The sequence below is a fragment of the Pan troglodytes genome, chromosome 10 (assembly GCF_028858775.2).
Source record: "Pan troglodytes isolate AG18354 chromosome 10, NHGRI_mPanTro3-v2.0_pri, whole genome shotgun sequence".
In the NCBI taxonomy this organism is placed as follows: domain Eukaryota; kingdom Metazoa; phylum Chordata; class Mammalia; order Primates; family Hominidae; genus Pan; species Pan troglodytes.
The window spans coordinates 133,759,921-133,904,099 of record NC_072408.2 but is presented as its reverse complement, the minus strand read 5'-3'; the positions used below and the strand labels follow the sequence as shown (position 1 = coordinate 133,904,099).

Sequence of the window (144,179 nt, the reverse complement as noted above, 5' to 3'; positions counted from 1 at the left end):
GGGCTCTGCGCATGCCGGCAGCCCACCCTATGGGAGGAATCATGGGAAAGAGGCCCGCTTATGAAAGTCCTAGGATCCCAATTAAATGGGGCACTTGACCTTCTCTGTTAAACCTTCCCGTGCCCATTTGGGTCTCTTCCAAGGGCACCGTCCTTTCTTCCTTTTCCAAAGCCTTTAAAATAAACTTCCATTCCTGCTCTGGAACTTGCCTCGGTCTCTTTCCCCACTTTATGCCCCTCAGTCAAATTCTTTCTTCGGAGGAGGCAAGGACCGAAGTTGCTGTGGACCCTTAAGGATAGGCTGCCGGTAACTTGGGGTGACTCGGATCTTTGCCACTAGTAACATCATTGCAATTTATTTCCTGCCTGAAGAAAAGATATAAATCACACTGTTCATAATGTTGCATTCTCCCTAATATAAATTATTTGAAACCTATGTACGTACTTTTCATTGCTAGAAAGAGGTTAATTAATACAGTGGCTGGATCACAGTTATCAATATCACGTTTCAAGAATCCTGGGAAGTCTGTTGTAGTTGAGCGTACTTTTATAAAATCCCAAGTCAAGCTTTTAAACTGAGTCCCACTATCTGGTCAGTGGAAAACAAAGTCTCATTTGTGGTTTTTGGCTTTTCTTCCTGTTATCTGTGGTCCCTGAAACCACTCTAGCAAAAGGCACCTGAGTGGAGGAGGCTCATGGGTTAGCAGCACTGATAAGGATGGAGCAAAATGGATTGACATGCATCACCCAAAATTCTTAACTTCAGCTGTCAGATGACAGAGAAAGAACCTTGAACACAATAATTGCCTTTTTCCGCTCAGAGCTTCAGTAACATTTTTTCTAACGTAGAAAGTAGAAATCGGCATGCTAGTTTGAGATTTTTATATAAAAGGTCATCTGTCCACAGCAAAGCAAACCCGGGTGCCTGGAGGTGATAATTACCTTCTGGCACCACAGCCTCCTGAGATTCGCTCAGGCAGGCTTTTATTTTCACTTCCTTGAAATTCAAGGTACAGTAACATGTGGGGCCTCTGAACTTAAACACCTGGTTTCCTAATCTATGTTATAACCCAGGCAGGGGAAATGGTTACTTACTGTTAAATGTGGAATTTTTATCTCAGACACAGAGCCAGCAAAATGTTATTTATATTTTTCAACTTGGGATGCTCCAGGATTGAGTCAGGAAAATGCCTTATTATAAAAGAGGGAATAAAAGTACACAAGTCATTATGTCTCCTATTGATAAAAGGACTTCAGATGACTTTCCTTCAGCAAACTCATTTAAATCTAAACACGGACAAGATTTCACAAAAAAGTGATATTTTCTTCCTCCTTGCTCCTGACCTTAATAAAAATAATTTCTTATCTGCATTTATTTCTGCAAATAAAGAACTAGTTATGGAGAAGTCCCTAGGCACAAGGCATCTGTAGGATCCTGTCTGTAGGAAGCATCTTATGAGGAAGCCTGAGACACAAGCATTGCCCTGAATAGACAACCTGTCTGAGCCTCCTTTCCATCATCTCTAAAGAGGATAATGATGGAATCCCGACTCTGGCACGTGTGAGGATGCACACAAAGTGCAAGGCAGGTATAAAGACACAGTAGAGCAGGCTTCGTTTTGTGTTTTCATTGATTGTGGCTCTTGTCCCAACCACCTTCCCCACCCAGTATTGACTAATTGTAATGAATGAGAAACATCTTGCATTTGTTGAAAATATTGCAACCCTTACATGGTGCCTTTAAATTTTGCAGGTGTGAATTATTCTTTCACAGAAGAAAGTCTAAGGGCAATCTGGACAGCATCTGTGTTTTGATGCAGGTTTGTACCCGTATGGTGTAATATAGAGTTGCAGAGAAGACGCCCGTGGACCTTCGGTGGCAGTTTCACCTGGGTCAGGAGTTGCCGTGTTAAATTCTCTCCTAGGGAGAGTCTAAAATGAAGCTATTGGGTTGTCCAGCATCTGGCACCGGGCCCAGCCCAGTCAATGGGGTATTAATTAAGCATTCATAGAAGAAACAAACACACTGCCCATGATTTTCCAGAATTTTGAAAATGTTTGTTATAAGTCTAATGAACAGTGAAAATAATATGGAAAATAATAATAAGATAGGTGGTAGACTTTCAGTAAATATGAGCAATAGACTTTTGACAATTAAGGATACCTAAAACTTCTCTAATCTTCTATAAAAATTATTTTTAAATCTTTTGAGTTGTGTGTTGGTGGAGAGTTTGTGGCAGAGACTGACGATAACTCATCCGTACACTTAGTGAATCATGACTATGACTTTGATCATCCTACTTTAGAATGTAGAGGAGATAAACCCAAGGTTGTGCTGCTTGTTTCAGAAGCTGAACTACCAGGAAAATAGAATTTATCCGTCTTGGTCTTTACTATGTGCCCAGAATAGTGCCTGTCATGTAATAGGTGCTTAATAAATATTCAGTGACTTAAATAAGTAAAAGTTTTTTAAACCTATTATTATGAGTACGTCTATTGATTGGGTTGTTTCTGCAGCATTTGCATCTTTGTCTTCTGGGCACCCTCACGTCAATTTCATATGGGCCTGAGTCTGATTTCTTTTTTGTGACAAAAGTTGCTTTAAAAAATAACTGAATATGCCAGTGAAAGATGAGTGTTTAGGAAGTGGAGGAGGTTGTGTGACTGGATGTCAGTGGCCATCCAGGGAAGGGCATGTCTCACCAAGTTGACGAGCCCTGCAGGAATTACCTGTGGACCAGAAGTGAGTGTGGATGGATCCGTTACATTTTATCCCATGGAATGGGGAGGCATGTAAAATAATTCACAGGGTGCCTTCTGCTGAGGGAACGCAGACATCTGCCTTTGTCTAGATTGAGAAGGGTGTGAATAACCAGATCTTGGTGGAAAGCTGCTGTTTTCTTTAGAATGTAAACGAGATAAAATGGATCTGTTCTCAATAATAATTATTACTTAGATTGTGTCTGGAGTTTTCCACTCTGCCTTCTACTGGATGGAATCCATTTTCATGTATTCTTCAAACTGTGACTCAGGATTCTCACTACCTCTTTCCTTCCTTTCCTTGTTTCCTCTACTTTCTTCTCTTCCATCTTTCTCTAATCCTCCTCCTCCTGTTATTTACCCAATTATGTTATGTGATGTCTAAGCATCCCAAACTGCATTGATTTAGGTCATTGCAGGTTTAATGTGTCTTCAAACAGTATTTTTTTTTGTCATTGTCACTCAAAGTAAGTATCTGTGAGCTCAGTAACACAGAAGACTTTGTAAAAACTCTCATGTAAGATACCTCCCTTTTATCAGACAGAAATATGGTGTTGGTGAAAATCTCTCAGCATATATGTTGGCTTGTATTATAGCTACCACATGCCAACAAGGTTGGACCAGTAAAGTTATAGGGCTTATTGAGAGCTCATGTATCCATCCAGTGGCTCCCAAACCTTCATGATTTGAGTTACCTGGGAAGTGTGTGCAGCACACAGATTTATACATACTGCATCAGAATCCCCCAGAAGTTGACAACTGCAAAAAGTTCTCCACAGATGATGCCAATGCTTAGCCAGAGTTAGGGATCACTGTCTGTGCTAAAAGGGACTGAATTTTCCCAGAAGAGGATGTTATTTTCCCTCATTGATAGACTTTGCTACTTCTGACCTTGCAACTCACCACAAGGTTTTCCTGCTGGTGGTCAGGTCAGCTCTCTGCTTCAGATAAATTATACTTCCCTGGAAATAGACGCTAGAACAATCACTTCAAGTATGCTACTCATCATGTGAAAAATGGTGGAGCTCCACTGTAAGAATGAACCAATGGAGGCAAGGTATTTATATCAAAAAGAAGCAACTAATTGCTCAGGGTAATCCCAGCAATCAAAACTAGGTTCCAATAAAGCTGCAGACAATTGAGGATGCCTGTGAAAATCATTTTATTCCATCTCTTCCATCTCAAGTGGTTTCCTGATATATCTTGATTGACATCCTGGGAGTGTTTAATACATGCAGATGTGCTCTTTTACCTAAAATACCAGGATGTATTTCATTGTTTGCCTAGCTAATGCTGTTGTAAAAAAAAAAATAGAAAAAAACCCACTTTGAGTGGCATAATACAAACCTAACAGCTAAATCCAGAGGAATTTTATAAAATGCCAAGCTTGAAAAGATTTAATTATATTGTTATGACTAATTGCATAGTGCAATACTGTGAGTATAGTACTTATTGTTTTTGGGAGTTGTTTTTCTTCCTTTCTAAATATACTATTTTAAGAGCAGTTATAGGTTTATAGAAAAGTTGAGTAGAATGTAAAGAAAGTTTCCACAGACTCCCTCACCCCTCCCAGGTCCCCCTATTATAAACGTCTTGCATTGATGTGGTACATTTGTTAACAGTGGGTGAGCCAATAATCATACATTATTATTCATTGAAGTCCATCATTACAGTAGGGTTCCCTCTTGGTGTTGTACATTCTACAGGTTTTGACAACTACATAATGTCATGTATCCACCACGATAGCACGATACAGAATAGTTTCACTGCCCTAAAAATTCCTTGTGTTCCATTTGTTTATCGCTCCCCACCCCCCAACCCTGGGAACCACTAGTCATTTTGTCTTCAGTTTTGTCTTTTGAAGAATGCCATATAGTTGGAATCAGACAGTATACAGCCTTTCAGATTGACTCATTTTACTTAGCAACATGCATCTAAGTTTCCTCTATATGTTTTTTGTGGCCTGAAAACTCATTCTTATTGCTAAACAATATTCAATTGTGTGGATGCGACACAGTTTGTTTCTATGGAATGGCGTAGGTCTTTGAACTTAGTATGGAATAATGCAGAGCATATTCTTTCCCAAAATAGAATTTAAAAATGATTTTTGGTGTCGTTTATACTCTCGCTTTATCCTCTCATCTGTGAGCTGTCCCTTATGCCCAAATAAGTTCAGATTAATTTTAATTAAACTCTTTGGAGGTTTCTAGCTCCATAATTGAACACAAAGAAGACAAAATAATGCAGAGATGCATTCAAATAGGGGAATTTTTATTTGTGGAGATTTAGAAAATTACGGTTCTCAGAAAACATAAGTTTTGCGATGATGGGTCAGTTTACAGTAGATCAACCCTCCCATTTAGAACAACTACATTAATTAACTGATAAAGCACCAAAGGAAATAACATTTGTTTAAAGCATTGCAAAGCTATCTGTTTCCTCAGGTTTTAAGAAACATTGTCCCTAGGAGAGAAAGGAAGCACTTCAAGGTGAGCCCAGCATTTGATTCTGCCTTATCATTGCGATATTTGCTGACTCATAAGCAGTGAAGAGTAGAAACCCGAGATGCTAAATAGAAAGTGATACTAAAATGCAGCAAATGCCAGGCAGAGCTTTTACTGATCTTACAGTTCTGGGAAGGCTGAATGTACAGTTAAGGGTAGCCAAACTATCAGTTATGAAGGAAAAGTGAACCTGGAAATCTCTAAACTCCTTTGACTCTCAAGATACTTCCTTATATATAATAAATAAATAAAATATAAAATTTATATAAATAAATAAAGACCAAGAGGCAAAAGAATCAAGTAGGAAGCAGCAGTTAGGAGGCTGAGGAGTCAGCAGAGCCTCTGCAATCCCTAAATATGGAAGGAAAAACAGTTGGGTTCAGAACTCAGCAAGAAACATAGCCCCGGTAAATGACTCAAGCTTTATACTAAAAGATTGCATCCTATAAGAAAAAATAATCCCTCAAGACTTACAAAAACTGAACACAAGCCTCAAGTCTTCTTAATCAGATAATAGAAAAACAAATGCAGCCTGCATACATACACACTAACTGCTTCCCAGAAGCTAAGCTCATGCAAAGCCGTTTCAAAAAAAAAGTCTTATTAAAGATTTGTTTTAAAAACTATCAGGTTTACCAAAGGAAATTACCAAACACAAGAAAAATAAAATATTATTTAAAAACCCTCATAAACATATTCAGTAACATAGATAAGATGAAAAATTTTAACAGAAAAGAGCACTCTATACAATTATTCAAATGAAATTCTATTACTAAAATATACAAGATTTTAATTAACAAACAAATATGTGGGCTTAACAGCGTATTTGGCAAAACTGAGATGATGATTAATGATTGGGAATACAGGCCAGTAGAAAATGGTCCGATGGAAATATAAACAGAGAGGAAACAAACATAAAAACATAGTTTAAATGGACATTAAACATATAAAAACATTTTTGGAATGGAGAAATAGCCTGACAAATGTGTGTAATCAGTGTCAAAATTAGAAAAGAGAATAGAGAAGAATATTAGAGGAGATTCTGAGAGTCTCCCGAAACTAATTAAATAAACTTTGCTTCAATTTTAATAAATCCTACAATGGCAAGGAAAATAAATACAAATAACTTGGCAGCTAGGCTAATCAGAATAAAAATGTGGAAAGAAAAAAACAGAAGAAAGAAAAATAAACATTATATTAAAAAACGAGAGTGTCTTACGACACTCTTCCACAAATATACCCAGGCTTAGAGAGCTTCCAGATAGTAGAAAAAAAAAAATACATCAATGTCACATCAACTCTTCCACAGTAAAAGAGGAAAAACGTACACAGTTTCTCTATTGTCCAGCATAACCTTGGTCCCAAAACATGGCAAAAACACTATAAAAAGAGTTCAGGGCCAGGTGCAGTGGCTCACACCTGTAATCCCTGCACTTTGGGAGGCCGAGGCGGGCAAATCACCTGCGCTCAGGAGTTCGAGACCAGCCTGGCCAACATGGTAAAACCCCGTCTCTACTAAAGGCACAAATAAAAAATTGGTCAGGCATGGTGGCACATACCTGTAATCCCAGCTCCTCGGGAGGGGAGGCTGAGGCATGAGAACCGCTTGAGCCTGGGAGAGGGAGGTTGCAGTAAACTGAGATTGTGCCATTGCACTTCAGCCTGGGCAACAGAATAGGTTGGCTTTATTATGGAAATGGTAGGTTAGTTTACGTTTAAAAAGCCTGTCAATATAATCACTACAGTAACAGAATTAAGCAAACAAATACAACATGATTCTTTCACTGAAGGAGAAAAACATTTAATAAAATTTAACCCAGTATGATCAGTTACTCAGAGCTATCTGGGAACAGAAGGAAATTTCCTTAAATGTATAAAAAACTTGTTCAAAACATATGAAACAGAATCTTACTCAATTGAGGAAATATTGACATTGTTCTGCCTGTTATGAGGAATGAGAGAAGGATGCCTGATATCACTTCACTCAGTATTTTCCCAGAGTTATAAGAACTAACAGATACAACAATTGGAAAGAAAGAGATAACTCTGCCACTGTTTGCAGATTGCAGGAGAGACTATATCCAAAATGTCAATAATGTTTGATAAAAATACAGTGAGGGGGTGGTGCCAATGTGCATCCCACCAGAGTTGCTAAAACGAAGAGATTAAAAATGGCAGGTGTTGGTGGTGACATAGAGCCACTGGAACTCTCATAGACGGCTGGGGTGTTTTGGAAAGCTCTCTGTCAGCATCCACTATGGCCAAAAATGAGCATGCACCATGACTCAGAAAGTCAACTCTTTAGTGGAATTTGACTCCACTTCACAAAAATGCTTACACATGTGAATCAAAAGACAGGTACCATTCATAAGTGAATGCTTTGACTACATGCACAAAACCATGTACAAAAGACATGTACAAAAACATTCATAGTGAATATTGTGATTATATGTACAAAACCATTCCTTTGCAACATTCACTAGAGCCCCAAACAAGAAACAACCCAATGTCCAATAATGATAGGGAGCATTCATAATATGAGATGTGGTTCTATCACGAGAATTATTGAACTACTGTCACCTGCAATAATTAGAAGAATTTTGAAAAATTAACCTTGAACAAAAGAGGCTTGGTAACAATGAGTGCACACTGTGTGTTACTGTTTGCATAAAGGTAATGGCAAGCCAAGTCACTTGGTGCTAGAAGTCAGAATAGTCATTACTCTTTTGGAGATACTCACTGGGGGACTTGGTTAGTTCTTATGATGTTTCCTGGTCTTGGTGGTGGATATACGGTTGGGTTTGCTTGTATAAATTTATCATAGTCCATATATAATTTGATTTATATACCTGTCTGAAAAATGTATCTTGTTTCAATAAAAAAGATGATACTTAAATATTCCTGGGCTCTATCCTGCTCAACTAAATTAGAATCCTCCAGGATGGGAGATGACTATATTTTAAAATCTCCACAGTTGACTCTGATGTGAATCCAGGTTTTGATCACTTGTGACGATGGCCCTCAAACTTGGTATGTATCAAATCATCCGGGAACTTGGTGAGAGTGTGGGACCCTGAGCCTCAACCTGCTTCAAAGAGGGGAGGCACGCATATTTTTTGGTAGCTTTCAAGGTGATTCTGATACTATATACAAAAGTTTGAGAAGCACTTCTCCAGAGCCTAACATCCAGGACTCTGATTCTCAAATTGGTCGCACACTGGCATTACCTGGGAGGCTTTAAAAAAACAGAAAACAAAAACCACTGTTGCCTGTTCCCACCCGTAGAGATTCTGACAATTGTTACAGAGTTTGGTCTGGGAACCAGAATTTGTAACCTCTCTACAAGGTGTTTCTAATATATAGCAAAGTTTGAGAATCACTGACCCAGGAGAAATGTCTCTTTTCTGCATGTGTCTGCATTTCTGTTTTAACATCACAGAACATTAAAAAAGAATAAAATTTGTATTAAAAAATCAAATAAAAAACACTCTATACATTTGGCAGTTGATAAATATCTTTGATTGACTGAATTTTTTTCCCCGAGATCTGCTGAGTTGCTGATAGTTTCTCAAAAAAGTGCATACATAATAAAAAAATTTAAATAGGAATAAAAATTCCTATTTTTTTAGGAAACCTAATATATGTATTAAGATAAAGCAGAATTGGAAAATGAATTTTATTCCAGCCTGTCTTCCTAGTAGTTTTCAAATAGCTTTCATTTTGTTTCAAGTGCCATCACCTGTATTTTTCCAGAACACAAACACGTGTTCTAGCGCTCAGTTTTCCAGCTGAGTGTGGTTTACAGTGATGAAGCAGTGACTCCCCATGTGCTCCCTGTTAATCCTAAAGACACCCAGGAAACAACCATGGTCATACTGAGGTTGGAGGCAGGACTGGACTCAGGAGGTGGGGCTTGGACACTGGACCAAATTGAGGACTAGCTCAAACAGGTCGAGGCAGAGGCACCTTTCCATAAGACACACCCACCAGTGTGCCTGTGTCGGTTTACCATTGCCATGGCAACACCCTGAAATTACCATCCCTTTCTATGGCAATGACTCCCCCAGAAGTTACCACCTGTTTTCTAGAAATTTCTGCATAATCTGTCCCTTAATTTGCATTTAATTAAAATGAGTACATATATGACTGCGGAGCTGCCTCTGAGCTGATATTCTGGGCACACTGCCTATGGGGGAGCCCTGCTCTGCAAGGAGCAAGACCTCTGCTGCTTCAATAAATGTTGCTGTCTCACACCACTGGCTCACCCTTGAATTATTTCTGGGTGAAGCCAATAACCTTCCTGGGCTAAGCCCCAATTTTGGGGCTTGCCTGCCTGCATCAATTCTCTCCATTATTTTCTTATTTCTCCCATTGCCTGGGCTCCAAATCAGCTAATTATGAAAGCAAAATATGATTTCCTTCCCCAGGAAATGCTCCAGTGCCAGAGGACACTCCAGCGCCAGAGGACTAATAGGCTGAAAGCATTGTTAGCTGAGTAAATCATGCATCTCTGAGGCTAAAGGTAAATCTTTCAGCTTGGAATTCGTCATTGCTGACTTATAGTTCGTGCCATGGATAGCTTAGTATCTTCACTGGAAATGGTTTGGAAGAACCCATTTGTGCCTCCCGGCCTGGTTCCCTAACAAGAATTCTGGGTGGTGAGCTTCACTGGGGTGGAACACTGGTGGTGTTCTTGCATTAAAGACACAAGCTCCCATTTGTCACACAGATGTCACAAACCCACACCATGGCTAGGCATGGTTTTCATGAGAGCAAGCAAAAATAATTCCACATCATCAGGACAGAGTAAGCCTGTGTGCTCTGGCAATATTCCCTATGGGGCGATCAATTTTTAACAGGCTGCAGGGTTGATGTTGACATTTGAGCTCTTGACCAATCTCTGAGTGTCAAAATGCTTTTCTGCACAATAATCATTGAGAAAATGGACATTGAAACCATATTCCTGGGACCTGAGTTCTGGCTGCTCACTGTGTGAGCCATCTCTTTCTCACTTTCCCTGTCTGTCTCAGTTTCCTCAACCTTAAAATGGGAATAAAAGCAGATATTTACCAAGGAGAGTAGTCGTGAACATTAAATGAGTCCATACATGGTAAGCCCTTAACAACGGGATCTGGCATGTAGTAAACACTCGATTGTCGGTTATTATTAAAATCATTATCTAGTTTAATTCTTGGCATATAGTAGACTTAAAAAATACTGATGTTGATTTATCATGTTAGTATCCGTTCACTTATCAACTTCTAGAAAGCGTAGCTGTGTTTTGATCACCCAATGTCTATTCCCCTTCCTTTTGGTAACAAGGACTGTGTGCCCTTTTGGAGATGAAACTCTCTCTACACAGGTGGAAAAGGCCAGGGGAAAATCATGTGATCCAAATAGATCACTGGGATTCTTTCTTCCCAAGCTTGAACATCAAAGGCTTGAACAAAGTTATTCATGAAATGGAAAAAAAAATCCATTTAAACAAATTCATTCCTGCAGCATTGATTGCTGTGGACCATTCCTGGCTCTCCATGCATCCATGCACTCCCTCATGGCTGTTAAACAGATCTCTTTATTCTTGATGTCCAGGCTCAGATTCTGTTGCAAAATAAAGACAGGAAGAAAGAGTGAGTGAGAGAGAGAGAGAGAGACTGAGAGAAAGAAATAAAGGAAGAAAAAAAGGAAGGAAAGAGAAAGAATAAAAAAAGAATGAAGAAAGGCAGAGAGAAAGAAAGAAAAGAAAGAAGGAAGGAAGGAAAGAAAGAAAAAGAAAAAAAGAAAGAAAAGAAAAGAAAGAAAAAGAGAGACTGAGAAAGAGTGAAGGAAGGAGAAAGAGGCAAGAGGGAGACAGAGACCAAGAGAGGAAGGAAGGAAGGAAGCAGGACCTCCTCACACACATTCAAAAGAAGACTCACTGATAGCCTTGGTTGTGGACTGTGGATGGAAGTAAACGAGTTTTTCCCAAAATTGTGACTAAAATTAATCTTGAATGACTAAACCGAGCATTGCTCTGTAGACCTCACGATGTTAACATTTCACCATTTATATTTTTTTTAGTGGTTTTAGAACTACATTTTCCCCAAAAAGCATTGTCCTATGTCTTCTTCAGGGTCCCCTGGTGGACACAGCTGCAAAAGAGAAGCCTGTTTGCCAAGCGACTGGCTGAGTAAGGGGTCAGTTCCTGTTCCTCAGGTGGAGATAAGCCAGGGGGCTGGAGCTGTGGCGAGTTCTCAGTACAGCTCTAATAGAGCAGAGAGAGAGGTGACAGGGAACAGTCTACTTCAATCGCACTGGACACGTGAAGTGTTTTTCCCATGGTGATTCTTTACTGAGGTTTGATTTCTCTTACTGATTAAAAGCATAATGAAATACCAAGAAACAAACACCAAATTCAGAACATCTTTTAATTCTGAAAGGAAAAAAGCAAAATGCAATTGGGAAGCGTGAAAAGGGTCTTTAACAGCCTCTGTGCTTTTTATTATATTTTCCTTGAGCTAAGTGTTGAATACATATTTGCCTGTTATATTATTTTTATATCTTTCTGTATGTTGATAATTTTTAGTAACTTTTTCTTACCATGGAATGGGAAAACAAAGAGACTTTTATTGGCTAAGTAGTGAATAAAATAATAATTTCCAGGTGGATGGTCTTTTCCATTTCTATTAAATGAGTAACACGTTTCTAAATGAACACCATTTTATTAGATGAAACACTAAATCTCACCAAACGTATCCTTATTCACAATTTCTAAAATTTATTTATTAATGTTATGTGTGACTGGGACTTAACAACAGCTTCCATTTTTGCTCGGAGTTTTTTACTTGATCAGAAGCACAGAATTGTCAAAAAAAAAATAGGAGCACTGTTTTTCACACATCTCTTGAAAACATGAATAGGCAGGAAGGAAGGGAGATCAATACATGTTATTTTTCTTTCCCATCCTCTATGAAAGTGGTAAAGAGAAACATCACTCATCCCTGCTAGTGAAAATTGGACTCTAAGTATCCAATGTTTTGCCAAAGCCAAAAAATAACTTTGAAAGTAAATTATATTCCTTGCTTTACAGCTGAGTGACCTACTGAGGATTTGTAATTAAATATGGCACCATTTTTAAAGACGGAGTAGACTTCTGAGTTGAGATACTATGTTCTGGTATTCTTGTCTAAAATAGCTTCCACAAGAACCTAAATTTTATTGAAAAATACTTAACGACATCTTTTTCACAAATGAGTTTATTCAGACTGAATGCAAACGCCTTGAAGGAATACTTTGTGTTTAGTGTATGGAAAGGCATATACCTGAGATCACTGAGCAAAACGCAAAGAGCCCTAATAGAAATGTTTGTATCTGCCTAGACCGCAGGGCCTCCAACTTGTTGCCCAGAGAAGAATTAGTCCCATAAGCACCCTTATTAGGGAAGAGAAACCAGCCAGAGGCTGAACAATAGACACTATGTGAGTAGTGAGTTGGTCACAGGAAATAAAACATGTATCTATGTCTATACTAGCTTTGAAATATAGTGATCAATAACAGCAGTCCAGGTGGTGGGGCGACCATGAATAACACAGATTCATCAAAACTCAGTGTGCTGTATTTACTTCCCATGCTGGGGAAACAAATATTTTAAAAGAGAGGGAGAGAGAAAGAAAGAGAGAGAGAGAAGGAAGGAGAGGAGGGGAGGGGAGGAGGAAAGAAATGAAGAACAAACATACTTTTGAGCATTTCATTGCCAAATAAATGCTCAAAAGTATGTTTATTTCAAATGTTATTAATCACCGTGGATTTTCCAGTGAAACTTCTTAAATTAGTTCTCTGGTGCTGCTGTAAGAAATCACCACAATCTTCGTGACCGAAAACAATACAAATTGATTATCTTACAATTCTGTAGGCGAGAAGCCATACATGAGTCTCTTTGCCCTAAAATCAAAGTGTCAGAATGCCTGTGAAACTTACGGAGGATTCAAGGGAGAATGATTTTTTTGTGTATTTTTCAGCTTCTACAAATTGCCTGCATTTTGAGGCTTGTGGTCCTGTCCACCTTCAAAGCCAGACATAGGCACTCAAATCCTTCTTATATTTCCTCACTCTGACCCAACTCTGCACCCTCTCCCATCCACATTATTTTAATTTTCTTTCAAAGAGTTACTTGACCATGGTCATTATGCTAAGTTCACCCAGATAATTCAGGATAATCTTCCTCTTTTAGTATCAGCTGATTAGCAGGTGTTAGAAATACCAAAGTTGTTAGAAATAAGTAATTGGTGCCACGAAGAAAAGTCAGTACGGAGACGAAAGACCTCTCAGCAAGGCCATCTTTCTACAGAAAGGGTGCTCATTCGCAGATGGAACCATGGCGAGAGCACACCTGAACAAAGGAAAAGCAGACATATTTATCCCTTACGCATTTGGGTCGCCCTTACTGCTGTGTCCTGCATCCCTTGGCTGGAGCGGGACCTCACAGTCTGAAACTGATACCCGATTTGCTAATAGCCTAAAACTTTCCTACATAGGTAAGTGCAAGAAAGAACAAAGGAGAGGAAGTTGCTTACGAAAGGTTTAAGGAAGCAATAACATTTTGAAATAAGGAAGGGGCACAGGATGTGAGCTGGGACGTGCCTGTGAGCATGTCCGACAATTACATAGGATAGGGCTTAAAAAAGAGTTATTAGCACAAAGCAAGGAGGCTTGAAGAAAGTTAGTCTTTAAAATAAAATATTATTTCTAACAATCATGATTTATTCTTTAACAGAAGGGGAACATTGAAGAGGAAACTTTTTACTTTCTACAGCAGGCTTAATTCCATTTCCCTTAATTTCCCCCTTGACATGTAACACAATATATTAGTATATTCTGGGGATTAAAACTTAGACAGAGTACATTATTCTGCTAACATACTTCCCTAATGCATTTCCATTGCAATACCCACAACTTGTCACCTTTTCCGCTGAGCATTTGATCTTAGCCCAAATACTTCCTGGATTTAAACAATGCCTCTTCTCACTTGGAAGAGAACGCTAGAGTGAACGTGGAGCAGATGTCATTGTCGGAGTGAAACGCAGTGAAGGCTTTTCTACGACTATTTTAAAATAAATTTTTGTTTGTGACCTTCAGCAGCAAAACAATCCCCTGACCTTTATGACTAGTCATGGAATTGTCACCATTGGAAATTAATGTTCTTAGAGTTTTGCTGCTCAAGAAATAATTGCTGTTAAATTGCTCCAGGGAAATGTCTTTCTTTTGTGAATGCCTCATTAAGATTTTATCAATTCTGCTTTGATTTTTTTCTTTTTACATTTAAATATAAGGATTCCTTAGGCATTTTCAATAAAAGTTAATGAGTTATACGAAATCTGGTTGTAAAGTGAAATTTCTTATGTTGAATGCTATTTCCTAATGGAGTTCTTCTTTATGAAGGTAGAATTACAATGTGGTTCTTCTCCTTAGTACCAAAAATATAGAAATATAAAGGACAGCCTCAGTGAAATGTTATTCTTGGAGCCCAAGTTATGGTGCATCAGTATCAGTTTCTTTCAATATTAAATGAATAGGTCTCTTTACTGATACAACCTTTCCTCATAGTCTAAATTGTACTTGACAGAGAATAACTCGTAGTAAAAGCTAATATATTTCTGAAGCAACCTATTTGTTATGCTTTATTAAATAATAATAATGTAATAATTTATATAAAAACAGGTGAAAGTGAGATTTTTTTATTGTATAAAATGACCAAATTGATATTAAAAGTCTAAAATTTTCAGAGGGCAGATGCTTTAACAATTCATCTTGTAAACTGCTTAGCATGGCTCAAAACTTGAAGTCCTAGATAAACACTTCTGTGGAAATAAAATATTTCAGGCCCTTTAGCTTTAAAAAACTAATTAGATGATTCACGAAGGTTTTATGTGAATGTCTTCTTTCTCCCAAGAACACTATGTTTCTCTACAATATAGCCAATAAAATTATATTAATTGTTATAATAACTTTATTTAGTAGAAAGCACATCTTTATTTTGAATATCATGATTCTGAGAGAGTGAAAGCTTCAAAGACTTGTCCAAAATCATTCAATTGTATATGCAGAACTGGATTTAAACAGGAATCATTTTAATTGTGTGAATTAGTTTCCATATATTAATATATCTTGCATTTTTTATGTCTTTTAATTCATTTCTCAAATAAAAAACAATAACCACAACTATTATTTTTGCCTAACTAACCTTGGAAATGTTTGAAATAAATTGTATTTGTCATGTCTAATATGCTTCCCTGGTGGAAAGTTCTAATGACCATTTGTTCTATCCATTTTTTTTCAGAAAACATTATCTAAGTCCGAGAATTGAGGGTTTTTTTTTTTCTGTAAGAGTGATTTTAAAAGACACTTTGAATATTAGAATTTATCAATAAGAACATATCCTGAAACCAGAAAACAAATTAAAAATACATATATGCATTTTATACACGAAATTTTCTAGGATAAACCTAAGAAACTGTTAGAATTTTAAAATTAACCAATAAGTTTATAGAAATATAACATAATAATCTGAAATCAGAGGGGAAAAATAAGAATTGAATATAGGAAATATGATGAAGGCTTTAGAAAGCAGGGAAGGAGGACCAGGTGAACATCTAATCAGTGTTGCCTCTCTATAAGTCCAGGTCTGCTTTTAAGGTAGCGTCTTTCAAACTACGGGTCACAGCACAGCAGTGGTGTGAAATAAAGTTCATGGGTTGAAACTAACATTTATTTTGTAAATCAGATGGAATATGCTATGTCAGAATAAAAGATAACAGAGCCAAACAGAATAGAATGGAATGGAAAATATTTGACAACATTGCAGCAGGTAAGGAGGGTAAATGTATATTTGAGAAATTTTGCTTTAGTATATGTGTGTGTACACATGGCTGTGTGCACATATGTATTGGTCAAGATATAAAATGTATTTATGTGAGTTGTGGTCAAAACATTTGAAATCTACTTCCTTTAGAACTTACAACTGTAACACTTGATGTTCATATTAACAGCAGAGAAAAGCTATGTATTGGGTGATATGGATGAAGAAATAATACGGATCCTTGTTATTGAACATTAAAACACAATAAAAATAGCAACACCGACAACATCAATAATAATAATAATAGGCCGGGTGCAGTGGCTCACACCTGTAATCCTAGGACTTTGGGAGGCCAAGGCAGGCAGATCGCCAGAGTTCAGGAGTTCGAGACCAGCCTGGCCAACACGGTGAAACCCCATCTCTACTAAAAATAAAAAAATTAGTCAGGTGTGGTGACAGGTGCCTATAATCCCAGCTACTTGGGAGGCTGAGGCAGGAAAATCGCTTGAACCCAGTGGGCAGAGGTTGCACTGAGCAGAGATTGTGCCACTGCACTCCAGCCTGGGCAAAACAGCAAAACCCCGTCTCAAAATAATAATAATAAACATATAAAATTACCATGTGACAGACTTCCAAGTGCTTTACATTTATTACCATTAAATTCTCACAACTCAACTGTATGAAGTTCTATCATCCCAATTTTAGAGTAAACTTAAGCAAAAAGATGCTAGCAAGTTGGGGAACCAGATTCTAAAACTGGCAACGGGTCCATTATCACCCCATGCACCTTTGCACTGTTCCTTCTTGATCTTATGGAGACTGAAGGTGAGTCTGCTTTGGAAAGCAATGAAAGAAAATAGAAATTGCTTTGACAATCTTATTAGCATGTGATCTATTGATATCAAGGATCTGTAGTTTGCGAAGTTAGGCCGCAGATCAGGAGAACAGGTGTTTTCTTACAGAGCAGCAGTTCCAATACCTGCCAGTAGCTTCTTGGAGTAATAGGTAGAGAAGAGTTCCCAAATGCTGGGCTGACCAAGTGGAAAAAGCAAAATGCTGCAAGTGATTGGAAATGTCTGCTGTAATGTAAGCACAGGATATGAGAGAAGAGACTCGCTTAGCAGGTGATTACCATATATCCATCTATTCATTCATTCATTTAATAAATGCATTTTGAGGTCCTAGTCTGTGACTGATACAGTGATATTGTGATATAACTCTGACCCCAAGGGGCAAAGTCTCTGTTCTTCTGAAGCTTATATTCAATTAGGGAAAGCTGGTTAATGAAGCAAATACATAAACAATGATGTAATAACTTTTTCAGAAACGATCGTGCTCTGAAGGAATGAGAAACAGAAAAAAAACATACAAATTACTCGTAACTAGAGGGGGAAGAGTTGCTGTTTTAGTTACGATGGTCAGGAAAGTTCTTTCTATGAAAACAATATTTTAGCAGAGATTTCAGTGAAGCAAAGGCATGAGAGAATATGTTCCAGGCAGAGGGAAAACCGACTGCAGATGTCTTCAGTGTCTTTAGTGTGACGCTTTGCAAGTGCTCCTTTCTTGGACCTGTTCACTATATGCTTCGAGTTTTAACCGTTAATTTGGGTCTGGAAGGCTGGGCACTGACACTGACATGCTAGCAGTAGTCATCCTGAGGGAGTTGGGATAGTGGGAAAAGAGGAACCCCTTTCATTTTGTGGTTGTGTTATTGGTGAATAATACTACATATACATTTTTATTATATTTAATTATTTTCCAATAATCACATCATGCTTGTATATTAGATGCATTAAATTACTTACTTTTTCTGTTCATCACATACACACTACCTTAGACTCAATGCAGTGAGTCATAGGGACTGGCTGAGCAGACACCAGTCTTGTTTTCCTGTGACCAACAGGAAACATTTTTGGGCAATATTTTTTAAAAGGAAAAAAAGCTATTGATTTTTTTTGCAAACAAGCACTTGTATTTCCACGTTTCAGTGAGTTAGGTAAAATCATCATAAACAAATGGACCCTGAATCCCTTGCTCCTGCCCTGATTTTCTGTTGTGGTTGCCATGGAAACACAGGCACATTCAGGAGCTATGCAGAGGTTCCAAGTTAAGGGATAAGATAAATATGACTAATAGTGGATGGGCTGGTGCAGGTGACACCTGCAAACTGGGTCTTGCAGGATGGTAAGTGCCATCCATCACTTTGGAGGAGGCACTGGAGTATCAGCAATCCTGCATCAGTTGCAAGGCAGAGGCTGAGAATCCTTCCAGGAGGACAACCCATGCTTTTCCCTTTGCACCCAAGTTCAAAGAGGACACAGTGAATGAGAGCGCTGCCCCAGAGACACCACCTAGTGACCAGTTTCATAAACCGGGATATTACAAAGCACAGATAGCTCTGGGATGGAACAGTGCTTTTGGAAATTCGTAAAAGTGGAATAGTTTGAAAACCTGATAATACGAATGTTCCATCATGTATCACTTTGGTAAATTTTTCTTCAAAACAATCTATGCTTTTTTTCCTGTCTGCTTCTAGTATTATTTTCCAATTTGAACCCATGATGTCTTTTATTTATTTGCGCCTATAATTTTGATAAGGCATTTTAAAAAATTGACACTGATCTTTCTACCAGCAAAAAAGAGGACTGTGGTCATTTTCGGGGAGAGTTAATAACGCTTCAAAGTGCTGGAATGAGAGAATGAAGCAATCATCTCTCTCATCAGGCAGCTCCAAAGCATTAAATCTACTCCAAAACAGAACTAATGCCCAGGTGTAATTTTAGTGATGACTGAAACCTGAACTAATTGACAATTTCAGTTTAATTTATATAATAAAAGGTTTTTAAATATCCAGAACTCAAATAGATATTCATCAGACATTTTATATTTCAATTCCAGTTTTTATTATTTTAAAACATTTTATTTTCTCCACTTGAAAAAAATGATACAGGGGCAGAAGTACAATCAGATATCATCAGTTAAAAAGGCAATTAGAATAGTGGAAACCAGGTCAGGTGCGGTGGCTCACGCCTTTAATCCTGGAACTTTGGGAGGCCAAGACGGGTGAATCACTTGAGCTCAGGAGTTTGAGACCAGCCTGGGCAACATGACAAACCCTGTCTCTACAAAAGAATACAAAAATTAGCTGGGCATTGTGGTGCACACCTATAGTCCCAGATACTCAGGAGGGTGAGATGAGAGAAAAACCAGAGCCTGGGAGGTCCAGGCTACAGTGAGCCATGATCGCACCACTGCACCGAAGTCTGGGCAACAGAGCAAGACCCAGCTTGGTGACAGGGCAAGACAAGACCCTGCCTCAAAAATAATAAATAAATAGGGGAAACTGGATGCAGGGAATATGGAAATTATCTGCGCCAAAATCCAACTGAGTGTACCAAATCTAGCTCTTCAACATCAAGTGTTCCATCTGGATATAAATGCATTCACAACTGTAGTTTGCAAACAGTGTCTCTGAATGGAAAACAAAATTGATGCCTCTACTTGACTTTATTTGACTCTAGATTCTGGGTTTTGAAAAGATAAACCTAACGTAATGGGGAATCAGCATTTTTGGCTCCTTTTATGAAGTCATGGGCACAGCTACTTGAAGAGGGTGACTGCTGTGACGTGAATTAGAAAACATGCGGCATTGCAGGTTTGGAGTTGCTGTTCCTGCACCACTTTATCAGAAACAAACCCTTAAAATTTAAATGGCATTTTCTCCAATTCCAGGAGTGTTTCAGTTGAGAAAAAAATGCTAATGCTAATCACTGAAGAATTTTCCTGCCTTTCACTAGGCCCTGGTTTAAGGACCACTTTAGATGCCAATGAAATGTTTCTTGCAGATGTTAATGAAAAACCTTCTGTTGAAGATGGAAAAGTTACTTGATGTGTTTTATTGCCCTAAAATCAAAGTGAAAATTAGCTTCTTATAGACTCATTGAAGGAGCTGAAATAAACATGTAGTTCCAAATGCTATGACTGTATTTGGAATGAGATGATTGAGAAAGCATTTTTTTCTTTTTCAGATGTGCGTCCAATACTGATTCTGAGACTCTCTGCTCAGAATTAACCTTTGAGAGGCTGGGAGACATATGCATCAGTCTAACTAAACCAGAGAAATGTGAAAAACAAACAAATAAATAAAAATAAAAATAAAAGAATCAATGAGCTAGGTATTGGATGAGAGAAAACGTTTACTGCAATTGTAGGGAGAGAACTTTTTTTTTGTTTGTTTCAGTTTGATGGATCTATTTGCAGAGAACCAAATCTGCCGCTGGGAACAACTACAAAAGCTGAATTTAAAAATAATGATGTTTTGGCTGGGCGCAGTGGCTCATGCCTGTAATCCCAGTACTTTGGGAGGTCAAGGCGGGTGGATCACGAGGTCAAGAGATTGAGATCAGCCTAGCCAACATGGTGAAACCCCCTCTCTACTAAAAATACAACAATTAGTCAGGCATGGTGGCGTGCGCCTGTAGTCCCAGCTGCTCGGGAGGCTGAGGCAGGAGAATTGCTAGAATCCAGGAGATGGAAGTTGCAGTGAGCCAAGATCGCACTACTGCACTCCAGCCTGGCAACAGAGCAAGACTCCGTCTCAAATAATAACAATAATAATAATAATAATAGTGTTTCAAGGTGTCAGGAAGATACCAAGGCAGCTAAGATTTAGACAAGATCTTTTGGAAAAGAAAAACTCATTGATATGAAGCCCAAACTCTTCTCCTTGAAGCATTTTCTCACTGTGACTGCAAGAGGGAAGGACCCTGAGGCCGAGCAGAAGCTCAGCCTAAAGTGACAGCTCAGCAGAGCTTCTGGAAGCCTCAGAGGATTGAGAGATAGGAATTGGTGTTCTGACCTTCCAAGGCAACCAACTCTTGACAGACAGTGATCCCAGAGACAAGGAGAATATAGGGAATAAGTCAAAACTGAGCCTCTGTTTGCCTGTAAGACATCTGCCATCTCTTAAACTCACCAGGGTAAGGTGGTAAGAACACAACCAGAAAGCAGGCTCTATAAGGCTAAGAAGCTGAGCTTAGGTTGTGCTTATAACACGGTCAAACATTAGTGTTGAGGCCTACCCAGAAGTTGGGCCTTTATACAAATAACCTGGGCTCTCTATTGGGAGCAATGAATGGCTATGGCCTAGGGTTAACAGTGAACCAGAAATAATAAAGACAAAAATGAATATTGGATTCGAGCTCAGATTCCATCACCTACTGGATGTAAGACCCCAAATCAACTCAATCCACGGTTGGATGAAGGTTAACTGCACCCAATCTAACGGCAGGTCAAAGCTAAAATAAAATCTCTCTGGAAAAATATGACACCCAGAGTCTCAATTTTTTTATATAAATGTTCAAAACTTTATTAAAGGATATAAGAACACCAAAGTAATTCTGATATACTAGACTAAGAGAAAAACAATCAATAGAAGCAGACTCATTAAATTTCATTTTGTAAATACTGATTAAGAAACATGATTAATATATTTGACAAAATATGAATTATGGAGTAAAAATAAAATGGAAATTGTAGAACTGAGAACATAACTGCCAAGTACTCCATAATCTTTCTAATCATCTTTTACCTTGATTTAGAGTTTTTCCAAAGGATTAAAGTGAGATTAGTAAACCAGGAAACCTCTAAGATCATTAAACCCCAGGATCTTTGACATTCGCCAGCCACTGGGTCTTTGAGATAGACACATGTTAGTCTATGTAAAGTGTTAACCAGAATCCATTTCTCTTCCAGTCTAGTTCTGGCCTCTGGTTGCAGACCAATTAGTAAATTCACATACGTGTCAATAACTCAGTCATGCCTTAGTGATATCAATGAGGTGAATAAGAATTCTGCACAGTGCTCTGTGGTGAGCACTGCTTAATACCATCCAAATTACGGCAAGTGATCGGGATGGGGGTTCAGAAAGAGAATGACCATACAGGTTAGTGTGGTGAGACTTGAGCTTTCTTGGCTAGCATCATGGACAATCACTCTGTGAAGGAATCATTAATTTGAGTGTTCCTATTTCCCATCACATGCAGATTCAGGGGGAAATTCTTCCAAATCTCCTCTCCTGCCTCTTCTTTTACAGTGTAGAAATACCTGCCCAAATCAAACAAAACTAGCAAAAGTAGCCAATCTCATGAAGCTCATGTCCTATACATATAGGAAGGCCCCTTAGCACCTTACTAACTTAGAAGTTATTTTGCACATTAATATTAATATTGTGCGATTGGCTATTTGGTGTGTAAACCCACAGAAGATAAGTTAACAGCAAATCAAGAAACAGGAATGAGCAACAGGTAGGTGATGCGACAGCAAATAAAAATAAACGCTATAATAAAATGAAATATATATACACACAGCAAAAACAAGAGCTTACAAAAGCATCCATTTTAGCCTCTAATTATTGAAACGAATAGTTCGAATGACTTCAATAATCCTGACACTTGCCTCCATATGTCTACACAATATCAAAATGTCTATCTATAATTATTATATTGAGTCATGATTAGAAATTTAAAAAATAATCAGTAGAGCTAGGGAACAAAGTAATAGTGTAAAAATAACCCCTTCCCATCTAAAGTACCAAACACCTACATGTGACTTGCCACATGATAAGCAGTGTTCTAAATGCTATCTGTCTAAATTCAATTAATTCTCATAATGACCTTATGGGCTGGGTACTATTTACTGCACTCCTTTTCTAGATGGATAAACAAAAAGAGACTAAGTAAGCTGCTCACAGTCTCACATCCAATAGATGACAGAATCTGGGTTTGAGCCCAGTCTTATCACGACTCATGCTCTTAATCTATTTGCACAATGAATTCAAGTAGCTTAAGATTTTTACTTTTTCAGAAGAGTATTTAAATGCTATAAAGATTAAAACCACTGAAAGCACATATATGTCTTCAAATATAATAAATACAGTTGGTGAAGCCCCATGGAGGCTAATGTTGCATCAGCCATTGTGAGCTGGTTTAAAATGTCTAAAATGAACAAATGTGGTAAAAAACTTATTGTAAAAGAAATTCTACAAATATTTTTAAGTGATAGAAATGTTGGTCAAAAATAATAGTGTGTTTGCATTACCAAACACTTGACTATATTTCTACTGGATGCCCATTCACCTCCTGTGTTTGATGACTGATGATTTCTCAGGAATGGAACCATGTTTGAAACGGAATATAAATGTGCATTTGATGGAGAACTGAGGCACTGAATAAACTCTGTGGGCTACAGGTTGCTGATGGATATGTGAGGAGGTAAGGGAAATCTGTGTTGTTCTGGTGCTACCATTTATAAGCTCTTTTTCATGGGCAAACAATTGTTTTATAGCTAGCCTCATTTCTAACCTTGTTAGATCTGGAAGACTAATGGTGCATTGGCAGAATACTGGGGGCCAAAGATGTCCAGGTCCTAATCCCCAGGATCTGTGACACCACTAAGAAGACTTTGCGGATGTGATTAAGGTTACGGAAATTGAAACAGAAGGATTATCTTGGATTATCTGGGTGGTCCCAACATAATCGATGAGCTCTTACAAGCAGGGAACTTTCTCTGCTTGTAAGTCAAAGATATGTAGCAGAAGAGGAAAGCAGAGTTCAAGTGAGACAGATGAGAAAGTGGAGATTTTACAAGTGCGAGAAGGTCTGGACTTGCCAGGGAGATGGAGGAAGGAGGCCATGCTATGAACCAAGGAATATGGGTGGCCTCTAAATGCTCAGAAAGACCCCCAGAAGACAGCCAGCAAGAAAATGGAACCTCGGCCCTACAGTCTCAAGGAACTCAATGATGCCAAAAGCCTAAATTAAGTTCAAAGCTAATTCATCCCAGAGCTTCAGAAGCTCAAGACTGCCAAGGTCTTGGTTTCAGTTTGGGGAGGCCTGTGTTGGATTTCTAGCCTATAAAACTGTGAGAGGATATATCTGTGTTCTCTTAAGCATCTATGTTTATAGTAATTTTTAAAGCAACAATAGGAAACCAAAATGTGTCATCTACTTCACAAGATTAAAAAATGAATCACGTATATTTATTTTCCTTTTTCCTCTCCCCACCCCCCCTTTTTTTTTTCTTGAGACAGTGTCTCTCTCTGTTGCCCAGGCTGGTGTGCAGTGGTATGACCTCAGCTCACTGCAACCTTCGCCTGCCAGGTTCAAGCAATTCTCCTGCCTCAGCCTCCCAAGTAGCTGGAATTACAGGCACACATCACCATGCCAGGCTAATTTTTGTATTTTTAGTAAAGAAAGGGTTTCTCTGTATTGATCAGACTGGTTTCAAACTCCTAACCTCAAGTGATCTACCAACCTTGGCCTCCCAAAGTACTGGAATTACAGGCATAAACCACCGCACCAGCCAAGTCACGTGTCTTAGAAGCGTGCCTGGCAGATAATAAATTCTTCATCAACGTTAGCCATATAATTCATTACAAAGTTGAGAAGTAAATGAGACAAAATCCCTAAAGCACTTGGTATACAGCCTAGAGCCTAGCACACAGAAGGTGCCTAATCAACAGTGTTTATTGTTATTTAAAAAGAGATCTTACTTGTGAGCTATAAGAGAGCATGTGGCTTTGTGCAGAGAAACCGTAGTACTCTCTCTGCCTTGTTTCTTTGCTTTCATAAAAATATTGAGATATCTAATTTAGCTGAGAAGCAACTATAGACTTAAAGAAGCATACTAAAAATGAAGTAATTTTTTGGAATTAAAAAAAATAAAAAAGGATGAAAGAGAGGTCAGATTGCTCTTAATGCAAACTTCCTTGACCTTGGGGTATGTTTCCTGAAAGCTTCAGGAGCTTTTTCTTCGTGAAACATTTAAATGTGTCCCTTTTATATCAGTAATAAGGGCATTAATGGAGGAGGTCAGGGCAGGCAGGAGCAGGCTGGGTGACGTGTGTCCTGGCCTTGTCAAATGGTGTCACTCTATGGAAAGGCAGCATTAAATTTCTGAATGTCAAGTCAAGCAGTATGTCCGACCTGGAAACGTTCTGCCTTACCACAGCTAAATAATTAAATACTGTCACGGCTCAGTGTGTTGCTTAAAGTTAACACATCAGGATTTACATTAATCTTAGCCACGGGCACATTTTTCACCAGTTTTAAAACCCTCACAATAACTAGAATGTCCTGTCCAGCCCTTGTGCACACGGTTTTCAAAGCATATCAGCTCCTCGAAACAAATGTATTTAGTCAGAATAATATGTCCATCGCCAAGCAAAGATGAATCATGATTTAATGGAGCTTGAAATTACTTTAGTCTGTAAAGCTCGGCGGGAAGATGGGTTTCACCTGCCTGCCCTATCCATTGTTTACGCCTCCAGCGTGACTCGGAGACATGTTCAGGGCTGAAACTAGGAAACCAGGTGACACTTATCTGTTACATAACAGGCCTTCCCTTTTTCCCCCCTTTGTAGCACTGATCATGGGTTCAATTAAAACAGAATTTGTGCAATTTTCCAGGGGCCGCATCAACAGAGAAGTGACAAAAACAAATGAGTAAATCAGGTCGACTGCAGCACAGGAGGGTTTGTGCAAACCAGAACACGGTGATTTATAAATACCACTTGAAAATGTGACGTGTACCCATTTTATAGATAGAGATACCTGAAAAGAACAACTGCTACTCACAGCATATTAGGACCATAATTCACACCTATGGTAATTTCCTAAAGTAGAAAATGTCTTTCACAGTCTAAAATATTCATGGCATACCATACCTATGACTCCTGGGACAGTGTAAGACTTTGCCAAGCTGACTCCAATTTAGCAATACTTCATGCTTTTTAAAAATGATATAAAAAGGAAAGGGAAATGGGGAGCCTACTTAATAGAGCCAGCTTTCTGATGACACCTAGGAGCACTAGTTCCCATAGGAATGGGACATTTTATTTCTGTGTTTGTTTTGCTATCGTAAAGCATCATTTTTGTCCTACTTCCATATGTTATGGGAAGATTTCCATTCATCTCAGACTTTCCGAACTCTCTTATTTAGGGAACCACTGGAGTATACGTTGTTGAAAAACATATAAAGCTTTGGGTATGGTGACAAGTGGTTTAGCAAAACAGTTAATTTATATCTTGAAAGAAATAAAGGAGAAATGGTGGATTTGAAGTTGCAGCTTCTAGGAACAGAGATGAGAGATGGAGGAGCAGGGAAGAGAGAGGAAGGGGAGGGGATGGATGGAAGGAGGGAGTGGGAAGACAGAGCCTTTCTTAGAGTCTGCACCCTTAACTTTCTGTCTCTGAATCACCTCCCGCTTCCCCCCTCACCCTGCCCTCTAACAAAGGAGACACAGTTATACCCTATTATCAAGATTTTTATTGTATTTACTCTCGTTTCAGTCCCTTTCTTTACCCTTGCAGCCTTAAAGTAAATCTGTGACACCTGCATTGCTTAAGGATCTCCTTTAGGTGATTAAATGAGATCAGGGTGGTGTCTATTATGACACAAACAAAACAGTACTATGATGGGAGGTACAGGAACCCAGAGATGGAGGGAGAGGCAGGGGTAAGAACAAGAGCAGGCATCTTCCTTCCTCCCAGGCACAGAAGCAAAGGGAGGCTGTGGTGCTGACATCCCCACTGTGTAAGGAGGGGGAAGGCTGGAGCCCTGTGTTTGGACACAGAAGAGAAAGAGAATCTGAGGGATACCAGAGGCAGGGCATCTGGTTTACCCACAACATCGGTTAAATAAACATCATGCTGATTTTACCATTAAAACTGGGTCCCAAAAGAGTCATTTATTGGAAACTGTTTATCTGTTTACAAGGCCTGTGTGTATGTCCTCGAAAATAATGTGTTTTCCTTAAAAACCTGAGTGAAGAATGTCCCCAAATGTACCATCCTGTATCTACATGGCCTGATTAGAGGCTTTAAGTTCCAGGTGTCCTTTAATTCCACTGCTCTGCGTTTTGCTCTCATGACCAAAGAGAACTGTCACCGTAAGCCTATCACTATGTATTTTCTGAGATGATATGAAGGAGGAATACTTTCAATAGTAAAAACTAAGAGAGGGACGTAATACCATTGGTTCAGTGTTATCTTACACATCTTCTGAAATATCTAGAGGAGAACGAACAAGTATAAATAAAAAGACTCCTTTTCCCCACTTACCCATCGGCTAGTAAAAGCCAATGATTTGTAGCACCATACATTTTTCCCTTGCTAGTGGCCTAGGAAAGATACTCAACAATTTTCATTTTATTTGAATGTTGATGTCAACTTGTCCCTAGGAATGAAGGGCCTTCAAGCAATTAGGCAAAATACTGTCGCACAAGATTCTGTCCTGCTTCTGGGTTGTAGGAACCACCTGAATTGCCATCTAACCCCTGGGGCAAGTCCAACAAGGAACTGGCTACCTGAAGGAAGTGCCCCAGGCAAAACACAGATGAGGATAATAAAGTTCCACGGGGAGGAACCTACCTGGAGAAGAACGAGAAGAGTCCTGCTTCAGCTGTGCCAAAGAACAGGTTCTTTTTCTTATGGCAGCCACATGCAGCCACAGCGGTGGTGTTGAAATGGGAAAGGTTCCCCTGTCCCCCTTGCAGGGCGTTCGATGGGGTGTGCTCGCTTCTTCAGTGCCCCGTTGGTCATACCTCTAGTGGGGCATAGAGATGGGCAGGTTGTGGGGCTCCAACCCCATGGCAGTGTCTAAGGGTGGATGTTTACAGCTGAAGCCCCAGAGGGCGTGTGTGCCAGGGTGCGCTCTTAGTTCACGGTCTATAGCTCAATTAGACCCTCTACCTTGTCATAAGGCCAGAGGGCTTTCTGTATCCCGGGTTCTTGCCTTGGTGTACCGGAAGAATCGGATCACACGTGGGCTTGGAGAATGACTGCAAAATCGTATTGAGTGGAAGTAACTCTCCACCTATAGGACAGTCAGAAAGGAGATGGTTTTCCCCTGGAGTTGGGCAGCTCCAGAAGGGAGATGGCTTTCCCCTGGAGTTGGGCCGCTGGGTGCCCGGGCTGTCCTCCTACTGCCCAGGACAAACTCCACCTCGTCCCACCGGTCGATGGCCTGCCGGGGAGCCGGCGGGCGAGCCGGCGTCTGTAGGTGTGTTCTTCTGCTGACTTGCTCTCCGTGACCAGCCGCTTCTGTCTTCTTCCACTGATGCGTTCCTCTCACCCTCCAGCCGCTTCTGTCTCTGCCTTGCTAGGGTCGTGGGTATTTATAGGCCCAGGGTGGGGGCGTGGCGGGCCAGGGTGGGGGCGTGGCGGGCCAGGGTTGGGGCGTGGCGGGCCAGGGTGGTCTTGGAAAAGCAGGAGTGCCTGTCCTCACCTAGGTCCCTGGGGCTAGAGGCCTAGCCAGGGACTCTGCCCTTTCTACCCCGCGCTTTCCTTCCCGGCTTCCGTATCATTTAAAGGGACCGTGCTCTTCCTTTCCCAGCACTCCGGCTTGAGTGTTAAAAGGCCAGCAGGAATTATCCACTAGAGAAGCGGAAGGGAGAGAATGGAAATGGCCGCATGCAGCTCCTCTCCCTCAGACAGCTCGGGGCTCAGCGGAATGAGCACAGTCTGCAGGACAAGTGCGGAGGACTTCAGTCCCCTCTACTGTATATTGGCTTTAGGACTCAAGTTGTCCCTGAAATAGAGGAAGGTGTTTTTTAGGTTAGCGGTAATTATCACAGTCAAAAAAGTAGGCGAGAGCACTTAGGAAAACTGTGCGGAGATCGGCTGCTGATGTGTAAATACTGCTGAAACTGCTTATTCAAGGTAATCTGAATTTCCCTTTTTAAAAGTGGACTGAAACTGCTTTCTCATCAGAGGACTTTTTTTTTTTTTTTTTTTTTTTTAAGATTCTACTCCTTTTGTCTGCTCTGTCACTTTTCTGAACTTTAAAATCTGTCAACTTTTAGGGAGGAAACAAAACCCGAAACATGAAATATTGGTGATTGTTAGTAACTCTTTCTGGGTTCATGGCAAAAAAAAAAAAAAAAAAAAAAAGGCAGTGGCTTTTTAATCTATGGATTTTATTAACCTTCCCTACATCAGTGCCCCAACAACTGCAATGACTGAAAAATATCTGTTCTGTTCTGAACTGGCAAGTCTACTTTGGAAATAGGTGGCATCCTCAGGACCTGGGGTAAATGTTTGAGACAGAGGACGGGCTGGCCTTATTATTATTTGTATCATTGTGAAAATGAGCTTCAATTTATATTTTACATTCACCCATTACTCTCATGGCCCAGATATGTATTTGTACTAACTCAGAGATGATAAAGAGGTAAGAGGTAGTTGGAATATGCTACTGGATTTATTAATTTCAACTTGAAGGCATATCCAAAAATTTCATTATCAGGAAATAGATGAAATAGCTAATAAGCATATGAATAACTATGATTTTTTTTAAAATTGTAATTCTCAGAAAACCAAAACTCCTACTGAACACAACTGGAAGTAAGACGGACAAAAATTAGTGAAATCAAAAAAACTAACATATAAAACAAACCCCCATGACACAAATTTACTTATAGAACAAACCTGCACATGTACCTGTGAACTTAAAAGCTAAATTTAAAAAAAGGGGGGCAGGACTGGGCATGGTGGCTCATACCTGTAATCCTAGCACTTTGGGAAGCTGAGGGGCGGGCAGATCACTTGAGGTCAGGAGTTCCAGACCAGCCTGGCCAACATGGTGAAACCCCATCTCTACCAAAAATACGAAAATTAGCCAGGCGGGGTGGCAGCGCATGCCTGTAGCCTCAGCTACTAAGGAGGCTGAGGCAGGAGAATCCTCTGAACGCTGGAGGCAGAGGTTGCAGTGAGCCGAGATCTTGCCACTGCACTCCAGCCTGGGAGACAGAGTGAGATCTTGTTTCAAAAAAAAAAAAAGATAAAAACAAAACTAAAATATTTTATAAGTCCAAATGAGATCTAAGACATTAAGAAGAACTCCACGTCAGGCTCCAGAGGATTAAGGAGACCCTACTAGAGCATAACGGGTTGTTTTGCTTTATTTATTTATTTATTTATTTATTTATTTATTTATTTGAGATGGAGTCTTGCTCTGTTGCCCAGGCTGGAGTGCAGTGGCGCAATCTTGGCTCACTGCAACCTCCACCTCCCAGGTTCAAGCAATTCTCTTGCCTCAGCCTCCTGAGTAGCTGGAACTTTAGGCACCTGCCACCACACCCGGCTAATTTTTGTGTTTTTAGTAGAGAAGGGGTTTCGCCATGTTGGCCAGGCTGGTCTCGAACTCCTAAGTTCAACTGATCCGCCCTCCTCGGCCTCCCAAAGTGTTGGGATTACAGGCGTGAGCCACCGCACCTGGCCAATCATCACAGATTTTTAGGCTTCTCTGCCTTGAAAGACAATTCCAGCAAATGTGCGTGGGAAGCTCAGAGACTGAAGATGCCTTTCCCAACTGTGCGAGACAACAGAACACAGGTTGCAGGCTAGGAACGGACTTGATTGGGGTCTAGGGTGTGTACTCCACACTTTTTTATCCAGACCATGAAAACCTGCCTTTTTGGGACTAAGAGTAAGCAAGAATTAGATCATTTTGTTAGACTGTCCTGACTTGAAACTTCTCCTGGGTGCTGCTTCCACTTTCTGAAATAAGGAAGACCTCTGTCTGGTGACTTTTCCTATCAAAATGTCAACAGTGGTATTTATTATACTATTTAGTGTCATTAGTCACCATTAATTGTTTCAAGTGCTTTTTCAAAGTCATTAGCTGAAATCCTCCAGCTCATTCAGTGATGCTTTCAATTAATCCACTTAAAGAGCTCTTTGTATCACAACCCATATGTGCTTGTTAATGGGCGATTAGTGGGTGGTATCCAATATTTTCTTCTTGAGACAATTCACAACTAAGCAGGGGTGGAGATGATGTATACACAACCCGAGTGGATTATGCAAGCTCCTCTTCCAAGTAGTAGAAATAATAAAGATTTAACGGCTATTTTTACATCGAAGGCTTCCCATGTTTTAAGGGAAAAAGAAGTTTGTATAGCTATGGCATATTTAGTCTTTCTAAAAGCTAACTACAGTCTTCATGCACAGAGTTGGGGGAAACACCATGAACACTGAACAGAAAAAATAGAAATAGCCCCCGTGTACCACTTTGGAATATTCTTGCACAAACGTGAGATCCATCTTTTATTGAAGTCTGTGCTCAGCATGGTTTCATTTTCCAATAGCAGTCCCTTTTCTATCCAAGGTTATTTGAACAGAAATCAAAACTGGCGAGTTTCATGAGGGTGGCCAGACATGGAGCAGTTGGAACTGAGGTGGACAGGGAAAGGGCTGAGCTGACCGTGGGTCAGTCAGGTGGGACACCAGGCTCACAGAAGCCCAGCAGGAAGCTGAATACGAAGCTGACCTGCAGAGCTAAGTAACTGAGGATCTCGCTTCTGGAAGGAAGAACACACTACCTAAGTTGAATTTCTCTTTCCCTCACTTACAGGGGAACTATTAACCTCCCCATACCTCCATTTCTGCATCCTCAAAATGGGGATAATAGTTTATCCATCTCACTGGGTTGTTGGAACAATTGCATGAGATAATGTGTGCTTGGCATCTTCCACACAGGCCCATCTGATCAGTGAACATGGGACCTGGTGCCAACCCCAGGGCCTCTGCACTGGGTCACCTGCTTAGAGTCTCATCTTCTGGGTCTTTCCATGGCTGACTAACTCTTCATTCAGATTTCCCTCCTTAGGGAGACCTTCCCCAAGAATCTTTAAAAACTATTGTCTGGAGTTTATTTTTGTAATAATATTCACCAGTGTCTGAAATATCATTAGTTTATTTGCTTATTGCAGTCTCCTTGCCCCTAGAATGACCTCCCCCGAGCATCGGGACCATGTTTGTCTCATTTCAGCTCAACCATCCCAGCATTGAGCATTGTGCTGTCACGAAGCAGTTCCCAAATCAAACAGAAATTCCATGAGTGAATAAGTGGATCTGTGACTGTTGGGGAATGGATCAGCAGGGTACAGGGCCGGGTATCAGCAGCTCCAACAAGGCGAACAGTACGCCGAAGGAACCTACTAGAACAGTACAAGGAACCTACTACAACAGTATGTTGAAGGAACCTGCTAGCTTGTTACAAGAGTAACTGTGGTTTTTGCCATTAAAAGTAATGTCAAGGCTGGGAGCCATAGCTTACATCTGTAATCCCAGCACTTTGGAACGCCGAGGCGGGTGGATCACTTGAGGTCAGGAGTTTGAGACCAGCCTGGCCAACATGATGAAACCCCATCTCTACTAAAAAGACAAAAAGTAGCTGGGTGTGGTGGTGCATGCCTATAATCCCAGCTACTCAGGAGGCGGAGGCAGAAGAATGGCTTGAACCCGGGAGGCAGAGGTTGCAGTGAGCCAAGATAGTGCCACTCAACTCCAGTCTGGGGGACAGAGGGAGACTCTGTCTCTAAATAAATAAATAAATAGGCCGGGCATGGTGGCTCACGCCCCTAATCCCAGGACTTTGGGAGGCCGAAGTGGGTGGATCACCTGAGGTCAGGAGTTCGAGACCAGCCTGGACAACATGGTGAAACCCCATCTCTACTAAAAATACAAAAAATTAGCTGGGCGTGGTAGCGGGTGCCTGTAGTGTAAGCTAATCGGGAGGCTGAGGCACGAGAATTGCTTGAACCTGGGAGGCGGAGGTTGCAGTGAGCCGAGATCGTGCCCCTGCACTCCAGCGTGGGCGACAAGAGCAAAACTCCCTCTCAAAAAATAATAATAACAATAAATAAATAATGGCAAAAACCACAATTACCTTTGCACTAACCTAATACTTACAGAATCTCTACTTTCCTCCATCATAATTTTTGAGAAACCTTCTTATTTTTAGGCTGCTGTGTCAAAACCCTTTTGCCTGGCAGGCCTGCCCCATCTTCCCCACAAGAAAGCACTGCCGGTTTCCTCCGGCTTAGAGCCCAAGGCTGTGGGGAAGACAGTGTCAGGATGGTAAATATAAGGTGTGGCTGTCAGTCTCCCTCTGTTTCTGTGCTTGATGAAGGCAGAGGGAAGGACAATAGTGCATTTGAGCCTTCCTTTTGAAACCGACTTTATGAGAGAATGAATGGCAACAGGGACAGTAGCCACATCAGCAGCAGCAGCAGCAGCAGGCACTGCAGGGTTTCCCCAGGCCTGGTGCTGTTTCCTACATGGTATCTCATTGCTTCTCACAGTGGCCCAAAGAGGTAGCTACTATTATTATCCCCATGTTACAGTTCAAGAAATAGGCTCCCCAAACTTCTGGACCTTCCCCAAGGTCATGCCATGGATACGAATCAAGGTCAGGACTCAAACTCAGGCCACTGAACTGTAGAGCTTCCATGTTTAACCGTGAAGAGTGTTCCAAGGAGACAGTTCAAGTTGAATAAATAAAATAAATGGAATAAGTAGAAGGACTTATGTAATCATGTGACAAGGAAGTACATGAAAAATATGTATGTTTGTGCTTGATTGATTGATCGATTGATCAATTGATTTAAAGGAATCATGGAGACTGGAGACAGTGGGAATAGGAACAGTCTAAGCCCTGTGCAAAGGTAATACTTTTTTTTCTTAGTAGTTTCCAGGCAGCAATGTAGTATCATGAGCAAATGTTATGTTTTCGTTTTTATTTCACAAGAGAAGGCAGAAACCTAGAATTTGATATGATGTTTTCACCCCACTCCTCATTTTAAATAGGTAATTAAGTTTTTTTAAACTTTGAACAGGCCAACACAAAAGGATTGAGACACCAATCATGGGGGGCTAATATGGCTTCGAGCTATCGGTTTAAACCTCTAGTTTTGGGGATTGGTTTAGGATTTGGGCTATACTGAATTATCCCAGGAGAGCTGTCTGTTTTCTGTGTGTACAGTGAGGATTGTGGGGGTGGGGACTTGCTTCTAAGTATGTTTAGAAACCCATCTCATGAAGGTCATAGGGGTCTGCTTTTACATTCACAACATGGACTTCACGTCTGAACCTAGAGGCGGGCGTGGAAGAATGAACTTGTATAATTGGCCATGAGGCACAGCACACAAAGCCTCCTGGCACATTAAGGACATTATCAGTCTAAGAGGATGGATGTTTTTCCACATTCCACTAATGTCTCAGCATTGTGAGGAATGTAAACCTCAGCTTCGACTTATGAATTCAAGAATGAAGACTAATGATAGGGAAAACGTAATTGTAACCCTTCCTCCTACCTTCCTCCTTCCTGCAGGCAGCTCCCTCACTGTTGCAGGGGCATCTTTCCCATTAAGCAAATGAGAGTTCCACGTGCAAATGGTGTCCTGGGATCAGGGCGAGATGATCCCTGTCTGGATACATTTTAATATTGCGTGTGTTGTTTCACATCCTTAAACATACTCTCGGAAATATGTTTAGCAAGCTAACAGAATTGAAATCAAGTTTAATGTAAAATTACATTGATTTTCTATAGGTCAAAAGGGGGCAATTAAATGTGTTTTTACTATATTGTTAAAAATCAAGTTACTACTATCCTCTGCCTGTTTGATTCAATGATGACATACTCAACATATGTAAATGATGCAGTTTCATCATGAAGGGATTGAGTGAAATTGAGGGACCGTGTGTTTTCAGTGAATGAGATCTATGAATCGATGAAGGCAAGAACTGTTCTCAGTAACAAGTGGAGTCTTACTGTATTTGAAGAAAGTTGCATGCTTTTGCTTTGCCTTCAAATTGGGCTTTGTTGTTGTTGCTATTGTTTTCTGTTTAATCAAACACGAAGTTTAAAACTCCAAAACTGCAGGTGTCATACTTGTTCTATAAGCCAATATCTCCCTGAATCTTGTGCCCATAGCTAGCACTCAAATGCATATGTCATTGCATACTCCAAGTAGTTAGTATTCTGGATACTGATATTTAAAATTCCTAAATGTCTTGGTGTTTTTAAAGATGATCAATATGGCAGAACCACCATCAACTTGGAGATTAGTGTCCTGTGTTCTCATCTTCCATACATCTTGGATAAATCACTTCTCTCAGATGGTAAAATGAAGCCATTAGAGCTTACTGGTGCCCCTAGGTAGACAGCGTGTGCCTCAGCTGCAATGAGAGGTGATTTTACGTGGCACCAGCCTCCATATTAAATGATATTAAACCATACGGTGAAAAACCATTTCCCATTATAATTCTCCTTTAGTCTGCCTGGTTGCATGAAGCAGAAAATCTGTTTGGTGAAGATGTGTTTTTTTAACTTTTTAATCCCCCTCTCTAACAAAGGGAGAGCCCATTCCGGCTCAGGGATGAGCACCTATCTGGAATTTTTATTATATTTATTCATTTCTATTGAATTTGTTTTGAAGGCCAGACATAGTAACTTTTCTAAAAATCTAGTGACCTTCCTGTCCATCCTTCCTCTCTTGCTGTAGTCCTAGGCTATCTCAGCATGTGAATGACGATAGCCTGTAGGCTAGGCAAGAAATTATAGCTGAAGACGGAAATTGAAAAGCTGAGATAGTAGTTGAATAAGGAAACTTACATGGCCAAATGGCTTTTCACCTATGGTGGAAATCATGTTTGTGATGGGAGGTTGTTTATACCCTCAACTTTGTGATAACTAACTTGCATCTTGTGGCCTCAATGACTTTATTCTGTATCTTCAATGCCCTATAAGTGACCTGACTTCACTTGTTAGCAACCAAGCAGCCCACACCTTGTCTTGGCTTTATACCTACAGGCCTCTGTGTAATTTCCTGGTGACTCAGGCAGATCTATACCGAAAAGGCAATAAAAACGTGTGTTTTTCCCATTATTCTCTTTACATGAGAGAAAAACTCAGTCCTTTGTCTATAATTCTTATTAGTCATTGATTACTCACAAGGGGCGGGAAGGAACAGAGACCCAATAACAGTAGGGAGAAAGCTCCTAAGCTTGTTCCCTGGGGAAATACAGTAAGAGAAAATTCCCTGGTGAGCCTTTTGCACAAAGCATTGCACTGAGAACTATAAAGCTAGAGAGAATATTTCGATGGAATTAATTGCACATGATTTTTTAACTAGATGGAAATTGACTAGCATATTATAGCTCCCTTATTACATTTAAGTGCACTCAGCGTATACTGTACAAATGCCACAGATAAACCATCTGCCTCTGCTAGGGCTTTGATTCATTATGAATAATCTTTGCACAACCTGTACTGTCCTCTACCCAGGGGCTTCCCACATGCTTCCTTATACTGAGTTCCCTGCGAGGATTCGGTGCTGGTGGATATTTAAGAACATTGCATCTGGCCAAGCAAATGCAGTGTTAAAAAAAAAAAAAAAGGCAATAAGAAAACAGAGGAAAAAACACACACAATCCCTAAATCGCTACAAAGACTGTTTTCAATGCATTGTGGCTGCTCTCATTATGTTTCCAGTACCAATCAAAAAGTTGACAAAGCTGTTAAGAAAATAGCGTGTATTTCTTCTTTCCTGATGTTGTTTCTATATTCACACCATCCAGAGCCAGCTTCCCAATCATAGAGGAGGTAATGATATTTTGCAGAAACGATGGTTGGTATTGTGGAAATAGACTTTTAACAAGTATGTGATGAGCAGATGGTGCTATTTTTGACTCTGGTAAAAAATTTGATTTTAATAATAAATTTATTTTAATAAGAAGCTGTGCAAACCAAAACTGAAGACATGTGATCAGCATTCTCATTCAACAATGGGTTATGAGCTTTCAGGCTTCTGAAAGAGTTGTTTTTTTTATAGCTTCGTCTGTCTTTTCTTTCCTGTTTTGGAGAGAGGATTTCTTCCTTCTACCATTCCAGAAGTCCCAACAAATCATGATTATAATTTTAAAACTGGAATAAAAACTTCCATTTGAATAAAAGGAATACATATTATTAGAATTTGAAAGAACCAGTATAGCTGAAGAAGAAGGCTCATCTTTTATTCATTGCATATATCTTGCATGAGACTACTTTACTAGTTTGAGTTAACATACTTATTTTATGTAATTGTGGGAACGTTTGGGCTATGGTAATTTAGTGACATTTTACAAAAACATAATTTTGCAGGGACTTGGACAAACTACCTGTTCTGGTTCCTTTCTTAATTTCCCAATCTCAGGTGAGCTCTAAGTCCTGTTGCCACAGGCCTGTGGTCCTCATATGAGTCCAGCATATTTCCAGCTGCTGCTCAACACAGTCCCACTCAGCACAGTGTGCACTAAGTCACCTCAGTAGGCAAAGGGAACACAGGTTACTGTTGTGCTTTTGACCGTGTGCATCTGTTCACCTCTCCTCCGAGTGCATATCTCCTGACCAGGATCACAAGATGAAAATGTTTTTCTTACTCAGATGTCTGAAAACTAGAAGGCAACAAATGAATTCTTAGTACTCTAGGTTAGCAGTCCCCACCTTTTTGGTACCAGGGACCAGTTTCATGAAAGACAATTTTTCCGTAGACAGGGAATGGTCTGGAGATGATTCAAGTGCATTTACATTTATTGTGCTCTTTATTTCTACTATGATTACATACTCACCATAATGTAGGATCAGTGTGAGCCCTGAGCTCATTTTTCTGCAGCTAAATAGTCCCATCTGGGGGTGATGGGAGACAGTGACAGATCATCAGGCATTTGATTCTCATAAGAAGCTCACAATCTGGATCTTTCATATGCAAGCACAGTTCACAGTAGGGTTCACACTCCTATGAGAATCTATTGCCACTGCTGATCTGACAGGAGGCAGAGCTCAGGTGGTAATGAGAGCAATGGGAAGTGGCTGTACATACAGATAAAGCTTTGCGTCATGCTTGCCTGTCACTAACCTCCTGCTGTGAGGCCCAGCTCCTAACAGGCCCCAAACTGGTACTGGTCCATGGCCTAGGGGTTGGAGACCCCTGCTCTAGGTTTTTCAATAATTCTTGGTTTACACACTGAGCATGGCTTCACAGACATAGAACAGAAATCACGCAACCATTGAAGTTTCTCTGATCCACAGAAAAAGAAATAAGCATCAACTATAGGCTGGTAGAATTCAACTTCTGTTTATCTTGATTGAGGAATTCAGGTCTCCAGATTGGAGAGAGGATACATTTCTGTTGTTTTAAACTGCCAAATTTAGCTATGTGCATGGCAGTGCTCAGAAAGGCATTCAACAGCTGGTGCTGGTACAAATGTTTGCAAATCAATGGAAACCTAAGATGTGTTGCAATATTTAACTTAAACCTGTTTTCTGAGAGAGTCATTATATATATATAATGTATATATACACATTTTATATATATTACAGTATACAAATATAATATAGTATATAATTACATATTATATTACATACATAATATATAAATATTATTATATATAACATACATATAATGTCTACCTTTGAATTGTATTGTTAAGAACAATAACATTCTATAATATCGTTTTTGTCAAGTTCAGGGGCCAATGATTTATGCAACCAAAGATAATTAATATACAAACATAAGGTAAAAGTTCTCCCCGACTCCATGGCTGCTTTAACTTGCTCCGAAATCATGCTTTTGGGGTTTTTATTGTTTAAATTGCTTTCTAAATAGCATTTTAGCCTTTATCTGGACACAACTAATCATTAGAAATTCAAAGACACATTCATGGTATCTGTATTGTGATAAAAGTGAATTAGATGAAATAACTTATTAACTCCTTTTTTTAGGAAAAGATAGCCACTTTATATTTTGTTCCTTTTTCATACTCCCTATTTCTATAAAGTTTACCTAGATGCTCACTGCATTTCCAGGTAGGCAAGATAGTTAAGGAACTTCAGAAGGAATATTTTGTTCATAACAGCTTTCTTGAGATATAATTCACACACCATAATATTCATCATTTAAAAGTGTATAGTTATTATCCTTCGCCCAATTTTTAATGGGGTTGTTTGATTTTTTCTTGTAAATTTGTTTAAGTTCTTTGTAGATTCTGGATATTAGCCCTTTGTCAGATGGGTAGATTGCTAAAATTTTCTCCCATTCTGTAGGTTGCCTGTTCACTCTGATGGTAGTTTCTTTTGCTGTGCAGAAGCTCTTTAGTTTAATTAGATCCCATTTGTCAATTTAGGCTTTTGCTGCCATTGCTTTTGGTGTTTTAGACATGAAGTCCTTGCCTATGCCTATGTCCTGAATGGTATTGCTTAGGTTTTCTTCTAGGATTTTTATGGTTTTAGGTCTAACATTTAAGTCTTTAATCCATCTTGAATTAATTTTTATATAAGGTTTAAGGAAGGGATCTAGTTTCAGCTTTCTACGTATGGCTAGCCAGTTTTCCCAGCACCATTTATTACATAGGGAATCCTTTCCCCATTTCTTGTTTTTGTCAGGTTTGTCAAATATCAGATGGTTGTAGATGTGTGGTATTATTTCTGAGGGCTCTGTTCTGTTCCATTGGTCTATATCTCTGTTTTGGTACCAGTACCATGCTGTTTTGGTTACTGTAGCCTTGTAGTATAGTTTGAAGTCAGGTAGCATGATGCCTCCAGTTTGTTCTTTTGGCTTAGGATTGTCTTGGCAATGTGGGCTCTTTTTCGGTTCCATATGAACTGTAAAGTAGTTTTTTCCAATTCTGTGAGGAAAGTCATTGGTAGCTTGATGGGGATGGCATTGAATCTATAAATTACCTTGGGCAGTATGACCATTTTCACAATATTGATTCTTCCTATCCATGAGCAAGAAGACATTTATGCAGCCAACAGACACATGAAAAAATGCTCATCATCACTGGCCATCAGAGAAATGCAAATCAAAACCACAATGAGATGCCATCTCACACCAGTTAGAATGGTGATCATTAAAAAGTCAGGAAACAACAGGTGCTGGAGAGGATGTGGAGAAATAGGAACACTTTTGCACTGTTGGTGGGACTGTAAACTAGTTCAACCATTGTGGAAGACAGTGTGGTGATTCCTCAAGGATCCACAACTAGAAATACCATTTGACCCAGCCATCCCATTACTGGGTGTATACCCAAAGGATTATAAATCATGCTGCTATAAAGACATATGCACACATATGTTTATTGTGGCACTATTCACAATAGCAAACACTTGGAACCAACCCAAATGTCCATCAATGATAGACTGGATTAAGAAAATGTGGCACATATGCACCATGGAATACTATGCAGCCATAAACAAGGTTGAGTTCCTGTCCTTTGCAGGGACATGGGTAAAGCTGGAAACCATCATTCTGAGCAAACTATCGCGAGGACAGAAAACCAAACACCGCATGTTCTCACTCATAGGTGAGAATTGAACAATGAGAACACTTGGACACAGGATGGGGAACATCATACACCGGGGCCTGTCGTGGGGTGGGGGATGCGGGGAGGGATAGCATTAGGAGATATACCTAATGTAAATGATAAGTTATTGGGTGCAGCACACCAACATGGCACATGTATACATATGTAACAAACCTGCATGTTGTGCACAGGTACCCTAGAACTTAAAGTATAATTTTAAAAAAGTGTATAGTTCTATGGTCTTTATTATGTTTAAAGAGTTGTGCAACCCATCACATCTATCTAATTCCAGTTGATTTCATCACCCCAAAGGGAACTCTACCTGTGAGCAATTCATTCCCCATTCTTCCTTTTCTCACTCCTGGCATTGCTAATCTGCTTTTTGTCTCTATGGATTTGCCTGTTCTGGACATTGTGCATACGTAGCATTATACAATGTGTGACCTTTTTATCTGGCTTCTTTTACTTAGCACATTGTTTTCAAGGTACATCCATGTGCTCTCCTGTAGGAGTCTTTCTTAGTCTCATACAAATTATATTTGTTAAATTAAAACTTCTTATAGTATCGATACTATGCAAATGCTACGACTATGGCTGACTTTAAACTACTAACTTGACATCACAGAATATGGGGCTGGGAAGATAATGCACTTCACATTAGCACATGGTCTTATAGGATTCCCAGTGTACAGATACATTAGTCACAAACAATCTCTAGACCCTGGGCAGTAATTTGATGTACTAAAAATAATTAGAATGTGAGGAGTTTTGAGTGTTTCTTACTTTTTAAATGTGATTTATATAATTATAAGTTTATAGCCATTAAATTCTAATAATTGTTGCTTTAATAACTGGCTCACAAATTCCCTGAAAATTTAACAATTGACAGTCATATGCTGGAAGGAGCTGCCTTCTCATACCATTAGTAGAGCCAGGATTGGAGTGCTGAACATCTTCCTTCAGAGACTGAGCATGCAACCTCTGGCCACCTACCTTCCAGAACTGTCTACTATGGTTTCACACTTGAATCCATGACTATAACATGTGGTTGATACCCTCCTCCTGGAAATCCCCCCTCCTGCTCACTACAGTAGGTGGATCCACCCTCCTCCTGGAAATCCCCCCTCCTGCTCACTACAGTAGGTGGATCCTTCTCCAACATATCTTCCCTGACCATCCCCGCCTCGCCAAGTGCTGCCAAACACACATGGCAACTGCCAGTTCTGGAGAAGGTGACCTGTCTATAATCCAAGACATTCTATTTCCATGAGGTTTTTCTTTATGTGACTTCAGGACAAGGAAAATTTTGATAATTTCATTTAATATTTTAATACTATTTGCATTTAATATTTCAATACTATTAATATTTTAATACCATTTAATTACTGTATAAAATCCTACTTATAAATTATATATTACATGTATTGCCCAGTAATAAAAGCCATTACTTTCAATGGCAAAAACCACAATTACTTTTGCACCAACCTAATACTTATAAAACATATAGTGTAAAATATTTTATATAAATGCATATCATATTTTATGTTGTAATATAGTATATACTTAATCTTATAGTAAATCCCACACATTAAATTATAAGGTCCTTACTATAGTCCAAACATTATCATTTAGACCATATAATTTAATGTGTAATATTTAATGTATAAGATTTAATATACCATATTGGCCCATGTAATCAACATTAGAATTCTGTTGGAAAGATATTTTTCCTTCATTTTGCATATGAGGAAACTGAGGCTGAGAGAGTTACAGAGCATGTACAAGGTCCCCCCAATATAAGTTTTGGAATCTACATTAAAGGTAAGAACTCTCTGAGTCTCCTATGTGCAATGATCAGGCTGGTGGGAGGGCAAGGTGCATCCTAGAAATGTCACTATTTTGTCTGGTTTAACGCATCCTTAAAGTATTACCATATTATCTGGTTTAATGCACCCTAGAAGTGTTACCGTATTACCTGGTTTAATGCATCCTCAAAGTGTTACCATACTGTCTGATTTAATGCCCCCTAGAAGTGTTGCCATATTATCTGATTTAATGGATGCCAGAAGTGTCACTACATTATCTGGTTTAATGGTATGTTATGTGGCTACAATGTATGTCAGTGGGTGAATTTTCTTAGGGGCTGTGCTAATTTATTTTTATAACCTTGAGTTTATGGCCATGAATAGAACTGCTTTTTGTCTCTGAAGTATACCATATAAATAATATATTGGAACATATTTTGATTTTTAGTTAGATCTTGGATTTTAATAATTCTCATCTAGGATTTTTACATAAATTGTTATTACAGATTTTAGCAAAGATGGGTTTTATTTTCTGTGTCTTTTTCTCAAACTACTTTATCTTTTCTTTTCTTTTTTTTTCCTTGTTGCCCTATTCATCTTTTTTTAGCCTTTTAGTTTCGCTTTCTTTTTTTTTTGAGACAAAGTCTCGCTCTTGTCCCCCAGGCTGGAGTGCGATGGCACAATCTCAGCTCACTGCAACCTCCGCCTCCCCGGTTCAGGCGATTCTCCTGCCTCAGCACCCCCTGAGTATCTGGGATTACAGGTGCCTGCCACCACGGCCGGCTTATTTTTGTATTTTTAGTATGGATGGGGTTTCACCATGTTGTCCAGGCTGGTCTAGAACTCCTGACCTCAGGTGATCCACCCGCCTCGGCCTCCCAAAGTGCTGGGATTACAGGCGTGAGTCACTGAGTCCCACCTTAGTTTCATTTTCTTTCCACTATCATAAAGGATATGTTGGCTGTTGGCCTGGGTATTTTAAAAATCATACATATCTATAATCCCCAAAGCATTAACTCTGCCTAATATTTATGTGCAAATCTCTACCAGTTTACGTATTCATTTCAGAATAGAATTCCATTTACTATAGAGCTCTCTGCCAGCCTATGCCTGTACATTTATAATCATGACAAATTATGTAGCTGTCTGAGGGCCAGCACAATATCCTCATTCCAGATAACATCTATCACTCTCACTGTTAAATAAAATTACTCTCCAAGAAATTTACAAATCTTTTGTTATTGTGGAATTCTTAAAATACCATTTGTAAGTACTTTAAAAAGTTGGTTTTAAAGATTCAGAGACATGTGAATATCTCTGTAACACAGTAATTAAAACCCAGGCCATAAAGGTAAATCCTGGCATATCACATTGTGTCCATCTGACTGTGGGTCTCCTTGCAGTGAGGATTATAATAGCACGCACTTCTTAGGGAAGTTGTGAAGAATAAATAGATTCAAACATGTAAATTAATCAGAATAGCATTTGCCACACTGCAAATGATTGGTACCATTATTACTTTCTGTCAGATAATTGTGCCTAGTTATAAATTTGCTAAGAGGTTTGCAAGAGATAAATGAATGGTATAAATCACCAAAAGGTAGGATTGCTTACTATAACTAATAATCAGCATAGATATTCCTTGTCTAATGTAAAAATAAAGGGAAATAAAATGGTCTCCCTGACCCTGGTGTAATCACTTCCAAGAAGTGATAATTCTGGAAGTAACTAAGAGTTCATGAGGCTAACTACCGGTCAGTGAAGTGTACTTTCCCATCAGGAAACATGATAAACGTGTAGTCATTTTTATTCCATAGTTCTGGCTCCTCCAAAGGCAAAGGAGATGGCATTTCTCCAGCTTAAGCTTCACTATGTAGTTTTAGGAAGTTAACATTAGCTGATATTACTACTATCCTTATCAGAAAATTGCTCTTTTGGAATTTAAGAAAATCTCTATGAAGAGGTACAAAGATTAGCAGCAGATGATGAGAACTGACTCCAGTCTGGGTCAGAGACCAAGGAGGGTATCAATGTTCCTTTACTTTAATGCTATAATCTGATCCTAAGCAGTAAAGCAAACTCAAGCGATTTTCTGAGAACCATCATAGGACAATTTTAACTCCATGAAGTTAATCTGTCAGATTATATATTTTAGAACATATTGGATATCATTCCAGATGTTTCCTTGGCTAAACATTCTTAAATTACTGTGACAACAATCTATACGTTACTTATTTGCTAATATTGTCCTATTAGTTTGGAACTTCAAGGCTCCTGAGCAGCTGAAGAAAGGTGATCATCAAAAACATGAACCATGAGAGAGTGGCAAGAAGTTAGAAATGTACTATTGGTAATGAGATTATCAAGCAGGCTTTGTTGTACCGAAGGTTTATCTCGCCTGAGGTTATGTCTTTCCAACTAGGTTCATGATAGGAGAACATATTGCTAATAACAATAGTTCATATAAATTGACCCATACACATATCAGGTTCTAATCATTGCATTTTAAATACATTATCGCTGCATCACTAGAACACTCCAAAAGGTAAATTCATCTATTATTCTCATTTTACAGACAAAGAAGTCGAGGCTTAGTAAAGCCAAGAAACTCTCCCAGGGTTATACCATTAAGAATTGGTTATAGACTAGATTCAAGTAAGTTTAATGTTAGAGACTGAGTTCTTAGCCATTGTGTATTATTGACTCTCCTACTTTTACTGGCAAAAACTAAAGTGTTGTTACTGTGTTGTTTTGTTTTAACCAAGCATTTGGTGTAATTATTTTCATATTCAGACAAGCTACAGACTCCTTCAGGGGATAGCAAACTATGACCCTCAGGACCAATTCAGTCCAATGCATGTTTTGTAAGAAAGAATTTAAAGCTACATCTGATTGTTTATACATGTTTATGCTACACTTGACACATACGGCCTGTGGCTGCTGCTCGTGACAGAGACCACATGGTCTGCAAAGCTACTATCTGGCTGCCCCTGGTGATACAGCCAGGCTTGAGCTTGAGGTTTGATGATTACAGGTATGAACGGAACCACGTCAAGAAGCATGGATCTCCTGTGGAGCATGATCATATAGGTGATGGGTTCCTAGCCGCCGAGGGTGACAAGCCCAACTCCGCTAAGAACCCAATCACAGAGCTGACCCCAGATAGGCTCTTCCTGCCTCTTTTCCCAATGCTCACCTGCTGGAGTTCCTTCACTGTGGCTCGGCCTAGAGTCATTCTCATGTCTGGTATGATCTCACTAATACCATGGCTCCAAATCCCCTTTTTGGATGACTTCATTTCACAATACTCTCCTCTCCCTAGCTCTCAGGATGGCCTTCATAGGATCTTTCTCCAACTGAGGCATTTTCTTGTTTTTCTTCAGCAAGGCTAAGCCCCGCAGTGAACATGTCTTATTGGTTTCTTGTCTTTTTCCCTGCAGAATGCAGTCATGAGGTCCTCAAGGGTCCACACCTGGCATGTCCCAGGTGCATCCCATGGGTTGACTTCTCTGCCTGGATCTGCACATGCCCCAACCTAGGCCTTCATTTAAGACCAACTTGGCCATCCTCTGTCAAACAACAGAGCCGAGCTGGAGTCTCCTAGAATGAGTCATGTTGTGAACCTGGAATACCTGATGTTCCAACCTTTTACCTGAAGATCCAGGCTGAGTTGTGACCCCTCTCTAAGCAGAAACTTCACCAGGTGCATCAGGCCTGTTAGAGGGGGTCCCCAGAGTGTTTTCCCAGGATGGCAGTGTGTTAGAGGGCTCAAGAGCTCTGGGGGCTATAGAGTCTAAAACGCAGGGCCCGAAGGATTGTGGTTGTAATTATGGGATCCTATTGCCCTATGGAGATATAATTGCATCTTGAAATTATGAAGTATCTCAAAAAAAGTATCAGTTTTAATTTCTATAACTATAACTGTCTTTCAGGTGGAGCACTTGCTTTCAACCCTCCGTTTTTACAATATTATCCATCTTCCATTCATCCTTGTGCACGTCTCACACATACTGCTACAATATTCAGCCTGTGTTGTGAGTGCTGGAGAGAGACGGGGAGAAGCAAATATAACAGATTGGAATGTTTGCCCGTTAGGGGCTACATCACCCAGCACAGGCCAGGTCAGGGCAGACAGTCAATTAATATTTTTAAAATTAATAAACGAGCATGGTCACTGTGGCCAATTAAAGATCTAGTAGCATAAGGAAAGAGGGTGGTAGGGGTGTTGGAAGAGAGTGGGGTTGACTAAGCAAATAAACAGGGAAATCAAGTATGAACAGAGTGTGAAACTGCAAGGAAATAGAGATCTTGTTATTCAGAAAGTTGGAAGCTCATAGCCTGATATGTAGAAAGGGCTGCATGTGTGAGCCAGAGTGAGAAGAGTGTGTTGTGGTCCATGCTGCATGGAAGTGTCAAGTGAATGATATTGACAGGTCTCAACCTAATAACTAAGAAAATAAATAGAAACAAGAAAAGAAAACAGCCCAATTTCCCTGAGTTTCAGCTCAACATATAAAATACACAATCACACACATACATAAATATACCCATCTGCACACTTTCTCTTTTTGTGTGAGCAGCTGGAATTTACTGTAGGTGAAACAAATGTGAAGGAGGTTGGGAAACATACAGGATTCTCAGTTACTATTTGAGACTTCTCAATCTGAGTCAGTCTTATAAAATAGTAACTGATTATTTTTAGTTTAAAGGGTAGCCTCAGTTGGGCACTTCAGCCGGATTATCATTGACACTGGCATACATTAGACCAGAGTACATGTTGAAGCATGTCTTAAAACCCACCTTGTGTCTGCTTAATTGCTGATATGGTTTGGATCTGTGTCCCCAGAAAATCTCATGTTGAATTGTCATCCCCAGTGTTGAGGTGGGGCCTGGTGGGAGGTGAATGGATCATGGGGGCAGAGTTCTCATGAATGGTTTAGCACCATCCACCTTGGTACTGTATAATGATAGAGTTCTCACAGTATCTGGTTGTTTAAAATTGTGTGGCACCTCCCCACTTTCTCTCTTCCTCCTGCCCCGGCCATGTAAGATGTGCCTGCTTCCCCTTCACCTTCCACCATGATTGGAAGCTTCTTGAGTCTTCCCCAGAACCCAGAAGCGGAAGCTAGTACGCTTCCTGTAGGGCCCGTGGAAACAGGAGCCAATTAAACCTCTTTTTTTTTTTTTTTTTTTTTTGAGAATAAGTCTTTAAAAAAAAGCGCTCAGGCTGGAGTGCAGTGGTACAGTCTTGGCTCACTGCAACCTCCGCCTCCCAGATTCAAGCGATTCTCCCGCCTCAGCCTCTTGAGTAGCTGGGATTACAGGCATGTGCCACCACACCCACCTAATTTTTGTATTTTTAGTAGAGATGGGTTTTCACCATGTTGGCCAGGCTAGCTTCGAACTCCTGACCTCAAGTGATCCGCCCACCTTGGCCTCCCAAAGTGTTGGGATGACAGGCGTGAGCCACCGTGCGTGGCCCCTCTTTTCTTTATAAATTACCAAGTTTCAGGTATTTCTTTACAGCAATGTGAGAACTGCCTGATACAGTCACTCACATTTGCCGAGTGCTTATTTTATGCCAGATATGATCCAGAGCACTGTGCGGTCATGAACGCATGAGGCTGTCACAGTGATCCTGTGGCATTGTACCCATTTCACATAGAAGAAATGGAGGTTCAGTGATAATAAGGGTATAAACATATAAGTAGATAGATATTAATAGATAGGTGGGTAGATATGATTTTTCTGAACAAACACGTTGAAAAATAGCATTAAAAATATTATCAAGCATGTTTTTTATTCCGAAGCTTCTAAGGGCCTTCAATGTGCATTGCTACCTCTCAAGATCAATATATGCCACATAACCCACAATAAACTTAACCAGAGATGCCTTTCCTCCACTAGCATCTAGCAGCACTAGATTTTCTAGAAATACTTTGAGAATCACTGATGATGCAACAGATCTCAAAATGCCTTGAAATTTGAATTCAAAATAATGTTTAAATATAAAATGGACTTTTGTGCTTTATTTCCAACAAATAGAAAGGAAAACTTACTCATGAAATTTAGGCAGCCCATCACACAGAACTAGGTGTTTTGTAATTTTTTGACTCAAAATTGGTAAGCCAGCATTAGAAGGAGTGAGAGTATTGTCTATCTTAAGCTATGTATAGGGATGATTGCAGCATATAGCCCCAAGGCCATACTGACAGCAAGGTCTTATCTCAGATGGGGAGCTCTAGTCTCTCCCTGTATTAGTCTGTTTTCATGCTGCTGATAAAGACGTACCTGAAACTTGGTAATTTATAAAGGAAAGAGATTTAGTGGACTCACAGTTCCACATGGCTGGGGAGACCTCACAATCACGGTGGAAGGCGAAAGGCACACCTTACATAGTGTCAGGCAAGAGAAAAAGAGAACCAAAGGAAAGGGGAAACCCCTTGTAAACCCATCAGCTCTTGTGAGACTTATTCACTAACACAAGAACGGGGTAGGGGAAACCGCCCCCATGATTCAGTTATCTCCCACCAGGTCTCTCCCACAACACGTGGGAATTATGGGAGCAACAATTCAAGATGAGATTTGGGTGGGGACACAGCCAAACGGTATCACTTCCCCATTGTGTACCTTAATTTACTCGCCCAACATCATCCTTCAAGAATTGCCCACTTCTCCTTCATTTCTGTACTTTTTCCACACAACATAGACAAATACTTAGATACACACACACATACACACACACACACACACACACACACACACCCCCTTATAAAACTAATGTCTTTCTGAACATGGGCATAGCCTTTTATCACACTAATTATCGAAATCTTCCTCTCTCTCTTTCTCTCACTCACTCGCTCCTGCTCTCTCTCTCTCTCCGTCTCACTCTGTGTGTGTGTAAATTCCAAGAAATGTAATGGGGAAATATATTTAAAACCATTAACCTTTTTAATATCTGCAAGGTTGAGATTCAGGACAGTTAGGCAGATATGATATGGAAAGGGGATTTCCATTTGTTATTTAACCTGTACATTCTGTACATTTATTTAAACTGTACATTTATTTAAACTACCAAAACATATATTGTTTTGGTAGTTTAAATAAATACTTTTAATAACTAAAATAACACATGTGTCCTAAGTCAAAGAATTTCTTGGTCCCAATTTACCTCCATGAATTTGAAACAAAGAAGCTAAATTTGAAATCTATTAGGCAATTGGCAACATAGAACACTGAATAATGCTGCGTCCTGAAGCATCTTTGTAGTTTGAAGTGCTTTCTCCTTTATAAATGAGTTTGTGCTGCACAAATGGGTGCTCATGGATAGTTGACAGAAATGTCCAGGCCTCTGCAGCACATCGTATATAAAAGGGATAAGGGAGGCTGAGGCGGGCAGATCACCTGAGGTCAGGAGTTCGAGACCAGCCTAGCTAACTTGGTGAAAACCTGTTTCTACTAAAAAAAAAAAAAAAAAAAAAAAAAAAAAAAAAAAAAAAAATTAGCCAGGCGTGGTGGTGCATGCCTGTAATCCCAGCTTCTTGGGAGGCTGAGGCAGGAGAATTGCTTGAACCCGGAAGGCGGAGGTTGCAGTGAGCTGAGATTGCACCGTTGCACTCCAGCTTGGGCAACAAGAGCAAAACTCCATCTCAAAAAAAAAAAAAAAAGGGATGAAAGGCTGTGACCCAGTTTCCTCTAGGAGTTAAACACAGGAGATGGTCCACTTGCCCGCTGGTTTCAGGCAGAGCCCACCTGCTTGGGAACTATAAGTCACATTGTGTGAGGCTCCTGGTGAGCACATGAGATGTCCAGGGACCTTCAGAAGCAATTCATGTTTCTAACTAACTCTTTTAGCAACTCATTCCATGAGACATTTATTGGCAACAAGAACTTGTTTAGAGACATTCACAGAAGCAGAGATAGAGAAATGCATAAGCGTGAATAATTATCTGCAAGAGATAATTGACGACATAGATCCCATGGGTGGAGAAAGACAAAGCCTTTTTCCTGTGTTTGATCCCCTCTCTTCGTGATGAAAGTGACTTGTTTCATGCAGTTGATGACATACCTCAGATTCATCTTCATTAGTGTTCCATTTAGCAGGATCTACCAGCTCCACGTGTGACAGTTTTTATTCCGGCAGGCTTTCAATTAAACTCCATAGATAAAAGGTATTTTTACTTCAAAGACATGTAAAATCATCTTTCACTAATGAGTAGATTTGAATGACATAGTTTCACAAGACTGTATCCGACTACAATGAAAACCGTTAGAAGTTTCTTCTTTTCAGTCACTGATTGCCATGTTCCATAAACAGAATGATTTTTATTTTTAATATATAGTGGTGAACACAGTCTACAAATTCAGGGCCTGAAAAAAAATAAGCCAAACTTTGAAAAATGTTCACAGAAGTGTAAAAGAATGAGTAAAAGCAGAAAGTCAAGTTCTTTCCATGTTTGTAGCTCATGGAAAGTTTGTCCTGGTCACATGTACTGCCACAGTGTGTTTTGTAGTGACTGTTTCCAAGACTCCCCCAGGATTGCAGCTGACACAGCTTGGGGAGGAGGGAGTGGGGCAGAAGGGAGGGTGGGGCTGGCTTTGCCCTTGACACACTGGCCCCTTGGTCATTCTGATGGTGTGGGAACCCAGTAGGCCTCAGTTTTCTTGGCTGAATTAAGTTTTTCCTGAACTAAAATAGAGTAAGAATCCTGTACAACATGCTTTTGGGCCATGCTTTCATTTAAAATAAGTCAGGATGGATACATACATCCATACATACACACGTATATACAATTTTGTAAATACTTATGTTGTAAATACTTATATTTCACATATATACCTATATTTATATAACTATATATTATATATACACCTATATTTCACATATATAAAAGGAGATAGATATAGATATACACACATTTGTGTGGCAGGATAAATATAAAGAGAAAGAAACAGCAGGATGGAAATATTTTGTAGATACAGACATAGATATAGAAAACTGGCCCTGGCCCTCTCCTCTTCCCTGCACTCTCCTGCCCAACATATATATATACACACACACACATATATGTATTTATTTCTACACACACATATATACATACATATACATGCACACACACATATATGTGTATACAGTATGTCCTCACTTAAAGTCATAAATATGTTGATAGGTTCTAAGAAACTACAACTTTAAGTGAAAAGATGTATGGTAGGTCCTGAAACAACGTCGTTTCCTTCAACATTATCTGGTTATAATGTTGATGAGAAAAAACACCGGCTCTGTCGTATGTCTTTCTCTTAAAGTCGCAGTTTCCAAGAGCCTATTAATGACATTAAGTGAGAAATTATACATCCTGCCACTCTTTCTTTTTTACATCTCATATTTACACCATTTACATGTAAAGTAATTACTGATATGTCAGAGTTTAATTCTGCTATGTTTTTATTTGTTTTTTTTTCTCTGCTTCTTGTTCCTCTGTGTCTTTTCTTGTCCTCATGTGGGATGCATGAAAAGGTTTTAGAATTCCATCTTTTATCATCTTATTGAGCACATTGCATTGTATGGTTTTCTTAGTAGATGCTCTAGTTATTGTATGTGTGTGTGCTTGTGTGTGTGTGTGTGTGCGTGTGTGTGTATAAAAACAGAAAGTCTAGTTTCCTCAATGTTTGTAACTTGTGAAAGTTCAGTCCTGGTCACATGCATTGTCACTGTGCTTTGTGGGGTCTGTTTTCAAGGTACCATGTTACCATATGGTCACACACACACTCACATACACACACACATACACACACACACTAGGTATCACAGGATGCAGGTATAGATATGGTACCCCTTTGAATGAAGCGTAGAAATCTTACTTCCATTTCTGTCCCTTTGCTCTCCTCACTTTTCAAATATAATTTTCCTACATAATCTCCTCTGCATACATTGATCACTACAATAGATAATAAGTTTGCTTCGATCCTAAAATATGATTAAAGACACTCAGGAGGTGAAAGATAGTCTATTTTATTTGCTTCTATTTTTATATATAATTCTGTTTTCTTTCTTTCTGAGGGTCAACATTTTCTTCTGCTACCATTTTACTTTGTTTGGAGAGGTCCCTATTACTATTCTTTCAGGGTATATCTTGTAGTAACATATTCTCTTCGTTACATTTTAACAGAAAATGCTTTTTTTGTTTCATTTCTGAAGGATTATTTCACCAGATATAGGATTTTGATTTTATGTGTTTTTTTCTTTAAGTATTTGAACAATGTTGCCCCACTTTCTTCTCATTTCTGTCATTTCAGATGAGAAATTCATTGTCCTTTGAATTGGTATTTAATAAATAATGTATTTTTTTCTCTCTGTTTTTAATCTTTTCTTGTTGCTTTCAGTTTTTGGAAGTTTAATTATGGCATGTCTTGGTGTGGCTTTCTTTGGGTTTATCTCATTTGAAATATTCTCAGCTTCTTGAATCTGTAGGTTGATGTCTTTTTGCCAAATTTGGGAAGTTTCTAGACGTTATTTCTTTGAAAAGCAGTTCAGTCCTACATTTGTTTTTATCTCTTTCTGTGACTCTAATGATGTAAAACTTAAGCCTTCTTTTATTGACCCACAGATCCCGAATGCTCTGTTCATTTTTTTATCAACTTCTCTTTCATTCAAATCAAGTAAATTTTATCCATCTTCCTCCTGTTCCACTGAATCTCTTCTATCTCCACTCTACTATTGAGCCTATCCAGCTTGGTTTTTTTTTCTTTCTTTTGTATTTTTCAGTTCTATAATTCCCATTTGGTCTTTCAAAATAACTTCTACTTCGTTACTGAGATTTTGTAATTTTTTCATTTGTCTCAAGAGAATTGTAGTTTCTTGTCAAAGTATTTTTTATGATGGCTGCTTTCAAGTCCTTGTCAAATAATTCTAACATCTGATTCATCTCCGTATTTGCATCTGTGCTTATTCTTTCCTCAAACTGCGGATTCCCTGGTTCTTGGTATATTGACTGATTTTCAACTGTATCCTGAAAATGGTTATTGTTCTTTAAAAGACATTGAGTCCTATTCAAGTCTTTTCTTTTAGCAGGCATTAGGCTTGTTTAGGTTTGGCGTATGTCTAGCATATATTTTTGGTACGTGGTTTGAGTGACAGTTTAGTTTTCAGAGCCCTTTTAGTGCTTCTCTGTTCTGCTTTATTCTTCTGGTGCTGCCGGGCTCACACCCAATCCTGGCTGGTGCCACGTGCAGCTACAGAAAGTGCTTTCCTGGGCCACCTCCCATGGGGTGGCAGATGATGCTGGTCCTTAGTCTCCTGATGCCATTGAATACAGCACCAGGTGTGGATCAGCCTATGTGGGCTTCATTGTTGCCACTGTGGGTGGGTCAGCTTGCTGGTGCTATAGGTGTGTAGCAGTGGTTGAGTTGGTTCCCTGGTGCTCTGAGATGCTGCAGGCAGATTAGCCAGCAAATGCCCCAGGTGTGCAGCAGCTGTCTGCTTGCTGCCCCTTACCCCAGTTCTACAACCAGAGAAAGCTGCTTTTCTTGGAGTATTTTGCTGATGCCTATTGGGGGTGTCCAGATTGTAATCCTTTCTGGTGGCAGCCTGGGAGATGTGTGGGAAGTCAAAGTAAAACCAAGAGACTTCACCACTTTGTTATTCAAGTCTTGAGGTCCCCAGCTAGTCTGCCTTCTTTCTTCCACATTCAGAGTCCTTCCATTGCTCTCTGTTGAGTCATATCTAAGATTGCTTGTTGTATTTATGAGTGAAGAGTAGGAGAAAGTGCGTATACACCACCTTGTCTTGGTACCAGAAGTTTATATGAGCGCATCTCTTTTTATTTATTTATTTATTTATTTTTGAGACAGAGCCTCGCTCTGTCGTCCAGGCTGGAGTGCAACAGTGTGGTCTCGGCTCACTGCAACCTCCGCCTCCTGGGTTCAAACGATTCTCCTGCCTCAGCCTCCCAAGTAGCTAGGATTACAGGCACCAGCCACCATGCCCGGCTTTTTTTTTTTTTTTTTTTTTTTTGTATTTTTAGTAGAGACGGTGTTCCACCATGTTGGCCAGGCTGGTCTCAAACACCTGACCTCGTGATCCAACCGCCTTACCCTCCCAAAGTGCTGGGATTATAGGCATGAGCCACCGTGCCTGACAGTAGCACATCTCTTAAAAGGCTACAGCGTTTCATCTCTTTTTTTCTACTAACACACTTCATTTTTAATATTAACACAAGGTGACACAACTAGCAAAAGAGATGGGTTCCCCACACCTGTGCCTCCTGACTGCTGTCATTCATTGTGAATTGACATAGGTGTTCCAATACCCTGGAACAAAACTAGCAGAGCTTCTCAATTCTTGTTAAAGAATGATAGCTTTCTTTTCAGAGAGAAAAGGATGACATTTATACAGAAACTGACAGGCTTTAGAATAAATATTTATCTGGCAGGAGAAGAAACTTAGACATATCAGATTATCTTAAGAAAATCATACATAGCTGTTAGAATCAACTTTGGCTAAAGGGGGAATAATATGATGAATAGCAAACATTATATATGCAAATAATTTCACATTATAGATACCTATTGTTTTCACTTTCAATAAACTGTGGCAATCAAAATAAAAATGATAAACTGGTGGGGGAAACGTGGCAATTGGGAATCTGAGGGAGGACATTTGTGTTTGGCTCCATCAAATTATGTACCTTTTTATTATCCAAGTTAATGGTATTGTGTTTATAAGCGTTTATGCCCTAATTCATTTCCCCAGGCTGCAAACAATTTCCTTGTGCTCAACCAAATTCATAAGTCCTCCTGGTAGATAATTCTGCTTCACAGTTTGTTCCCCAAATGAGTTTAGTTTGAATGGAGCTTCCAGTCTGAAACCATACACATCTTCCTCATTCTTCCGTCTCTGCCAAAGCCCTGTCCTGCACACTCCGACCCTCCTAGTCCATCTCACAATGGATGCTCCGCGCAACGCGGGACGTTCCAAGCAGTTCACATAGCTTCATTTATGGTATATAGCATAGCTGGACTTACCAGATGAAGTACAGGAAACCCCAGTTAAATCTGAGTATAAGATAAATAGTGAATAATTTTATAGTAGAGTATGCCTCAGATATTGTATGGAACATACTTCTGCTAAAAGTATGCATTATTTATCTGCAATTCAGATTTAACACCATGCACTTTTATTTGCGAAGTCTGACAATCTTCTATTGAGGTCATCATGTTTCCACCTTCCAAAACGTATCTGTCAGAAAATATGCATTTTTACTCTAGTTCAAGATGACTAGTTTAAAGAAAGCTGTGGTAAAACTTAAATGCTATCTTCCTTAATTCCTTTACTTTGTACTGACCAAATCAAAAACACACTCTAATGTGGCCACTGAATCAATGCAATAAGAAAACTTGGAGCATTATTATCACATTTCCTGTCCAATGCTATTTATGTGAATTAAGAAAATGCACAAAAGATTACAACGTATTTTGCAATAAGATGTGTCAGGGTCAAGCACATGTCACAAATATATCTGAGTTCTGTTTGTACAGGAGAAAGAGATGAAGAAGACATTCGTATCAGGGGGGAAATGAAATACAACCGTAACAGTGACACATAAAAACCCTTGATGTTTCTGTGCCATGAGATGAGGAGTACAATTAAATCAAATCTCTGCATTTATATACAGACAAGAAAAGAAGACAAAAATAAAGAAACACGTTCTTGAAAGGAACACAGCATTTCTATCCAATGAAGAATGTGAAGATATCCTGGAATACATTTACGGCCCCTCAGCAATGCTGGTCTGAGTAGCACTGCCATCATGTTCACAAACTTCGGAATACGTTCATTTGAGCTTCCCTAGTTCTGCCACATACTCTCCAGACAACCTGGGACAAGTTTCTGAGCCTCAGTTTCCATATCGTAAAAGGGAAATAAGAATACTTACCCCACTAGGATTTCTGCGAGAGTTAAATGAGATAATGTATTGAAAGTGTCGTGATACAAGACCTGACAAATTCATGCATGTATGATAAATGGCTTACTATTGTTATAGAATGGGATATGATATTATTATCTATATTTCTAATGTGTCTTCCAAACTACAATCTAAATATACAAGTAAATCAAGTATGTTTTAGGTTTTTGTCTGCCTCTCTTTACTCCCCAGCTCTCAATAAACACTTATACATGATTAATTGTAATTGAGTAAGGAGAATAAATTTAGATGAGAAACATAAAGAATAGTTTTTAAAAAGACAGAGAGACTCTAGGAAGTGGTGTCATGGGGTTTTAAGTTTAGAGTCAAGAAGCCCTGACTGTGATATGGGAGACAAATTCAGGAACCTACAGGAGCCAGCTTCTTCAAAATTATCCACTTTTTGATCCATCTTTTATCTTCTCATTTTTATTATGACGTAGATACAGAAACTATTTGTTTTCTTTTTTGTCTATAAAAACATCAGGGGTCCAACCACAGCAATCTATAGAAACTAACACTGAAGCTAGCTTCAGGGAGGCAAAAGGGAGTGGTGGGGATTGCGGTAACATGGTGTGGATATCAGCACACACCCTGTTGAAAGGGAGCAGCTGGCTTCCTCAGGCGGGAAGGCAGGGCTGGTGTTGCCTGAGCTTCCTGTTTTTGGTAAACTGATAAGAATACATATATTTGTGTCAAATCTCCCAATTTTAAAATAGTGACTCAAAAATATCTAAAGCAGTATGTGAGTAAAGTAAAAAAGAGTCCCATGCCTGCAGGACAAAATTGGGCACGTCAGGCTGTTGGGGCATATACTTTTTCTTTAAGTCACAAAGGAATGATTATCTTGTCTGCTACTTTTGTTTCAGATTAGAAAACCTGAGACCCAGACGGGGGAAACTGCTTTCCATGGTTAATCGGCAACAACTGGCCAGGATGGGACAGAAGCCCATACATAGCCTTCATTCCAGGGCCCAGAACAAAAAGAAGGCAGTGGCCTGGGCTGCACCTGAGCTTGGCTTCACATAGGAGGGATTCTGGAACGCAGGATCCTGACAACGACCTCAAGGTTAGAATGAATGCCAAAGATGCCTTTTTTGTGTGTGCTTTTCTTTTTAAAATAAAATACAAATTGCTTATTTCATCTGTAAAATGGGGAGTATCTCACAAACTCATAAGTGTGGTATGAGGACTGAAATGATCACCTGGAGTGGCGATCCTAACCTCCAACTTTCCCTAAGAAAGAATTCCATTTTGTGCATAAAAATTCATGCTTGTAACTAGTGTGTTTATCCAAAATGAGACCAACAGAAGATTATTTTCCTCCAATAGTGCAAGCTAATAAATAAGACACATTTTAAAGCTGTTTCTAATTAATAAAAGCATTATATCCATTAAAGAGTCGTAACTTAAATCAATCTTCTTAAAAGAAGTAGCTTACATTGCTCATAATTGTGTTAAATGTTAACACTTGCATCATGAGTTACTTCAGAGAAAGGGTAATAAGCCCCACGTGGCTCTCTGCCTCTCTTTGTTAAAAAGCGATCACAGAAACAGGCACACATGCGTTTAAAAAGAGGCCTCAGAAAAACATCTTTCTTGTAGAATTAACATTGATCTTCAATAGCTTGTCCCACTTTTGCATTCTTTTTCACAGATGAAATAGTTGTTCTCCATTGTAAGGCAAAACCGCTTTAAGAACTCAGGGTTCAATCCTGTTGCTATTCTCAGGATTTACTTCTGGTGTTATGGTGTTTTTTCTTTGTAATTTCATTACAAAAAATGTTTATAGGCTACTTCTGAGCCATAAGCTTTGATTACTTTAATGATCACACAACACATATTCTGTAAGCATGCTTTCGATGTGCATCCTGGTGTGTGAGTATTTAATTATATTACTTGAAACAATTCATAGCTGAGAAGAAGATAAGGTTAACTATGGTAAGGGAGAATGTGAAAATTGCCCTCCAATTCTTTTCTAATGAAACTGTGTTTGTGTCTGTGTGTGTGTGTAGATATATATATATATATATGTGTGTAGATATATATATATGTGTGTGTAGATATATATATGATACATATATCTATACACATATAATACATATCTAAGATATATATCTTAGATATGTATCATATCTATATCTATATATATATAGATATAAAATATATATAACACAACAAAATATTCCCTAAACATTTTGTGTCAATCCTATGTTAGGCAGTGAACTCCAAATTTGACCAAGACGCAGCCTTTGTCCTGTTATTTTTATAACCTCCAAGGGAGGACACGGCGCCTGTGGAGGTCATCATTTTGATCATTTCGCAAGGTAGACGCTGGCCAGGATGATGACAGAGTTGTAGACCTGATGCTCAGAATCTCAGGAGTGTGAACGTCTTGTTTCCCCATCATAAAACAGGAAACGTCATTCCTGGGGAAGAACACCCAATGAACAGGCACCTCCTTAAAGAGATGGTGCATTTTTAACTAGGAAGAAAGGAAACATATGTTCAATGTAAGGACAACCTTTACAAATGGGAAGAAGAGAGATCTTGGCTGATTTTACCTCTGTAATTATGGCAAAGGGACAATTGAATGGGTGGAAAGTGAACATGCAGTTCTTCCTTTGGAGTAAGGTTATTAATTTTGGTTTTACCTCTGTATCTCATTTATGCAAGGTTCAGGAAATATTCTGTGATGATAGCTGTATTAGATTCCTAGGGGCAACATAATAAAGTACCATTACCATCAACTACTTGGCTTAACACAAAAGAAATTCTTGTCTCACAGTTCTGGAGCCTGGAAATGTAGAATCAAGGTGCCACAGGGTTGCTCTCTACTGGAGGCTCTGAGGGAAAGTCTATTCCATGCGTCTCTCTGGGATTCTGATAGTTTCCCACACTCTTGGGTGACCCTTGGCTCGTGGACATATCACTCTAGTCACTGCTTCAGTCTTCACATGATGGTATCCCTGCGAGTTTATCTGTTTTCTCTCATTAAACAAACACCAGTCATATTGGACAAGGGGCCCATCCTACTCCAGTATGACTCCATCTCAACCCAATTACATCTGCAGAGACCCTATTTCCAAATAAGGTTGCACTTCACATGTATCAAGATTTAGGACTTCAACATATCTCTTAGGGAGACACATTTCAGCGCATAAAATGGTACTTACAATAAATATTTTACGTGGGCTCAAGTATATATAAGTAGCCTGAAGAGTTCCATAGAAAACCATATAAACATGAGTGGATTTCCAAAATACAGTGCTAAGGAGAAAATGTTAAAACAAAAAAGACCAGGAATAAGAGCACAATACTATTTATTTATATGGAAACTGTGTCACCAGCTAATTACTATATATCTTTCAGGAATAAATATTTTTAAGCACAAATATCAAATATATTAGAGTAGTACCTTTGGGGAAAAAGGAATGATGGGTGGGGATAGGGATGAGATGAGTGGTTTAAAACAATGGCCCTAGATTACTTTAAATTTGTCCCATTAAGATGTAGGTTCTATATTTCTTCCCCTTGAGTTTGAGTGGGTTTTTGACAGTTTCAACCATTAAATTATTGCAGAAGTGATGCCTTCAGCATATTTGGTTCTCTTGGGACACTTACTCTGGAGGAAGCCAGCTGACACATGGGAAGAAGCCATGTGCAAGTACAGAGTCAACAGCCCCAGCTGAGCTACAAGTTGACAGGTGGCATCAGCTGCAGCCATGTGAGTGCACCATCTTAGACTTGCAGCTCGACTGAGCCTTCAGATGATGGCAGCCCCAGCTGATAGCTTATTTTAATTGCAGGAGATCCCACACAAAACTACTGAGCTGATCCCTTGCTCTACAAAATTAAGAGTAAAATCATAGTTATAGGCCAGGCACGGTGGCTCACGCCTGTAATCCCAACACTTTGCGAGGCTGAGGTGGGCAGATCACGAGGTCAGATGTTCAAGACCAGCCTGACCAACATGGTGAAATCCTGTCTCTACTAAAAATAGAAAAATTAGTCAGGCATGGTGGTGGGTGCCTGTAATCCCAGCTACTCAGGAAGAAATTGCTTGAACACTGGAGGTGGAGGTTGTGGTGGGCTGAGATTGTACTACTGCACTCCAGCCTGGGCGACAGAGCGAGACTCCATTTCAAAAAAAAAAAAAATTCATAGTTGTGTTAAGTTGCTAAGTATTGGAGTCATTTGTTATACGGCAATTCTTAACTAGAACATAAACAGAAACGATGAAATTAAATAAAAAGGGAGGCCTTGAATGGGTGAATGTTGATGATGTCCTATTATACAGCAGGCAGTATATCAGAGTGAAGGTGACTGAGACGTACAGGGAGTGACAGGGAATGTGTTGACAAAGAGAGCACAGGATTGTCCAGAGAGGGCAACTCATTCAAACTCCAAAGAACAATGAGCACATCAAAGGAAACCTGTGAGCTAAATGCAGCTTCCAAGGCCCAGGGTTTGTTCTCAACTCTGATCTAGGTACATATTTACCCAGCTCCCCCATCTCTAAATCAAAGCAGACACACAAGTGCTTGGCACGTTCCAATTGGTGAACACAGATTTTAAGATAATCCCCATCTTGAAGCACTCAAAAATATCAGGCAAGCAGCCCCCTATTTCCAATGAAAAGATCAATGCAATTGCTAATGTAAATATTTAGATCTTAGAGATCTAGGTACAATAATAAAATATTGATTTTATAGTTTTAGCTCTATATAGTTTTAAGACACATATTATACAAAATAACACAGGAACATAGATATAATTTTCCACTTAATTAAAGAAACAATTTTATTCATATTGTTTTGGCTCACGTATTAGACTTCAGTGCTTTCTTCATCACTCATGGAGTTATCTGACTGGGTGCTCGGAATTCATCATATTCACTTCTGTCTATGTGTTTTAAGAGAAAAATACATATATATTATTTTCAATACAAGCACAGTGTGTATATATATACACACACACATATACACACATACATACACATATATACATATACACACACGTATACATATATACATACACACATATGTATATGTGTGTATATTTATGTATGCATACATATATACATATATGTATACATAATGTAGAAATATACATGTGTGTACATATGTATGTATTGAAATTACATGCATATACACATATGTATATATGTATGTCTATGTGTGTGTGTGTGTATATATATATATATATATATAGTGCTTGTTTTGAAAATAAACTAAAGTACTTGTATCCATTTGCATTGCATTAAGGTCTTTTTGGTTGTTGTTGTGTAATGTTATATTGGCAGCTACTTACCACATTGTGTTTTCATAGGCTCTTAAACTGCAGGTAGGAAACTAAACTTCAAGGTCTACCAGCCTGTAAGAATAATGACAAAATCGTTACTATGTGCCTTCATCCCTTTTCTCGCTAGTTGCATGAGTAGACTTCCTTTAGAATCTAACATTAGCACCAATAGAGGTTGTTTCTGGTTGATTGGTCTCCCCCAGATGTACTTTGTGTTAAAAAATAATGTGATTGGGAGGTCAGCACATAACATGCACTATTTTTCTCAGCGTTAATGTGAGGGAAAGTTTTATTTTGTATTTAGGCATATAGGGGAATTGTCACCCTCCCTTACAATAAACGTTAGCATGCCCTGTGTGTCTTTACATTGCACAGAGAATCCTGGACTCAGCAAACTCTCTTCTGTTATGACGCCAATCCACCATGTTTATGTCCTCTGAGTCCACAGGTCTCTAAAGGCATCAGTCTTCCAAGGCAGAGGGTGAAAAGGTGATGCTGAGGAGTCCCCTGATTGTCAGTGGTCTACCTCTGCTTTCACTAAAGAGCCACTCACGTCTTAGTATCAGACGGCCTAGGTGGAAGTCACTATGAAATACCCACGTGCACATGCCTAACTTATTCTGATAAGTGTTGTGTTGCCAGAAGACAAGTTGGTGCCTAAAAACATACAACAGACTTAGAGGTAATCTGTAATTCATGGTGAAGTTCAACTCCTTTTAATTTTTCCCTGAAATGTACAAATGCCCATATCGTATGTCAACTCCTTTTTGAATCATAATGAGAAGATCGCTTCATTTCAATTCCATCCATTCATTTCTTTCTATTTTCCCACAGTCATCCACTCTGTAAATGAATAATTATCACACATAAGACAATAACAACATATGCACTGTTTGGCTTATAGGGTCAAAAATGGCAGACACAAAGAATTATTTTGGTAAACACCGACGAAAGTTTTTACGCTTTAATTATTGGCTGAAATGAAGTAGAGGTCACTGCTTGCTCATTATCCCTTCCCCACACCCGCTAAATCACCTGTCAGTTTAAAGTAAATTTTAGTAGATTCAAAGCAAGACAAGTGACTTTTGTAACACAGCTCTGGGTATCTCTCTCAGTGATGTGGGCATTTTGTGCCCTTGTTTCTTAGGAAAGCTCTTCTCTAAACCGATCTAGCCAGATGCAGAGCTTTGCATGAAAACATTCAATAGATAGACAAATGGGAAAGGGTGACAGGGATCAAGGATGAAAATGGAGATTTCTCTCCTGTTAAGAAAATTGGTATCTTCTTACTACTATCAATTCGGCATGAAGGGAGAAATAGGTGTCTGCTCTGCCATCTTGCTGAAGTGCCATAGGTGGTAAAACAAACTCCACCCTCATTCATTCCATAGGTCAGAGCCAAAAGCTGCATTGGCCACTATAGTGGTTTTGTGAATGATAGGGCTGTCATGGACCAAAATGGAAACTGGAGAGAACAGTGTGTAAAGTTTTATGGGAAATTCTAATTAGAATCAGATGGAGGTATTTTTGGTTTGTTTATTTGTTGTTGCTGTTGTTTTGGTTTGTTCTGTTTTAATGGACTTCTAATGTACGTGGGCACAGATAGATGCACAGTTAAAAAAGTAAGCAAAACAGGAAGGTAAAACTGAAATGAATTCCCAAGCTCTTATTGGTAGAAGTGTGGGCATGATGGTAGGTGGTTATTATGCCATTGGTCTTGAAGGCTACTCGTGCCGTCATGTCTTGCCTTAAAAGACAGCTCTATTTTCCCTCCTCTAGTAATAGAGCCATTGTATCCCCTTGTGGCCATAGATAGTATTATATATACTCCAATTTCAAAATCTGTAATTCAGTTGATCAAAATGTCAGGTTTTACCAAAAATACTTCACCAGGCAATGCAGAAGAGCCATGCCTGGGAATATTTTTCAATGATTACTTATTGGTACAATTCTAGGATATGACTGAATTACTCTTTTCATAAAACTGTTCTTTTAAAATAATTCTTTCTTCTGTAATTAATAAAAAAATCAAGTGAAAGGCACAAATGAACATTTTTCCCTAAGTGCTAGAAATCGAGCATTTGTTTTAGGTGAAATGAGTTTTAAAGTAATCGTCAGTCATTCAACTAAAAGTGAAAGCAGCCAGACAACTAGAAATCTGGATTAGCTTCAGAATGAGTTGGAGTCAACTTTGTTTTCGTATCTGGTGGCTCAGTTTGATATGCATTATATTTGAAAATGATGAATTCCAAATATATAAATTCCTGATGCAATTCTCAAATACAACCTAGAGACTTGAAGACAAGACTTAAAACTGTGTCTTATTTATCTGGGTTTTCGTAGCACAGAACACACAGGCTTCATAGTGTTGTTGGCTAAATGAATGGTACACAGACATCAAGGTCCATGAAGAAAGTAAGTAAAATGGCAGAAATATTGTGGCCCATGTGAGAAAGCATTGAGGTGGATGAGGCTTGGAGCCACAGGTTCTAAACCCAGGTGTGTGACTAACTCACCACTTACCTTAGATAATGTCCCTTTACTCATCTAAGTTTCAATTACAGTCTTTACAGATTAGGAATGGAATTCTGCACCCTGCAGAGCCCTGGCTTCCTGTCACTGTTATGAAGCTAATACACAAGAATGAACACATGCACTTGTGGTGAAGGTTTGAGCTGAGCTGTGTGTGTTTTCCTATCTCTGTTCCTCTTGCCATTCCTAAAACCAGAGCTCATTTCCCTTTCTGTTGATTCTGCTTTTTACTGACCAATTAAGAAAGCACTGATTGAGTACTGACTGTATGCAATGGGCCAGTGGAAATGCACTCTAGGATTCAGGGGTGATAATGGCAGCAGATTTTCATTATGGAAGCGACCCCAGTGAAGACAGCAGTTTCTGGCGTCATGGAGATCACAGCCCAGTGATGTGATAGAGACATGTCCACCCATCCATCCACCCATCCAGCGAGCATTGGTTGAACAGATTGTGTTGAATGCAACAATGGAATAATGTCACCAGGTTTACGGGTGATGATGGTGGCAGATTTTCATGATAGAGAGGTCACCCCAGAGGGAAAAACAGTCTCTGGATTACAGACACATTTTCATTTGCTGGGGAAAAGCTGCCCCGGGAATCTTCTCAGTGCAGCTGACCCTGCCCCCAACTGCTCTTCTTACAGCATTTTAGTATGCCTGTTAGCAGATTTTAGTATGCCTGTTAGCAGATTTTAGTATGCCTGTTAGCAGATTTTAGTATGCCTGTTAGCAGATTTTAGTATGCCTGTTAGCAGAATGATGTACATTTCACCCCATAGGTCCTTTTTAATTCCTCATCTGCCTCCAACCCTTCCTCCTCCAGAGTCTCTAATGTTCATTATCCCACTCTATATCCCTTAGCTTACCCATTGCTTAGCTCCACTTATGGGCGAGAACATGTGGTATTTGGTTTTCCATTCCTGAGTTACTTCACTTAGAATAATGGCCTCCAGCTCCATCCATCCAAGTTGCTGCAAAGTACATTATTTTGTTCTTTTTTATGGCTGAGTAGTATCCCATGGCATATATATGCCACATTTATTTTATTTAGTTATCAGTTGGACACTTATTTGATTCCATATCTTTGAAATTGTGAATTGTGCTGATATAAACACACATGCAGGTGTCTTTTTTATACAATGACTTATTTTCCTTTGGGTAGATACCTGGTAGTGGAATTGCTGGATCAAATGGGTGATCTACTTTTAGTTTTCTGATAAGTCTCCATAAACTGTTTTTCATACAGGTTGTACTAATTTACATTCCCACCAGCAGTGTACAAGCATTTCCTTTTAACCACATTTGTGCCAACATCTATTGTTATTTGACTTTTTAATAATGGCCATTCTGGCTGGGGTAAGGTGATATCTCACTGTGATTTTAATTTGCATTTTCCTGATGACTAGTGATGTGGAGCATTTTTTTCATATCTTTTGGCCATTTGTGTACCTTATTTTGAGAAATGTCTGTTCACGCCATTTGTCCAGTTTTTAATGGGATTTTTCTTTCTTGCTGATTTGATCGAGTTCCTTGTAGATTCTGGATGTTAGTTCATTGTCAGATGCATAGTTTGCAAATAACCCTCTTTTTACATTTTAAAAACAATTAATTTTAGTAATTCTCCCAATCTCCCTCTCCCCACAAAATAAAAACAATTCAGTTAAGCTTGACACAGAATTTTGAGAGGATTTGTAAGATCTTATTCCACAGTGGTGCACGTGGAACACTTTCAGATGTAAAGTGTCCTGGGGAACATTTTCTCTTCTCTGTTCCATCAGTGTCTCTCTGTGCATTTATCACCTCATTACTGGGGAAAAGGTCTGGGGTCTGATATTTGAGAAATTTTATGGCTCAGAGAGCAGGCTAAGTAGCAAACATGTTCCGTTCCTCCTCCTTGCCCCTCTGATTCAATCAGGATGGGAGGATGCAAAAACAAGAGAATGAGGCTTCCAACCATTTACCAGGTGGTCACATATTCATTCCCTCTGTCTCCTGAAAGCTCCACCAGTGTCTGGGCAGGAACCATCTACTCCAGGTTGTGAGGGTTCATTAAATGCCAGGCAATGTACTATGCATTTTAAGTATCATCTCATTGAATCACTTCCAGACCCTTATGAGGTATTATTATTCCCACTTAGTATTTGAATGCTAAAGAAAACAAATTCTCAAAGGACTAAGTCTACCTAAAGGCAGTAGAACTGTTGGATTACTGTTTGGACTTGGAATTAAGACAGAACTGGATTGACTCTCATCTCTCTCATTTCCTGGCACTGTGACCATTAGTAAGTTACTGAAATTGTTTGAGCCTCCATATCTCATCTGTAAAATAGAGATGATAAGAACATGGTGAGGGTCAGTCGTTCTGTACCCTGCCTGGAAGAATATTGGTTGTTGCTTATGGTTAGTGGTGAGGGAAAAATAAGAGAAGAAGAAGGGGAGTTGTTATACCACCAAAAGAAGTGGGGCTGAGCTGAGCTGAGCTGAGCTGAGCTGAGCTGAGCAGAACTTGGCTGGCTTCGCTGGGTCTTTTGTTTTTGTTTTTTTTTTTTACCAGTTTGGGGCCAAGGAGATAGCTTGCACATTTGGTGAATTGATTACGTATTGGGTTTATTAGTTTCTTGTGGCTGGTGTAACAAATAACCACAACCTTGGTGGCTTAAAACAAAAAGGATGTATTATCTCAGTTCTGGAGAGGCCAGAATCACATGCTGCCAGGGCTGTGTTCTCTCCAGAGGCTCTACTGGGGAGTTTGATTCTCGCCTCTTCCAGCTTCCGTTGGCTGCTGGCATGTCTTGATTTGCAGCTGCCTGGCTCTACGCTCTGCCTCTGTGGTCACCCTCTCCTCTGTCTATGTCAAATCTCTCTCTCGTCTGTCTTCTAAGTCCACACTGAAGGACACTACGATTTCATACAAGGCCCACCCAGATAATCCAGGGTTGCCTCACCCTGTCAAGATCCTTAACTTAGTGACATCTGCAAAGACCATTTTCTATGTAAGGTAAAATGAGTAATATTGTAAATTGAATAATATGCAGATTCCCAGAATTAGGACCTGATATTTCTGTCGGTCATTATTGAGCCTGATACACAGCAGGATTAGGCAAATAAGTAAATACATTGGAAAACAATGAAAGCCAGGTCTCTGAATAACAGAGAGATATAAACATGGAAGGGAAGAAAACTATAATAAACTTTGGGTTGTTGCACTGGAATGGGAGATGTCAGTATGAACACATACACATACTTTTTAATATAGATATAAATCTATGTAAACAGGCATGTGTGTGTGTTTGTGTGTGTAGATATACACACACAGTTATGTATATTTCTTGTTTACTGGCAGGACCTAGAAACACTGACATTCCAATAGCAATGAAAATACCTAGCGCCCAGTTGATGTTTTCTAAATAAGGACCTCTTTCAAATGAAAGGCTTCTAAAAGAGATGATTGATTCCCAGGATGGGATAATCAATGTAGAACATGAACCTGAGCCATCTTATTGTGCCAGAAAGTCAGGAAGGGCTGAAAACATAATGAGAACATAGGGATGAAGTTGATGGGGTCTGTTGGCCAGGGGCACTTTGAACACCAAAATTAATAATGACAGTAATAGTATATAACTTCTAAGGTTTTTTCGTGTGTGGCAGGGTGTTACTCTGTCACCCAGGCTGGAGTGCAGTGGCACCATCTCCACACACTGCAACCTCTGCCTCCCAGGTTCAAGCAATTCTCCTGCCTCAGCCTCCCAAGTAGCTGGGACTACAAGTGCACACCAGCATGCTTGGCTAATTTTGGTATTTTTAGTAGAGATGGGGTTTCACCATGTCGGCCAGGCTCGTCTCGAATTCCAGACCTCAGGTGATCTGCCTGCCATGGCCTCCCAAAGTGCTGGGATTACAGGCATGAGCCAATGCACCCAACCAGTAATGGTATATAACTTTTTGAATAACTAGGAATTCTGCTATAAATAAGGAATTAATAGATAAATAGGGAGAAAATAAAGCTTTTTAATAGTGGAATGCTAACAGGTAAGTGTAGAAAGATTATGGATGGAATTGGGAAAATAACTGTTTGGCTAACAAAGTAATAATTGATGAAGACTAGAATCATCAATGCATGTTAAAATTAACAGGCGAATGTTTGATGAGAAATAGGATATTCACGTAATTTAAAATTATCTTCCTATAGGATACTTCTTAATTACTAATTCATTAATGAGTACAAAATATTTCCTTAATTATCCTCTCAATGGAGAAACTTGGCAGACAACAATTCTATGTAGGGGATAAAAATGAGCAAGTCCTGTAATGGGAGAGCTGATAAAAGTTATCGTTGCTGTGATGGAATGAGCTGTCACGACTTCTCGTGCTATATACTACTTTGAGAAGAATACAACCCTATTTTCCATTTCTGACAATAATGGGAGAACTAAATCCAATTATAAGAAGACATCAGAAATATCCGAATGGAGAGATATTCTGCAAAGTACTTGCCCTCTGTTCTTTAAAGTATCAAGGTCATGAAATACAGAAAGGACTGAAGTTCCTTATTTACGAAAACTAAAGGGACGTGATGACAAAAGGTGATGCATGATCTTGACTTCCAGGATCCTGGACCAGAAAAGACAGGAGCATGTTTATAGCAGTACAGTTTCACAATTGCAAAAGTGTGGAACCAACCCAAATGCCCATCAATCAACGAGTAAAGAAACTGTTTTATATATTTATATATATATATATATATATACAAACACACACACACACATATATATATATACACACATATATATACACAATGGAATACTACTCAGCCATAAAAAGGAAAGAATTAATGGCATTTTCAGCAATCTGGATGGGATTGGAGACTATTATTCTAAGTGAAGTAACTCAAGAATGGAAAACCGATCATCGTATAGTGGGAGGTAAGCTATGAGAATGCAAAGGCATAAGAATGACACGTGGACTTTGGGAACTCAGGGGGAAAGGGTGGGAAGGGGGTGAGAGATAAAAGACCACAAATTTGGTGCAGTGTAAACTGCTTGGGTGATGGGTGCACCAAAATCTCACAAATCACCACTAAAGAACTTACTCATGTAACCAAACACCACTTGTTCTCCAATAACCTATGAAAATAAAAAGATTTAAAAAGGTTAAATAAAAAAAATCCTGTGCTTAACGAAAATAAAAGAAAGAAGAAAGAGAGACTTGTTTATTTTGCTTAATTGTTGGTGTTGGCTATAAAACACACTGGAGGCACTGGAGGTAAAGTTGTAATGGAGTCTTGATTAGACAGAAGTATTGTATCAATGTTAATTTCTTATTTTGATGGTTATAGTGTGGCTGTATAAGAAAGTGTATTTCCTTCTTAAATAAAAATAGACATTGAGATATTTAGGGGTAATGAAGCATAATTTCTGCAATTTACTCTCAAATGACTCAGAGGGAAAAACAATACATACAGAGAGTATCTATATTAGAAAGAGAAAAAATGTTAAGGCAAATGGTGTCAACTGTTAACATTTAAGTAATCTGCGTGAAAATTACTCATGGGTATTTTTCACTATTATAACTTTTCATATGTTTCAAATAGTTTTTTAAAAAGAAAAGAAAAATAGGAACAAGTTCACAGTTGCTTAGAGTATCACTGGGATTCCAATTCATGCCTGTCTTCCTGCAAAGTCTGTACTGTGAATTTTTTTTATTTAACCTTTTTAATTTTTTTTTATTTTCATAGGTTATTGGCAAACAAATGGTGTTTGGTGGCATGAGTAAGTTCCTTAGTGGTATTTTGTGAGATTTTGGTGCACCCATCACCCGAGCAGTATACACTGCACCAAATTTGTGGTCTTTTAGCTCTCCCACTCTCGCCCAGTAACTGGGGGTGGGACAATATTGGTCCTCAGCTTTTGATGTCTTCATGATATTTATTCAACCTATATTTATGGTGCACATATTTGGCCAATATGTGCCAATAACAGCAATTAATAGAAAGACATCAGTTCCACTCTTAAAAGCTTCCATTCCAGCTGCAGAAGAAAAAACAAAAAAATCCGTAACCAAAGCACAAAGCAAAGCAAAACAAAAACACAAAATAAAAAGGAAAAAGAAAAACATGATAAGAAGATAAAAATGTCATGAAGCTATTCGTTTTACTCAGGGTTCACAGAAGGCATTTCATAAAAAGTGATGATTAAATTGACTTCTAATTGACACAAAAGACGATTGCAAGAAAATCTGGTCAAATCCTCCCTTCCAGCGAAAGGCAGAAGCAAGTGCACGGACCATGCAGCACAGCCAAGCTTGGCTACACTCAGAGCACACAGGCCCATGGCTGGCATGAAGAGAGTGCCAGAGAAAGTGGATGGAGGGAGGCAGGATAGGAAGGTGCAGCTCACGTTGGGCCTTGTGGGTGTTTGGATGTTTTTCTGGCGGAGTTAAGAAGCAATTGGAAGACTTTGAGGAGAGGAGCAACATGATCTGAATTGTTTTTGAAAATCATTCTGAATTCTTTGTAGAAAATGAACTCCATTACCTTGGTTAATTCATTGTTCATCTCAGGGACTCAGTTTCTGCATCACTAAAATGAAAAAGGTGGAGTAGCTGGAGCCTGCTCTCCCTGACAGCACAGATCTTACAGAATGTAATGAACGCCCTGAACCTGAAGGCCTCTTCTCCTCCTGGTACTGCCCCAACTCACTCATGGCTGCACCCACACTTCCCTGCCCTTCCGAGATCCTGATCTCCGTGGTGCAGGTTGTTGGGAGCTCGGCTATTGGCTAGTCGTTGGAATAAAGGAAGGAAGGAATGATTGCAGCTCAAAGTGCAGCTGGGTTCTTGACCCACAAGCAGCCTCCTTCTGGAGTCATCGTAGAGCAGAGTTCCTCTGTCATTTACTGCAAGCTTTATTGGGAAATTCCTTGTGATTGCTGCATAAAAAATACTGTCTTGGTAACGTTGTTCAGTTATACAAGATGAAGCATTAGGGAAACCCCACACTCCTACTACAGCCAGATACACTGCCCAGAGAAACAAGAAAGAGAAGCACTAAGTTTCTTGTGGTGAGATTATTCAGTGGAGAAAGATGGAGAGTCCCCCTCAACCAGTTAACAACAAATCTTGCTTCTGATGATGCCCAGCACTTTTGATACCCCTCAAAGAGAAATTGTTACCATGTAACAGTGGTACCTTTTTTTTTTTTTTTTTTTTTTTGAGACAGGGTCTGACTCTGTCACCCAGCCTGGAGTGCAGTGGCATGATCATGGCTCAGTGCAGCCTCCCCACCTCAGCAATCCTCCCACCTCAGCCTCCTGAGTAGCTGGGGCCACAGGTGCATGCCACCATGCCAAGCTAATTTTTATATTTTTAGTAGAGACAGGGTCTCACTCTTTTGCTCAGGCTGGTCTGGAACTCCTGAGCTCAAGCAATCCTCCTGTCTCAGTCTCCCAAAGTGCTGGGATTATAAGCGTGAGCCACTGTGCCCAGCCAATGGTACCTGTTCTAAACAAGGAAGTTGCTCCATGGTTCGGTTTACTAGCCTCTTCTCTCTCTACCTATACTTGCTCTCTGGGCAAACTCATGCTGGAGATGGTTTAAATACAATTATAGATATAAATAAATAAATTAATTAATTAATAACACTGAGCTTCCACTTTTGGAAAGGTGGAATGGACTTACTTTATTCTTCTCTACAAGTACAACTAAAAATCCTAGACATATCTATTAAACAACAAAAACATAAACAACATGAGAAGGCTGTGAAAAGTGGAGAGAAGGTAGACTGGCCAAGAACCACAGGACCCAAGAAACAACATGGTTTTCAGTCTCCTGGGTTTTATTGTTGCTTCATTGATCCCAGGTTTGGAGCTGAAGAAGTAAGCAGCAGCCCACACCTGCTTGTGTGGCAAGATTTCACTCTCAGATGCTCATGTTACAATTCCCCACTTCCTGGGCCTCTTTCTTGTCAGGAGCAGCTTAATTTTAATAGGAAAGAAACAGCAAATCCATGCTCCACAAATCTCAGTGACAATTGACTATTACTCTTGAGGATGCAGGCTTTTCTTATATTTGGATGATAAATGCAGCTTCAAAAGCAATTTAATATCCCTGAACTTGGGATTCACAGATGGGATAAGAGGGTGGGAGGTATGGAAGCTTCTATGCTCAGAGGTATTTTTTTTATTTACTATATGTCATAAACCACAAATTCAGAGTGAAGTGTATATTGCTGTGCTGTTATATGTGTGCCTTGATATGCAGGTGTGTGTAATTGTGTGCAGAGCTCATTGATTAGGAAGGAACTCTGGAGTTCAATTCCCTAGGTGCAAATCTCAGCTGTATCACTGTCTTAGTCTGTTTTGGGTTGCTACAAAACAATACCTGAGACTCTGTAATTTATTTTAAAAGTACATTTTTTCAGCTCATGGTTCTGCAGGCTGGGTCAATCAGGGGCATGGCCCTGGCTCTGGTGAGGGCTTTCTTGCTGCCTCACAACTTGGTACAGAAGAGGGTCAAAGGTGAAGCAGGCCACCTGGCTTTATAACAACTCTTTCTCCTGGGAACTAGTCCACTCCCATGATAACTAATCCAGACTCAAAAGAGCTGGGACTCGCCACTGGGAGGACAGCACCAATGCATTCATGAGGGATCTGCCCTCATAACCCAAACACTTCCCATCACCCTGTGTGGCAACCCTTACCACCATTGCACCCTTCCCTGCACAGGTCTGTTCCCAGTGCATTTGGCATATACTCTTGAATGGCATCAGTACAGAGTATGAAGTGATATATTATAGATGTACATCTTCAAAATTTACAAAACTCTATTCTGCCACGTACGGATGCTTGTTTATCCACCAGCTGTCTGAGAGGGGTGGGAAAACAGCCTTGATTTGTGGTGTTTGTCAATTTCTTTGGTGTAAATTCTCCCACAATGGATCATTTTATGCTGCTAATGCTTTACAATTTACTCAGAAATTTAGCAATCAGTTCCTTTGAGCAAACACTGGTGGCGTTAGCACACAACTGATGTTTTTGCAGTGGAGGTCTTGTGCTGCTTTATTTTTTCCCACCAGGGACAGTGCCTTTAAGAGCACTCCTGATGGTCTCAGCTCCTTCATTGATTACCTCTGACATTTCAGCTGAGGAGAGGGCTGTCTCAATGACCTAGTCCCGTCCAACAACCTCAGGATTAGGATTTGTTTGTGTCCATTTCCCTTCATAAATTTTACAGTCAATGTTGGTTCGGGTTATTTTAAGGGTAGTTTTTGTGCACAGAAAAAACTGAGACTGTGTGTTCATTAAAATTACTTCATTAAATTAAAGCAATCAGGATTTAAGTTATATTTAAACATTTGATTTTCACTTAAAAGTCTTATTCTGTTTACAAAGCTATTGATAAACATACACATTCTATATAAAAATGTTAAGAAGGGTTTAAATAATTTGATTGCATTTGATTGCATATCTTTTTTTTTTTTTTTTCAAAATGGAGTCTTGCTCTGTCGCCCAGGCTAGAGTGCAATGGCATGATCTCAGCTCACTGCAACCTCTGCCTCCCAGGTTCAAGCGATTCTCCTGCCTCAGCTTCCTGAGTAACTGGGATTACAGGCATGTGCCACCACACCTGGCTAATTTTTGTATTTTTAGTAGAGACAGGATTTCACCATGTTGGCCAGGCTGGTCTTGAACCCCTGACCTCAAGTAATCCACCCGCCTTGGCCTCCCAAAGTGCTGGGATTACAGGCATAAGCCACTGTGCCTGGCCATATCTTTAAATATTTTAACCATTTTTTAAAATTTCATATATGTAACTCTCATCTTAAGCAGTTCACATGCCTTATTAGAAAACTATCCCAAGTAATTTGATAATCTCAGCTAATAGAGCATATTAAACTCCTAAATATAGAAACCTCAATTTCTCATAATTAATTCAATGGTTTTTAAACATATATTTTCAAATTAAAAGGCATGTATTCTTTTGTTGTTGTTGTTGTTGTTTTTGTTTTTGAGACGGAATCTTGCTTTGTCGCCCAGGCTGGAGTGCAGTGGCGCAATCTCGGCTCACTGCAACCTCCGCCTCCTGGGTTCACGCCATTCTCCTGCCTCAGCCTCCCGAGTAGCTGGGACTACAGGCGCCCGCTACCACTCCCTGCTAATGTTTTTGTATTTTTTAGTAGAGACGGGGTTTCACCCTGTTAGCCGGGATGGTCTCGATCTCCTGACCTCGTGATCTGCCCGCCTCGGCCTCCCAAAGTGCTGGGATTACAGGCTTGAGCCACCACGCCCAGCCAAAAAGCACACATTCTAAAATTTATTTTTTAATTCCCAGTTTATTTGGCATTGAAAGACAAGCCTGTCATATAATATGTGAAATTACCTTAATTATTACACTTCACAATCCCACTACTATCAACTTATTCCTAAACATAACACAAAAATATTCTTAAAAATAAAAATTAGATGATTTATAAATTAACATTAATAAATGTAGAATTAATAAAATCATTGTAGGATTTCAAGACCCATTAAGAAAATTATATCATGTTCAACAAATTGCAGTTACAATTCCAGGCAAATTTGTTTGTTGAGCAGAGATTTTTGGCTGGCTGTGGATTTGGAGATACAAGAAACATGGCTGTTTTCACCAAATATGCCTATGCAGCATTTTTCTAGAGTTTCTCTATTAGGGGGATACTAAGTCCATTCTCTTCCTATGAAGTAAGCTTCCTACCCATGCTCTTCACATACAAGTCACATATTAGCTAATTTTAGCAACCACTCACATTGCTTCCAAACTGATAATATTCAGATTGTTTTTACTGCTTGAGTCTCTCCTATCGTGGGCTGGTTTTTCTACCTTCCCTGCCTGGCTGTGCCGCTTCTTTTGCAGGATCTGAATATAGGATTGAGGTCTTTTTTTTTTTTTTTTTTTTTTTTTTGAGAAGGAGTCTCGGTCTGTCGCTCAGGCTGGAGCAGTGTCCCAATCTCGGCTCACCGCAAGCTCCGCCTCCCAGGTTCACGCCATTCTCCTGCCTCAGCCTCCGGAGTAGCTGGGACTACAGGCGCCCGCCACCACGCCCGGCTAATTTTTTGTATTTTTAGTAGTGATGGAGTTTCACCGTGTTAGCCAGGATGGTCTCGATCTCCTGACCTTGTGATCCGCCCACCTTGGCCTCCCAAAGTGCTGGGATTACAGGCGTGAGCCACCACACCCGGCCCGGATTGAGGTTTTTATGTTCCCCGTGTTTCTATTTGTCGCTGTACTCTTGGTGTGAGTCACTGTGGTGACAGCAGCATCCAGGACGTCGATGCCCACCCGTTAGCCACCTGAAGCTGCCCTCCCTAAGAACAGAAACATCCTCCGTGTTGAAAATGAAATGGACACTGTTTAGTCTCGCATTGACTCTGCTGTTGATCGTCTCTACTTGAAAGTAGGATCTATTGCAGTGCACTCTCCTGGTTTTCCTTCATTCTTTTCTGAATATGCACCTTGCACATGTGTGGTGTTTATTGTACCTGTGTGGGGTTTTATTACTTTATTATCATTTTTTTCTTTAAAGTTCAGTCTCCATAGAGACTGTCAAAGATTGCCAATGTTGATTCTATTTCAAGTCATCATGACCGAGTACTGGGAAAAATTTTCATGCAATAATTACACCTCAGATAGGGAGGGATAGCATTAGGAGATACACCTAATGTTAAATGACGAGTGCAGCACACCAACATGGCACATGTATACATATGTAACTAACCTGCACATTGTGCACTTAAAGTATAAAAAAAAAAGTATAAAACTTAAAGTATAAAAAAAAATTACACCTCAGATAAACCTCCTTGGCTATGGTACTGCCACTGTGAAAAGCTTGTATGGGTTTTAAAAAAACGTTCAAATGGGCATTTTAGAGCTTAAAGAGGAAGACCACAATAATTTCTACCTGACTTAATTTAGTATATTTAGATATTTAAAGGACGAAATTTTAAAACCATTTTAAAATTTTAAACATTCAATATAATTCCACAAATTTCATTTAACAAAGTGAATGACCTTAAAAAACTAGACTAGCCAAGGATGTCTATGATCAATAGATATTAAACAATAGATTGAGTACGCAAAACTTCTTGTTACTAAATTTGTGCCATAGGAATCTGGCTCTTGATGGAGGAAGAGGCACAAGGGCACAGTTAAAGATGCTTCACTTCCTCCCTGTTCTTCTGAATCCATCTACTTTCCTTTGGTGATCCCAAACAATCCTTATCTTTGTAATGTTGAGTGTCAAATAATTACTCTCAGGCTTAACTTATCCCTCTTTGTAAATGTATGTCACCAGATACATCCTAGACGTCTCCGTTTGAATATATGTAGGTGACTCGAACTTTACAAAAACTCCAAAGGTCTCATCACTTTCCTCCTGAATTTGCTTCTATTTATGTGTCTTTGTCTTGGACAGAAGTGTAACCCACCATTCACCTTCCACCCCAGTGAGAGTTCTGAAGTCATCCTTTTGTCTTTCCAACTCCGAAGCCAGTCAATCAAGGCACGCCTACCAGTCTCCAGAACATTTCTCCAATTGATCCTATTTATTCCCCTGTCAGCAAAACTATCCCATTTTTCTCCTTAATCAACTCTTCCTCAACTGGAGGAATAAACACACAACACTTGGACTTGCCTCAAATATTGTCTCATTGCCATTCATTCTCCATAGCTCCATAGTGCAGCCACAATACTCTTACAAAACATCAATCAGTGCATTTCACTCTCTTTGTTGAGTATCCCGCTATTCTGACAAAACATCCCAGAGTCTAAATATGTTAGCCAAGGGTCTCCATACAGATAGTTAGGGCAGTGTAAAACTTAAGAATGCAACCTTCAGTTGCTGAGGTCCTACTTCCAGGATTTCTGACTTAGTTGGTCTGGAAGGGGCTGAAGCACATATATACTCTTTTATATGGTAGCAATGAACAGTCAGATTGAGAAAATTAATCAAGTGTCAGGCTGCTTGGATATGATGATAATATTTAGCTGGATGTATTCTAATATTTAGCACATTTCACAGCTATGTGAAATTACCTATATCCCTGTTTCTTCAATTGAATGGGCACATAATAACTGTACCTTCATTGTATAATTTCTTTGCAAATAGAATGAATCCAAAGCCCTGAAACCTAGTAAGTGCTAATTAAGTGAAAACCACTGATACTATTTATACAACTTTATTTGCAGTTACTGCGTTATATTTTATGTGCCGGAAACTTGTAGCTTCACACAGAACGTTATTTCTTTCTCATTCTATTAATTGTGTCTGGGATTAGAAACTCTGGATTTATGTATTAGTCAGCGTTCTCCAGAGGGATAGAACTAATAGTATATATGTTTATAAAAAAGGGAGCTTATTAGGGAGAATTGGCTAACACAATCACAAGGCCAAGTCCCATGACAGGTTGCCTGTAGGCTCAGAAAGAAGGAAGCCAGTAGTGGCTCAGTCCCAGTACAAAACACTCAAAAGCAAGGAAGCAAACAGTGCAGTTTTCAGTCTGTGGCGGAAGGCCTGAGAGCCCCCGGCAAACCATTGGTGTAAGTCCAAGAATACCAAGGCTGAAGAACCTGGAGTCTGATGTCCAAGAGCAGGAGGAGTGGAAGGAAGCATCCAGCACGGGAGAAAGACGGAAGCCAGAAAACCCAGCAAGCAATGTCCTCCTACCTTCTTCCGCCTGCTTGGAAGCATGCGTGCAGCATGGATGGTGCCCACTCACGTTGAGGGAGGGTTTCCTCTCCCAGTCCACTGATTCAAATGTCAGTCTCCTCCGGCAGCACCCTCCCAGACACACCCAGGAAACAGCACTTTACCAGCCATCCAGGCATCCTTCAATCCAATCAAGTTGACACCTAATATTCAATCATCACAGCTTCCTTCCTTTCTCTTATCAATCATCTCCCTCCCGATGTGTACCCCGGATCCTTCCTTATCTCTATCCTGACTGAATTTTGTGGCTGATATTGATCTTTCCACACAGCTTAATAATAATGTGTCTAGATGTGTATTTGTCTCTCTAAAATGTTAGCATATTTACAATTAAAAAGTAAATACAGGATTGTGTCTCATGCATGTCTGTGTCTCCGTCCCTTACCTATGGTAATGGAAGATGCAAAATACACACTCGTTAACTCTTATGATTTTCCTGGGCTTTTAAATGAAACCATCTAAGTCAATATGTCACCTTACTAGATGAGAAAACAGGCTTAAAATGGCATACATATTATATCATTAATGTTCATTAGAAATAAGACCAGAGAAGAAAGCTGTGTTTCAGAATAAAATCTCTCATAAAATATTAACTATAAATAATTGGTAAACTAAGTCAGTAAATAAATCAGGAGAACAAAAGCAACAAACAATTGTACACTTTACAAAAATGATTCTATCTGTATAATGACAGCAGGCTTTCAGAATTCAGAACTAATTTAACAAAGCAGATGAGGCTCTTTTAAAAAGTGATCAGTCATTATGCCAAGTAGTATTTAAATCCCAGCTACACAGAATTTTGTGATGAAATTTTTAAGAAAAAAGACTCATGTTTTGCCTCAAAGTAGGCAAAATAATAACTTGAAAGAAAACTTTTTATTGTAGGTCTCACCAAAAGAGAAATAAAAGAAGAAAAGAATCTTGTAAAGTTATGATTTTAGCCTGACTTTGAGGAGTTCCCTATTTTGTAGATACTTAAGGAAAAAAATAAATAAATACTGAAAGAAAGAAGGGAAGTAGGAAATGCTATTGGAATTTTATGAAGACCCTGCTTTAACACAATTGGCAAGTGAGCAGAGATAAACCAGTATTTTAGGTATTTGTTAGCATAGCATAGCACCTTATGTGACAAAACCCAAATCCAATCCTTATTAGCCATGTGACCTTGGGCAACTTTCCTAGAGGTTATAAATTTTAAAATTCTTTTTTAAGATGGTGATGCTAATAACTATTTTCTAAGGTTGACAGGAAAAAATGAGATACTATTTAGGAAAAAAAAAAAAACTTTGCCAAGTCCATGGCATATGGAGAGAACCGAATCAACCTTTTTCAAATGAAAGCTCACATATACCTGAAAACTGTGTTCATGGATCAAACTTTCTTGTTTATAACTGGTGTCATAATAGCTGTTTCTATGCCTTTAGCTTCTTTAAAGTAAGATTGGGATTGATATCTGAATAAATGTGAATGACAATTTTTTGATCAAAAAAGGAAGATTATATAATCTATGATTAAATCATACTAAATATTTAAAAGCACTTATTTCCCCAGTGGGTAGCTTCCTGCATTATGAATGAAAAGGATTTCTCTTTTTCTGACTCACAGTGTTTTAAAGCTGAAGCTTCACAAAACCAAGGTATTTTTACATGTGACTTTGTACCCACACAAATATTCCTACAAGGGTTAAATGGAGTACTGATTAAGATTAGAAATACACGATTCCAATTTTGGAAACTTTCCTTTCTTTTTCCCTATATCCAAGCTTAAAGGTTATAGTTTTAAAATAAACAATGAGAGGAACGGCCTTCCCTTAGTAGACACAGGGAATGTATCACCTTTAAAGTCTGTGCTGCTAAGATTAGAAATAGGCATGGACAGATCTAAACAAAGTGCTGCTGTCTGCATATTGCTTCAGATCAGCTGTCGAAGATTTTTGTTTGTTGCATTTTGTTTGTGCTTCAAGGTCCACAGTCCCTTTGAGTAACCGGCTCCTAAGGCCCTGGCTGACACGCTCAGGTTGCGAAAGTTGGTGGAAAACTGAAGCAGTGTTAGAATGACTGATGAGGAGGCTGTTGTGTTTAAGGGTGAAATGATGGCCCTCAGGCATCCATGGACACCTCCTAAAGGAAGAAAGTGGCTTTGCTCTGTGAAGGAGGATAGCAGCAGGGCCTGGAAATGGGAGTTTGCCTCCGCTTCCTCCTGGGAGGTTCCTCAATCACTCCGTAAATACAGGGCTGTGGCGTGCAAACACTAATGCAGGTGTGGTTCCATTTCTACCAGCTTAGAGAAGGCCACATGAAACAAATCAAAACATAAAAAAAAGAACGAAATGAGAAAACCAAGGACAACCAATCAGAGGTCTGGGACTCAAAAGATGTGGTGTGGTTGGATATTTAAATGATGTCGCACAGTGTGGACAGAAAAAGATCACCCCTGGGGTGGAGAAAGGGGGTGGTCAATGTCAGAATTAGGGGTTAAAAGATTGAAAAATATTTTCTTCTTTTTTTGAAGCCATAACAGAGAATGAACAAAAGAATTAGTGATAGACATACCAAACTCTACATGGTGTTTTCTTTTTTCTTTCTTTCTTTCTTTCTTGCTTGCTTGCTTTCTCTCTCTCTCTCTTTCCCTCCCTTCCTCCCTCCCTCCCTCCCTCCCTTCCTTCCTTCCTTCCTGCTTCCCTCCCTCCCTCCCTCTCTCTCTCTCTCTCTTTCTTTCTCTCTTTCTTTCTTTCTTTCTTTCTTTCTTTCTTTCTTTCTTTCTTTCTTTCTTCTTTCTTTCTTTCTTTTTTATTTTTGACAATCCCATTCTCCATACAATTTTATCAGTTATTTCAAAGCCATAAGTCCTGGAGCTCAGACCTGAAATTGTTCAACTGCTGCGTGGTTGCTCACTAGCTGCCTCAACCCACCCTCACTCTGCCTACAGAAGTGGGCCTAGAAATCACAGCCAGCCAGTGAGAGCCTCACTTTATTTTCAGGCCCTGTGATTGCTTCTGGGCTGGATATATTCTCCATCAGCACAAATGAATCTAGATTCGAGAGGTTTTGTGGAACTGCAGGAAAAAGAAAGAGAAAACACCTTACTGCTGGTACCACTGATGGTGTCAGCGTGAGGATTTCGTGGGTAATCTCAAAGGTCAGTCCCGGGCTTAGAAGGGAAGCCACAGTAAAAGAGCAGATAAGAAATTTAGGCTGGGCACCGTGGCACGCACCTGTAATCCCAGCTACTTGGGAGGCTGAGGCAGGAGAATAGCTTGAGCCCGGGAGGTGGAGGTTGCAATGAGCCAAGATCGCACCACTGCACTCTGGCCTGGGTTACAGACTCCGTCTCAAAAAAAAAAAAAAAAGGGAAATGGAGAAATGAGTATATAAACCAATACCTTTCTTGACGTGTCCGAGCTACATTTTCATCATTGCTTGAAACCGAAAGAGCCTCCAGTGATAGTGTTTATTTTCTTTCATCTCCCAAACTGCATGTCTTAATGATTTGAACATAAATGGCTCTTCCAATGGTTTATTTAGTTAAATAAAACTTTCCTTGCGTATGAACTCCTCATACAGCTCAGAAATAATGCAGCATATTACAGATATTTTCAGGGTGAATCAAAAATATTTCATGTAAGTTAACAGAGCCACGGGACAGCTAGGAGTCTGAATTCCATGCGAGAGCCAGGCGCAAAGGCAAGGCCAAGGCAGGGAGCTCCCTGGAAGCCGCTGGGCCTGCATCGAGGTCGCAAGCACATTTCTGGGAATTCAAATTAATTACCTAATGTTTCTTTTCTGGGAGCAGCATGCTAAGTGAGGGGCAAACGCTCGAAGCTGCAGGCCTAAGAAGCAAAGGAAGATAAACCTGGACTTTTTCTCTCCTCACATGTTGAGCAACAGGACCTGGAGATCACTGATGATTTTTATTAGGACAAAGGTGTTGTGAAACCGTCACAGTATAACCCGAACAGTCACTCCTGTGATGAAGAAATCAAAACCTTGTGTGTTTTTCCTCTTTACGTCATGGCCCAACTCCTCCACCTTTGTTGCCAGCACTTGCCATGTATGTGTCTGCATAAACGTGTGCACATGCATATATGCGTGTATTTCAATGCACGTATGTGTGTATGTATGTGTATGTGTTTCTGTGTGAATATGTTTGTATGTGTGTGTATGTGTGTGTAGATATTTGTAGGCGTGTATATGTGTGTGCGTTTCTGTGTGTGTGTTTGTGTGTGTGTGTTTCTGTGTCTGTGTATATGTTTAGGTGTGTGCATAGGTGTGCGTGCCTGTGTATATGTGTATGTGTGTGTATATATATGTGTTAATATGTGTATGTCTGTGTACTTGCATAGGTGCATATATGTCTGTGTGTGTGTTTGCATGTGTGTGAGTGTGTTTGTGTGAATGCACGTTTATCTTTCTGGTTTGAAGAATCAAAAGAAGCTGTTCCTCCTCTGCCATCCTGGGCATTTTGGTGTTACAGAACCAAAAGCATTTGAGCCATTTAACCACCATAGCACTTTACCCCATCAATCAGTGGAGTATGGCAGTTCTTTGATGAAGAGATGAAAGAAAGCAAAGAAGAAAAAGAGAGAGAGAGAGCGAGAGAGCAAGGCAAGCCAGTAACCTTTCCTCAAGCCAGAGCATTTCCTCAGTGAGAAGATAGAAGAAAGGCAAATGCTTATCCATTAGCACGTCACTCACCCAGAATTGAGGCAGGACAAGGAAACAAGAAAAAAAGAGAGACATGCAGGATATTGAAAAGCTTTTCTAAGTTGGATATTCTTTCCTGTTCAGAAATTAGCTTTTGAGAAGGAAGGAGGTGGATTCATGCTGAAAAGAATGGTTACGGAGCGCAGCAGGGTGCTTCTACCTCGGATCCTATTGGGATGGATTCTGAAGGCACTGGGGAGGTGCCCGGCTGCCTCTGCTGCGATGCTCCTTTAGGTCCCGCTGTCTCTGTTTGAACCAGGAACTAATTTAGCCGATTTATTTATTTAGGCAATGTTCTGTCTTCATTGCCCACAAGATCCTCAAGTCAAGCCATACCCAGGATCCCCTTACAGACACAAGAGAGTCTCAGCTCAGGCCGATTTCTCAGGTTTTTTTCTGTGTGCATTTAGCAGGTCTATCTTCTGGGACTCTCTCTGTAGGACTTTACCACTCTCATTAACAATAACAAATCCTGATTAAGTTCCTACAACTTGTGAGGTCTACAGGGGACACACAGGGGAACGAAGCACAGAGGCCCTAATGGAGAAGTCGGGCCACCATATTCTGGCAGCCACCACTGTTGGGGTTTCTGAGACGGTCCCTCCTAAATCTCACCCATCTTCTCCATTGGGTCCTAAACAAATGGAGACATGAGATATGGCAATTAAAGGTCAAATTATCAGCTTTATTACTGTTAGAGAACAAATTGCATATCATGGCTGTGGGTGTGTTAGCCAAGTGGACTTTCTCATTCTGAACTGCAGAGTCTGGCTAACCATCTCACCTGGCCTCAGGGATTGCTAAACCAGAGGAAGCCTGCCAGGTGTGGCACAGCATATTAGATCCATATTACTCCTATAGGAGATTAACATGAATGTAGTGGCTACAAACACACAAATTTATCTGAAAGGACATTAGTGACAGAAGTAGGCAAATGGCAAGAGAAACGGTAGAGAAATGGCAAGCTCAACAATTAAAAGTTGAAGTCCTGTTCTCGGAGTTACAGTCTGTTTATGGCACCAGGACACTATATACTGCAACGATCAGTTCTGTGTCACAATGATAGCTGTCTGCCTTGTGTTCAGAGTCTACTTGCCCAGTAAGACCACCAGAAAATATTACTAGGTTGGTGCAAAAGCAACCGCGGTTTTTGCCACAAACCTAATATATTCCTATTATATTGATCAACCAAAGATGAATGGATTACACTTAAACTTACTGTATCAAGGAGGCCTTGAGAGAATCTTAGCGATGTTTCAAAAGGGGGCAGGCAAAATAGAATATTTATATCATGTGGGTGCCTGGGTTCAGTTTCTCTAAGATGGGGCTTTTGAAGTCAGAACTGGTTGAATTTTGTATCATTTTTGACATAATAGTTTAGGACTGGTGGACACAGCCAGATAAGAGTATTCATTAGTAAACTATTGACTGATAAAATAACTGTTTACTCAGGTGAGCAAACTAATGTCCTGGGTAAATTGATTTACAAAATATTCTGACATATTCAATAGTCATTTATTGGTTATATGGTCTTATTTTCTGGGACAAGAAATTTCTAAAAAAAGTGGTTACATCATATTGATACAGGTGGTTTCATTTCCTACCTAGAATAAATCCTGATTCATATTCTTACTGGATAAGAGGCCTTAAGCAAGTCCTATCATCTTTCTAAGATTCAGTTTCTTCAGGTATAAAATGGGGATTAGAAAAGTATCTATCTTATGAGGCAATTCTGAGGATCAAATGAGATAATCTATATAAAGCCCTCAGAAGAGTTTCTGCAAAAATATAATTCAATACATAATAACAATACTGATAACACTCAAGAGTCAGGGAATGATTTGAGAATATCTTGAATGCAAAAGCAACAGGCACCAATCAACAGATGCTCACTCTGTGAATAGGTGTCAGTCTGCATAAGAAAAAAATGCTACAGCATATGTTTAGAATCTGTAGAGAGAGAATAATCTTTCAGCCATCTTGAACTAGACTAACACTTTTCAATCATATTACTGTGGGATACCAATGAGCCACAAGCCCTTTAAGAAGTATGATATCCAATTTTGATTATCCAATTTACATTACATTGTATCTTTATGTTGTCAACAAGAATTGCAAACTCATGTGCCCCAAATGATCTGTCTATAAGTCAGACTTAGCCAGTTGCTGATATGTTGCAATGCAAAGCTAATATTGTCAGAATTCTAATTGTCAACAATAAGCAAAATCCACATTGTATTATTAAATCACTCAATGGAAAAGGAGTTTAATGCTATGCAGGGCAAACACAATATTATGGAAGGATTATCTAGTCATCAGTATGACAATGTGTGAGACTCTCTGCATACTAATATCCATCAGCAAGACTAAACATTGAGCTCAATGGATTTTGGGGTATAGTTTAAAGAATGTTACAATTGACCCAGAAGGAGTGATAAAGGGCATTGATGAAAATTAAGCTAGTGCCATAGTGAAGTATGTCTCTACCGGGGAATTGGAATCTTTTGCTCCTAGATACTATGACAACAGATTCAGGGCAATAATATGATATAGTCAAACAGAAACTCAGGGATGAAGAGAGGCTAAGCCAACCAAGTATAAATATTTCTATAGATTCTGTAAGACATGGTTTTCCTGTGGTAAGGTTCCCAGTGTAATTGTTGTTGCTTTGTTTTACATTCTTTCTAATTTTCCATGGCTACTCAGGGTAAGAATGAGATTAGTTAAATTTCAACACACACATTGAAATATAATACAATATGATTTACTTTCTGCAACGTAATTGTAGGTATACAAATACTGTCAACTCCTTGAGTCTAGTCATAAGATATTAGTTTGATGTTTTCTAGTGAAAAAAAAAATTGTGTGTGTAATTTCATTTGGAAAAAAATACCCTTATAAACAGAATTGTAAGTGTGAGGCCCTCTTTGATGAGAGGCATGGACAAAATGGGCTTGGTCCTCACTTTGATAAAGTCAAGTTCATTCATAAGCTTAAATTCGCAAGAAATCCAAACCCAACATTGATAGAAAAAAACAGGCCTCTAAAGTCCACTTAGACCTTTCTTCTACTTATTAAGAGTGCCTTCTCCAAACAAGCTGCTTGGCCAAATTCACCCTCCCTGTACCCCTGAACACACAAAACACCCTTTATTCTGTGTCCTCTTCTAGCTAAGAATACTTTTTCCTGGGAAGAACAAAAAAACAAAATCACCATCCCAATAGCCGTATCCTTTTCAGAAGACATGTGAGTAGCTAAAAAATAAAAATACAAGGTTTTTGGCCATGGCCAGGTGCAATGGCTCATGCCTATAATCCCAGCACTTTGGGAGGCCGAGGTGGGTGAATTACTTGAGGTCAGAAGTTTGAGACCAGCCTGACCAACATGGTGAAACCCCATCTCTACTAAAATAATAAAATAAAATAAAATAAAATAAAATAAAATAAAATAAAATAAATTAACTGGGCGTGGTGGCGCATGCCTGTAATCCCAGGTACTTGGGGGGCTGAGGCAAAAGAATTGCTTGAACCCAGGAGGTGGAGGTTGCAGTGAGCCTAGATCACGCCACTGCACTCCAGCCTGAGCAACAAGAGCAAAACTCCATCAAAAAACAAAAAACAAAACAAAACAAAACAAAAAAAACAAGGTTTTTATTTGACCCAGAAAAGCATTCATTCCTGACTTTTATTTTTTTCTTCCCAGAATAAAAAAAAAAAAAAGTATTCTAAGACATTCTGGTCAGGGTTCTTGGCTTTTGAAACTACACTTGCCTGTTTCTTGACTAATTCTTTTTCTCAGAGCAGTAGAATCACACCACACACCTCTTTAGTTAATACTAACTCAACTACATGCATGGCTAGCTAGAGAGAGAGAATAACATCATAACATTACTGGAGTCTAGGATTCTGCTTATATTCTTGTCCACTTGAATTTTTCCCTGTGGGAAGCTAAGGCATGAGATGGGAGATGTCAATAGTTGGTTTCCTTCATTGCTCTCGGTTCCCCAGGATTCTCCTGGTGGGAGCATCTCTCTACACTACCCGTAGTGCCAATGTTCGAAGATACGCATCTCCCACCTTAGAAAGGGCATGTTGTCTAGACACATCAATGACATCAACTGAAATGGAAACAACCAACAGTCATCTGCTTCTATCCCTGCTCAGCTGGTTTACTGAGCATTTCTGAGTTTGGTTCTTCTGTGAACTTTTAATTTTAATTTTTATTTTTTTAATTTTTTTATTTCCATAGGTTTTTGGTGAACAGGTGGTGTTCGGTGACATGAGTAATTTATTTAGTGGTAATTTGTGAGATTTTGGTGCACCCATCACCCAAGTAGTATACACTGCACCCAGTTTGCGGTCTTTTATCCCTCACCCCCTTCCAACCCTTTCACCCTAAGTCCCCAAAGTCCTTATGTCATTCTTACTCCTTTGCATCCTCATAGCTTAGCTCCCACTTATGAATGAGAACATAGGATGTTTGGTTTTCCATTCCTGAGTTACTTCACTTAGAATAATAGCCTCCAATCCCATCCAGGTTGCTGCAAATGCCATTAATTCATTCCTTTTTATGGCTGAGTAGTATTCCATAGTGTGTATATATATATATACACACACATATATTTATGTATGTGTGTGTATATTTATATTTATTTATCCCCTCATTGATTGATAGGCATTTCGGTTCGTTTTACATTTTTGCAATTGTGAATTGTGCTTCACATGTATCTTTTTCATGTAATGACTTCTTTTCCTCTGGGTAGATATCCATATCCAGTAGTGGGATTGCTTTATCAAATGGTAGTTCTACTTTTAGTCCCTTTTTTTTTTTTTTTTTTTGAGACAGAGTCTCTCTCTGTCACCCAGGATGGAGGGCAGTGGCACGAACTCCGCTCACTGCAACCTCCGCCTCCCGGGTTCAAGCGATTCTCCTGACTCAGCCTCCCAAGTAGCTGGGACTACAGGCGCCCGCCACCACGCCTGGCTAATTTTTTGTATTTTTAGTAGAGACGGGATTTCACCGTGTTAGCCAAGATGGTCTCAATCTCCTGACCTCGTGATCCGCCCGCCTCGGCCCCTCAAAGTGCTGGGATTACAGGCGTGAGCCACCGCGCCCAGCTCTACTTTTAGTTCTTTAAGGAATCTCCACACTCTTTTCCATAATGGTTGGATAAGTTTGCATTCCCACCAGCAGTGTAGAAGTGTTCCCTTTCACAACATCCATGCCAACATCTACTATTTTTTTATTGTTTTTTTATGGCCACTCTTGCAAGAGTAAGGTGGATCACATCAATGGTATCAATTGAAATGAAAGCAACCAACAGTCCTGGGCTCAGCTGGTTTACTGAGCAATTTTGAGTATGGTTCTTTTGTGAACTTTTAAATCCAAACCCAGAAAAATATGTGACTTTTCTGATTCTTCTGCTGTGTCCAGGGCTCATTTGGTACATTTCTTCCATGAGGAATAAAACATCTTTAAACAGATTTCTCAGAATTATATTAGGGTTCTTTTAATGATCCGTCCTTCAGAAGAGCTATAGCTACTTCTGAAAAGGAAGACCAGAAAGAGTGATGCTTAGCCTAAAGGGATTGTTAGTTGTGTCATTTTAGGAATCTTAAGAAGTGACCTCTCTGTTTACAATAGACCTAGGACCTCAGCATGAGGCTGAGGCTGCCTGAACTGAGATGGCCAGTCCCGACACACAGACATAACCCACAATGTCTATTTTGAGCTAATATTTCCTGTTTTTTTTTTTTCTCCTGCAGCCCCTGTAAAGCAACACATTTTTTGGCAAGAATGCCTGGGACAGAGAAAGAATTTCTTCTCACTGATTATTGAGAATGTTCTCATATCTTACAAGGTAAGTCTTGTGCTTATCCTAGGAAGAATGCCTTGTGGGAGGGAGAAGGCTTGTCTAAGCGCTGTACATTCACTGAAGAGTTTTTTGTTTTTCTGGAAGTATCAGACAAAATGCTCAGCATAATACAGCTTTGTGGTTGACATTCGATTGTCTACCTGCCCAAGTAAGTGGAACTTTGATTTTGTGGCATTTGTGTTGAATCTCAAAAGCTGAGGCCATGGAATCGGAATTTTAAAGTCCTTATGGTTTAATTTCAGGGTCCCTTAATGGTTGGGGCAGAATGTAGGGGCCAGAGCCCCAGAGTAGAGTCAGAACTCTGGATAAGGTAGGCCGGGTGTGGTGGCTCACGCCTGTAATCCCAGCAGTTTGGGAGGCCGAGGCGGGCAGATCACCTGAGGTCGGGAGTTCGAGACCAGCCTGACCAACATGGAGAAACCCTGTTTCTACTAAAAATACAAAATTAGCCTGGTGTGCTGGCACATGCCTGTAATCCCAGCTACTGGGGAGGCTGAGGCAGGAAAATCACTCGAAACCAGGAGGCAGAGGTTGCGGTGAGCCGAGATCACACCATTGCACTCCAGCCTGGGCAACAAGAGGAAAACTCCATCTCAAAAAAAAAAAAAAAAAAAAAAAGGAACACTGGATAAGGTAAACACTAGGGTCATGACCAACACTGCAGATTTTCCTCCTGTTCCTCAGCGGTTCCTTCCTTGCAGAACTATGCCTGGTTTCATTCAGGGCATCCATGTACCCAGTCCCAGGGTTCCAACTGGTCATGGATAATTGTAACTTCTACATTTACCAGCTTTCTTTGCAGTTCCTGATGTCCATGTGACCCAACAGAGTACAGGGGGTTTCCAGGAATGACTGCCTGCCTGGATCAAATAAAAATCTGTTTTCTTTCCCCTTTATGGCTAATCGCATGCATTCTCCTAAGAATACAGCATTAGGATGTGATTCTTAGCACCTTCTGTAGCATCTGTGACAATGACATTATAATCATGAATCTGAAACCCAACACGCAGTAGATGACACGAAGAGACAGCAGCGAGAGATGCTACAAACAAGATATTCTTTCATTTTTATAAGCCGTGGAAACTATGAGTGTTTGTTACTGAAAACACTGGGTAAAGCCAAGAAGGAGAAAAAAATAAGCCATCCCATGAAATCCCATGTTAAGCTTTTTTTTTTTTTTAATCACTCTTGGTAATTTAAATTTCACCTCTCAGTAATTCTCTACTTCAGCATAGATAAAGGAAAAAAAAAAAAAGAACATACATAGTCTAATTTTTCTACTCTGTTCTCTTCTAATTACCAAGTTAAAAAAACATAGGCAAAAAAACCCAGAAAACCCAAAGGCATCCATTGTAAGCTCAGGAGTATAATTTCTACATGGGACATGGCTGGCCTTCCTGCTCGGTGCTACTGTTCTGGAAGTTACAGATAAGGAGTGGGCCCAGTAATCGTTCATAGAATGAATAAGCAGCACCTCTCGATGTTCGGTGTTCATGTTTCTCAGGAGCATTGATGAGGATGACTCATATGCACTCACATAAAGTGCCTTATTTGACTATCTTTAGAGTCTCAAGCATCATCTCTATGGAGGATTTGTGGGCTGAGGAAGAGCCCTTTAAGGCAGTGATAAGCCAGCCACAATGACAAGCAAACCTTCAAAGGGACATAAACCCCGTGTGTCTTAAGAATTGTGTCTGAATAGTAACGAAGGCAGGCGCAGCAGACTTTTCAGGGACCTCTCAGGCCACACAAAGGAAGCAGGCGCTGATAAAGGAGTGTTTCCACTCAGTGCAGCTGATAATTAAGTGGCCTTGTCAGAAGGCTTCCGTGTTACTGATGCAGTGGGAAGATGTGATGGAAAACATAAATAAATAGGAGAATAAAAGAGTATTAAGAATCTCCTTTAAAATAATTTCGATGTCAATGAACTTAAAAACATGCTAATAAAATAACTCAACTGTTTCTTGAAGATACCACTATGAAAGTGTGATTGAGCTTCACAGAATCTAAACCTATTATTTTGTGCATTTTCACAAGTTATGTATGAACATTGTTGAATGTTTATGTTATTTAATTGTGATCCTAGTAAGGGTGGACGTGGCTTATTTAACTGAACCATTGAGGCATTAAAGCAGTTAGAATAGAGTCACATTTTGGCCAGAACACATTTTTGTTCATAGTGGTAACTGCTTGGACACCAGATTAAATTGGAGAAGGGGCAGGCAAAATTAATACAAACACATCACCCGCTTAAAACAAGTGGATCTTGCGAGGTCTGCAATTAGGTCCTGTCTTTATTGGAAGCAAAACAGCTTTAATCAGGATCCTTGTTCTTGTGCACCCTAATTATTGGGTAACAGGCAATATTATACTCTAGCTAATTGCAGAGAAATTGCTTGAATCTAAGCACCTGCAATGGTGGATTGTGCTTACTTCATCTGCTTGAATTTGGGCACAGTATTAGACAGGAGAGCCCAGGTTATCTTGAAGTTGTGCAGAGCAGGGGCTAAAAATTTAGACTTAGGACTGTGTTTTTCAGGGTTCTCTAGAGGGACAGAACTAATAGGATAGATGTATATATGAAAGGGATTTTATTAAGAAGAATTGACTCACACTATCACAAGTTAAAGTCCCACGATAGGCCATCTGCAAGTTAAGAAGCAACGAAGCCAGTGATGGATCAGCCCCAGTCCCAAAATCTCAAAAACAGGGAAGCCGACAATGCAGCCCTCAGTCTCGGGCAAAGGCCCGAGAGCCCCTGGTAAACCACTGGTGTAAGTCCAAAGGTCAAAAAGCTGAAGAACTCAGAATCTGATGTTCAAGGGCAGGAAGCATCCAGCACAGGAGAAAGATGAAGGCCAGAAGACTCAGCAAGTCTGCTCTTCCATCTTCTCCTGCCTGCTTTATTCTAGCCAAGCTGGCAGGTGATTACATGGTGCCCACTCAGATTAAGGGCGGGTCTGCCTCTCCCAGTCCACGGACTCAAACGTTAATCTCCTTTGGCAACACCCTCACAGACACACCAAGAACAATACTTTGCCTCCTTCAATCCAATCAAGTTGATACTCAATATTCACCATCACAGGAACCAACCTGCCTGTATTCAGCTCCTGGCTTTGCTACTCCCTGGCTGTGCAAATGTGAATGTGTAACTTTGCCTTGCTGTGCTTTGCTTTCATCTTATGTAAAGTGGGGATGATAATGGCATTTACGTCAAAACACGATTGCAGACTGAGCTAGTGAACTTTCTCTGCTAGGACTCACCCCAGGACCCAGTACCTTCAAGCATTGGCTGTACGGATTACCAGCTCCTGAACTGCAGGCCTCTTTTCCATAACCAGAAAGACTTGTAAGTGCTTCTGTTTCCTTCCCCATAAACTCCTGGAAAAAGAACAGAAACTGGAGTCTACGATTTATAGGGGAGAGAAAAGAAAAGAAAAAAAAAGAAGAGAAAAGAAATTGGTTAATATGCCAAAACATTATTTTAGTCATGTATGTGAAAACAGTCTGAGGACATTTCACTGTTCTGTGAATACATTATCACCCTCAAAACCTGACTGAACATGAAAATGACTCATGTGATCTGCTTTTATTGATATTTTAAAAAAGGAGAAAACAATAGACTTTCTCATTGATTGGGGGTATACAGAGGGGATCTTCAGCTTTTAGGGGAACAATTTTGGTGCGGTTTTGTTTTCCTCTCAAATACGCCATGCAGAAAATAGACTTTTGAATTGTGAACTACAGACAAAATCTTAAGCCTCACAGCCCACTGAATGGACTCTGTCTTGGTTAAGGGGACTCCAGAGAATCTTTAAAAAAACTGAGTTCCCAGCCACGATGGAGTGGGAGATTGGACAGGGCTTGTCTCATCCCCTTGCTTTTGCAAATTAGACACAACAACGGACCAGTATTACTGTTAAAATAGAGGTCATAAGACTGGCAGAACAGACTCTTTGTAGCAATAAGATACCAAATTATAAATAAGACCTAAGGCCATGCCAGGCAACGGGTGAGTCTACGTAAAGAGTAAACTATATTCTAACTGCCACAAGAATTTTCTTATTTTTAGCAGCTAAACAAGTGCTGGCTTTGAGATAAGCAATATTAAAACAATTTTAAGCTCATCTACGACCAGACATTGACTAACTGGCCCTCCTCTTCCATAAGCCGACAGCTTTCACTGAACAAGAGACTGATTTCAGTAACTCTCTCCTGATAAGAAGACCATGGACCGTGGACTGGTTCTGGCTGGTTTACAGAGGCTGCATACTGAGTGTCTTCATGTTCTTGCTTCATCTTTTGACATATAAAGTCTAATTGTAATACATTTAAATGTTAAGTCTCCATCCCAAAGTGAACATGGCTTACGGGTAACGTGCACGTTTGTTCAGTATGCATGCATCAGGATCGCCTTCACAAATCCACAGTTCTTCCTTAACCTGTTGCATATGTATCCTTGGCCAATGCATTCAGCTTCAATTTCTGTTCAACCACTCCTCTTCAAAGTGCTTGCTTTTGGTTTTTGGCCAGAGGCTGTGCTTCCCTCCTACAGGTTGTAATCCCCCTTGTCAGGTATAAAGCTCTCCCTTCTAAATGTGTAAATTGTGTGATTTTTAAGTTACCAGAATGCACAAAAATAATTTTCCCAAAGAGCTTATTTTTCTCCCAAGAAGTGAAAGGTTATTTTTTTTCCTCAGTGCAAAGCAGATTTTAAAAGACATAAATATTCCTTCAGCAATGTCATGGAAAAGAGTCTGAAGTTTTTGTGGAGTGATTGTCTCTGGACATATTGAGAGATGGGAGGGGAGGAACTGTCCTTGGTTCACAATAAAGAGTTAGGGGCTAGGGACCGGGTCTCCCCAGTTATTTAGCAGAAATGGGATATTTTCTCCTAACATAATTCTAACTTGCCAATCCTATATATATTTTTATTTTACTGATTTTCATCTTATCGGATAATATTGATTGCTTGACTTTTTAAGATTTAAATCAGGTCAACTGAAAGAGTTCAGAAAGGACCCCGAAGAGTCAGGGAGGAAAAGTCATCCTTACTTTCAGAGATAAAAACTCATAAGTAATTAGATTATTGTCTGGAAACTCATGGAAAATTGCTTGTGCAAAATCACTTTTATTGGATTAATGTGTAAGTATATACTATGCCTTCAGGTTGGTTTTAGGTATATTGAACCGAGCACAAATAAAATTGTCCATCATAAGATAAAATCTGGTCAGCCACACTGGACTGCCTATTTTCTCTATTGGCAACATTAGTAAGTAATGACTATAGAAATTTTTTTCGTTAACCAAGGCATCTATTTAGACATGGAGTGGTCAATGCTTTCAATGGTTATTTACTTCTTAGAATTGGTGGTATGAAAATGTAATAAACAATTAATATGCTAGCCACAAAATTTCAAAATCAGTAACTAAACTAAAACACTGCTTAGTGATTAGAAATCAGGCTTGGATCCCATCGCTTCCATTTTTTGTCTTTATGTTAGTTAAGATAAAGTTAAATGCTGTAACAAAGAAAACCCAAAGTGTGTAACAGTTTAAACAGAATAAAAGTTCATTTCCCACTTATAATTTTCAAAGGAAATGCCCTGGTTTGATGGTTAATATGAAGTATCAACTTGATTGAATTGAAGGATGCAAAGTTCATCCTTTCTGGGTGTGTCTGTGAGGGTGTTGCCAGAGGAGATTAACATTTGAGTCAGTGGACTGGGAGAGGCAGACCCACCCTCAATCTGGGTGGGCACCATCCAACTGACTGCCAGCGTGTCTAGAAAAAGCAGGTGGCAGAAGGTGGAAGGAGCTGACTTGCTGAGCCTTCCTGCCTTCATCTTTCTCCCGTGCTGGATGCTTCCTGCCCTGAACATCAGACTCCACATTCTTCAGCTTTTGGACTCTTGGACTTACAATGGCAACTTGCCTGGAGCCCCTCGTCCTTCAGCCACCGGCTGAAGGCTGCACTGTCGGCTTCCCTATATTTATTTACTTACTTATTTGAGACAGAGTTTTGTTCTTTCACCCAGGCCGGAGTAAAGTGGTGCGATCTCACCTCACTGCAACCTCCGCGCCCTGGGTTCAAGCAATTTTCCTGCCTCAGACTCCTGAGTAGCTGGGATTATAGGCACCCACCACCACACCTGGCTAAATTTTGTATTTTTAGTAGAGACGGGGTTTCTCCATGTTGGCCAGGCTGGTCTCGAACTCCTGACCTCAGGTGATCCGTCCGCCTTGGCCTCCCAAAGTGCTAGGATTATAGGCATAAGCTGCCGCGCCCACCCGGCTTCCCTATTTTTAAGGTGTCGGGACTCCAACTGAGCTACTGCTGGCTTCCTTGCTCCTCAGCTTGCAGATGGCCTATTGTGGGACTTCACCTTGTGACTGTGTGAGTCAATCCTCCTTCATAAACTCCCTTTCATGTATACATAGATTCTGTTAGTTCCGTCCCTCTAGAGAGCCCTGACTAATACACCCAATCAGTGAGTGGCTCTCCTCCGGGGGGTGTTTGGGGGCCAGGCTCTCCCATCTTTGGCTCCTCCTTCTCTAACATGTGGCTTCTAAGCTTGCGGTGCTGCTGGGCACGGAGCTGATGGAAGAGGACAGAACCTACAGGATCACCTATGGGAGCGTCACCCAGGCCAGGTGAGGAAGGCAGTGCCACATGTCTGCGCCCCTGCCACTGGCTGCGAACCAGTCCCATGACCACAGCAAGCTACAAGGAGGCTGGAAATAAAACATAACCAGGAAGGAGAGAGAGTGGGTTGGGTGAACAAGGATCCAGTCTCTGCTTCCATCTTTAAGAAGCCATGCTAGAAGGCTTCCAGCATAATTAAGGGAGAGTTTTTAAATTTTGAAGAAGCAAAAGAGTAAATAAAATTCCCGTCATCTATTCCTATGTCTCCATGTGTAACATGGTTGAAAACCAGAGTGGAAAGTCTTTATTTAACCATAATTTAAAGTAATAAGCTGCCTTGTAACAAAAGATATAAATGCCACAAATAGATGTCATTATGTAGTGTTACTCCAGCCTGGGCAAAAGAGTGAAACTCCATCTCAAAATAATAAATAAATAAATAAATAAATAAAAATAAGGAAGCCGACAGTGCAGCCTTCAGCCTGTGGCCCAAGGACCGGGGGCCCCTGGCAAGTCACTGTTGTAAGTCCAAGAGTGCAAAAGCTGAAGAATCTGGAGTCTGATGTTCAGGGCAGGAAGCATCCAGCACGGGAGATAGATGAAGGCAGGAAGTCTCCGCAAGTCAGCTCCTTCCACCTTCTGCCACCTGCTTTTTCTAGCTTTGCTGGCAGTCATTTGGATGGTGCCCACCCAGATTGAGGGTGGGTCCGCCTCTCCCAGTCCACTGACTCAAATGTTAATCTCCTCTGGCCACACCCTCACAGACACACCCAGAAAGGATGAACCTTGCTTCCTTCAATTCAATCAAGTTGACCCTTCATGTGAGTAAGTGTAAAAAATAACCACCCTTTTATCACAAGAAGAGAGAAAAATATATATGTGAAAAATAACTTACTACATAAAATACATCTCTGTGATAAATCCCTGCTCCTCTTTTTCTCTATGCCATGATTACGGAGACCAGCAGTCTTTGGGTCACAATCTCCATATCATCCCACTCCATTTCTTTGACCACAGAAACAAGAATCTGTGAGAACAGCAGTCATTACAATTGGAAGCACATTAGTGTTGAGTCACAAAGAGTTCGTTTTTATTTGCATGGCTAGATAATAATATACTATACAACTGCACAGTAATAAATGTGAAGAATTTGATAAATACTCTGCCAGGAACTTCTGGAAAAACATTAGCCTAAGCAATTCAACAATATAAATGTTCTTATTTTCCCCACTTACATAGACACATATGTATTTGAAATTCAGAACTTACTTATCCGTCCATTTGTTAGACAGTGAGTATCTGCTGCGTGTCCAAGCACTAGGAGATGCTGAGGGTGTATTTCTAAGTGACTTATAGAGGGTTCTTGTCCTCATGGAGTTTTCAGTATCATGGAGGAGACAGAAATTCATGGCATAATCTTATAAACAAATATGCCACTGAAGCTCAACATCACTGATTACTAGAGAAACGTGCATCAAAACCGCAATGAGATACCATCTCACACCAGTCAGAATGGCTACTATTGAAGAGTCAAAAAATAACAGACCCTGGTGTGGTTGTGAAGAAAAGAGAACACTTTTACACTGTTGATGGGAGTGTGAATTAGTTCAACCATTGTGGAAGACAGTGTGGCGATTCGTCAAAGACCTCAAGACAGAAATACCACTCGACCCAGCAATCCCATTACTGGGGATGTACCGAAAGGAATATAAATATTCTATTATAAAGACACATGCATGCATATGTTCATTGCAACACTATTTACATAGCAAAGACACGGTATCAATCTAAATGTTCATCAGTGATAGACTGATTAAAGAAAATGTGGTACATATATATCATGGAATACTATGCAGCCATTAAAATGAATGAGAACATGTTGTTTACAGGGACATGGATGGAGCTGGAGGCCATTATCCACGGCAAAATAACATAGGAACAGATAACCAAACACTGCATGTTCTCACTTATAAGTGGAAACTAAATGATCAGAACACATGGACACATAGAGGGGAACAACACATACTAGGGCATATCAGAGGGAGGAGGGAGAGGATCAGGAAAAATAACTAATGGGTACTATGCTTCATACCTGGATGATAAAATAATCTGTAGAACAAACCCCCATGACAAAAGTTTACCTATGCAACAAAAGTTTACCTACATAACAAACCTGCACATGTACCCCCGAACTTAAAATAAAAGTATATATATATACTTGTTTTATACTATATATATATATATTTTTTTTTTTTTTTTGAGATGGAATCTCTCTCTGTCACCCAGGCTGGAGTGCAGTAGCATGATCTCGGCTCACTGCAAACTCCGCTTCCTGGGTTCAAGCGATTCTCCTGTCTCAGCCTCCCAAATAGTTGGCATTACAAGCACACACCACCACGCCCAGCTAATTTTTGTATTTTTAGTAGAGATGGGGTTTCACCGTGTTGGCCAGGCTGGTCTTGAACTCCTGACTTCAAGTGATCCGCCCATCTCGACCTCCCAAATTGCTAGAATTACAGGTGTAAGCCACAGTGCCCAGCCAATAAAAGTATTTTTTAAAAGAAGGAAAAGCTACAGTGCAGAGAAAGTCTAAGAGGTTGAAATCTGATTGAGTTTGAGAGGACAACAAATACAACTCACTGAAAGAAAAGTATATTTGATCTAAGATCTCACAGATAAGTAGGAGTCAATGGAGCAAAAGAACAGCATTCCAGGCAGAGGGAACAGCATGTGCGTAGGCTCTGAGGCTGTAGAATATTGAAAAGGAACCAGACCCAGCAGGAATTATCATCACCATCATTTTATAAATGGGAAAACCAAGGCACAGAGACATTCAGCCACATATCTAAGATCACATGGCTTGTAACTGATAGAGCCAGAGTTTGAATTCAGATGTTTTGAGTTCAAATCTTTTATTTTTCTACCCCTATATCATTACGGCATCAGTTATCATGTTTTGTTTTTAGGTGATTTAATATTTGAAATCATATTTGGCTGCAAAAAATAGAAATACAACCAAAATGGTTCAAGTAAATATTTGGTTTGCCTTACTTATGTTATACATGTGATAAGACAAAGCTCTTTCCGTTTTTTTCTTCACCATCTATTTTAGCTCATGGACCCTGGGTTACAAATAGCTGCTGTACCTGTAGGCATTAAGGTCTTGTTTCTGATGGGGACAAAAGAAGACAGAAAAAAAGAAGGAAAAGGAAAGGAAGGTAAAAAATTCATGGAAACTGAATCTGTTCCTCTTTATCCCCAGAGACACTGGAATGTTTCCAGAGAGGCATATCATTGGTTTCCACTTACAGTGGCTATGTTCTACAGCCTCTCCTGACTACAAGGGAGATGGAGAAATTGCATAGTATTGTCACCACCTTGCAAAACGTCAGCACTTTGGAATAAGGAAGAATGTAGAACGACGTTTCGTGGGTGATAAAGGCATCTGCTGGGAAGGAACAAGTTGCAACAGGACACAGCAGGCATCTTCTTTGGAGGTGCTTCTAAGACATTTACACCAGGTTCCACTCTCCTAGGAGGCAGTTAGGAAGGAGTTTGCAGGATAACACAAGTGACTTGCTGCCTTTGGTGTGGAAAAGCAGCTCAGAGGAACTTCCCCTAGGTCTTCACCTTTGTGACCTGCCAACATGTTTAGTGGATGCTATCTCGGTTGGGTGATCTTCATATCCTTTGCCTCTTTTTTCTGGCATTACTGTGCATTGTATGGGGTGGTGCCCAATTCCAGATTGAATTTCCCAGGTAATCCAGAGATTATTAGGGAGGAGATAGGGAAAAGCTAGGACCTTCATCTTCCACCCTGTCTGCCTTATGGGACGTCTTTGTCAAAATGCTCCCAGCATCTCCTACCTGGCTCCAGCTCTCTGAAAGAGGCTCACTTCCATTCCAACTTCTTAAGGCTGGCCCTGCTCCTGGCTCTAATAACATTGCATCTTCCTTCTGTTTCTCCAACTGAGAGGTGGCAGTGGCTTCCTCTGGTTGCTGGCAGAGTTGATTGGAACTTCCTTCACAAGTTTCCAAGGCTTAATATACTTTTCAAAATCCATCAAAGTGAATGTCTTTCTTTAACCCTCATTGGAGAGATGTGTCAACCATAAACTGCCTGTAGGAGCAATGTGATGCTGCTTGATTCCACAACCATTTGTGTGATTTGGGAGCATGGTTTTGCTTGATGTGGACATTCTTAACATGATGAATAGAATTGCAGAGGTGACAGAATAGAGAGAAATTGTATAGCTACTTGAAAGCCTGCCCATGCATTTATTTCCCCAGACAGACCAGCTTCATGCCTCCTGACTGATGCATCTATTACAAATGAGAGGCAGGATGGAGGATACAGAGGGTGGAGAAAAGAGAGCAGTGAAGTGTTGATTCAAAAAGACAAAAAATGTAAAATAAAAGGATTTTGCATTCTAAAAATCCACATGAGGCTTCTAGGGCAAATCCACTAGGGGAATTTTCTCAGTATGCACTGCCAGAAATTCTGTTTTAGCTTGCCTCTCAAGTGGACATTTTGCTTAAAAGGCAGAAAATACATTTCTAATCAAAGGGAAACCTTATATTCATGTCTGCTTTTAAATGAGAGCTTCAAAATCAAAATTGTTTGCCTGTACTGTAGGTCTGAATGACACTTCAGCTGGGGTATGCTGACAAGTGTTTAATAATTGGCTCTCCAGTGAGAAAAACCTCTGGTTTACAGTTTGCCATTTTCTTTGGTGTAAATACTTTCACGCTGGCCAATTTCAGACAACTACCATGACAGTGCTGAGCACTGAGTTGGGAAGAGATGCGCAGCAGCCCAGCATTGTATAAGATCACCACCCTTCATACACAATAGATGCAGACCAAATAGAAACAACCTTGATATCACAGACGTTAAGAAAAGTTAGTAAAAAGTCTTGAAATTTTATTTAAAAATAAGTAATAAAAATTGTTACTTTTGTTTTTAATGCACTTTATTTAGTTGTAAGTTTATATTGCTGTCAAGATTTGATTACTTCATAGAAAAGTCAGTTACTAAAAGTTATTAAAGCAAAGGACCTCTTCAGGTTTCTGCTTAGTTAGTTCAGCCTGATAGTAATGATATTAATCTTACCTTCTGTATTAGTCCTTTTTCACATTGCTGTAAAGAACTACCTGAGACTGGGTAATTTATAAAGAAAGGACGTTTAATTGACTCACAGTTCCGCCTAGCTGGGGAGGCCTCAGGAAACTTACATTCATGATGGAAGGTGAAGGGAGAGCAAGGCATGTCTTACATGCATCAGGAGAGAAGAGAGAGAGAGAGAAAGCAGGAGAAATGCCAGACACTTATCAAACAGCGGGCTCTCGTGAGAACTCACTATTATGAGAACAGCATGGAGGAACCTGCCCCCATGGTCCAATCACCTCCCATGAGATTTGTGTGGGGATGCAAAGCCAAACTGTATCACTTTCTTCATTTTTTAAATTGAATTTTGCTTCCAATTGTATAGCTATGTTTGGTTTCATATCCCCATGGCATGTTCTCATACCTTCCTGGGAACTCAATTGACTCTCCCTCTTCCCTCTGTGGGTTTGCTGCTTGGTGTCATTCCTCAGCAGCTTGGAAAACCTCTGGAAAACTCCAGGCTCCTCACTATGTCTGAAAACAGACCTGGAGGGAAGTGCAAAATGAAATATTTCACAAAACTTTTTCTTATACAATGACTAGGAGATGGTGAGAGCTATCCTTCCTCTTTAAATATACTAAGTGTGGTATAGAGTGGAAAACATTCCTATCCAGTAATGGAGTAAAGGTCGAGTTATGACTTGGGTGTCAGTCATATTAAATTAATGTAGCCTCATAAGATTCTCTCTCCCAATTATGGCCCTTTCTGGCATCTCAGTTAAATGTGGTCTACGGTGAAGAGATGGTTTCTCGGCAACAATTTTGTGCTTTTATTTCCCAAATAACTATTGATTTGAAGACTACAGACTGTGTCTTCCTCAATTTTTCAACCAAATGAACTCAATGGTTTCTTAATCCTAATTTTACACTATGGCCAGAGACCAAAGGTTGTGTCTTTCCTTTGAATACCTCCATTGTGAAAGGAACAGAACTCCAATTTCATGGTCTGAAAAACCTTCAGAGAGAGAATTGTAAACAGGGAGCAACACCATGATCTCCCTTGAAAAATCTGAAGAAGAATATTCAAATTGGTTTCGCACATTATCTTTTCATATTTCACTCAATTCTTGCTATTGCAGATCGAAGAGTAGAAATGTTAAGGACGATGCAGAAAACATTGCAATCCGCTTTTCAATTGAGGTCTTACTTTAGGCAAAATTTTAAAGAAGCTACAGACTACTTCTGGTACCTCATTTTGCTTTTATAATATTCTAAGTTTATCTCCTCTCCTCAGCGTCTTGTGAAATAAGAGTTTATTATGTGTCAGCTCTGAACCATGCTTATCACTGATGCTGTAGAAACAAATAAACAAAAGTAAATATAATCCTTTCCCTCAAGGAACCCATAGTCTATTGGAAAGACAATCAAGTAACCATTCTATGATGATGCAACCTTTCTGATAGAAGCTTCCCTCTAAATCAGAGATCAGAAAACAGGAGCCCGTAGGCCCAATCAAGACTGGCTACCTGCTCTTATAAATACCTGCTCTTTGCAAATGTTTTATTGAGACACAGCCATGTTCTGTATGCACTGCCTATGTCCACTCTGCACTGCAAAGGCAGAATTAAGTTGTTGCAACAGAGACACATTGCTCCTGAAGCCAGAAATATTTACTGGTCCTTCCTTTTTTTTTTTTTTAACTTTTATTTTAGGTTCAGGGATACATGTGAAGGTTTTTTACACAGGTAAACTTGTGTCGGGGGGTGTCGTACAGATTATTTCATCACTCAGGTATTAAGCACAGTTCCCAATAGTTATCTTTTCTGCCCCTCTCCCTCCTCCCAACCTCCACCCTCAAGTCGACCCTGGTGTATGTTGTTTCCTTCTTTGTGTTCATCAGTTCTTATCACTTGGCTCCCACTTATAAGTGAAAACATATGATATTTGGTTTTCTGTTCCTGTGTTAGTTTGCTAAGGATAATAGCCTCCAGCTCCATCCATGTTCCTGCAAAAAAAATTTCATTTTTTGTTATGGCTGCATAGTATTCCATGGTGTATATGTACCACATTTTCTTTATCCAATCACTGATGGGCATTTAAGTTGATTCCATGTCTTTGCTATTGTGAATAGTGCTGTAATGAACATATATGTGTATGTATCTTTTTAACAGAATGATTTATATTCCTCTGGATATACATCCAGTAATGGGATTGCTAGGTCAAATGGTAGTTCTGCTTTCAGCTCTTTGAGGGGATCACCAAACTGCTTTCCTCAATCTACCTGGTTTTTTAAAGAAAATGTGCAAACTCACACTCTAAAGCATTGGCTCTTAAACTTCAGCATATATCAGAATCACCTGGAGAGCTTGGTGAAATGCTAATTGGTGGGTTCCATGGCACTTTTGATTCTGTAGATCTGGGGTAGAGCCCAAAGATTCACATTTCTAGTGTGGACCCAGCTAATGGTTATGCTGTTAATGAGGGAACTACATTGAAAAACACTAATGTTAAAATTTAACACATTTTTGTATATTGTAAGTAAACCTAACTGGCAAATGTGTGAAGCACACAGCTTGTTTTTTCTGTACCACTCCTTTGTTCCAATCAGAAACATTTCTCTGTAGCCCGAATAAATATAGCTTGTTTACATGCTCAAGAATGTGGTAGGGTAAAGGAGGGAGGAACACTAGGCTGGATACTTGATATGGTTTTGCTGTGTCCCCACCCAAATCTCATCTTGAATTGTAGCTCCCACAATTCCCATGTGTTGTGGGAGGGATCCAGTGGGAGGTAATTGAATCATGGGGGTGGATCTTTCCTGTGCTGTTCTTGTGATAGTGAAGAAATCTCATGAGATCTGATGGTTTTATAAGGGGGAGTTTCCCTGCACAAGCTCTCTTTTTGCCTGCTGCCATCCATGGAGGACATGACTTGCTCCTCCTTGCCTTCCACCATGATTGTGAGGCCTCTCCAGCCATGCAGCCGTGTGGAGCTGTAAGTCCATTACTCCTCTTTCTTGTATAAATTACCCAGTCATGGGTACGTCCTTATTAGCAATGTGAAAAGGGACTAATACAGTAAATTGGTATTGGTAGAGTGGGGTGCTGCTGTAAAGATACCTGAAAATGTGGAAGTGACTTTGGAAATGGGTAACAGACAGGAGTTAAAACAGTTTGGAGGGCTCAGAAGAATACAGGAAAATATGGGAAAGTTTGGACTTCCTAGAGACTTGTTGAATGGCTTTTCCCAAAATGCTGATAATGAGATGGACAATAAAGTCCAGTCTGAGGTGGTCTCAGATGGAAATGAGGATCTTGTTGGGAACTAGAGTAAAAGTGACTCTTGTTATGTTTTAGCAAAGAGACTGGCAGCACTTTGTCCCTGCCCTAGAGATTTGTGGAACTTTGAACTTGAGACAGATGATTTAGGGTATCTAGCAGAAGAAATTTCAAAGCAGCAAAGCATTCAAGATATGACTTGGGTGTGTTAAAGGGATTCAGTTTGATAAGGGAAGCAGAGCATAAAAGTTTGAAAAAATTTGCCGCCTGATGATCTGATAGAAAAGAAAAACCTATTTTCTGAGAATAAATGCAAGCTGGCTCCAGAAATTTGCATAAGTAATGAGGAGCCAAATGTTAATCCCCAAGACAATGGTGACAGTGTTTTCAGGGCATGTCAGAGGTCTTCAAGGCAGCCCCTCCCATCACAGGCCTGGAGGCCTATGAGCTAAAAATGGTTTCATGGGCCGGGCCCAGGGTCCCCGTGCTATGTGCAGCCTAGGGACTTGGTGCCCTGCATCCCAGACCCTCTAGCCATGGCTGAAAGGGGCCAATATAGAGCTAAGACCATGGCTTCAGATGATGCAAGACCCAAGCCTTGGTAGCTTCCACATGGTGTTGAGCCTGCAAGTGCACAGAAGTCAAGAAATGGGGTTTGGGAACCTCTGTCTAGATTTCAGAGGATGTATGGAAATGCCTGGATGCCCAGGCAGAAGTTTGCTGCAGGGGTGGGGCCCTTATGGAGAATCTCTGCTAGGGCAGTGAAGAAGGAAAACATGGGGTTGGAGCTCCCACACAGAGTCCCTACTGGGGCACTGCCTAGTGGGCTGTGATAAGAGGGCCACCGTCCTTCAGACCCCAGAATGTTAGATCCACCAACAGCTTGCACTGTGTACCTTGAAAATCCACAGACACTCAACACCAGCCTGTGAAAGCAGCTGGGAGGGAGGCTGTACCCTGCAAAGCCACAGGGGTGGAGCTGCCCAAGTCTATGGGAACCCACATTTTGTATCAGCGTGACCTGGTTGTGAGACGTGAAGTCAAAGGAGAACATTTTGGAGCTTTAAGATTTGCCTTCCCCGCTGGATTTCAGACTTGTATGGGGCCTGTAGCCCCTTTGTTTTAGCCAATCTTTCCCATTCAGAATGGCTGTATTTACCCATTGCCTGTACCCCCATTGTATCTAGTGAGTAACTAACTTGCTTTCAATTTTATAGGATCATATGCAGAAGGTACTTACCTTGTCTCAGATGAGACATTGGACTGTGGACTTTTGAGTTAATGCTGAAATGAGTTAAGACTTTGGGGGACTGTTGGGAAGGCATAATTGGTTTTGAAATGTGAAGACATGAAATTTGGAGGGCCAGGGAAGAAATGATATGGTTTGACTGTGTCCCCACCCAAATCTCATCTTAAATTTTATCTTCCACAATTCTTATGTGTTGTTGCGGAGACCTGCTGGGAGGTAATTGAATCATGGGGGCAGGGTTTTCCCGTACTGTTCTTGTGATAGTGAATAAGTCTCATGAGACCTAACAGTTTTTTAAGGGGGAGTTTCCCTGCACAAGCTCTCTCTTTGCCTGCTGCCATCCGTGTAAGATGTGACTTGCTCCTCCTTGCCTTCCACCATGATTGTGAGGCCTCCCCAGCCATGTAGAACTGTGAGTCCATTAAACTCTTTCCTGCATAAATTACCCAGTCTCTGGTATGTCTTTATTACCAGTGTGGAAACAAACTAATACCATACTTTTGCTTATTTTTTGTTTGTTTGTTTTTATAGGCTTTTAAGTTCAAGGAAGTAAAGGAATGTAAAGTTAGATAGGGGTCCTTTATTTACAAAGACAAAAATGATGAGAAGTCTTCCAATGTGATTCTTAATCAGATGTTTGGCTTGTCAATGACCTACAGTTAGTCTAGGTCTTAGAGGAGCCAGATAACTCTACTTCTGAAGTTTAGGCATCATCACTCTGTCTAAGTGCCACCTCTCTAGCAGTAGATCATGGTTAGTTTTATTCCAATCACTGTTTCAGGTACTCACTCTCTCATCCTCTCTGTAGCTATAGGTGACCATATGACCCAATCCAGCCAATGAGGAGCAAAATGAATTTATCTAGCAGTGTTTTGGGTTAAGATTATTCACTTAAGAAAATACTGATATGAGAATTAGCTCCATCGTCTCTTCTTTAGATGCTGCTATAGGAGAATATACTTACAATCTTCTTGCAAACATTAGGTGGGATCCTAGAGAACCCAGATGTTTATCCAAGGTCCTGTCACCATTTGACTGCTGACATACATAAAACATGTGCCTCCACATTTTTTATAACATAAAAAATTAAACATCTTTCTTGTAAGACACTGTCAGTAGTAGGTTTTTTTTCCCAGTTAAAATAGCCCTGGCTATACATTTGCTTACTTTTCTTGAGCTGAAAAGAAATTATAATCTAACTTCATCTGAGTGTTATTCAGTGTGGTACATAGAAAATGAAACTAAAAAGAGAAACTAAAACATGATTATTAACACATAATTGGTTTCAACATTTACCAACAAACACCAGTACAGGAGGATACCTTTGCCCCTTAAATGATGGATTAGCACATTTTCCCTGAGTTTCTTTTCCTCAGATTATATCAAGGCTTTGGTGAAATCCATCTGTCCTGATACTTTGGTGGTTGGGGTTCTTGGCAGCTGAAATAATTTGGCAAGCTGGTGTCCATTTTTATCATAGACTTAAGTAGATATAATCAATCTTTGGCTTGCTATTTCACGTTGAGAGTACATTCTTGATTCATGCCTTATTTGGAGAAGCTGCCAACATCCACTTATCACACGTAAAATTACGGGAGAAGAGAGGAAACAACGTCATCAAGTCTCTGGAAGTCAGAGTATCCATTCTCAGCAAGATTGTTAGATTCACAATCTATGATTCTGAAGAATGAGTGTACTTTATTCGATAGAAAGTGCAATCCTGAAAATTCAAAATTATGTGGGCTTTGGGGTTATTTTATATGGGTTCTGATTTTATTTTTGTTATCTAATAGTGTAATGACTTTAGGCAAGTCAGAATTGGTCTATATTTTAGTTTCATCAGTAAAACTGGAAATGTGTATTGCGGAATTTAAGTGAAGTAATGCGGATAAATCACAGGAACCTAAAACCGATTTTCTTAATAGAGAGATAGATATAGGTAAACATATAGATAGAAAGATATATAATGTATGTAATATGTATGCAATAGTATTACAATTATATTGTATTACAATATATGTAATACATATACTATTGCACATGTATATGTAATATGTACATGTGCAATAGCATACATATTGCATACACATATGTAATAGTATACATATTGCATACACATATTACATACACATATGTACTTTATTTGATAGAAAGTGCAATCCTGAAAATTCAAAATTATGTGGACTTTGGGGTTATTTTGTATGGTTTCTGATTTTATTTTTGTTATCTAATAGTGTAATGACTTTAGGCATACACATATGTATATGTAATATGTATACTATAGCTCAGCTACAATATAAATTATTACTAGAGAGAGCTAGAAATCCTGCTGATGAAGTAACAAGAGTGAAGAGGCTAAAGGTGGTTCTTTTGATATTAGCAGCCACATCCAGATGAGATATTAAATTTGCATCACCGTCACCTGACTTCAAGTTTTTATCTTTATCTTTGATTTTCAGTTGTTTGAATATGGTTTGTCTAAATAAAATATAAATTACTAAATGTTTAAAATAATGATTAAAATGAATTTAAAGTAGTTGAAGTAAAATTTACCAAAACTGAACCACAGAGAGAAAAGAGAATGAAGACACAGAACATACTTTTCATATCCAGTGGGGTGATTTCAGTCTAATACGCATGTAATTGGAAATCCAAAAGAAGACGGCAAAAAAGATGGAGGGGAAAAATTATTCAAAGAAGGAATAGCTGCGAATTTTCCAAAAAGAATCAAACCATTAATCCAGAAACCTCAGAGAAGAACAAGGGGTTTTTGTTTTGTTTTGTTTTTAAGCTAAACAAATTATATTTGAATTCTGAAAATCAACAATAAAGACAAAAACTTGAAGGCAGGAGGCAAGTAGCAAATGGAAAGACATTTCAGGGGAAAGGACTTTGAGTCAGGATGCAATTAGTGAAGAATGAGTCCACCTGTGACTGATTTACCTGTTTAATTTTCTCTAGAGCGTCGAATCCGATAAAGAAAAAAAACGCTTGCACTCTCGGAAGCTTTCTTGTTCTTGCCACTCCTTCTCTGTGTCTTGTTCTTCCGACTGCAGCTTCGGTGGATCTGGGGCTGGTTCAAATTGCTGACCTGAGGATTCCCAGCATGGATCTAATGTCTAATGAGGATGAGTTGGTGTCCCAAACACTCGTGGAAACATCCACCTTTATGGCTGCAGAATCTCTTCAGCACTGATGTGAACTTTACATGGAGGAGAACTCATTAAAAACGTGCGTTTCTGGACCATCTCAAAGATTCTGATTGGAAGTTCTAAAGTCAGGCCCTGGAAGGTATATTATTCACACAGGATTCTTCAAGATTCTGATGTATGTGTCGTATTATTGAACCCTCATGGCACCACATTGAGTTAGATGCTATGACTATCCCCACTATACAGAACAGGAATGTTAAGCTCACAGGCCCAATATTCAAAACTAATAAGTAACAGAAATTGAGCTCAATTCCACACCTATCTGAGACCCAAAACCAGGTCTCCAAGTTGCTCTTAATCTTTTCCCCACACTGCCCATCCCTTCTTTCTGTCTCCTACCCTTGTGACATTGAGACAGGCAGTGGCTGTACCAGGGGAACTAGAACATATTTCTTCCCTGGTCTGGAGATGCAGAACACTGAGCATAATCAGTGCTTCTCAAGCTTTAATATTCACTTGAATTACCTGGAGATCTTGTTAAATATGCAGATTTTGATCCAGTAGTTTTGGGATGGAACCCAAGGTTTGGTGCTCTTAACAAGCTCCCAGGTGTGGGTAGTTGCAAGTAGATGTACAAGTTTGTCTGTCAAGAGTTAGACATTGTCTTCTCCTGAAAATCTTTCAGTTTTATCAGATTCAATAATGTGCGATTCAAGTAAATGCAGACATTTAAATGCCACGCCCTTCAGCAAGCCTGGGACACAAGAAGGGAAAAACGTGTTCTTCAGAGGCTCGGTCAGTGTCTACTGGGAAGGCATATGTGTTCAGCACTGTAACAATAAACAGGAATCTTACATGAGTGTGTGAATTTTGGTCTTAAAAAAATAAACCTTTGATTAGAGCACAAGAAAGTGAAAGAGGAGTTGGGGGAGAAGAATATTAAGACTTGGACAGGGAAAGAAGGGATTTTGAAAAGAGTAATATTGGAATGAGTTTTTTAATTACTAGAAATTCAAAAAATAACAGAAACAGGCCGGGTGCAGTGGCTCACGCCTGTAATTCCAGCACTTTGGGAGGCTGAGGAGGTGGATCGTGAGGTCAGGAGTTCACGACCAGCCTGGCCAAGATGGTGAAACCCCATCTGTACTAAAAATACAAAAATTAGCCAGGTGTAGTGGCAGGCACCTGTAATCCCAGCTACTCAGGAGGCTGAGGCAAAGAATTGCTTGAACTCAGGAGGTGGAGGTTGCAGTGAGCCGAGATCATGCCATTGCACTCCAGCCTGGGAGACAGAGGGAGACTGTCTTAAGAAATAAATAAATAAATAAATAAATAAATAAATAAATAAATAATAACAGAAACAAAATACCACTCATGGACATGTATGCTTACACCTTATGTGCTTGGAATTTTGCATTGTCTTGTTAGCTCCGTAGCAACCCTGTGATATCAGTATTATTATCCCCATTTATCAGATGAAGAACTTGAGGCTGAAACCGGTTAAGTAAACTCACCAAAGGAAACCCAGCCAGCATGAGGTGCAGCTCAGGCTTAAACCCACTGTCTGGCTCGCTGTCTGGCTCGAGAGTGACCTATGGAAGGAAGGGCATGAGGAAGGACCATGCCGCTGCACAAGTGTCCAGGGAACCTCAGGCCATTTCACAAGGACAAGCTCAGGCCAAGTGAGTCCGCCTCTAAGAAGAGAGACTGGGGAGGTGGAAGCAAGTTGCTTTGGTGGATTGGACAGCCATGCTGATGAGTCAGGGCTCTTGTTTGTGAGCAATCAGGGGCATTTCACGGTTCTTGATGAAGAGAGCAAAGATCAGCTGGTGGCCATCAAGCAGACCAAGAGTTCTTTCCCAAGAATTTATAATAACTGGAATTTCTATACATCTCCAGAATGCATGCATGTCAAAACGCATTATGCAACCTTTGCTGACATCAAGGTGCCAAAACATCTACAAATGTAATCGTTACCATGACCTACATAACTAATACAGTCCAGGTTCAAATTACCCTTAAGCTCCTGACACAATCCTGTCACTTTCTAGATGCATCTGGAGAACCCGGAGAAACCTAGCGTAACCCTCCCATCTCAATCAGACTGAAAGGTCCATCAATACCACGAAGGACAATCCACCGCAGTGCACTTAGTCCTCTCTTGCTGAGATGCCCCTCTGCACTCGGCTGCAGCGTTTCTTTCCATCTAATACGATATTCCATTTCAAGCCTATGCTGTTGTTGGTAAATTCTTCTTGCTACCCATGAGCAAACCACTCTCTACTGCCAGGGCTGTGACACCTCACTGGACACCTCGCCTGGCACTTGAGAAGGAAACAGCAAAATGATCAGAACTTTCAGAAAATTAGGCTCAGTATCCCCCTATCAATCAAAGAGTGGATACAGAAAATGTATATATGTACTATGCAATACTACTCAGCCATAAACAGGAACAAAATAATGGCATTTGCAGCAACCTGGATGGAGTTGGATATCATTATTCTAAGTGAAGCAACTCAGGAATGGAAAACCAAACATCATATGTTCTCACTTACAAGTGGGAGCCAAGCTATGAGGACACAAAGGCATAAGAATGATACAGTGGACTCTGAGGACTCAGGGGGAAGGGTGGTAGGGGGAGGAAGGATAAAAGACTACACACTGGGTACAGTGTACACTGCTTGGGTGATGGGTGCACCAAAAATCTCAGAAATCACTACCGAAGAACTTATTCATGTAATCAAACACCAACTGTTCCCCAAAAACCTATTGAATTTTTTTAAACAATGGAATGGATTGACACAAGGAAGTAGAAGCCATAGGTTGGCATTCCCCCTAACTAAGAAGTTAACTATGAAATAATCAATGTAGTAAAAGTGTAATTCTATCTCTAAGAGACGTTGGTGAGGACCCGGCACAATGGCCAGGAAAAAAGCTCAGGGCTTCAAGTGAGGAAGGAATGGTGAGAGGGATATGGTGGAAGCTGAATTAACAAGTTCTTTTCTAAATTTGTTTTTTTTTTTTTATTTTGCTGTACATTGACAATTCATACTTGCATACGTTTACGGGGTACAAAGTGATATTATGATCCATGAATACAGCGTTGAATAATTAAATCAAGCTAATTAGTATATCTATCATCTCAAATACTTAAATAGTTTTTGTGGTGAGAACATTTAACATTTACTCTTTTAGTGATGTTTCAATGTACAATACCCTATTATTGACTATGTTCACCATGTTGTGCAATAGGTTTCAAAAAAATAAAAAGATTCCTCTTGTCTAACTGAGATTTGTACCCTTTAACCATCATCTGCCCATTACCATCTCCCCTCTCGCATCTGGAACCACCATTTTACTCTCTGCTTCTATAATTTGATAGTTTTGGAATCCACATATAAGTGAGAACTGCAATATTTATCTTTCTGTGCCTGGATCATTTCATTTATCATAATGTCCTCTAGTTTCATACCTGTTGTGGCAAATGGCAGAAATCCCTTCTGTTTTAAGGCTGCATAGTATTCCGTTGTGTATACACACACACACAAGGCACAAACACACATTTAAATTTTTAGATTTTTCACATTTTTAAAAATCCCTCCATCTGTTGATGGACACTCAGTTTGGTTCCGCATCTTGGCTGTTGTGGCTAGTGCTACAATGATCGTGGAAGTACAGAGATCTCATCGATAAACTAACTTCAAATCTTTTGGGGAAATACCCAGAAGTAGGATTGCTGGACTATATGGTAATGCTATTTCTAGTTTTTTGGAGAACTGCCATACCATTATCCTTAATAACTTTGTTAATTTGCATTTTCACCTACAGCACACAAGTGTTCTCTTTTCTCTATATCCTTGCTGCCTGCTGCTTCCTATTTTTTGGCTTTTTGATAATAACCTGAATTAACAAGTTTTAAAGATCCATTGCCTGTGGAACAAGAAAGGGAGGAAAAAATGTCAAATGACTAGAATGCTTTTAGTCCCTGATCCTGGGAAGGCGGTTATTGATACCCACAACCAGATTCCCTAAAGTGAGAAGAGCTTTGTGAGAGAAATCAAGCTCCCCTGAGGCCTGTGACTTTTGAAATGTCTTTAGGACATTGAAAACACTGATCTAGAGCCCTGCGGAGCAGCTGCCTCTCAGCTCCAACATCCTTTCTATCTCACGTCCCACCTCTTCCATGAAGCGTGCCCTGACCCCTCGGTCTGCACTGTGTTGTCCGTCGCTGACCCATTGTTGTGGGTGGACACGGTGCCCTAGTGTTCTGTGATGCAGTCTCCTATTATCTCATATGTTGGGTTCCGCTGAGCTGAGCTCTCCCTCACTAGTGATGACATCTGTATTTTTATGTCTGAGGAGGTTATGAACTCCTGAAGCTTCATCTGAGTTCCAGTCCCTGGGGATTTGGGGGAATTTAACTCCATTGAGGATTAGAAGGTCATTGCTTCTCTATGATTTTGGCTATGCCCTTGATGTCTCTAAGATGAAGAAGCAACAGCAATGACAATCACAGCAACAATAAAAATCAATACTGGCTGCTAAATTTTCTCTGAAAATATTTATTGGGCTGTGCATGGTTTAAAGAAAATATATGGGTTTATATGATTTTTAGACAGGGTAAAATTCTCCAGTTGAAGAAAACTCCCACCATTCCTTATTGCCTTAATCCTTTCCAGTTCATCCACCCATCTGACTTCTGAAAGCACACGTCTTCAGCCCCTGACCTGAGGTCTGTCCTCTGTCCTGTGGTGATCTACCTGGCTCCCCTCACTAGTACCACACTTCCTGCCTTCACACCAACTGGAGCTCTTAACAAGAATGGATCATATTCTTTTCTTTCTTCACCTTCTTTTTTAAATTGTCCGCAGTGAGGCATTATAATGAGTGTGTCTGTCACCAATGCTCCATAGGTTAGCATTCCCCCTTACTAAGAAGTTAACTATGAAATAATCAATGTAGTAAAACAGTGTAATTGTATCTCTAAACTACTAAACTTGCAAAAACACCAGATTCAATGGCATCTCATGCTAATCTGCCTGTGGAACAAAAACCCTGGATCCACAGGTTGAGACCCTCATACCACGCATTAGTATTCACTTAGTGATGTCTCTAGCAGTCCCTGCTTACCTCCTTTTTGCTGGCTGACTCATTCCCACTCATTTTCTCTTGTTATATTTGCAGGCTCACTGCCCAGTAGAAGCTGAAAAGATTCAGTACGAGTAAAAGAAGAGATCTGAAATTTGCAGCTTGTCATAGAAAGGTATTTGTTTTCTTTTTATTTATTTGTTTTAAACTGTGATTTTAGGTTCAAGGGTTACATGTGCAGGTTTGTTAATACAGGCAAACTCATGTCATAGGGGTTTGGGGTACAGACCATCTCATCTCTCAGGTAATAAGCATGGTACCCGACAGTTATTTTTCTTGATCCTCTGTCTCCTTCCATCTTCCTCCTTTAAGTAGGTCCCAGTGTTGGCTGTTCCCCTCTTTGTGTCTATTGGTTCTCATTATTTAGCTCCCCCATATAAGCGAGAACATGCAGTATTTGGTTTTCTATTTCTGCATTCTTTCACTAAAGATAATGGTCTCCAGCTCCATCCATGTTCCTGCAAAGGACATGATCTCATTCATTTCACTGCTGCATAATATTCCATGGTATAAATGTACCATATTTTCTTTATCTAGTCTATTGTTGATGGGCATTGAGGTTGATTCCATGTCTTTGCTATTGCGAATAGTACTTCAGTGAACCTACGTGTACATGTTTCTTTATGGTAGAACAATTTATATTCCTTACTACCCAATAATTGGATTGCTGGGTCAAATGGTAGTTCTGTTTTTAATTCTTTGAGGAATCACCACACTGCTTTCCACAATTATGCGAGAAAGTTCAATAACACTCATCATCAGAGGCTTCTGTTTTGTAAAACAAGTATGTTGGTCTTTGAGTTATGCCTGGATATTTTCTGCTGGTCCCTCAAAGATGTATTTTTTTGTTAATCCTACTTCCTGCTCTGCACCCTGGGAGATGGAGGGCTGCAGTTTGCTGCCAGTTGTGGTCAGGCCATGAGAGAAACTCCCAGAAGGTCAGAGGGTGGCAGGAGAGAGCTCAGAGTGTTGATCCTCCTGGCTCTGCCCCAGTGGTGTCGCTGCTCAGCATTGCTGTTTATGCTCCTCAACATGAGGACACAGCCTTGTCCTTGAGGGAGGCTGTCTCCTGGATTTCTCCAGGACCTAGAACCAGCTCTCTTCCATTTCCTGCTTCAGGATGAAGAACAGTAGGGGCTTCTCCTGGGGGCTTCCCAATCTTGTTTTTGTTCCTGTTACACTAACAGGATCACTGTTAATTTTCCCAATCTCTTTAGTCACTCATTTGAATGAACTATTTCTCACAGCTATTCTAACTGATACAGGTTACTTTATTTATATTTTTGAAAATGACTCCCAAGGTGCTTCAGGATGTTTTACTTTATTTCATCTTAGCCTGTGCCTGGTGGCCGGTTTCGATGAATTTTGGATCCCTATTTCAGCATGAGGCGTTAGCATCTCTGGCTGCAATGAATGAAATGCAGCCATTCCGAGAAATATATGCACACAGTTTAGAAGTACCCACTGTCCTATAGCTCCCATTTACTAAATGAAAAGAGAATAACGCTGGAGGCTGCAAACCATCCCCGGCCTTCTGTCTGGATAGAGTGGTTATAAACAAAACAAAACAAAACAAAAAACAAATTTCTGTCCTGCACCTCAGAGACTCACACATCTTTGGAAATAAGTCTAGGTGTTTTCTGATGTTTTAAAATCCAATACAAAGTATTCCAAATGCAAGGAGACATATTGGATGGGGTGAGCTTAGTATGCACGCCTTAAGATGAACGTTTATGCAAATTAGCAGGTCCACTTGAAGGAATCCCTTCCAGAGAATCTGATGAGTGAGCTCCCAGCTTTGTGGATGCCATCAACACTTGAAAACTACTGAAGCATCTGCAGGCATCGGCTGGGTCAGCTAGTTAGGAAGAAGCAGTAAAACAAACTACCTCTTCTCTATGGAACATATTTCCACTTGTGTAATTAAAGAGGTGTAGGCCTGTTTCTGAGTTAGAAGAAAAGGCATTTCCAAAGAAGCAATAGAAACAACTCGGATGCCTGCTGGTCCTATGTCTATGCAAGCGGAAGTTGTGTGGTTCCCACTCAGTGAATAATAGAGTTTATACCATACTTGCACTGCATTATAGCAGGCTGTTTGCTTCCTAACTCCCCCTTCCCTCAACTCTCTCTTTCATAGATTCTTCTTTCTTCTGCTTGTGTGCAGGATAGCATTGCTCTCATGGGTGCTATTCACCAAACACAGGGACTCTTCACCTCATGAGCTAAGGATTGCTGGTGCTGGCTGGGTGAGGTCATGTGACTATTTCTGGTCAATGAATTTTCAGCAGAGTTTTTAAAATAAGTTTTTTCTTATTGATATATATTTGTACATTTTTTCCTTCCTTCCCTTCCCTTTCTCCTTCCTTCCTTCCCTCCCTCCCTCCTTTCTTTCTTTTCTTTTCTTTCTTTCTTTCTTTCTTTCCTTCTTTCTTTCTTTCTTTTTCTCTTTCTCTGTTTCTCTCTTTCTTTCCTTGTTTTTCTTTCTTTCTTTTGATTTCTTTCTTTCTTTCATGGAGAGTCTTGTTCTGTCTTCCACGTTGGAATGCAGTGGCACAATCTTAACTCACTGCAGCCTCAAACTCCTGGGCTCAGGCAGTTCTCTCACCTTGGCCTCCCAAAATGCTGGGATTATAGAAATTATAGTGAGCCATTGTACTCAGCTATTGTACATATTTTTGAGATAACATGTAATATTTTGATACATGTATACGATGTGTAATAGTCAAATCACAGTAACTGGAATATCCGTAACTTAAATATGTATATTTTCTTTGTGTCAAAAACATTCCAATTCTTCTCTTCTAGCTATTTTGAGATATAGAATAAATTATTATTAGCTATGGTTATGCTACTGACCTATCAAACACTGGGTCTTGCTTCTTCTGTCTGACTATGTATTCTATCCATTGATCAACCTCTTTTCAATGTCCCTTTTCCATACCCTTCTCTGCATCTGGTTTTATAATTACTGAGAAGCTTTTTAAAAGGCACTGATGTCTAGAACATTGAATTCGTGTCTCTCAGGATGAGATCTAAGAAACAGTGATATTTTAAATCTCCTGAGTTGATTTTAGTATACAACTGATGTTGAGAACAGTTAGTTAGACCACAATAAAGAAAACAAAGAGAACATTCCTGGGCTTGGGTAGACTATGTTAATGGGTATAGTGCACATGTCACATTTATGTTTTTTATTTTAATGTTGGTGCCAATCACTGATGTCATTTCTATGAATAAAAGTTATTGCATTTCACAAGCAACATCCAAGAGCCCCTTTGGTCTATGGCACCTCCAAGAGTTATAAAGAAAGCCAAAGGCAGCCAGATGCAGGCATGCCCAGTCTCTCCTCCTTTCTGTCATGTTTTCTGTGATGCCATCATTGCCTAGGACACCACTGCACACATGGTCTTCTGATTCAGCTCTGTTGTTTCTCAAGTGCTACACCTTAACAAAGACAAGTACTGAAAGTGATTTAATTGAATTCAACATGGTGGTGAGAGGGGTGCCCTCCTAACTTACCAATAGCTTCTCTCCCTTCAGGTGCAGTCTAAAGATCCTTTGTCCCACCACACAGGAAACCAAAGATGCATCCTGGAGATTTAGCAAAGCTTAACCTCATATTACCTGAATATCTTTGTTTGAGACAGAATGAAGTGGCCATCTGTCCATTTCCCCTCAGGACTGAAAGCCCTGGCTTGTAGGTCAACCTGATCCTCATGTATAGATTCCTGTGGTCTCAAACTTGGGTCCTTTGTTGAGCAACAATGGCTGAAATCTTCATCCTTTGTATTATCTCTAAGAGCTTTCTTTATCCCAATGGTTTTAAGGATGGAATTTCTTATTTTCAAACAAAAGTATCTTTCATTCTTTAGTGAATAAATAAAATGACCATTCTCATACCTTGAGATTCTGCTCTGCCTCCCCTAGATACACTAGGGTAGGCATGTCCACTATTTCCAAGCTCTCTTCACTGAGAATTATTACTCTATTTTCAGATAGCCACTAGACTTGAATACTGTGTCGAAAAGGGGTTAGCAAAGTCTGCCCACAAACAAATTCAGTTTGGGGGTCAGTTCCAGCTGATAGCCTGTTTTTGTTCAGCCTTTGAACTGAGAGTTGGTTTTACATTTTTAAAAAAGTTGTATAGGAGAAGAAAAGGAAGGGGAAAGAAAGGGAGGAGGAGATGAAGAGGATGAAAAGAAAGGAGGAGGAGCAAAAGAAGGGGAGAAAGAGAAGGAGGAAGGAGGCGGAGGAGGAATATGAGGAGGAGGAGAAGAAGAGGAAGGAGAAGAAGAGGAAGAAGAAGCAGAAGCAGCTGTAAAACCCAAGAAACTTAAACTATTTGCTATTCAACTCTACAGCAAAAGTTTACCAACCCTTTGTTTGAGTCTGCATTTTTTAGTTTGCATATGAAAAATAAGGTCTATCTAATCTTATTCCTGTATTCAATTATTTTTAGTAGTGAAATGCTTTACCAAAATAAAAATACACCCCCCTCCAGAGTATATCACCTGCTGTACGCCCTTAAGAATCACTGATCAATTTTTCCTGCCTGAATCCCCAGGTAGGACTCAACATAATAACCTCTATTGACCCCCAGTAAATATGTACTAGACTCCGCTTTACATAAATTGCATCATTTAACCCAAAGAGGTAAACTACTGCTTACATACCTATTTTACAAGTAAGGAAATTGATGCACAGAGAAGGTGGTGACTTGCCCCAGGTCCCAGAGCTACTCCATGCTGGAGCTGGGGCTTGGCTGCAGAGCCTGGGCTTGTATCACCCAACCAGCTGGTGTTTCTCATAGTCCATTGCTGTTTCCCCTGGATCCATTGCCCCTCTGTTTTCACACTGAGCATAGTGCAAGTAATTGCATCACACATGTTGTGTAGTACTATAACTTTCTCTGTCTTAAGCTGTCTTGCCAACAGACTGTGAGGTTGCTGAGGATGAGCCGGTGTCTCAGTCGTCTCTCTTCACTACCTGAAACAAAACCTATATGTATTCAGTGCTCAGCAATGCTGCTTAGAATGAATGGATAGATAGGTGCATCAATGAACGGCAGGGAGTCATTTCTCTGATTGTGATTGCTCACTGTCTTCTGTGCTGAATGGGCTGAGGGTAGACAGCCCACAGCCCCTGACTCACAAAGAAACAGGCTTACTCACTATAAAGATTATTGGGAGATGATAATTTTCAGAGAAGGAATCATTGATATCTTCTGCCCGGAATCCCATGGCTTTAGAGACATGCGTTTTTGGGGAGAGAATTTCACAGATTCTCTTCTTCACTGTTTACAAACAACTGAGCCAACTAGTGGGGTTGATGAGTGTGTAGATTTTCCAAGGTCATAGTAGGTAACATTTGCATGTCATAATATGTAACATTTGTAGGTCATAGTGTGTAACACTTGTATGTTATAGTATATAACATTCGTAAGTCACAACATATAATATTTGTAGGTCATAACATGTGACATTTGCATGTCATGGTGTGTAATATTTGTAGGTCATAGCATGTAACATTTGTAGGTCATATTATGTAACACTTGTAGGTCATAATAGGTAACATTTGTTGAGTAAGTTGGTCCACAGCCTGCTTCTCCCATCTACTCACCTCCCTGTAACAATGTGCAGGCTGTTTTACTTGTTGCTCATATTTCAACCTATTAATTAATTTTTAATATTTGTAAGAGTCAGCATAAATTCCCCAAGATAAAGTTGATTTCAGTAATAGTCATAAGTAATGTATAAAACATAACATGTTCTTTTTTTTTTTTTTTTTTTTTGATACAGAGTCTCACTCTGTCACCCAGGCTGGAGTGCAGAGTGCAGTGGTGTGATCTCAGCTCACTGCCACCTTCTCCTCCTGGGTTCAAGTGATTCTCCTCTGTCTTAGCAATTGCTCAACATGGCTTTTGCTTCTTCCAGACATTAGAATTTAAATGTTATTCAATACAACATTCAGCAGCATTGGGTTTTTCATGCAGCTCCTTCACCTGGCATTCCTGAACTCTCAGGAAGCGTTCCCCTTTTATGTCCTTTCTTTATACAATGGGAATTCCCTGAGCAGACATGTTCAACTGTACTCCTATTGGGAGCAGTACTGACTTTTCATTGTTTCTTTCCCCCGGAAAACTGACACCCCCGTTAAATATGCCCTCTGCCACCAGGCCTGTGAGAGCAACATGGGATATGCTCAGATCTCGACGAAGAAAACAGCAAAAGAAACCACCATCAGAGTGAACAGGCAACCTACAAAATGGGAGAAAATTTTTGCAACCTACTCACCTGACAAAGGGCTAATATCCAGAATCTACAATGAACTCAAACAAATTTACAAGAAAAAAAACAAACAACCCCATCAAAAAGTGGGCAAAGGATATGAACAGACACTTCTCAAAAGAAGACATTTATGCAGCCAAAAGACACATGAAAAAATGCTCATCATCACTGGCCATTAGAGAAATGCAAATCAAAACCACAATGAGATACCATCTCACACCAGTTAGAATGGCAATCATTAAAAAGTCAGGAAACAACAGGTGCTGGAGAGGATGTGGAGAAATAGGAACACTTTTACACTGTTGGTGGGACTGTAAACTAGTTCAACCATTGTGGAAGTCAGTGTGGCGATTCCTCAGGGATCTAGAACTAGAAATACCATTTGACCCAGCCATCCCATTACTGGGTATATACCCAAAGGACTATAAATCATGCTGCTATAAAGACACATGCACACATATGTTTATTGCGGCACTATTCACAATAGACTTGGAACCAACCCAAATGTCCAACAATGATAGACTGGATTAAGAAAATGTGGCACATATACACCATGGAATACTATGCAGCTATAAAAAATGATGAGTTCATGTCCTTTGTAGGGACATAGATGAAATTGGAAATCATCATTCTCAGTAAACTATCGCAAGGACGAAAAACCGAACACTGCATGTTCCATGTTCTCACTCATAGATGGGAATTGAACAATGAGAACACATGGACACAGGAAGGGGAACATCACACTCTGGGGACTGCTGTGGGGTAGGGGGAGGGGGGAGGGATAGCATTAGGAGATACACCTAATGCTAAATGACGAGTTAATGGGTGCAGCCCACCAGCATGGCACATGTATACATATGTAACTAACCTGCACATTGTGCACATGTACCCTAAAACTTAAAGTATAATAATAATAATAATAATAATAAAGAAAACTGCAAACAATTGCTTCCTTTGAACATAAAAATCAGGACTTCCACCTTCAGGGGGAAAAAGTGATCATGTTCTTTCTTCTTTGTCTATTACGTGTAATACAGGACTTGCAATGAAAAGTTTATAACATCTCTAAAGTATTTATTGATGTGATGCAAATAACATATATGATCGATTGTCTTTTTGGTTGCCCATTATTTGTTCCAGCATTGAGTGACTGGTTGTGTTTGAGCAGGCTCTGCATTTATCAGGGGCTGCTTTTAGTTTGGGCAATTATAATGTAGTCTGTGCAGGGAAACGAGATTGGGTATTAGCTTCCTCAGTTTATCTTTAAACATCTATGCTCACAGCCTTTCATATCTTTTTGTTTCCTCTCCTCCTCTTTTATTTATGTGTCTTTTTATTTTTGTATATGTATGCATATGTGTGTTTATAAAGCTATAGGCATAGATTTATGCACCAAACCCTTAAGAATATACTATAAAGAAAATTTGTAAAAATTTTCAGACCATGAATTCAAATGTACAAAGCACGTAGCTCATGTAATTTTCTACAAATGAACTTAATTTCAAATATAAGGTCCCACTTGTCCTACATCTGCGATGCTTTGGGATACCTTCATTTCTTTAAATTCTGAGGAAAGGGTTGATGCACGATCAGGGCGTTGGGATGGAGAAACACCGTTGCAGAAAAATACAGTTGGTGAAAAGTGAATTTTGCAGCAGATGTAGATTGGTTTGAGAAGAGTCAGCAACTTGTTCACTTTAAAAAATAAATGTATCTACTGCAAATCATGGAACAATTAGAGAAATACTTCTCCCTTGAATCTAGTTCTGATTTAATGGTCTGGAAAGATTCTAAATGTTAGTCTGGAACAGGTCTTGTTAGAAAGTTGGGGATTTAAGCCGGCACGGTGGCTCACGCCTGTAATCCCAGCACTTTGGGAGGCCGAGGTGGGTGGATCATGAGGTCAGGAGTTCAAGACCAGCCTGGCCAAGATGGTGAAACCCCCTCTCTACTAAAAAATACAAAAATTAGCTGGGTGCAGTGGCGGGTGCCTGTAATCCCAGCTACTCGGGAGGCTGAGGCAGGAGAATTGCTTGAACCCGGGAGGCAGAGTTTGCAGTAAGCCAAGATCGCGCCACTGCACTCTAGCCTGGGTGACAGAGCAAGACTCTGCCAAAAAAAAAAAAAAAAAAAAAAAAAAAGGTTGGGGGTTTAAATATTGTTTTTAGAAACTGTTTGGTGCTGTACCACAGGCCTTGCTCTAGAATTACCCCAACATCCTCCATATCTTGTATGCTTTGACTTTAATCTATGGAGGTAATAACCTTTGACTCAATAATTTAGATGAAAGCTTTTTATAGCTTGAAAATATTCTTTAACCTCTTACAAATGGTGACTTTTCCAGCTGCAAAGATGGCTCAAATGATTGCAAAATGTGGAATTCTTTAACACACAACCTTTAAAAGAACTTGAACGCACATTTCTCATCTTTATAAAACTGATTTGTTGACAGGGGCGGGAAGATTTAGAGTTTCTAGGACGATGTGGAAATAAGAAATTGCACGGGGCTTTCTCAAGGTTATATCAAGAGTGAAGAGAGATGCCATTGTGGTTCTCAGTGGAACTGTTATAGAGCTCCTTTAATAAAGACAAGTGAGCATGAAAACTAAAGCTGCAATACTGTCTTTTCAGAAAATCGAACCAAATACACAATGTCCGTGCTCCTCAGCCAATTTTCAAAATCTTTGTTATTGTTTAAATAATAGCAAATTACTTGAACATAAAAAGGCAAGAAAATTCTGTTATTAATCCTGTAATTCAGGGGCTCAGCAGGAAACACCTGGCACATGCAAATGAAGATAATTGAAAGATAGATTAATAAAGGGACCATCTACAAAGATGTTGACAGATTGTAAAGCAAACCGCACAGGATATTACAGTTACTTAAATCCAACTGTGGTGGGAGTTCTTACCACACCCAGGCATCAGGGCAGGAGGCGGCCAGGAAGGGTGCATGGAGAGGCTCATTGCTGCTGTAAAGTTCCATCAGTTGTAATAATCCAGCAATGAGATGTCTGAAGCACAAATGCATGGATCTTGCTCTCCTACCTTCTCCTGGTTTCCTGCAAGTGATTCCTTTCTAATCTAAAGGCAAAGAAGAGGTAAGCTGATTATGATGCATCTCCACAGAGTAGCCTGCTGGGATTCAAAAGAGAATAAAGAAGGACTGAGGGCAGATATGTGACTGTAAGGACCAAAAAAAAAAGAAAATATATGTATATGTATTATAGTAAAGCAAAAATATATTAATTTGTACATATGCATTATAACATATTGTTATAAAATACTATTTATAAATAATAAAATTATCTGTCTATCATCTATCATCTATCTCCCCTTAAGGACCCTAAACACCAAAATACCTGGCTCCATCTTAAAAATTAGCGACCTACCCTATTTGTATTTATGTTGTAGTAATACTTAGGAGTATCTTAATCCTCATATAGAAATTCAGCTACTAATACTACAACAGGTAAAAGAGAGTAGCAAAGTAATGTCTACATTTAGATATGATGCATTATTCTCTTAATATCTTTCATTTAATGGGATCCAAAGTACACTTACCAGAACAACTAAAGTTACTTTTCTCCTCTATTCAAGAAATTGCTCGAGAACTTTTAGAATCTCTTATTTGTTTCTCATATTAGACTATGGGCTGGGCCACATGGGTTTAGATCCTTAGTATAACTCATTCAGTTTTTTTGGGTCAAGTGTGTGTATTCTTTGAAGGGGAACAGATACCTTCATACAAATTGGCTTACATAAATAAATAAGAAATTCATAATTGAAGTGAAAGATCATTTAAATTCAGAGAGAGCAGGGTATCAAAACAGGAAGGCAGCCAACTCCTTTGACGTGAAGCTGTGTTTTTGAGGTTGCTTTTAGATGCAAGTTTCAGAATATTCAACTCTTTCTACTTCAACAATAGGCTTTTATCCTAATAGACAGAATATCTGGAATCAGTCAATCTGGAGTTGATTCAATGCCTCAATGGTGTGATCTCATTTTTCTCTTCTGGCATGCTAAGGTTGTCCACTGTATCTTCCCTATTAATAATAGGGAAGATATAGATATTAATAATAGAGAAATAATAGTTTTACCAAATCATTTTCTAGCACATGGCAGGATTGAACTTTCTAGTGCCTTCATGGTCAGGTGGTTCCACATGAGTAATTTGTTCCAGAGAATTCAGAACAGAAGGAACAAACGCCATTTATGGTCAAGACCAGTTAAATGTAAGGTTGAGATCCTCAGAATTTCCTTCCCATTGGCAAAGCAACAAGCAGCATTCAAAATAACACTACTCTGTTGGCCCATATTTGTGTTTGCCCAAAATAAGCACAAGTTCTAGTTGTCCCACAGTGAATGTAACAGAAAAAAAACACAACCTGGTATGTTGCTTACAATTAGATTAAGTGTAGAATTACTTGAACCTGGGAGGCAGAGGTTGCAGTGAGCCGAAATTGTGCCACTGCACTCCAGCCTGGAGACAGAGCAAGGCTCCATTTAAAAAAAAAAAAAAATTAGATTAGGTGTTATTTGTTACTGCAGCACTGCATAGCTTATTCTGATGAAAGGATGCCTTCAACAGTTTGATCATCACATCTTCACTCAACAGCGTCAAAAATCATGAAAACGATGGGTGACTAGAGACATTTGTCCTCTATCTCTGCATCTTTACACAGAAGAAACAGAAATTCTCTCAGATTCTCTGATCTTCCAGAGTAACATATCCAGAAAAATTACAAAGCAAGGTGTTAAAAAATAGCACAGCACATGGAGTAGATTCCAGACATGGGGTTGTCAGATAATACAGTAATTGTATATTTTTATTTTTTGAGGAGTTTCCAAACCATTTTCCATAATGGTCATAGCAATTTACATTCTCAACAACAGTGCACAGGGTTCCCTCACCCCCATTCCCATTGGTTAAATTTTATTTAACCAATATTTGTTATCTCTTGTCTTTTTGATAATAGCCATTCTTGCCGGTGTGAGGTGGTATCTCACTGTGGTTTTGAATTGCATTTCCCTGATGATTAGTGATGTTGATGTTGACTACCTTTGCGTATACCTGTTGTCCATTTATATGTCTTCTGTGAAAATATGTTATTTGGGCCCTTTGTCCCATGCCATTGTTTTTTTTTCTTCATTCTACTCATTGTATTCGTATCCTTTGACAAAGCTTTTTAGCTTAATGCAATCCTGTTTGTCTATTTTCACTTTTGTTGCCTTTGTCTGGGGTCTTGCCCAAAAAATTATTGCCCAGACCAATGTCACGAAGCTTTTCCCGTATGTTTTCTTCTAGGAGTTTTATGGCTCCAGATCTTATATTTTAGACTTTAATTCATTCTGAGTTAATTTTTGCATGTGATATAAGATGGAATCCAATTCCTTCCCTTCTTTTTTCCTCTCTTCCTTCCTATTTTCCTCTTTCTTCTTCCTTCCTTCTTTCCTTCCTCCTTTCTTTCTGCAGTATTGCCTTCCTTCCTCTCTTCCCTCCCTTTCTGCCTTCCTTCCTTGCTTCCCTCCCTCCTTTCTTTCCCTCCTCCCTCACTCTCCTTTCCTTCTTTGTTTCCTTCCTTCCCTTCCTTTTCCTTCCTTCCTTTCTCCTTTCACTCTGCCTTCCTGCCTTGCTTCCTCTCTTCCTTCCCTTTCTGCCTGCCTTCCTTCCTTCCTCCCTCCCTACCTCTCTTGTTCTTTCCTTCCTTCCTTCTTTCTTTCCTTCCTCCCTCCCTTCCTTCCTTCCTCCCTCCCTCCCTTCCTTCCTTCTTTCTTTCTTATCCAGTTTTCTCACCACTATTTATCAAAGAGATTATTTTTCCCCATTGTGTATTCATCTCACCCTTGTCAATAATTAGTTCATTCTATATGCTTGGTTTATTTCTGGGTACTCCATTCTGTTCCATTGGTCTATGTATCTGTTTTAATGCCAGTACCATACTGTTATGATTTGTATAGCCTTGTAATATAGTTATAAATTATGAAGTGTAATGCCTTTAGATTCATTTTTCTTTCTAAAGATTGCTGTGGCTATTTGGGATATTTTGTGGCTCCATGAAAATTTTAAGATTTTTTTTACGTCTGAAAAAAAAAGCCTATAATTTTGGTAGGCATCACATTGAGTCTGTAGTTTTGGTAGTATGAATATTTTAACAATATTATTCATTCCTATCCATGAATGTAGTATGTCTTTCTATTTATTTGTGTCTTCTTCTATTTCTTTCATCAATATCTTACAGTTTTAAGTGTACATATGTTTCAGTTTCTTGATTAAATTTATTCTTAAGCATTTTACTATTTTTGATATTATACATGAAATTATTTTATTTATTTTTGGATAGTTTGTTGTTAGCATCTAGAAATGCAAATAATTTTAGGTATTAATTTTGTATCCTGGTACTTTACTAAATTTGTTTATTACTTGTAACAGTTTTTTAGTGGAATCTTCAGAATTTTCTATGTATAAGATTATGGCATCTGAAACAGAGACAATTTAATTTCTCTATTTTCAATTTGGATGCCTCTTCTCTTCTTTTCCTTTTTATTTTTATTTTTCTTGCCTAATCGCTCTGGCCAAAACTTCCAGGACTATGTTTTGAAGTTCTTAAATGGGGATGATTTTGCCCCGGGATCATTTACAATGTCTGGAGGCATCTTTGATAGTCATGACTAAGGGTGTGCTATGAACATCTAGTGAATAGAGGGCAGGGGTAATGCTAAACATCTTATGATTCACAGAAGAGCCTCTGCCACCACAAAAAGCATCTGGTCCAAAATGCCTACAGTGCTGAGGTTGAGAGGCCCTAACATAGTTAATCTTTCCTAACCCTTGTACAATTTATAGATGGCCAGGTCAGTGTGAAAGGAAAAGCAATACCTAAACACGTCCTGTGCTTATTGTGGTGACACCTCAGTGTCGACTCTCTAGACAGCACAAGCATCTACCCAGACCCAGGAATGTTCCTTCTTCTTTGTTTTATATAGATAAGTAACTATGCTCATTGGAATTCTGGGTATCAATCGGGTTGAAGCAAGGAAAGTGCAGGCCAGATATTTCACTCTCTAGTCTGTTAGTAAGAACCTCACAATAGACTTGGCATTTTCATCAAGAAAAAAATCTTCTCAAACAGATAAAATAAAATCATGAAGAATAAAATAGTCACTGGCATTATTAATGACAAGAGCAAGTAAGCCTTATTTGAGCATAAATAGGAGGATAACCATGAATAAGAAGAGAAACACCTTATGAGATTTATTTATCACAAGAAATAAGTAGCACAATTTTTTCTAAGGGGGATAAAAATTATCTTATATTAACTTTCATTTGATTTTTAAACCATTTCTCCCCATCTGCTGATGGAAGTATTTCACATTTCTCTTAGAACGTTAATATTTTCTTACCTGGGAGCTTTTATAATTTAATAATTGTAATTGTCAACAATGCAAGTGTATTATTTACAGTAACTGGGTCTTTTTAGAATTGCATCAATATAGTTTGATATTCTCAACTCACACTATTTTAATAAAATTATTTTGATAATTTAGTGCCTTCTAATTACTTTTCTGGTACATAAATAATAATAACAGCAGCTTGAATTCCATGTCCAGTTTGCCCCAGTGACATGTCCACTCAGTTTTACGTATTTGCATGACTCATACTGTCCAGTACTAAATTACATCTAAAATCAAGACAATGAAAGCAATAGGCCAAAGGACAAATAAGATTCCCTAAACAACCTTGTTAGTAATCCCTTATGAATATTCCCTAATCTGCTTCCCCATGATCAAAAGGAAAGGGGAGAGATAAGCTTTTTACAGTGGGGTTGGGATGGTGAAATCAGTCATCTGATACTGAGGATTAAAGGATGGAACTTCTTGGGTATGCTGTGGGTATCAGGAAAGCTTAATAAAAACAGAGGTGGTTTCTTGTGTGCCCATGAACTGTGGCCCTTTTGATATGGGAGGGGGACAGGGAAGTGCTAGGTAGAGAAGGGTCCCTGATGAGGGCTCTGCCCTCGGGCCTATGACCATGGACCTTAATAAGGACAAGTTTTTCTGTTTTCATGCCCAAAATGTTGCATTTTGGCTCACCATGCCCCCATCCTGTGCCCCATAAAAACCCAGGACTGTAGCAGGCACACACACAAGCAACTGGACATCAACAGAAACAGATGAACACACCAGCAGACACCAGCCGACTCCGGCAGGCACCAGCAGACACCAGCAATGGCAGAATGACACGGAGGCTGGGGGAATTTGGCTGGGGGCGGTTGGAAGACAGTCCAGCCTCTCGGTGGCCCAACTCCAGGGGAAGACCACCTTCCCACTCCATCTCCCTTCTGGCTCCCCATCCATCTCACTGAGAGCTACTTCCTCCACTCAGTAAAACCTTGCAGTCATTCTCCAAGCCCACAGTGATCTGATTTTTCTGGTACACTAGGGCAAGAACCTGGGATACGAAAAGGCTTCTGTCGTCAAGATAAGGCAGAGGGTCTAACTGAGCTGATTAACAGAGCCGTTTTGCAGACAGCAATGCTGAAAGAGCGCACTGTAACACACACCCACCGGGGCTTCTGGAGCTGTAAACACTCAACCCTAGACGTTGCCATGGGGTCGGAGCCCAGAAACGCTGCCCAGGACCTGCCCATCTGCATGCTCCCCCAGGGGTTTGAGCAGCGGGTCACTGAAGAAGTGAGCCACACCCCTGTCGCATGTCCTGCAAGCAGAATAAGAGAACTTCTCTGGTTTCACTTTGGCATGTGGCAGCGTAGCAAACTGTGTAAGGGATGTTAAATTGAAATGTACTCTTATCCCCTGGTGATTTGGGCCAGAAGGATGGCAACCCTATTTTCAAAGATTGTTGGTTCAGAAATGCATTCAAGTTGTGTTCCCTCTCTCTAGCAGCAACTCTTGAATTATTTTCTGTACTCTGTACAAAGACAACCTCTGCCCCTCATTTGTTATCTTCTAGAATGCAAATGAGTCTTTTTTCCTTCATCCCAATTAATTTAGCTCGAGGCACTTATATTTTAATTGAAGTGGCAGTTTTCATAAATATTCATCAATCACAAATAAATTTTTAGGGTCAGTAGGCCATGTGCCAGGAAGGAAGTACATGGATGTTTTCCTTCCCCTGGAGCAAGTCCACAGTCATGAATGCATAAGCAGCCCTCCCTGCTTATTTAAATTCATAAGAATTTACTGAAGGCCAAGAGGTGTGAGGTGTGTGAGTGGGGCCTGGGAATACAGAAACGAGCATAGCATCGTTCTATGTGCACATCTCTTTATATATCTACTCCTCTATGTGTGACCCATCTTCACCTATAATCATACTTTTATTTTGACATAATTTTAAGAAAAAAACCATAAATGTATACAGTTATTAATAAAGTGTCAGAGAGAGGAAAAGCAGAAGGTTCAGGGATTTAAAAGGGCTTTAGAGATATACAAGACACAATGCAAACTGTGTTCTCTTATGGATGGCAGAATTTTGGTTATCTTCTTTTTTTAATTCATCTATTGTGTCAGTCAGGATATGCTAGGTTATGCTGTAGAAATCAATACCTTAAGATATCAATGGCTGCTTTCAGAATGTTGAATTCTTTCTCATTCTGCTTTTCCATTCATTGTAAGCTGGCTGTGGTTTGCTCTACATCTTCTCATTGGGACACAGCTGATGAAGTGTCACCTGTCTAGAACCTTGCCGGTCATCCTAGCAGTGGGAAGGAGAACTTGGCAAACACATGCTGGCCACTAAAACTTCTTCATGCAAGTGGCCCATGACATTTAGGCTCATGTTACGTTGCCCAAGGCAAGTCATATGTTCAGTCATTGCTGAGTTCAGAAGTGTGTGATCTTTTCACAGGTAGTGGCAACACAAGGAGGAGTATAAAATATACATGAAAGCTGTATAATTATTGACATAGGTGCAGGGAAAAGAAAGAGAGATCAGACTGTTACTGTGTCTATGTAGAAAGGGAAGACATAAGAAACTCCATTTTGACCTGTACCCTGAACAATTGCTTTGCCCTGAGATGCTGTTAATCTGTAACTTTGCCCCAACCTTCTATACAACATGTGTTGTATAGAAACAAGGCTTAAGGAATCTAGGGCTGTGCAGGATGTGCCTTGGTAACAAAATGTTTACAGGCAGTGTGCTTGGTAAAAGCCATCGCCATTCTCCAGTCTCGATAAACCAGGAGCACAATGCACTGTGGAAAGCCGCAGGGACCTCTGCCCTGGAAAGCCGGGTATTGTCCAAGGTTTCTCCCCATGTGATAGTCTGAAATATGGCCTCATGGGATGGGAAAGACCTGACTGTCCCCCAGCCCAACACCCGTGAAGGGTCTGTGCTGAGGATTAGTAAAAGAGGAAGGCCTCTTGCAGTTGAGATAGAGGAAGGCCACTGTCTCCTGCCTGCCCCTGGGAACTGAATGTCTCGATATAAAACCTGATTGTACATTTGTTCAAGTCTGAGATAGGAGAAAAGCTGCCTTGTGGCGGGAGGCGAGACATGTTGGCAGCAATGCTGCTCTGTTACTCTTTGCTCCACTGAGATGTTTGGGTGGAGAAAAGCAGAAATCTGTCCTACGTGCACAGCCAGGCATAGTACTTTCCCTTGAACTTATTTGTGACACAGATTCCTTTGCTCACAAGTTTTCTTGCTGACCTTCTCCCCACTACACTGCTCTCCTGCTGCATTCCTCTTGCTGAAATAGTGAAAATAGTAATTAATAAATATTAAGAGAACTCAGAGACCAGTGCCAGTGCAGGTCCTCTGTATGCTGAGCGCCGGTCCCCTGGGCCCGCTTTTCTTTCTCTATACTTTGTCTCTGTGTCTTATTTCTTTTCTCAGTCTCTCGTCTGGACTGATGAGAAATACCCACAGGTGTGGAGGGGCTGGCCCCCTTCCATAGGAATTATCTACTTTCCTGATGAAATATGGATGTTCTCATGCATTATAAGAAAATTCCATGAAACTCAACATCATAAATAGAACACACACAAGCCTTATAGCTCTTTTGAGAAGAGGCTACACCCCATTTCTGTCTTCTGATTCCAGTGCCCAGCAGAGGGTTTTGCATGAAATAGAGAAATAAAGCTCTGTTAAAAGAAAGAAAACATTGATGTTAATGAAAATGTTAATGACAAACTCAGATGTATCCTAATGGAAGAGATTCTGCACATAATTTTCAAATGAAACACTTCTTTATTCTGGGATGAAAGATCCAAGTTGATAGCTTTATTTTCTACAAAAGCAATTATGGAACAGGGCAGTTTTTTTTTTCTCCGTGAACCTCCTATAGAATCAGCTGCCAGTTTGTCCACCTCTGGGACCTCTGTAGACAATCAAATAGAGAGAAATCAAAGTCAAACCAGATGGTGTTTATGGCCCACCCACTCGAGTCCCTTGGCCTTGGACATTGGTGAGCATTAGGGCCTCACCTGGTCTCATTTCTGGACTCACTGAAAAGTCCATATTGAAACCATCTCCAGCTTCTTTATTCCTCTTAAAAAGTATTCCTCAGTCACTCAAATGGGATCATCAAGCAGGATACACTTGCAACAGCTGATTAAAATAAACTGGGTATTTAGTGAGAGTTAGCTGTTCCATTGTTTATAATCCGGGGAAACTCAGTTTCTTCTTTGATCTGGAATGAAACCAAAAGGAAAAAAATAAGATCCAAACAGTAGTTCAGGAAGAAACCGGAATTTCACCCATGGCACTAGCTTCAAAGGTGCAGTGAAATGTAAAACAGGAGTGAGATTTTGCAGTCTGGGTTCAGATTTTCTCTGGCTGGATACAAATATAAATCAATATCATTTACTAATAAATTCTAGCCACTTAATTTGTTCCAGTGGGTGATAAACATCCCTAGGGTTAGGGTTCTGTGCTATCAACTGAGCTACCAGGAAAAATAATAGTTATTTAAATGTTAGGGAGGTTCAACAATGGAGAGTTTAATTGTGGCCAATGAAGCAAAGTCTGAAATGTTGATTACTTGTTTAGAAAGAAATTTAAGAATTATGGATATATGTGTTATTATGACAAAGAATGATACCTACATATAGTTGGCTTAAATAAACAGACAGGAATCTTTAAGACTGGGGTATTACATGTTGTAAGAGGTTGCAGTGCATTCGTCTACCTGTCTTTAACATACTGCCTGTAATATTTGGAGTGAAGGTATTTTTTCTCCCCAAGAAAGTGAAGGTCCATTTTTGCTAAACAGATACAGAAGACAAATATGTGGTTAATAATTAAAGAGATAATTAATCATATTATAATTTTCCAAGTACTTTTTCCTGTTGACTGAAGAATGAATAGAATATTATTTATAGAGAGAGGAAAAAGGGGAGGGAGTGAGTGATGAGGGATGAAAAATACCAGAAAAATGGTGAAAAACTATACAAAATGCAATAAAATGACTTCTAGTCATCAAGTCTTCAGTAAGGCCAATGAAAGCCATGATGTGGTTTGTATCAGTTAGCTATTACCATAATAATGCTGTATAACAAACAACCTCAGCATTCAATAAACTGTGAACAATGATTATTTATTATTATTCATCATAATTAAATATTATTGTTTAATTTGTTATTACTTGTAATCACAAGAATATGAGTTAACTGGGAAGTTTTTCTTACTGGGGTTAGCTAAGTGTTTCTCACCTTAATGTCTTTTGTGCTTTTTTCTTTTTGTCTAATTTTGTCTGTGGCTTTCTCACCTGCCTGGCTCACTGTGGGCTAATTTAGGATGAATTCTGTTGGAAAGATAGGCTGTTCTCCATGTGGTCTCTCATCCTAAGCAGGCCAGCCAAGGCATATTCTCTTGCGGAGGCAGATGTTCAAGAAGGAAAACAGAAGCACACAAAGCCTTTGGAAGCTGGACTCACAAATGGCACATTGGTATGACTACCGCCTTGACTAGTCATAAGGCCACACTTGATTCAAGATTGAAGGAGTTGGAAAATATTCATGTGTTGAGTGCTACCTGAAGGGAGGAGTGTGACTTCCACTGTCCTGTTCTTAGGGCTGCCTTGCAGCTTTCAGCAAATAGAGAGGGAGGGCCATCTTCAAACACTGAGGTGCAGGTGCTACTAGCTGGAAGTTGGTAGAAGCAATGTAAGTGGTGAATGGTTGTTATACCAGCCGTGTCTACTACATCTACTATTCTCTCTTCCTGAAGACTTCTTTTTACTTCCTTTACTGGATCTACTTTCTATGGACTTTAGGCTTCAGCTTAGACATAAATTTCTAAAGAAGTCTTCTCTAACCTCAGACATCTTGACTTACATCCCTGATGCAATGTCTCAGGATTGCTTGTACATCTTATGATAATATTCACCACTCTATTGTTGAATTGCATTCCCACCCAGATGTAAGGTGCATGAACACTGGGGTTCTGCCTATGTTTTTAACCACTGAGTTCCACAGTGCCTAACACATGGCACATATTCAATAAATAGTATGTATTCTGAACAGAATTTTGTATTTTTTGAGACCGAGTCTCACTCTGTTGCCCAAGCTGGAGTGCAGTGGCGCGATCTTGGCTCACTGCAAGCTCCACCTCCCGGGTTCACGCCATTCTCCTGCCTCAGCCTCCCGAGTAACTGGGACTACAGGCGCCCACCACCACGCCTGGCTAAGTTTTTGTATTTTTAGTACAGATGGGGTTTCACCATGTTAATCAGGATAGTCTCGATCTCCTGACCTCATGATCCATCTGCCTCAGCCTCCCAGACTGCTGGGATTACAGGCGTGAACCACCACACCTGGCCTTCTGAACAGAATTTAACCATGCCTTTGAACACAAATTTAAGCCTGATTTTATGATAAGCCTGAGTTAAATTTCCCATGAGACCCTGAACAAAGAGTCCACTTCTTCTCAGCATGACAAGGCATTTGACACACATGAATTTTGTAAAGAGTATCTGCCGTTTGTCAGGTACAAAAATCATTTTCTGGGACATTCAAATGGCAAGTGTGGAGCAGGCAAGGAAATGAAGCCATAATAAGATAGAGTTTCTCAGCTGAGTAATTGGGTTTCTAAACACATGCATATTTTATGTCTCCTTGTATTAAATCATTCATGGAAAATATGTTTCTGTTAAATAAAATAGTATATGACAACAATCAGTAGACACGTAATGATTTTCTCTTTCACACTTGGTTAGGTCAAAAGTTTCCCATAATGTGCTGCCAAGGATAAGTGATTACTATTATTAGGAACGAGATCGTGTGAGAACTTGGTGCGTGATGCTGCTTTGGAATAATCCTGACACAAACTCCAGGGTTGAAATAAGTCATGCAGATCAGCCTCAGACCCTGAACCTAAACAAGCTGATTACAGGTACTCTTAACTGTTGCCCCAACCCTAATTTAGTTAAAAGCCCTGCTGAGAAGTTTACGAAGCTCTTAAGCAACACATTGCTGTCCTTCAACTAGGTGACCTGGCCTGCTTTCTGATTTTACCTTCTGCTATCGTCCGTACACACACACCCTCTCCATGCCTAAAAATATTACCCAGGTGCAAAAGCAAACCTATTCCTGCATCAGACAGTTGACCTCGGTGCAGGGTTGGTTCTTAAGCCGAGTCGGTTGCCACCACTTTGGGATGAAGATTAAAATGAAAGCAGACATTCTCATTTGAAACCGTCATCAGAAACCTGGATACCAAATCTATCAACTTTTAAATTATGATGACATGACATGAGAATTTCTTGTTCCTAGTGGTCCTCCTGAATTCCAACTGTCACTCCAACTCCTATTCCAGTTGGCCAGTTTTATGTGTCTAATTGGCTGAGCTATTGTCTTAGTTTGGCTGCTATAAAAATTATCATAGACTGTGTGGTTTCTAAACAATGCAAGTTTATTTCACACAGTTCTGGAGGCTGGAAATCCAATATCAGGGTGCCAGCATGGCCAGGTTCTAATAAGCACCCTATTCTAAATTGTGCTGCTGACTTCTCCTGGGATTGTAACATGGTGAAAAGAGAGCTAGTTAGATCTCTGGCCTCTTCTTGCAAGGGATCTAATCTCATGAATGAAGGCTCCATCCTTGTGATCTAATTACCTCCCAAAGCCACCACCTCCAACAAATATCACATTGGGATAAGGATTTCAACATATGAATTTGGGGGTAAACACATTTAGTCCATATATGGTCCCTGTCATTCAAATGTTAACCTTGCTTTTGCTGCTAAGGTATATTTTACATGTGATGAAGGTCTACAACTAGCGGATTTGAAGTACAGAAGGTTACCCTGGACAATCTGAATGGGCTCAATCAGTTGAAAGGTCTTAAGATCAAAACTCAAGTTACCCTGAAGAAGGATTTCTGCCTGTGCCTGTGGACAGTTCCTGCCTAAGAGCTGCCAGTCTGCCCTTCCTAATAGTCTCTCTACAGATTTTGACTTTCCTAGTCCCTGTAATTGTATAAGTTAGTTCTTTGCAATATATAAATCTATCTATCTATCTATCTACCTATCATCCATGAATCATGTATCTTACGAATTCTATTTCTTTCTCTGACTGATATAAAACCTTAACCAGAAAGGGATCTCGACCCTGAACCCAAGAGAGAGTTCTTGGATCTTGTGTAAGAAAGAATTCAAGGAAGTCCATAAAGTAAAAGCAAGTTTATTAAGAAAGTAAAGGAATAAAAGAATTACTATTCCATAGACATGCCACTGCTTGCCTAGTTTTATGGTTATTTCTTGATAATACCCTAAACAAGAGGTGGATTATTCATTAGTTTTCCCGGAAAGGGGAGGGCAATTCCTGGAACTGAGGGTTCTTCCCCTTCTTTGACCATATAGCGTAACTTCCTGACGTTGCGATGGCAGTTGTAAACTGTCGTGGCGCTGGTGGGAGTGTAGCAATGAGGACAACCAGAAGTCACTCTCATCGCCATCTTGGTTTTGGTGGGTTTCAGCTGGCTTGTTTACTGCAAACTGTTTTACCAGCCAGGTCTTTATGACCTGTGTTTTGTGCCAACTTCCTGTCTCATCTTGTGACTTGGAATGCCTAACATCCTGGGAATGCAGCCCAGTAGGTCACAGCATTATTTTACCAAGCCCTTATTCAAGATGGAGTTGTTCTGGTTCAAGTGCCTCTGACAAAATCATCTTTGCAAAATTATGACAGTAAGAGAAATCTAACATTACTAACTTCATCTTGCTTCTAACCTGACAGGCTGGCTGTCTTTTCTCATTTCTGGGCATGGGCCAAGCTAATTTTGGAAGAAATTTAGTTTATAGTTTAAATTATAATAGGCCTTCTAAAAAAACTAAACTGCTCCTGTAAAACTAATGGACAGCCACCAAGTTATGACGGCGAGAGGGGCTTGAATTCTAAATAATTACCAGCCATTACTCTGGAGGTCATAAGATTTGCAACTTTCCCAGTTACTCTTGGAGATAACATCACTATTGTAGAACCTAAGATGGGCCATTTGAAATGTCTTTTCAGGTTTTTGTATTCCTAACAACTGGATGGCCTGGAACTGTAACTCTTCCAGTCCTGTGGCCCTTCACCCAGAAGTAGACTCAGTACATGAGGACCATTTTCCACACTCCTATGATTACATCCCCAACCTATCAGCATGGCACCTACCCTAACCTCTGAGCCTTTGGGGAGAATGATTTTGAGGGAGAAAAAAAGGAAAAATCGGTTAGGTAGTCACCTAAGGCTAGTCCTCAGAGAAGCAGGCTGCCTGAAAAATCACAGCTACAGCAAAAACACAGCAGCCTGGGGAAAACTCAGGCTGCATCTGCAGAGATAAGCAGGCAGGATCTAGCACAGAAGCCTTTTGTTCCCTATGGGATGAACGGGCTCCCAGGAAAAAGTTTCCTCCCCATTTCAGGCATGTACATGATGGGTTCTGTGGGAATTTGCACAGAGAAGAGGGGGACTTACCTAAAACAAACCCACAGCTATGCAGACAAGAGAGGCTGTGCTTCGTGCTTGCCTAGAGACATACCCACAACTACATAGATAAGGGGGAGTTATGCAGACAGCTTTACAGATAAGTTACTCAAATAGCTACAGAGATGAGAGGAGTTTCTTATGAAAGCTTTTGAATTCAACTGTAAAAACAGCAACCTGCTTGGGCTCCCCTCTATGCTGTGGAGAGCTTTCTTTCTTCACTTATTAAACTTTTACTCCAGCCTCACCCTTTGTGCCCACGCTCCTTAATTCTCTTGGCCATGAGACGACAAGCTCAGATAACACCTTAGACAACAAGACCAGTGACCCTTGACCTATCTCATTTAGATTAATCACTTTGTCTCCCAGGTGGCACAGCCAGCCTCGTGTCAAACTCTTTCTTTCCTGCCGTGCCGTGGTCTCAGTGAGTTGATTTTGTTTGTGCGGCTGGCAGGAAGAACCCATTCAGTGGTTACAGATACAGAATCTTCTTTGGCCCAGTCTACTGTAAAATGGCCCAGGAAAGATGATTGTGCAAAGGTTTTTAATGTACTTGTCACTATAGATATAGATTTAAATATGAATATAGATATGAGCATACCCATAGATCTGTCTCCTCAATGTCTATCAATCAACCATCTATCTATCATCTATCTATCCATCCATCTATCATCAATCTATCATCTTTGTCCTTGTTATGCTGGTGCCCTAAGCACAAATTTAGGCTGCCTATGGGATGGTCAATTGTCTTTCACTCACCTCCACACTGGCATTCTTCTATGAAAAAAACCTTGACTATTGTTTGCACAGTCATTATGTAGCATGCTTTATTCCTTTTACTGACTTAGAATTTTGATTTTTATCATGAAATTATTTATTTATTCTTTAAAATTTTTCTTCTCATTATTCCATACCAACTTCCCAACAAGCTTATGCTTGTACTTGCAGTTTTGTTATTTTTAAAAATGCATCTCTTACATTTTATTGTTTATAAATATAGAGACAGGGCCTCACTCTGTTACCCAGGTTGGAGTGTGTCACATGATCACAGCTCACTGCAATCTGGAACTCCTAGGCTCCAGTGATCCTCCCACCTCAGCTTCCTGAGTAGCTGGGACCACAGATGTGTGTTATGCCCTACTAATTTTTTACATTTTTTACATTTTTATTTTTTCGTAAAGGTCAGGTGTCACTGTGTTGCCCGACCTGGTCTTGAGCTCCTCACCTCAAACAGCCCTTCTGCCTTGGCCTCAAAAAATGCTGGAATTATAGGCATGAACACTGAGTCCAGGCATCTTTTAAAATATTTTTTATATTTTATTATATTACAAATGCATCATTTTGAATATTGTGTGCTACAATTGTAAGCCTAAATTCATCATTAATTTTTAAAACGTGGCAGTGATAATTTCATGATTTAATAAAAAATCAAAGTCCCAGCATTGAGTTTGTTTCCATGAGCACCTGCTGGCTTTAGATCACATTGGAGGCCACTGTGCAGCCCAGGTGAGTGGGCTCAGCAAGAGCTGTGACTTGCTCAGTGTTTACATTTCTGGAGATGATGGCTGCTTGCCCTTTCTCTGTGGCCCTCCCTTTCTCCATCACATCCCACCCTCTCTCTCTGTGCACCTCCTTTGGGCTCTGCTTGTTCCCCACAGTCCACAGGATCAGAAGATGAACAGAACTCACACGCCCCCTGAAGTGTGCCCCGCCTGCAGCACACAAGCAAAAAGCATGTGCAGTGTTGATGCAGGACTTGGCTATCAGGCCTGCCTGGCTGGACCAATGTCAGCCCTGAAATTCCTGGATTCCCAGGGATGGGAGAAGGAGCCTGAAACAGTCATCCAGAGAGATCCATCATCCTAATGGGAGACTATGATGAGAGACCCTTAGAAAACAAAAGGGGTTGTCTACACAGACTCAAGAAAGAAGACCTACAAAGACTCGAAAAGGGGCCCTCATCTGTGACAACCAAAAAATTCTCCAGACGTTGCTAAACATCCCCTTCAGAACGTGGTCAACCCTAGTAGAGAATCACTTCTCAACGTCTGGGAAACACACGTCAAGGCCAGGCATAGGACTCAGTACTTAATCGGTTTTCTGTAAAGTCAGTCTTTTCCCTCCCTCCTTCACAGGGCCCCACTGTGCAACTCCTCTCCCTGGAGTATTGGTCCATGCTCTTTCTCAAGCCCCACGTGACCCAGCTGCACCTGTGAACACCAGCTATGGGCACCAGCTGTGTGGTCTTGTCTCCTGGGCTCTGCAGTGCAAATGGTGCCCCCTCTGTCAGCTTTACATCCCTGGTGCCAGCCTGGGAATCCTCCATCTTCATGAAATTGCTGTGAGTGTTTCACCCAGGATGTTAACTAAGCTGGGTAGAGGGAGAGCAATGTGAACTTTGTTTAACTTTCCCTGTGGCTTATCGGTAAAAGTTCAGCTCTGGAGCAAGACACTTCTAAGGATGGATAGAGTTTCTTTCACAAACTTCTAGAGATTGCCAAAACTGTTTCACATCCCTTTCGAGTTGGACTGGGGGCTAACAGAACCTTAACAGGAAAAATCCATGAATGTTATCCTTAAAGTAATGCTCCACATGCCATTAAAACCCATCTTGCTACAAATGCAGACTATTTTTAAGGGTATCTCAGTGTTTAAAATTACCTTAAAATAAGGTTTTTAAGAATGAAAAACAAAAAAAGAAAATGAGATGCTGCCCATCAGTAGCAAAAACTTAAGGTCTGGCTGTGGCTCTGTGATGTTAACACACTTGTCTCCTGGGACCACTCATGGTAATAACTTTGGTTTCAGTCTCTTCCAGTATCTCTCAGTGTATCCCACATTTGAATCACCAGAAAAGACATAGGAAGAGGCACCACCCCCACCCACACACACATATTCAAATTGTTGAGATGCTGGAAGAGTAACCTATTGTCTAAACTGAAACTAGGATAAATTAGCAAACAGAGGGGTGTGAGGAGTTCCAAAACCAAAAACAGTCATTTAAGAGCATCTGCAAAGAGATACATTAACATGTGTCCTTCACTCTAAAATAGCACCAAAATTCAGAGATTCCAGTGTCCAGAATTGGAACTTATAATTACAAGTTAATGTATCATCATCTTAGCTGAGTATAGAGGTTTTAAGGACAAGTGTGAGAGCTGGTTAGACATGGGTTTATCTGCTCGTACATCACAGTGATGCTTGAGTTTGAAGATCTTACAGACAGCAGCCACATTTATTTTTCACTGCCTCTAGGAAAATGCATGGCAGAGGATATTATAAGATAGATAAACTTACTACCAAAAAAATTCACTGTGACTAGCTGGCTTGTTTGTCTGTACTCTAAGCTCTAAAAACTGCAAGATCTCAAAAACTGAATTGTACACCCCACATTGTTAAAAAGTAAAAGGAGCTATGAACATAGACTTTGTAGATCTTTGTTTGAAATATCTGCTGTTTCTGTTGAATCTGAAGCCATTGGCTGCCTTCCTTATCCAGTCTTAGTAGCTAGGATAGCTGTGAAGAATGATAGTCTGATTGTCAAAAATGCCTTATCTTTCTGTGTTCTTGTACACTGTTTTAGTTAACAGAATGAACAGCAGTGTCAAAGTGGAAATGGTGTTTCCTTTAACCTAAAGGAAAATGTGATGAGTACAATTCAGAATACAAGTAGCATAAGTAGACCTTTATGTGTTGGTATAGAACAATATTTAAGATTTACTGGATTTTTCTTTTTTTCTTGAGATGGAGTCTCACTCTGTCGCTAGGCTGGAGTGCAACTGTGAGATCTCAGCTTACTGCAACCTCCGCCTCCTGGGTTCAAGCGATTCTCCTGCCTCAGCCTCCCGAGTAGCTGGGATTACAGGCACCCGCCATCATGCCCGGCTAATTTTTATGTATTTTTTGTAGAGATGGGGTTTCGCCGTGTTGGCGGGGCTGGTCTTGAACTCCTGCCCTCAGGTGATCCGCTCCCCCCTTGGCCTCCTCCCAAAGTGCCGGGATTACAGGCATGAGCCACTGCACCTGGCCAAGATTTACTGTTACAGAATTCAAGAAATTGAAACATAGGTGACATGTATACATAAATACAGGCGTATATTCACATGACGTTGCTGAAATGATACACACGCTCTCATGCACACAAACACACACAGACAACTTGTAACTGAACAGCAGATTGGTTACTCACCACATGGAGTCCAATTAACAAGAGCAAGATCTGGTTTAAAGAAAGTGACTTATTCTGAGCCAGCTTAGGGGAAGAGGCACAGATGTCCTGCCTTTAAATGTGCTGTTTTGCTTTTGGAGCAGAAAGTGGGCACTTTTAAAAGGTTTTGCAGAGGAGGAAGCAAACAAAGTGGGGGTCTGAGTGTCAGTTCCGGTGCAGTGCCTTAAGTTAACATGGCTGCTAACCTACATGTTAATTTAATAAATTCATCTAACTTTTAAGGAGTGAGATGAACTTGCCCTGTAGGAAGTGTCTGGCGGAGTGGGTGGAGGTGGGCATAAAGGCTGTATTTGGCCTAGTGTGATGGCTCATAGCTGCAATCCCAGCACTTCTGGAGGCTGAGGCAAGCAGATTGCTTGAGCCCAGGAGTTGGAGACCAGCGTGGGGAACATAGCAAGACTCCATCTCTACAAAAATCACACAAATTAGCCGGGTGTGGCGGTGCAGGCCTGTGGTCCCAGCTACTCAGGAAGCTGAAGCAGAAGGATCGCTTGAGCCCAGGAGGTCAAGGTTGCAGTAAGATGAGATTCGAACACTACACTTCACTCTGGGTGATAGACTGAGACCATCTCAAAGAAAAAAAAAAAAAAGGCTATATTTGCGTTTCTAAAGGGGTAAGTAAGAATGGAGAACTGGAGCAACAAGAAAAGAAGAAAGATAAAAACATATTTAAGCAATCTGTTAGAAAAAATGGGGATACTCAGTTACAAACTTAGTTGAGAGAAAAGGAAGAAGGAAGCTGGGAGGCTGAGAGATGGAGCACGAAGGAAACTTACTTTCTCACTGTGTACCTCTTTATTCTGACAGAAATATTTGTACTATTAATTGAAAAGGAATTCATTGGAAAACTACAGTTAGAAATCGCCGTTGATTTCTTTTTTTTTCTTTATTATTATTATTCTTTAAGTTTTAGGGTACATGTACACAATTTGCAGGTTAGTTACATATGTATACATGTGCCATGCTGGTGTGCTGCACCCATTAACTCGTCATCTAGCATTAGGTATATCTCCCAATGCTATCCCTCCCCCCTCCCCCTACCCCACAACAGTCCCCAGAGTGTGATGTTCCCCTTCCTGTGTCCATGTGTTCTCATTGTTCAATTCCCACCTATGAGTGAGAATATGCGGTGTTTGGTTTTTTGTTCTTGTGATAGTTTACTGAGAATGATGATTTCCAATTTCATCCATGTCCCTACAAAGGACATGAACTCATCATTTTTTCTGGCTGCATAGTATTCCATGGTGTCGTTGATTTCTTTCAGTATATCATCCTCAACGTTTGTGATTCCAGACATTGCAACTTTACTGAGAGACAGACATTGTGCTAAGTGCTTTAAATACGTCACTTTCTCCTCACGACCACCCACGAGGAAGGTAATGTTAAACAGCCTAGTATTACAGATTAAAATAATGAGCCACAGAGAGTTAAGTTCCTTGTTCAAGGCACACGCCTGATTAATTGTGCCTCAGATCCAGTTGTGTTTGTGTGCAAAGTCTAGAGCTTAATCACGACCCTGTTTCCTCTGTAGTTCAGAAAGAGTAGGAACTCAAGTATCATGGATTGATCACTTATGTCTTATTTGATCAACCTTCTTATGTGCTGAAAGTTATACCAAAGAAAATTACCTGTTAGTATAAGGTAATTTGGAAGAGGAAAGTGTTAATCAGAACTTATGGGTCTTAGAATGACTTCAGTTTGTAGTATTCTTAATTTTAATAATAAAAAAGACATTCTAATTTCACTCCCAAATTACTGAAATACTTTTTAAAATGTTGTTATATTATTTGGCAGCAACTGCACTGCAGAGCGCTCTATTACTTGATCTCTAGGCTTGCTATTGAATTCTTGGTGGCCATTGGCACAGTTGCATAGTTGCAAATTTCACTAATAATGTCCATATTGGAAATGTGACATGCTTCCCGAATATGTGGTTTGATGAAGCTAAACTGTATTGATTTAATATTAGATAAGCATTTGATAGGCTCTTAATGTTTGCCAGCTGCTGAAAACACTGTTTTTTTGGTTTTGGTTTTTTTTTTTTTTTTAGACGGAGTTTCATTCTTATTGCCCAGGCTGGAGTGAAATGGTGCGATCTCGGCTCACCGCAACCTCCGCCTCCCGGGTTCAAGCGATTCTCGTGATTCTCCTGCCTCAGCCTTCTCAAGTAGCTGGGATTACAGGCATGCGCCACCACACCCGGCTAATTTTGTATTTTTAGTAGAGACAGGGTTTCTCCATGTTGGTCAGGCTGGTCTCGAACTCCCGACCTCAGGTGATCCACCCGCCTGGGCCTACCAATAAGAAAGAAATCATGTCATGGAGCTTTGAGTTTCTGTGGAGCTTTGAGTCAATCTGATCAGAGATCGTATAAAATTCTTCTTAAGTCATTTGGTTTAAGGACAATAGTAAGTAGGATTTTTGCAAGAAAGTACCTGGAAAAAATAATTCGTGAAGTGGTGGGAAATATCCCCCACATCGCCTGTTATTCATAAATAGGAGCGTTATAAGCTTCCTAAATAAGATAAAATTAATTTAGAATTATATTTTTCGAGAAATATAATGGGTTTGACTCATCTACCTTTATAATGAAAAACAAAGAACATAAAACTATTCAAAATCAGAATGATTAATAACTTAATATTTTATTTTAGTTCCATATTGTGATTGATTAAGAAAGAAAAAGAAGATAGAAGAGAAAACATGAAATACAAGAGAATGGAACTATTTTTGCAGAATTAGCATGGGTCAGGGAAGCTGAGAATCCATTCTGGATTTTCTCATGAGAGATCTTGGTAGAATAGTTCTAGTTACACAGCAGCAATATCGAGCTAATGGTCCCTGTGTTCTCTTCTTAAGACATGTGTCACATAGAACCAGGAAGGAGGAATATAAAGAAAGATAAACCTGGAGAGAAAAGAATAGTCAGACAAAGAAATTTGGGATCTCTGGTTTTATGAAAATTAAAGCCCATTTTTCACCTGTCAAGGTACTTAACATAAAGATTTTTGACCAAAAACACTTCCACTCATATACTTAGGTAGTAAGGCTTCTCACTTGTTCTAGGAGTTGGAGAAGAATAAAGCCAATACATTCACATATTCCACAAAGCTGTCTTGCACAACTCTTATGTACCAGCTAACACTCAAGGTACGGTGAGGAAGAGAGATAACATCTCTATCTGATGGAGCTGCTGTTTTAGAGAAGAAGGAGAGACACTGGACAAATAAGTCAAATGTATTTTATGCCTGATGGGAAAAAGTTCTAGGGTAAGAGGTGGAGTGGGGTGGGGTGGTGGGGCTGTGTTTCAGAGGCTGGTGTAAATTCATGTCATTTCTGAGTCCAATTCTGTTGATAGTTTGATTCTGGACCAAGTTGTTTCTTCTCAATTTTTAAAAATTTCATGACTTATAATCTGTCCTTGAAATCTGCACATTACATGTGGCTATTGAGAGACTGAGATAAATGGTATGCAAGTAGGGCTAGGAGCTTGCATCTTCTTTTGGGGCATTAGTATGGGATATGGGTCAATGTGGGCAGACGTTGCGCTGAGCTGGGTTTTGTTGTTGCTATGGTTACCATCTGTGAGTCACAGGCTTCAAACTCATCTAACCACGATGCCATGTGCTTATGGCATCCAAAGTGTGTCTTCACGGTTTGTGATCCATCTTCTGTTTTGAGTCGTCTCTCCATCACTCATTGCTGTTTGTTACTTGTTTGCTGAACTGATGAGGTGGCGGCGTGGTTGAGTCTTCTCTGTTGTCCTGGCTCAGCCTTAGTCCTAGGTGGGGCTGGTGGGCCTGGATATTCGTGCTGGGACTTTCTCAGCTTTCCTGCCCGTCTCTCTAGCATCTACATCTGCCTGTTAACAATGGGTCTTGTAGAAGAGTTGAGAACTCCTTCCCCAATGGAGGGAGACTTGTAATGGTACTAGAATAGAGTCCTGATCC

General features: G+C 39.9%; 1 long non-coding RNA gene across 2 annotated transcripts; it reads left to right on the top strand.

The window, feature by feature from the left end:
• Window positions 1–28,346: 28,346 nt before the first annotated feature.
• LOC129136694 (uncharacterized) lies at window positions 28,347–114,337 on the top strand. 2 transcript variants are annotated; one of them, XR_008538594.2, is made up of 5 exons: window positions 28,347–28,816; window positions 56,918–57,117; window positions 88,093–88,187; window positions 98,111–98,345; window positions 112,819–114,337. It is a non-coding gene; the product is annotated as an uncharacterized LOC129136694 (long non-coding RNA). The 2 variants fall into 2 exon arrangements; XR_008538593.2 differs by lacking the exon at window positions 112,819–114,337 and having other exon boundaries at window positions 98,111–99,240.
• Window positions 114,338–144,179: the final 29,842 nt, after the last annotated feature.